This window comes from Crinia signifera, chromosome 1 (assembly GCF_055691185.1).
Source record: "Crinia signifera chromosome 1, ASM5569118v1, whole genome shotgun sequence".
NCBI lineage: Eukaryota > Metazoa > Chordata > Amphibia > Anura > Myobatrachidae > Crinia > Crinia signifera.
The window spans coordinates 160,607,078-160,728,973 of NC_139217.1; the positions used below are offsets into that span (position 1 = coordinate 160,607,078).

The following is a 121,896-nucleotide window of genomic DNA, read 5'->3' on the forward strand; positions in this document are numbered from 1 at the left end:
GCCCTCTGTTGACCCCGGCAGTTGCTCGCTCCAGCTTGCGACAAAACAAGCGCCCCATTGGGATGATACGGCAGGCAAAATTAAGTTGACCCAGCAGGGACTGTGCTTGGCGCAAGGTAATCTTCTTGGATTTACAGCAAATGTCAAGAACCTCTCTTAGTTTTGCTATCTTGTCCTGAGGCAAGCAGCAATGGCCCTCAATTGTGTCTATCTGGATCCCCAGAAATGACAGACATGTTATAGGGCCCTCCGTTTTGTCCTCCGCAATAGGCACGCCAAATTGCTGAAAAACAGAACGGGTGGCCGCAAGTAGCACAGCGCACTGATTGGAAAGGGCTGGTCCCACACATAGGAAATCATCCAGGTAATGCGCGATCCCGCTCAGACCGGATGATTTCTCCACACACCAATGCAAGAAGGTACTGAACTTCTCGAAATAGGCACAGGATACGGAACACCCCATCGGCAAACATTTGTCGATGAAGTATTCCTCACCTATGCGGAAGCCCATGAACCTAAATGCATCGGGGTGAAGGGGCAGTAACCTGAAGGCCGACTCCACATCTATCTTTGCCATCAGGGCACCCCTGCCGTGTGACCTTACCATTGCTAGAGCCTCGTCAAACGACTGATACGTCACCGAACAAAATTCGGCGGGTATGGCGTCGTTTACCGAGAAGCCTGCAGGATAAGACAGGTGCTGGATGAGACGGAACTTGCCAGGGACCTTCTTGGGAACGACCCCAACAGGTGAAATCACCATGTTTTCCAGGGGTGGCTCCGAAAAAGGCCCCGCCATACGCCCCATGCGCAATTCCTTGTCCACTTTTTCTCTGAGAACTGTGGGGAGGGAAATGGCCGACCGTAGGTTCCTAAATGATCCCCCCAAAACATTGCCTCTTATAGGAAGGCGGAAACCGAGACTAAACCCCTCCTGAAGGAAGACAGCCGTCTCCCTATCCGGGTACTGATGGAGCCAAGGAGTTATGGCTCCTATCCGTACCGGGGTGTGAGCCCTATCGAGCGTTCCCGGAGGTGGAGGCCCTGGGTGCTGCAGCGGCAGGAGCCCCTCTCGAGGGGCGGCCCCCTCGAAAGCAGCCAGAAGCCGGGTGGTTCCCTGAGCAGTTGATGCAGATATGCTTGTATCTGCACCGTTGCCCCTGGCTACAAAAGGAATGATTATATGCATAACATTTGCCTTTTGCAGATCCAGGCGTGAAAGGCCTACTACCCGGGGTAAAGCGTTTCTGAGACTGCTCCGCCACCTGGCGGTGTTGAGCAGGAGGCGGAGCAGAAACCGTGGTAGGGGGGTTCGCACTAGCAACCCCTTCTAGATGCGCTTTTGTCAGACTCATCCACACTTCCACATCTTTGCAGCCAAAATCTATGATGTGTAAACAGTCCTGCTTACGCCGGAACTGCTCATCATACGTTCTCCATGATACTCCACCGTATGACCGGTACATGTCATGGACCATGTGAATATAACGGATTATATTCATATGCTCGTCAGGCCTGTCTTCCAGGTAGCAAGCTGCGAAAACACAAAAGCCCGCCAACCAATTGTCATAGCAGCGGAAGGCCTCCGCCCCTATACCACCTTTTGCCTTGGCGGCTTTAAAAGCTTTTTTGGACTCGTCAGTTAGGCTGAACAGGTCCACAAACTCGCCCTTCTGAATCTTAACTCTACAGCTTTCGCGAAGGCCGCGCAACACTGCAGTATAGTCGCAGTGCACTACCCCAGGGAGGTTCCTGCGCTTGCGCTCCCTTTTAGAGAGTGCTCCTGTTCGCTTGCGCTTGAGACTGGTAGCCAGCCGGCCAGCCTCTTTTTTAGCGTACTTCGCGGCCCTCTTACGCTCCTTCTTATTCCTCCCTGCCTCCGAACCATCAGGGGATGACGAGGAGGATGAGGATGAATAATGGCTAGAACCAGAGCCCACCGTGGAGGAATAGGCTACCGACCCATTCCCTCCTTCAGTAGTGTCCTCACCTGTTGACTCCGGTTGGGCGGCCCACGTGTCGTCATCCGTATCAGTGTCATCATCATCTCCTGTGCCTTCGTCGTCGTCAGGTATCACCTCAACGTCGTCAGCACCTGCAGAAACGACAGACAAGGGCCTGGAGGGCCTTTCCGTCCCGGAGCGGGAAGACTGGTGCCTATTGGCAGCCGGTTTAAACTGCACTCTCTGCGAAGGTGTGTGTCGGGCCCCATGCAAGGGTGATCTAAGGCCCTTAAAAGCCCTGACAAATTCAGAACAGCCAGGGATGTCCTGCATACTAACTGATGCATGGCGGCTACCCACGCTTGAACCCCTGGAAGTTCCAGGCCTCGGCTCCACCAGTGGTGCCAAAGCCCCAGCCACAGATGACAGTGCTGCAGAAAGTAGGGCGGATCAAACTCGGTGGCAGGGCCATCCGGCCTGTCATCCGACTCAAAGGTTCCCTGGCGGCTGTTGCGGGGTGTCCTACCCCCCCGACGTGCCCCTCTGCCTGTGTTCATATTTGTGTCTGGCCTCTCCCCTTGCATGCTGCCCCTCTCCCATGAAGGCCTATACCCATAAAATGGAGTCTCAGGGTCTGGGGTGACAGTGAGATGTCCCCTTTTACTATAACCATGAGCTTCTGCCTCCCAGCCTTGTCTACTGGTGCTGTGAGATTCACCCCTTTGTGCAGGTGCCCTCCCCCTCCTCCTACCGCTGTGAGGGCGGGCGGACACTTCCTCACTATCATCCTCTGCTGCCTGCGCGCTGCGTGCCGGCTTATTCCCCTTATACCCATATGAGCGCCGGGCACGGCTCCTAGCAGCAGGCAATGAGGGAACTTCTCCCTCAGCTGCTGCACTTTCATCAGCCTCGCGGCGGGCGCCGTCATCCGACCTGCGCCCGCCGAGTGATGAGCCCCTGCCGCGCTTCGCCTGGCGGCCGCGCGTCGCGTCACCCCGTCCACTGGGAGTGACGCGGGTAGAAGCCCCAGACGCGCGGTGACTCCCCGCACGCCCGGAGCGATGACCAGCCAGCCCCCCCCCGGACGAAACGCCGCGCTCCGGCTGAGGAGGCCCAGACGCCCTGCCTCCGTTACCGCGGCGGGCACGACCTGAGGCCGCGCGCCCGCCGCGAGTTATCGTCCCCCCACGGGTGGCTCGCAGCCCAGCAGAGGAGCCAGCACCCACTGCAGCTGCCACCGAGGGCGCCACAGAGGTCCCGCACCCACCGCCTGAAGCTGCGGCCTGGTCGCCGTCAGGGACAGGTAGGCTGCCAGCGTCCCCCTCAGCCATGAGCTCAGCAAACCGGGCGGGTGGCCTAACTGACCGCTTGGGTCGCCTGGGGGTAGCCCGGGGCATATTCAGGGGAAATTAAGCTCTTTAATGTGGAGAGTGAGGTAAATGTAGTGACTGAGGCCTACAGGGACAGGAACACACAACCTACTCACAGAATTTCTCCAGAGAAAAGAGGGAGACTCCTCCTCCCTTGGGAATTACATACAAAGCTAACCCTGACCAAACCCTTGTCCCTATAGGCTCCCTAAGTCACATGCTACTTAAGGCCCCACCCAGCTCTCATGTTTAATCCCCTACATGTCTATCCAGCCATTACGTTGTTTTTTTTTTTACTGCACAACTGGGTGTACCCCACTGTGAATTAATGCAAGTTTAAAATAAATAAATAAAATATAAATAAATATAATTTTTACTGGTCTGTGATACATGCAAGTAGATAGATATATATTCTTCATACTATTTTTTTGAAAAAGCCTATCGTCTTGCCTTGTCAAAAGCCAAAAAAATAGATGTGGAATCATTTCTACTAAAATCCTGACCACTGTCAAGCCATATGTGCCTTTTGTAAAGCCATAGTAAGTAGAGGTAGGGACTTTAACCATTGAGGAACCTCTTTCCTGCTTTGTACAGCCTGTGATACATGCAAATATACAGATGGACCCACGTCCAACTAGGCTGCTCTCGTGTGCATAATGGATGCGCATGAGATGCTCCCACGTACCCATCTCGGCGAATGACGCGATGAGACAGGTCACTCAGGTGTGCCAGCTGCATAGATGGCCATGGCTCCATCTGTATATTAATCTTTGTACTGTTTGGTGCGCTTTTTTTCACAAGCATTTTTTTTACAAACAAACAGCAGTCATTTGTAATTTGGACCGTGTGACATTCCTTAAGTTTTAATGTTGTACCTGTGTCATTGTTCCAACAGTGTAAGTTGTATGAATTGTATTCACCCTTTTGTAAAAAGTAATGCAGCTGGTTGGAAATGTATATACACGTGCCTTCATAGAAGGCAATAATGACTTTGCTGAGGAAGCTAGGAATAGTTAATTTACTTAATTCCTGGATTGAGCTGCCTTATAGACCCGGCGGGGAGATTATTATTATAATTTTATTTATAAGGCGCCACAAGTGTTTCGCAGCGCCGTACAAAGGAACAATACAGGGAGACAAAGCTTGGCATAACATTGAATAAATAACAAGAATACAGTACAAATAAAGAGCGCACAGTTCAATACACATTACAGCTTGGATATAAGTAGTGAGGACTCAATCAACATACAACTAGAGGCTTGATGCCAATGATGGAGATGAGTATGCAGACGAAGATGGTCACTGAGTGTTGGAGTATAGAAGAGCTCTGAGTGACATGTGAAGAGAAGAGGGCTTTGACAACAGGAGGGAAGAGGGCCCTACTCGGAGGAGCTTACAATCTAGTAGGAAGGGGAGACTGACAGATTACAAGAGGTGCAAGCAAGTGGGTGGTGGTTAGATAGCAGGATGTAAACAGGCAAGGGGTCGGAGAACCATCTGGTTTATGCAGTGGAAGGGTATGCTTTGATGAATAGGTGAGTTTTCAGTGCCCGTTTGAAGCTTTGCAAGGTCGGGGAAAGTCTAATGGAGCGAGGGAGTGCGTTCCACTGAAGGGGTGCAGCACGGGCAAAGTCCTGTACTCTAGCATGGTAAGCAGTGATCAGGGTGGAGGAGAGACGACAGTCATCAGCCGACCGTAGAGGGCGGGAGGGTGTATGAATGGAGATGAGGTTAGAGATATATGGAGCAATGGAATTAGAGATGGCCCTGTATGTGAGTGTGAGGTGTTTGAAGAGGATTCTGTAGGGGAATGGAAGCCAGTGCAGATTTTGTTGAAGGGGAGTGGCAGAATTAGAGTGGCGGGAGAGGAAGATAAGCCTGGCTGCAGCATTGAGGACAGATTGGAAAGGAGCCAGTTGGGATTGAGCGAGGCCGGTGAGGAGAACATTGCAGTAGTCGAGCCGTAAGATGACCAATGAGTGGATGATCAGCTTAGTTGCGCTCTGTGAGAGAAAGGGCCTGATGCGAGCAATGTTGCGTAACTGGAACCGGCAAGATTGGGCCAGAGCTTGGATGTGGGGTGCAAAGGAGAGGGAGGAGTCAAGAGTGACACCCAGGCAGCGGAGTTGGGGAACGGGGGAGATGATGGTGTTGTTAACAGTGATAGAGATAATAGTAGGGGGCATAGCTCTGGGTGGGGGAAAGATAATGAGTTCGGTTTTGTCCATATTCAGCTTCAGAAATCGCTCAGACATCCAGGTGGAGATGGCAGAGAGGCAGTTGGAAACCTGAGAGAAAACAGTGGGGGATAGATCAGGAGAGGAGAGGTAGATTTGATTGATTATAACTTCCCTGGTGGCAGTGAGGAAGTTAATGGACATCCCAATAAAGTTTTCTGGCTCGAGGGAAGAGCCGCCAGGACACTGCAGGCAGCTCGTCGAAGGGACCTATAAAACTGACGACCGTTAACGCTTGTGGCGCAGTTCCCCGGGATGGCCTGATTCCAGCAGAGCTACGCAGCTTAGAGGAGAGCGGACAGCGGTGCTGGGGAAAAGAAGCGGTAATCACCTGAGAACCGGAGCGGTCTGGCAGATCTCTCCTCTTCAGCGGTGTCTGCAGTGGCGAGTCCCGGCGCAGATCAGCATCGGCAGCTCCGGTGAGTGACAGCGGCCGGACGTCACAGAGAAGGCGGCGCCATTGCTGGGCGGCAGCGAAGGCGGAGTCCAGAGTCCTCAAGGCGAAGCAAGTCTTGTGGGAGCTGCAATACCGAAAACGGGGAGTGGTGAGTGTTTAGCCCTGCCCTGCTATCCTCCCACCACCCTGCATTATTAAACGCGGTCTGAAAAGCCTGCATCACCGCGCAGCCCTGCAGTATTGAACACGGCCAGGAAAGTTTATATTACAGTATAGTGCTGTCAGTATTAATCACCCCAGAAACGCCTACTGTACTATATAGCCCTGCCATAATAACACGCTCAGCAGCGCCTATTTTATTCGCACAACCCTGCAACAGAAGTTATATTCCGGATCACCTACAGTCATAGACCAGACAGCCAGGAGGGGCTAAACCCGGCGTAGGTGGCCAGGGGACGCCCCAGCTCTCAGTGACAAGTCTCTTCAGTAGTAAGGGCTAAACCCGGCGTAGGTGGCCAGGGGAATCCCTAGTGCAAAAGTATACTACTGAAAGGTTGCGGAGGGACAGTCACGGGATAGTGAACCCATCTATCTTCTCCCGAAGGTGGTCATTAGGGAACGTTCGGCAGGGAACATTGTGTCAGCAGTCTGGAAGGAAAGTTACCGTTAGGCGGCAGGTAGGCGAGCTGCAGTCCTTTTGGCCCCCAAGGAATTGTACACTGTAGATGACCCCGGTGAATGATATTACCTAATATCGCACAGTAAGATACACCGGACGCTACAGAGAGAGATCCCACATCCTCAGCGCTATCTGCCACCGTGTATGTTAGGTAGAAAGTAACACAGGCAAGTCGTGGATTGCTAGCAAGTTGAAACGCCATAGTCTAGAAACATTTAGTGCACTGCATAGTGAGCGGAACAGCAGGTGTATGGACTAAACGGCATAAGACTAAACAGACTAAGTGGCCACGGGAGGGAGTGGTTTTTGTAATAGGACAGCGCTGTCTATTGGTTTAGGTTATGAATAGTATTATTGCGCAATAATATAGAAAGAAGTGTAAGTTAAGTATAACAGGAATACTAATGCATGCCTGAATTCAGCTTTTAAAAGGAATTTATATGGGTTGTCCGTCCCGCACCTTGTTTCTTACCCTGTTCACTACCCATGGAGTGGACTTTTACTGTGCTGCTGCCACTTATATGATGTGGATAAGAATAAGCTGCTGTCTACCCATGTGATGAGTACCATGATTTTTTCATATTAAATCTCCTTCTTGCATTATTGAATGTGCTGGATGTGCTGGTCCTTCCATGTGCAGTGAACACACATTTGCTGAACGTGTAAACAAGTCTGTATTCAATTACGACCTGGCACTCAGAATTATTATAGGAGCGGTGTGCGTTCCCTACACGCAACTTTTATATATATATATATATATATATATATATATATATATATATAGATTGAGGGGGATGGCGGCACTCGCAGCATAGGTCAATAAACTATAAGTACTTCTGATGAAAATTCGTTTAACACGAATTGAAACGTTAAGCAAACTGCTGTCTCCGTGAGTTTATTGACCTATGCTGCGAGTGCCGCCATCCCCCTGAATCTATCTACGCTTTTGCACACAGGAAGGCACCCAGGTTACACACTCACTAAAGGAGTGGAGTGCCGACGCCGATCTACTATATATATATATATATATATATATATATATATATATATATATATGGGAAGCGGTTATCTATTAGAATGAAAACACACAAAGAGAGAAATTCCCGCACCAGTTTATTGGTAGACAGTCCTCTACCCTCAGAAAATTTCCTAAATTGGGGGGAAAACCAATGTTTTACCCAAACTAGGTCTGAGGGGTGCTACCCACTACTTAGATATAGACATAAACACCCACAAGAAAAAAAGAGAAGTATTTCTGTGGGTGCACTGAGGACCAAATAATAACTTTCATAAAAATTAACCTTTAATGTTTATCTTCTAAAAAAGTCTCATATAGAAGAGAGACCTGATATCCTTGTTGTGGTGAAATATTAAAAGATAGATTGTGAATAAAGAGATGAAAATCTACGTGAATTTATTAAAAAAGAAGAAGAGAGAGAGAAATGCAAATGTGTGTGTGTACGAGTCTATGGTTTCAATATTGGACTTTATAGTGCTTTATCATAGACCTCAATACGTTGCCCTGTTTCCTTTAATAAAGAATCACTTTCTTTTTTACATGTAATATGTGTCTAGACTGATTATTCGGGTTCACTAGATACGGCTTTTCAATAAGATGAGGAGATTTATGGCTCCTAAGGGTCCAGTGAAAAAGGTAGCCCTTCTAGTTCACCTCAGCATATAGACTAGTGTAGTACCTCATGAGGTTAGTACCCTTTATTCATATATAAAGATATGTTCAATCTGAAAACACCACTATGCAGTATTCTGTTCAGGATACAAATGGCAGGTTTAACTATCCAGTAATATTGCTGTGTGCGTCCTATGTCCTTATATAAGGTATCAAATATAACTAGTAGAAAAACTCTGATGCTAGAAATGCAGTATCCGTGTTTAAGCGGTTTATCCGCCGGATCTTTTGGTGACAGAGTGGGGGTACTCAATGGTATTTAAGGGTCTGGTTTTATTTTAGCACATCCAAAAGGATTTATCACCCATGTAATGAGCGGGTTACCGCTGGGATAAGATTTACGTGCATATGTTAATGCCAGCCTCACACACTGATTTTAATGATCTAATATGATCTGTATACCGTGTCTTTTATTATAATGATAGTACCCCTAATTTCTAACCGTGATTATAGCGGTTTACCGCCAGGTCTCAAAATAGCTCGTATTGTAAGTACGCTTTCCACACCAATGCTGGATATTGTGTAAGTTATTTTTAATATATTAACACTGCCGTTTGACGGCTATCTTATGTCATATTTGTATCCTATAACAGACCTGCAAGTATTTAGTGATCTCTTTATTAGGTTATCTCCCTCACTTCCACGTTATCAAAGTCTCTAATCCTCCGTGGTGTGGGGTACACACTGTGCACGCTGTTCATGCAATCTCCAGATCTAAATGTCAGTACGTGTAGACTGACTAAATTGTCAGAGCTGCTCGTCTGTTTTTATTGAACATATAAATCTCAATCTTCCTCATTGGTAAAAGGGTACATTTCATGGGACAATAAATGTTTTAGAGCGGGGAGCAGGTTTGAGTTTTCCCTATGCGCCGTGCTGCGCCGGCTATCAGTTCAACCAGTCTGTCGTATGTGATAGTACTGTTACAGGGACCTCTCAGTGTTAGTAGCAATAAATCCGCGGATATTAGAGGCTTGTGCTTTATAGCACATTTTGTCCTTTATCACTGCGGAGTTGTGGTATTATGGTGTAACTGGCTCCTTATCCCGGAGTATATGCTGCTACCGTGACTGCACGATCTGTCCCCTATGTAGTCAGAAATTGCCCTTTTTCACACACACTACCCAATGTTTATACAATCCCCTGGGTTTGTGTATTTATTATGGTATAATTAAAGTATCAGGGCTTTCATTTATCCTTCATCACGTATATTTTATGCACATACATGCGGGCGGGATCAGTTATATATAAGGGTGCCGCTTTATATCAGCTACTCATTTAGCCCGTCCAGCGTGAGTGAAGAGTTACTGCAATAATTAAATTTTGTACAGTGTTTGTTGAAACTATACCAGATAAGGGGTTGTGTCGTTTTATACACTTTTCCCCTGTCCCTGCAAAGTAGCTGTATCTCTCGGGATTAACCGCTCAGTCCGAGATACACGCTACTGCCGCTGTCCAATGATAGCCGGGTTACACGATCAGTGTTCCCCCGGCTTGAGTAGCGTGCTCACTCCCTTCCCCTATGTGGGGTCAATTGTAGCTAATAAACCAGTACTTATGTATCAAAATGTTGCTACTGAGGTTGGCTCTTACACGGTGAACTTCTAGACATTAAACATGTAATACATATCAGGCTAACTACACACACATAGTATTCTCTCTATCTGCCGCCTACGATCGTTTCACACAAGCTTTTTCAAGGCATCAACCCGTTTTCAACCTGCCAGGGAGAACGGACGGGTTGATGCCTTGAAAAAGCTTGTGTGAAACGATCGTAGGGTGAAAGTTATTATTTGGTCCTCAGTGCATCTATTAGAATGAACTTAGGTCTACAGTCATTAGGTCGACCCCACTAGGTTGACTGGCAGGAAGGTCGACCTGACTTAAGGTTGACATGGGCCAAGGTGGACATGACTTAAGGTCGAATTTGCATAAAGGTCGACATGAGGAAGGTCGACTTGTCATAAGGTCGACATGGGGTTTTTCACTGTTTTTTGAGCCGACAGGCGGTATTTCATGCCCTACCATCCACTAGGGCGTGAAGGAGGTTATTAAAGCTGTGGCGAGCGAAGCGAGCCACCGTCCGCGAAGCATTGCGAGCGATGCGAGGGTCCGATTTTCATTGCCAACTGTGTCCATGTCAACATTCATATAAAAAAACAGTGAAAACCCATGTCGACCTTATGACCAGTCGACCTTCCTCATGTCGACCTTTATGCAAATTCGACCTTAAGTCATGTCGACCTTGGCCCATGTCGACCTTAAATCAGGTCGACCTTCCTGCCAGTCGACCTAGTGGGGTCGACCTAATGACTGTAGACCTAAGTTCATTCTGATAGATGTACCGATTCCATATATATATATTTACCAAGTGAACATTCAATGATCCTCAAATATACACTAGGGACAGAGTAGTAATTCCCTTTGATTCTGAGTCTTAGAGATGTGCAGTTAAGTAATATTGCAGGCAGACTATATATAGATGTGTAAATCTATATATACGGTAGATGTTGCTAGGTCTTATCATCGGCATGGTGTCATGACATACTTAAGCAGTCTGACAAGGAACATCTTTTTTCTGAAAATCACATATTCTAAATATTCAGTATACTGTAGAAAGTCTAAATTAACCATTTACTATAATTAAGGCATACTTGCCCACTATCCTAGTGGGCAAGTCTGCCAGATAGGCCCACCTACCCCACCCCCAGAGACCGCTGTTCTAAGTGGGTTGTCTGGAGGTCTGATAACGCAGTTCACACAGAATCACTTTATCGTGGCACCACCCCTGCCCCAAAATACCAGTAATACGCTACTGCGTACAGAGGGCGGGGCTTTGATTACACACCCACACTGGCACGCCCCATGTTCTGCCTCCATATAGTGTCATTTACACATGCCATTTCCCCTCATGCTGTATGAATCAAGGATCAATAGCATAATAAATAACATTTCTTTCTAATAGGACATTGGCCCACCCCTAGCCTCCAAACAGGTTTATTGTAGCAATGCAACACAATTTGTCTACACAAAATATATTTATTTGATGTTTTATTGATATAGGTGGAATAGATTTGCATAAGAGCAGCTCCAGAATTTGCTGCCATTGTTAAGTTGGTTTTAGCTTTGGCAAATGGCACAGGCGTGTTTTACAATTTACTCAAGTTTCTTAACCAATTCCCTAAGCTCACCTGTGTAGCAGGGTCATGGTAATACACAGCATGGTCAAAAGCCACACCAGTTTTATCAAGTAGAAAAGTAAAATAAAACAACAAAATAAATACCTTGCCAGATAGGGGTCTGTGATGGTGCGGCGGGCTGCGGCTGTGTAGTGAAGGAGGGGGGGTGTATGTGTGCTGCGGCTGTGCGGTCTGTGGGGACAGAGCAGCCTGGGCCCTACCCTGTGTCAGAGCGGCTGGGCCCGGGACAGCTGTCCCCATAGCACCCCTCTGATGGCGGCCCTGGTGCTATCTCCTCCATTTAAACACCCCTTGTCTCAGGCTGATTGTGGGCATCACAATCCATTCCCAGAGGACTACAGCATTAACATATTCTCCAACTTTAGCTATATATGGAATGGCACCTGTCATTGCATTAACGTACAAATTGGAATCAGGCCTTTAATCTACAGAAAATATGGATGAAAAATTCAATGAATAATCCAGTAGTTATACTAGTACTGGCAGCCAAATCCCGCAGCCAGAAAGGCATGAATAATGTACGTTAGTTTAAAGTATATTTTAATAATACAGAAAGAAAAAATCATACGGAAAATTAAACTGACAGTTTAAAATCAATTTAAGTACTGTAATCATGCTATGTGACTGTCCAGTGCTGCAATTCTGTATATTTTCTTACCACAATCAGGGGTAGATGTATGAAGCAGTGATAAGGGAGGAGAAGTGATAGTGGGCCTTATTCTAGTTCACGCTTTCTGACAAAATCCTTCTTAGATGAAAAAAAACCATGTGCACTGCAGGTGGGGCAGATGTAACTTGTGCAAAGAGAATTAGATTTGGGTGAGTTATTTTGTATCTGCGCATGGTATATACTGGCTGCTTTATTCTTACACTGCAATATAGATCTCACTTTGATGTAAAACCCCACCCAAATCTAATTCTCTCTGCATGAGTTACATCTGCCCCACCTGCAGTGCACATGGTTTGTCCATCTAAGAAGGGTTTTGTCAGAAAGAGTGAACTAGAATAAGGCCCAGTGTGCCTGGTACTTTATCACCAGCCATCAACTCCTGAATGTTAAGTTACAGGCTCGGTTTATAAAAGAACAGTTGATTGGCCTGTGATAAAGTACCAGGAACTTTATCACTTCTCCCTTATCACTGCTTCATACATCTGATTCACAACCATCTTGTGTCATTGTTGGGTGAAATGCTTCACAATGTCTACACCTATAACAAGCTGCCTTTCCCTGTAGAGTTTTCTTTACTCACAGGTAATTGGATCACTCAGGTCTTCAATTTCCAAATAAAAGGGGTTCTAATGGGTGTTAGCTGCTGCCGTCCTGTGATTCCTCCTACTGCCGAGAGGTCAGGAACAGGCTGCGGGCATCAGGCTCTGCGTCACACTTTGGGGAGGCCTCGGGGACGTTGCCGAGCAACGCCCCGAGCTTCCGCCCCGTGATTGACAGCGGACGGGCGTCAGGCAATGCTCGGCAACGTCCCCATACTTCCGCCCGGCGGCTCCCTGCACGGCATCAGCCGGGGGCAGCATTTATTAATAAATAGCCGGTGTCTGCTGGGAACACACGCCGGTTATAGTTCTGTTGGTAGTGTTCTCCTGTCAGAGTGTTCCCGGTCACCGCAGCCCTTCTGCAGTTTCCAGTTGCCTGTCCTCTTCAAGGTCCTGTGTCTGTGCCTGTTCCATCTTGCAGTGCTCCAGCTCGCCTGTCAGTCTGTTTGGAGGAACTCCTGTGCTGGTCTCCATCTTTCCATCTAGTGAGATAAGTCAGGAGTTGTTTTGGTCCTCATATATCTTTGATTGTTTTTGTGTCATGTCTTGTGCATTGTTGCATCTCAGCTATTGCTATTCTTGTTATTATACTTCCATCCTGTTACACCCAGTGTTAGTGGTTATACTGTGTCACCTTTGAGCATTGTTGCTCCCCTGGAGACTCTGGGGTACCCTGTCCAGTTTAGGTCATTAGTTCACCCCTTGTCCTCTCTCCGTCTCGGCAGACGTGTTGTCCCACATAAGACCTGGCGTCATCGGGGGCAGAGCCGGCATAACCAGCTCCGTCGAACGTGGCTGTTATAGGTGAAGCCTAGCACCGCACGCGTCCGCTGGCCTCGGAGTTAGAGTTTAGGTTCGGTGGTATTCCCCAGAGTCATAACATTGGGTCTAGGTCCATGATGCTAGCCTATGACACGCGTGACACGCCAAGGCACTTTGACTGACACGCAGACACAGGTTCATCTGTCCAACCGGTGCAGAGAGTGAACACTCGGAAGTGCGCAAGGGAAGCGGCTAAGCCAACACGCATGCTGCACCGCCAACGGGAAGGGGACAGAGGGTCGGCGTCGCCTGTCCACTGGAGGGAGCAGACGTGTACGGAGATAGCTATACTTTCCTATATTCCATCCCTGCTGATGTAGTTGCCCGTGGAAGTGTCAGCTGGGGACTAAAGACATGCCTGCCGCTGAGTCCTGGCACCTGACCCCGGAGGATTGACAGAGGCTACCAGAGGAGCTTTGGGTGAGGTGAGGACTTGGCTCCAGTGACCTGCTTCTGCGGCAGCCATTTTGAAAGGGGAGACCCGGCTCTTTCTGTCCAGGAGACCCACAGATTACCCTCCCTGGGACAACTTTCCCACACATGGTCTCTGTTAAAAATGCTGCAGGCTCCAAATGCCACACTATTCAGTGCTTCTATTGGCACAGGTAGCTGCCTTTTCGACAGACACTGTATTAGTGCAGCCTTCTTAAATTATATCTTGCTCTTTCACATTGACTTTCATATTTATAATGGGCACCACAGTGTGTGTCATATGTATAATGGCCATCACGGTGTGTGGAATATGTATAATGGGCATCACGGTGTGTGGCATATATATAATGGAGCATCACGGTGTGTGGCATATATATAATGGAGCATCACAGTGTGTGGCATATGTATAATGGGCATCACAGTGTGTGGCATATGTATAATGGAGCATCATGGTGTGTGGCATATGTATAACGGGCATCACGGTGTGTGACATATGTATAATGGAGCATCATGGTGTGTGGCATATGTATAATGGGCATCACGGTGTGTGGAATGTGTATAATGGCTGCAAATATCACCAAATTATTGATATTTCTTTAAGTGACAGGCGACTTGAGGAAGGCTACACTTTTTTACAATTTTCGACACACCAAGCTGAAACGGTTAGCTATCACTGGTCTAGGTTGACAGTCCAAGGTTGACAAGTATTGGTCGACAGTCCTAAGTTCGATGGTCAAAATGTCGACATGGTCAACAGTTCGACATGTGTCATTCATGATTTATTTGTAATAAAATGACTTGTTCATACTTTACCATCCACATGGGCATAGATTCAGATTATAACAGTGATGTGGAGGAGGGGGGGGGGGGCGTGGGAAATTCCTGAAAGCAGCCCACATGTAAGCAGCGTCTGTTGAGGGGGTGGGGCCTATTGAAGGGGCAGGATCTCTCCTCCTAGTGTCTGATTGTGAGTTGTACACCGTAGCAGTCATCCTTGTGTCTTTTCCTCCAGTTGTGTCTGCATCTTTATGAAAATTCCACTTCAAAGCCCTTCCCTGGTTGCATGGGAAGATTGGGAATTTAAAAATGGTCACAGCTCAAAGTGAAAGTACATTGCAGAAGCCATAATTCTAATGGCCTAGTAGACTATAAATGATCTGTGTTAAGGATAACATTTAGAGTGCAATATGTAAAATACATCTTTAGTGAGTTTAATTGCAAAGAGCAAGGTGGGGTAGGGGTACAGCACTCAAGTTGGGCTCAAAGTGTTTTAAGTCTCCTATTTTCTACAGTATTTCACAGTGGTGCAGTCTGAACCCCTGACTGTCCTGCATATCATGCTGTCTTTTGATCATCAAGTCCTGTTTGAGGAGTAGGAAACTCAAGAGTGATAGTGGCAGCATGGTAGGTGGGGGAGGGCCCAACCATATGCTTATGGGGACTATGGACACCAATTCTTATTAAATACATCTAGTCTTCAGTGGATACATGCTGGGTGGGTGGCAAAGGGTTCCCCTGGCTTGGGTCCTATTTGCAATGCAAACCTTGTACCCATTGTTAATACACCATTGGGTCTATGGGAATTGGAGAAAAAAAATATTTCATATAGTATCTAAAAACTATACATGATCCAACTAAGAATATAAACAAAAATGACGTTGACATTGCTTCATTCCAATTATTTTTTTTATTCCTGCTAGTGATATTCCAGTAACATTTAGGACACCCTCTGAAATATGTGACTGAGGCTTTATAATCTATTTTATTCCACTTATTGGATCTCCAATCCTTGCGCTCAATATTAATCCTTCCTAAACGCATTAGACAGCATTTTTCATAATTTAGAATGCAATTTACTTTTTTTTTTCTCTATTTACAGAGCACTAAGGCAGTGGGTTTAAATTACATATTTAGAACTAGCAGCATAGTGTTCCATGCCACAGATTTATCTTTCACTTTAGTTATACTGAATGCATGACATGCCTATCATTAGTACATAGTGGGGCTGATTCGGAGTTTGGAGCAAAGCAAAAAAAAATAAAAGTAACTTTGCAGCTGGGCATACTATGTTGCTATGTAAGGGGTGCACATACATTTACTGTACATCCCAGGCCTGCCCCACCCCTGAGTGTAATTACCTTGCTCCAAAAAGCACCTTCTAGGAGATAATAGATCTGATTGGCAGGCCTGCCTGTGGAGCCAAGAATGATCTGAGTGTGAGATACTCAATTCTGCTTTCCACCGTGCGTGTAATCTGGTGAGGCATTTGCCATTTATATTACCATAGACCAGCAAGCTGATTGTTCATTACCCCAACGTATGTGATCCTGTAGGCATTTGTAAAATAGCTTTTACTATTTATTGACTGGTATGTTTCTTCTTTTCTCTTCAATATATATATATGTCCCTAATGTATGTATCCTTGTCGCCTCCTTCTGTAAAAGGCGAAGTGAACAATTGCCTGGTCTTAAAGACATAGGTAAGCGGTCTATGTATTGCAGAAAAGCCAGATTATGACCAGCTTTGCCAAAATTCCGAGACAAAGGGCCCCAAGACGCCCTCATGTACTGAATTTTCCAACTACTTCCCGCCGACATTGAGAGAATTAGTTTAAAGCAATTTGTCATATTCTGTGTTTGTTGTGGGCACAAAACTGGGAAATGTTGGTAAGAACTGGTAAAAATGGGTGCAGTTGGTAAAACTGGGTGCATTGGAAAATGATTTTATTAGCAGTGAATCAGGACAGGATTAAACCTAGGTAGAGCCACGGGTGAACTGCTTGACTGCGGCTGAACACTGCCAAAACCTAGAAAACTTGAATGTATACGGTGCTTAAAGAAATGTGGTGCAGATATATTAAGTCTTTTGAAATTATAAAGTGGACGATGATAACAGGAGAGCACTGGCATAATATGGTGGGAAGTGGAACAAAAGCATTAATCCACTCAAAGATTACAATGCAGATGAAGGCAGCAGATTGATCTATAGCCCAAAAACTGGCCTATGAGATATTGAACATAGGGAACTTAAATAGGGTGCTCAGATAGCAAACAGGCTGGAGTGGTCATGTGGGAAATGAGTTCTGGAATAGGATGGAATGATCATATGATCCGAGGCAACATGGCAGGTAAGCTGGTTTGGAAAATCGCAATTTGTCACAACTCCACTCAAAACGGAGTGATGCTTGATGTCACACAGTACTCCTTTTGAACCGGAGCCATGAAGCCTGTTCTGGTTAAAACTAGTAGATGAAATGTTTCTTACCTGAACTACATCTTCACTAGTGGGTGATTTAAGCAGTTACTTTGCTGTAGAAGGGTTATTTATTTGGATCAACTCAGAAGGAAGGTGTAGTGAGTGGAGTGTAGTGGGAAAAAAAAACAGCCAAGGTTGTGAGGACCAATGGTTCCACAGTCCTGTGGCAGTATAGAAAAATGAGCAGGTAAGTATATAACTCATCAGGCTTAAGAGGAAGTTCACATGTAACCAGCCAAAGAACAACTATGGAATAAGTTGAGTTTATTTACAATGGGGCACAAAGCTGAGAATATACAAAACATGAGAGAGTAGATTTGACCAAATAATTTGGATGATGGTTGAAGAAGTTAATGTTAAAAGGAAAGGGTGGGCAGTAAGCAGGAAGAGCAACTGAAGCAAGAAGACTGAAGCAAAGAGACTCACAAGTGGGTGTCCAAGAACACAGCCATTTTCAGGAGAAACCAGATCTCTGGTGATTTGGAAAACAGAGTGGTTAACTGGGATCACCACAGCAGGTTAGAGCCAAAAAGGTACCAGTCAAAAGTTGAGCAATGTCCTTCTCATACTGGGCTGGTGTGGAATTGTTCCTCATTTCCAGACTCTGGCTGGTTGTGAGTAGAAGATGGCATCTTTTGCCTAATATCTCTGGAGCTGGAGAACTTTGTAGATGGACATCTTTTTGAGGTTAGAAATGGCAAGCTTTCACATGTAAAGAATACAGGTTTTCAATTGTGAAGTATGAGGGTAACAAACATTCACTGTAACAGCAAATAATTGCCTGCATATCAAAATAAAAAGTGATATTAGGCTTAGCTACAGTATATAAATTCACCAATACTTCCTCCTTGTGGAGCTGATGCAGAGTTCAGTCCAAGTCTGTTTACACAGCGTATCTTTGATTCTTTTGAACTGTGCATGCGGTAATCAAACATGGTTGGTACAGAGATTGACAGGTCTCAGTTGCAGCTGCACTTCGCATTCTCACGCAGGATACACAGATTATGTAGAGGTGGGCATACAAGTAATTATACCTGGATTTAGATGCATATGTTGAATCAAAGATAAGGATGGTGCAGGTGTGCACTGATAATGATGATGGCAATAAAACCAGAAATACGCATTAGAGGGGCATTCTGTCACAGAGATTCTGCATACAGCAAAATTCAGACTTAAGTTCCATGAACACAATGATGGCAGACAGCCTCAGCTCCTATGTATTGATAATAGATGCTCATGTCATGAAGCTACTGATGTATGTCCCTGGTGCCCATTCTGCCAGGTGTCAGTCTGGGACTGTGAGGTAAATGGGCAGGGATGGGGAGGTAGGCTGTTGACGGTGAGGCAGAGCCTCTTTTGTAAACATGCATACTTTGGGCGTGGTTTGGGAGTTGCAGGAATTTGTGACATAACATGCCAGTTCCTTAACACGGAACTTAGTGAATAATAGATCCCTTGGAGAACCGTGAGATCTGACTGTGACTGATCCGATACCCGCAGATAGTGGGTGAGGAGTCTTGAGGCTTTGCATCTTTTACCTATATGTATGTGAACACTGTTTCTTAGTAAAGTTGTCATTTTTTTAATACTTACTGTACCACTCTTGCTTCTTTTCAATGCATCCTTTTATTTAAAATATTTGCCAAAGACCATAATGCTATCCTTTAAAGTGAAATGGTTAGTTTTCAACTCCGTAACATTTTAATTTACATAATAGTATATTTGTTTTCCTTGGAAAGGCTTCAAGGATGTGAAATTTAGATTAAATTTCACCTCCTTGGGGGGGATTTTAGATGTATAATCATGAAAATCTCTCATATGGAAAGTGACAAAACATGTCCATTGAAACTTCTTTCAAATATAAATGCCCATCCCCTTTGTTATTTGTGTAGTAAAGAAGGACAACCGTTACCTGCACAGAGAACACCAAAAATGCAGCAGCTTATGTTGGACTATTTCTGTCCTATCCCGCTAGTTGCAGTAGTATTGCAAAAGTGAGCTTATTGCAAACATGGCTATAGTTTGAATAAACACAAGTGGGAAATTTATACCGAGTGGGTGGTTATATTATTCACAGGGAGGTAACACAAAAGAACAAACAACAAATACTCACTGTAGGCCTGAAATTGGAAATACTTCTCTACTGAAAAACATTGAGAAACTGATTATGGCCAAATGGGAATCCAAATTTATGCATCATTTATATCTATTTATGCCAACAATTTGTCTCCTTTCATTGTGTTGATAAAGCAAAAGAGACTGTTCTTAATTTTTCAACCTTGAGATGGAAATTGAGCTTGTTTAAATTCAAGACTGCAAGGGAGGTCCTGTCCAGCCTGTTTACCATAAAAAGGTTTGAGTTAAACCCAAACACTTGTAAACCTGTAGAAACCTGAACTATGACTCCAGAGTTTAAAAGCGCCTACATTGCTCAGTCTTGGCAGGTCTTTGGGGAACACAGAGTGGTAAAATTCTTATGGGCAATGGTCTTGAACTGACTAGAGCCAGACTTCCCGAAATCTGAGAAAACAGGGAAAGCAGCACCCTACACCCTGAGACTGGAATAGGCCCCTTATAACATCATGCTTGCTTCTCATTTTCACTGGAACCAGAATGTCAGGATTGGATGATTATTTATATCAGGTATTTAAACTGACTCCAGACACCCAACGGATTTGCCCTCAGAAAACTGCTCTGCGAAGTGCATGCCAGCTAATCTAGCTGTGTGCGGGCAGACCAGCACTCTGTACTGTTCAATGTTACCTTACATGTGTTAATTATACCTAGGCACTCTCCTCCACGGCCCCTTTTTGAAAGGTAGAGGGAGTCATACACTGTATCATCCACACAGCCTGCCTACTGCATGGATTGTGCTGTCATTGGAAGCACCTCTCCACGCGTGCCAGCTACTAAGGGAGGTATTCAATCCCGGGTCATGACTGTCGGTACATCCCGACAGCCATGACCCTGGCCTGTTTGCGTTTTGCTCGCATGTATATTGGTGAAAAGGGGTCATGTCCACATAAGCGGCTGTGGATTGTCGGCAAAATGGGCCAACCTCTATCAAAGTCGGGCATGTTCTGTCAATCTGCCTCTTCAATGCTGTCGGGAAAGACAACATTGAATGGGTTTCGCTATTTCCCCCCTTCGGAAATAGCAGCAGGGATCAAATATCCCCCTAAGCCGGGGTCAGCTATATTGTATGTGCTGGAATAGGAATAAATCCACTTTATTATGTGCTAGCCACACAGTCTGATATACTGTATGTATCACTCTCACTGTAATAGGACTGATCAATTATTTCTGCCATCCACCACATTCTCCACAGTGTGATCATCATACTTAATTTTGAGAGGAGAGTGTCACGACCACCATGTCTGCCACTCACGCCTCCCATGCCATGGCTGCCCCTGGGGTTCCTAACAGGGTAGTTCAGACTCTGGCACTCACCTCCGCTATCTGTCCCCTTGTTCCTGGGTTGCGTGATGCCGTGCTGTCATCTCATGGTGACAGTGGTAGCGTGCGCGCCAGTGACATGTGGGGCCTGAGTTGCCATAGTATTCTGTGTCCTGTCTGGACACGCTGGCTGGTGCATGCTGCACACTTCCTGCTTCGGGAACCTATCGCCCCCCACCCTGGCGGCGGCCATCTTGTTGGTTACTCCAATCAGGCTGCACTGCCAATTTCCATACAACCAATCACAGCCGGTGCTACCGGAAACGTGACAGGGAGCAATCAATCCCAGATGAATATTACATTGAAAGCACTTGCTGTGGCAAGTTATAGAACGTAGGGAACTCTATATCCACATCTAACCCCTTATCACCTGAAACATACTAATCAGTTTCACTCAGGAACACTGGTACTTTATTAATACATTAGGTGTAAACCGCAGTTACACCACTTTTAATTTAACATTGTTGCTATATTTTACTCTCGATTGTATAATTTATATAAATTCTCTGATAATAACTGCAACACATTTACTAAGGGAGCGCACTTTACTGTTTATTTATAGTTGTACATCCACACGCCTCTAGATACAGCACAATTTTGCCAAATTTAGGAATATGATGCCAGAGATACGACACCTTTATTTATAATAATGTGAACTTTCAAACGGTGCACTGCAGGCCCGACACAAGTGATTTTACATCACACACATCTTAATCTATTCCAATAAAAAGTATTTTTTTTCTATATTTCTAGGTGCACCACAGAAATTACATCTTGTCTCTCTTTATGCGTGTACACACATTCGTTCCAATGTCTAAAGAAATGTCCATCATATATCCAAGCTTTATATAGAAGGTGTTTATTTTGAAGACAAATCATGTGAACAATCTCAGGCACATTTTAACATAACTATTGTATTTCTAAAACACACAGAAAGAGAAGGGGCGCTCTATGGTGCATGTAAAAGATTTTTAATAATGAATATGCACTCAATGTCAGATAAAAGCAGTTGCTCGTACCGATAAAATATCAGCTGTGGGCTGGTTACCACAAGGTGAAATCATAAATACCCGGGGCACACCGCTCCTGATGTGAGGTCAACTTGTACCGCGATGAGGAGAGCCGAGAACGCTAGATTGCGCTGCTGGGAAACCAAACCAGAGGCCGGGGGAACACACGCCAGTCGGGACGCCGGGTGATGCGATGCCCTCTGATGAAGTCTCTGATGAAACGCGTTAGGGCGTGGCCTGTGATACCCGTGTCCTGCATCACCCGGCGTCCCGACTGGCGTGTGTTCCCCCGGCCTCTGGTTTGGTTTCCCGGCAGCGCAATCCAGTGTTCTCGGCTCTCCTCATCGCGGTACAAGTTGACCTCACATCAGGAGCGGTGTGCCCCGGGTATTTAGGATTTCACCTTGTGGTAACCAGCCCACAGCTGATATTTTATCGGTACGAGCAACTGCTTTTATCTGACATTGAGTGCATATTCATTATTAAAAATCTTTTACATGCACCATAGAGCGCCCCTTCTCTTTCTGTGTGTTTTAGATGTCCATTTCATCCTGACCCTGGATGCCGTTTTCTGTTGAAGGGAGCTGCAGTCTATATTTTTGGACTCTGGTGACTTATTAATACCCTGGAAAGGGGTTTATTATTGCTGGAATCAATTTGGACTTGCTGAACATTTGGAGCGCTGCTCACGCAAATATCTTTTTCTATAACTATTGTATTGTCTGGAAAAGGTTTCTGTTCTGTTTTTTTCCTTATCATGGGACAGGGATTATTTATATCAGGTATTTAAACTGACTCCAGACACCCAACGGATTTGCCCTCAGAAAACTGCTCTGCGAAGTGCATGCCAGCTAATCTAGCTGTGTGCGGGCAGACCAGCACTCTGTACTGTTCAATGTTACCTTACATGTGTTAATTATACCTAGGCACTCTCCTCCACGGCCCCTTTTTGAAAGGTAGAGGGAGTCATACACTGTATCATCCACACAGCCTGCCTACTGCATGGATTGTGCTGTCATTGGAAGCACCTCTCCACGCGTGCCAGCTACTAAGGGAGGTATTCAATCCCGGGTCATGACTGTCGGTACATCCCGACAGCCATGACCCTGGCCTGTTTGCGTTTTGCTCGCATGTATATTGGTGAAAAGGGGTCATGTCCACATAAGCGGCTGTGGATTGTCGGCAAAATGGGCCAACCTCTATCAAAGTCGGGCATGTTCTGTCAATCTGCCGCTTCAATGCTGTCGGGAAAGACAACATTGAATGGGTTTCGCTATTTCCCCCCTTCGGAAATAGAAACATAGAAACATAGAATTTGACGGCAGATAAGAACCATTTGGCCCATCTAGTCTGCCCCTTTTTTACCCTTCAGGTAAACTCAACCCTTTTTAATCCTTATTTCTTTGTAAGGATATTCATATGCCTATCCCAAGCATGTTTAAATTGTTCTACTGTCTTAGCCTCTACCACCTCTGATGGGAGGCTATTCCACTTATCCACTACCCTTTCTGTGAAGTAATTCTTTCTAACATTTCCCCTGAACCTACCTCCCTCCAGTTTCAGTGCATGTCCTCGTGTTTTATTACTTGTTTTCCTTTGAAGAAAATTTCCCACCTGTACTATGTTAAAACCCTTAATATATTTGAAGATTTCTATCATGTCCCCCCTTTCCCTTCTCTGCTCCAAACTATACATGTTAAGATCTTTTAGTCTATCCAGGTAAGTTTTGTGATGTAGGCCATGAACCATTTTAGTTGCCCTTCTTTGTACACTCTCCAATGTATTTATATCCTTCTGAAGATATGGCCTCCAGAACTGGACACAGTATTCCAGATGAGGTCGTACCAATGACCTATAAAGTGGCATTATTACGTCTTTTTTTCTGCTACTGATTCCTCTCCCTATGCAACCAAGCATCTGACTAGCCTTCCTCATTGCTTTGTTACATTGCCTCCCTGCCTTTAAGTCACTTGAAATAGTGACTCCTAGATCTCTTTCCTCCTCAGTAGTTTCCATTATAGTACCCTTGATACTATATTGAGCCTTTGGGTTTTTGAGTCCCAAGTGCATAATTTTGCATTTTTTAGCATTAAACTGTAGTTGCCATTCTCTTGACCAATTCTCAAGTTTACTTAGATCATCAGTCATTTGATTTACCCCTCCTGGTGTGTCTACTCTGTTGCATATCTTTGTATCATCTGCAAAAAGGCATACTTTCCCTTCAATACCAATTGAAATGTCACTAACAAAGATATTAAAGAGCACTGGTCCAAGTACAGATCCCTGGGGTACTCCACTGGTAACATGTCCCTCCATAGAATGCACTCCATTTACGACAACTGTCTGTTTCCTATCCTGCAACCAGGTTCTTATCCATTTAATTGTTTTATAATCCAATCCCACACTTTCAAGTTTATTTAGCAGCCTGCGATGTGGGACAGTGTCAAATGCCTTACTAAAGTCTAGATATGCCACATCTACAGCCCCCCCTTCATCTAGTATTTTGGTCACGGAGTCAAAAAAGTCAATGAGACTTGTTTGGCATGATCTCCCTGCAGTAAAACCATGCTGTTTTGGATCCTGTAAGTTGTTTAATTTAAGATATTCCACTATTCTTTCTTTTAATAGTGTTTCCATTATTTTCCCTACTACTGATGTAAGGCTCACTGGTCTGTAGTTACTTGCTTCTTCTTTGCTTCCGCTTTTGTGCAGTGGAACTACATTTGCTTTTCTCCAGTCCTCTGGAACTGCACCTGTATCTAGTGACTGATTGAATAAATCTGTTAATGGCGCTACCAACACATCTTTTAGTTCTTTTAGTATCCTTGGATGCACTCCGTCTGGCCCCATTGATTTATCCACTTTCAGTCTTGAAAGTTGTGAAATAGCAGCAGGGATCAAATATCCCCCTAAGCCGGGGTCAGCTATATTGTATGTGCTGGAATAGGAATAAATCCACTTTATTATGTGCTAGCCACACAGTCTGATATACTGTATGTATCACTCTCACTGTAATAGGACTGATCAATTATTTCTGCCATCCACCACATTCTCCACAGTGTGATCATCATACTTAATTTTGAGAGGAGAGTGTCACGACCACCATGTCTGCCACTCACGCCTCCCATGCCATGGCTGCCCCTGGGGTTCCTAACAGGGTAGTTCAGACTCTGGCACTCACCTCCGCTATCTGTCCCCTTGTTCCTGGGTTGCGTGATGCCGTGCTGTCATCTCATGGTGACAGTGGTAGCGTGCGCGCCAGTGACATGTGGGGCCTGAGTTGCCATAGTATTCTGTGTCCTGTCTGGACACGCTGGCTGGTGCATGCTGCACACTTCCTGCTTCGGGAACCTATCGCCCCCCACCCTGGCGGCGGCCATCTTGTTGGTTACTCCAATCAGGCTGCACTGCCAATTTCCATACAACCAATCACAGTGCAGCTCTCCCTTCAAATACTGACTTGCTGGGCCAAACCAGCAGTCAGTACAATTATGTCCTTATTATGCTAGGCATCTGACTCTCCTTGCTGCTGGTAGCGCTGCGACTTCTAGTTCCAGAGACTCTATCCGGTATCCTGCTACACCCGCTGACTTCAACCATCACATCGCAGACCCCTGCTGCCGCCTTAACGGACTGGACAAGGTTAGCCAGGGGTCATCCTTTCTCCAGCCTGACGGTTATTACTCTGCGATCCCTCCTGGTTACAGCTATTAGGGTTGTCGGCACACCCTTCCCAAAGTCTTCCAATCATCCATTCTTCCAATCATCCAATTCTCCAATCATCCAATCCTCCAACCATCCAATCTTTCATCCAATCAGGCAATCCAATTCTTCAAGTTTTCATTTATTTCTTCAAACCTTCAAAGTCAAGTCATCGCTTCATCCCAATCACCTGCAAGCACTACAATAAGTATTGCATATCATTGTCTTTGTATACTCATTATCTACAGTATTATCCTTGTGCCATTCCTCATCTTCTGTACCATTGTATCTTTATTAAAACTGGTTTTTCTTTTATCCAATTGCAATCCTCCCTTCTGTCGCCTATGCAAAAACCATATATCAAAGCACCTAGCCTCCGTTTCACTCCAGCCGGTGCTACCGGAAACGTGACAGGGAGCAATCAATCCCAGATGAATATTACATTGAAAGCACTTGCTGTGGCAAGTTATAGAACGTAGGGAACTCTATATCCACATCTAGCCCCTTATCACCTGAAACATACTAATCAGTTTCACTCAGGAACACTGGTACTTTATTAATACATTAGGTGTAAACCGCAGTTACACCACTTTTAATTTAACATTGTTGCTATATTTTACTCTCGATTGTATAATTTATATAAATTCTCTGATAATAACTGCAACACATTTAGGCCCTTATTCTGGTTGGTGCGGTCGAGCCGCATATGCGGCTCCGACCGCACCAGACGAATCCCCGCCTACAAGACGGATCGGCACGGCCGTCCGTACACGGACGGCTGCCGATCCGCATGAAAATGGCGGGGCGTACGCCTCCACCATGTTGGGAGCTGCCCCCTGCATTCGATGGTCGTCGACCATCGAAGGCAGGTCCGCACGCCCCGGCAGCTCCCGCAAGCTGAGACCACACGGACAATCGTCCGTGTGGTAGCTTGTATGGGGGCTGAAAGCTGACATCCGGCGATGTCAGCTTTCCGCCCCCATGAGTTGCGTCATGCCCTCATTAGCATGCGTACGCCCCGCGTTTGCATGGGAACGCCCATGAAACGCGGGGCGTATACATAGGGAAATGAGGGCATGAAGCCCCTCACTCCCCTATACGCCCCCTTTGCGGCGTAGTAACGTTATGTGCGGCGAATTCGCCTGCACATGCGCAGATTGACCTCTGCGCATGTGCAGACGGAAAACATCGGCGGTACGGCCGCACGCGGGCCGTACCGCACGAATCAGAATAAGGGCCTTACTAAGGGAGCGCACTTTACTGTTTATTTATAGTTGTACATCCACACGCCTCTAGATACAGCACAATTTTGCCAAATTTAGGAATATGATGCCAGAGATACGACACCTTTATTTATAATAATGTGAACTTTCAAACGGTGCACTGCAGGCCCGACACAAGTGATTTTACATCACACACATCTTAATCTATTCCAATAAAAAGTATTTTTTTTCTATATTTCTAGGTGCACCACAGAAATTACATCTTGTCTCTCTTTATGCGTGTACACACATTCGTTCCAATGTCTAAAGAAATGTCCATCATATATCCAAGCTTTATATAGAAGGTGTTTATTTTGAAGACAAATCATGTGAACAATCTCAGGCACATATTAACATAACTATTGTATTTCTAAAACACACAGAAAGAGAAGGGGCGCTCTATGGTGCATGTAAAAGATTTTTAATAATGAATATGCACTCAATGTCAGATAAAAGCAGTTGCTCGTACCGATAAAATATCAGCTGTGGGCTGGTTACCACAAGGTGAAATCATAAATACCCGGGGCACACCGCTCCTGATGTGAGGTCAACTTGTACCGCGATGAGGAGAGCCGAGAACGCTAGATTGCGCTGCTGGGAAACCAAACCAGAGGCCGGGGGAACACACGCCAGTCGGGACGCCGGGTGATGCGATGCCCTCTGATGAAGTCTCTGATGAAACGCGTTAGGGCGTGGCCTGTGATACCCGTGTCCTGCATCACCCGGCGTCCCGACTGGCGTGTGTTCCCCCGGCCTCTGGTTTGGTTTCCCGGCAGCGCAATCCAGTGTTCTCGGCTCTCCTCATCGCGGTACAAGTTGACCTCACATCAGGAGCGGTGTGCCCCGGGTATTTAGGATTTCACCTTGTGGTAACCAGCCCACAGCTGATATTTTATCGGTACGAGCAACTGCTTTTATCTGACATTGAGTGCATATTCATTATTAAAAATCTTTTACATGCACCATAGAGCGCCCCTTCTCTTTCTGTGTGTTTTAGATGTCCATTTCATCCTGACCCTGGATGCCGTTTTCTGTTGAAGGGAGCTGCAGTCTATATTTTTGGACTCTGGTGACTTATTAATACCCTGGAAAGGGGTTTATTATTGCTGGAATCAATTTGGACTTGCTGAACATTTGGAGCGCTGCTCACGCAAATATCTTTTTCTATAACTATTGTATTGTCTGGAAAAGGTTTCTGTTCTGTTTTTTTCCTTATCATGGGACAGGGATCAAAAATATAAAGTAATTTGCCATCTAAAGTAACCAACCAGATGCCAGAATTTAGTAGCCCGGCATTTGCAAACCAATGAAATCTCATATCCGTTTGATAAAACAAGTAACACCATATAAATTAAACCAAGTCATTAAACACTGATCCGTTTTATTTTTACAATATTGGTTAAATTCGGAGCTTTACTTAAAGATGTATCTATCAAATTTAACCTTTTTGGGGATTTTTAGTTCTATAAATAAATGAATGAAAATAAAAAGGATAGTTGAATTACTAAATTTTATATTCATTCAATAAAAAAAATTGACAGCAGAGGAAATTAAATAACTAGAGAGAGGCCTAAATTTTGCCTCGGTTAGCAAACCAAACATGTTTAAGTTATTCGCCGATCTCAATAAATATACTAGAACACTTAGTTGTAAGAGATTTTTTGCGCTCCAAAAATTAAAGGAGACAAATAATACCAATAGCATCCCACAGTGCAACACATATGCTGGAGGGCCCAGCTTCCTAACAAAAGGGCCCACCTATTCTCTGAGGGGCCAGGAGGGCCCAACAAACAAATGAGCCACGGGCCAAGAGAGCGCGACTAATGTGCCCACAGGCCGGAAGGGCCTGAATGTGCCCACGGGCCTAGTGCCCGACACCTGGTGGTCTAGGGTGGATGGGAGGTAGGTGGCCAAAGGCCCCTACCTGGTGTTGGGAGAGGCCTCTCCAGCCGTCATCTTCTTTCTTCTGCTGCTGGATCTTGTCTTGATCCCAGCGTCTTCTGACCTCTTCAGCGGCCGCCGGACATCTTCCCTCCGCGGTCTTCTGCGCTGTCCTCTGGTGGCTTCTCGCGTCTTCAGGAGCGCTCCTGCACTCCGCCAGCGTGGAGTCGTCTTCTTCACCCTCCTGGAGGCGTCTGACGTTAGACGCCGGGGGCGGGGCGGAGTACGGCACGGCGAGCGCTGATTGGCTCGGCCCAGCCATTTTCTATTGGCCGCTGATTCGGGAGCCCTGATTGGCTTGAATTGGAAAGCCGAATTGGCGCCAAATTCAAAACTCCGCTCCGTCCACCGCCACTTCGACGATCCCCGCTTCATTAGCGGCGCAGGGCTCAGACAGCTGATCTCTGCGCCAGGGGAAGCTGTGTCTCCCTGTCCCTGCTCTGGTGCTGGGAGCAGTCCCAGCACTGGGGCACAAATCTACACAGGAGCCGCACATTACAAGGGGGCGAGCCGCATGGTGCTCGCGAGCCGCGGGTTGGCCACCGCTGGACTATAGACTCGGACAATGAGGTGTTGGAGAAAAAGAAACGAATATATGACATTAAAAGATTTAACAGTAAGTCAGAATTCTACCCCCTTCAATACAAGGGCCCGTATGTTGAATGCTTTTACGATACTACACTTAACCAATTAAGAATATGTACGATGGAGCAGATAAAAAACAGTTCAAAGACAATCAGTCAGGGAGAACGTAGAGCCCTTAACAACCATTATGCAGAGGACAAAATCATAATAAATTCTACTGATAAGGGCGGTGGAATCGTAATCCTTGATACTACAGACTATGTAGCCGAAGCAATGAGGCAACTTAATGACACCAAATTTTACTGCAGACTCGGTTTCGATCCCACCGCCCTGTATCAGAAAAAATTACGTATCATGTTGGATGAGGCTTTGGCCCAGGGCGCCATATCCAGGGAGACTTCACAATTTTTGTTTTCACCACACCCTGTCACTCCCACTTTTTATTATTTACCAAAAATGCACAAAATCACTGAGCACACCACGGGACGTCCTATAATTTCAGGTGTTGGGTCACTCACGAATAATCTGTCCTCCTTTGTTGATTTCTTTTTACAAAAGCACGTAGAGAGACTTAAATCTTACATCAGGGACACAAAACATTTTTTAAATATAATAAACAAAGTTAAATGGAAGGAAGGCTATCATCTCGTCACATGCAACGTTGAGTCATTATATTCCAAAATACCTCATTCCTTAGGCATAAAGGCAATAGATCAATCCCTTTGTAAAGATGAAGAAGTGTCTGACTCCCTGCATGCTTTTGTATTAGATTCTATTAAATTTATTCTTGAGCAGAATTATTTTCTATTTGATGCACAATATTATTTACAGACACGGGGGACCGATATGGGGACCAGGTTCACCCCGAGTTTCGCCAACCTATACATGGACGTCATTGAAGACGAACATGTGTAGGCGGGGGGATTCGGGGCGAGCCTGGTCCTCTAAGGACGCTATATAGATGATTTGGTTATTATTTGGGATGGGTATTTAGATTCACTGCACCAAATCACTGAGTAGAATTCTAATAAATGCGGTTTAAAATTTACTAGCACTTCTAGCACTAGCTCTGTCAGCTTCCTGGATGTGTCGCGCAGGGTAGAGGGTAGCTCTTTAAGTACAGAGACCTTTGTAAAACCAGTTGACCAAAATCGATATCTGAACTATCAAAGTTCAAATGCAGCCGATTGGAAGAAAAATATACCCAAAGGCCAACTGATACGTATAAAAAGAAATTGTTCAGAAGAGGCATGTGAAAGACAGGCAAACGCTCTTCTAGAAGCTTTTAGGGAACAAGGTTATCCAGAAGCATTACTAGCAGATGCGGCAGGCACAGTTAGACAACTGAATAGATCCTCCATTTTGCAAACCAATAATAAAAACACACATAGAGGGTATTCAATGCTGTGGGTGAGCGGCGACAGCGAGCAAAGCTTCCTGCTCCCTGTCACCACTCACCCTGTCAGTATTCAACGCACCCCCCTCATACGCCAATTCCCCCTCGCTCCATTTTTTGAGCAAGGGGGAATTGGCGTATGCGGCTCCAGAAGCTGCGAGACTCGCGGCAAATTACAGCGAGTTTTCTGCATTAGCCGCGGGTCACGCAGTTTGGGGGAATCCTCGCCGTCACAGGACATTGAATAGAGCGAGCGGCCGGCGCAGGGGTTAAACAGCGAGGATCGCTGGTTTTCTGCAATCCTCGCTGTTTAACCCCTTCGCCGGCCGCATTGAATACCTACCATAAAGATTTTTTTTACCAATAAGTAAAGAAAGAACTGGTTTATTCATTACACAGTTTAATGGTTGTTACAATAGTAACAATAGATGCTAGATCCTGTAATAAAGATGGTGTCTGCTAAAAGAGAATAAGTATGGGCATTGTATATATGGAACGTAAAAAAAACGGCCACATAAATGACTATGAAACGCCAGACGCAGGCCGGGGCTGGGAACGCGCCACTTGATGAGAATAAACCAATGGACACATGCGACTGCCGGGAGACTGGAAATTGAATGACGCGATGACGGAAAACCAGAAGGACGCTACCGGCAGAACGCAGTGTACATCACCTAATTCCAGGTACTATAAATATCTGATATTTGGCAGCAGGCTCCCCTTATCGGATTCCTTTGATAAAGCCGCTGAGAGCGCAGAGCAGGCGGGGAAACGTGTCAGGACCAATACACCATACCTTTCAGATATAATCTGTCTGTTTACAACTTGCTGACAGGTACTTAAAGTGGACACAGCAAAACAAATCCCATAACTCCGGATAGAGCTGCACCACTCAGGTGATTCAGCACCAGCAGCTGGGAGAACAGTGATCCTTACTATGTGTCAACACTACAGGTACCTGCTATACAATGTCTGGCCAGACATAAAAAGGATTATTTTTAATTTTTCACAGTGGAACTATTAATCTACTAACCTCTGCTTACTGAGCAACATATAACAACTAATACTGCTTATTAGGACTGTATGAGAGCAATACTAACTTTGCCCAGCTGAAATTTACATCAGGTTTAATATTGTCATCATGCGGTCTTAGATCACTATATTCGATATATTATAGCAGATTAATAAGGCCTATGTTGACATTGTTTCTTAAATTACGCAATTTTTTTAAATATAATATTTATTCAAATTCTAGAGCAGAGTTCATTGGAAGTAATGTATTTAATGCTTTCCTCCCACTTTTCCACATCATTGTGTTAGTGCAGCACATAAGTGGTTTGCATAAAAAAAATGTACCTAGAACACGACTGAAATGTAGACAGGAGTTCCAAAATGTTTGTGTAGACAGGTGTTGGAAATCACGCCTTAATAGCATAGACTAAATTTTGCTTCTAATAGGACACTTCCTCAAAGCATTGTTCTTATAAGCAATCATACACACTGAGTGGCCAAATTATTATGACCACTTGACACTTATACGCAGATCAGCCATAACTTCACGTTGTTGCAGCTAGAGGGCGAGACTGCTATAAGAAGGAAATGCAGGACAAGTGAAGCATCAATAGCACTGTGTTGCTTGCGAAGAAATGGGCAAAAAATGTGATTTAATGGAGTTTGAACGCAGGATGATTGTAGGCACTCAAACCGCCGGAACCAGTATCAGCATAATGGCTGCACTTGTGAAGTGTTCAAGAGCAGCAGTTATTAATGTTTACAGAGAGTGGACTACCAAGCAGAAAACCGGGTCTCAACGTCAGGATTGTGGTCAACACAGGCTTCTGAATGCTCGATCTGAAACGAGACATGCCAGAGTTGTCCAGTCCAACAGTACATCAAATTGCAGGGAATCTTAATCAAGGAGCAACTGTGAAGGTCACTGAACGAACTGTTCGCCACACTGTATAGGCTAAGGAAGCCGACACCTGTTTGAAAGCCTCTACTGTCTGTCTTTAACAAGAGCAGACATCTCCAGTTTGCAAAGGAGCACAAGGATTGGACAGTAGATGACTGGGAAAGGGTCATGTGGTCCAATGAATTGCATTTTCAATTACACTATGCAGATGGCAGGGTGCGAATATGGAGAAAACAGCATGAAAGCATGGACCCCAACTGCATTGCCACAACACTTCAAGCTGGTGGAGGCAATATAATGGTTTGGGGGATGTTTTCTTGGCATTGTATGGGTCCTTTGATACCTATGGAACAACGTCTAAATGGTCAAGGGTATTTGAGTACAATAAGTACATCATGTTATGTTAATGGTGTACCCTGCCGGGTATGGATACTTCCAGCAGGACAATGCTCCCGGTCATAAAGAGGACATTGTCCGCAGATGGTTCGAAGAGCATGACAGAAACTTTACCTTGCTTAATTGGCCTGCACTATCACCAGATCTCAATCCAATTGAGAATCTGTGGGATGATATCAAATGGGCCATCAGGCAGCTGGATCTAGTACCATCAAATCTTAAGGAACTGGAAAGTGCAGTTCATCGGCTATAGTTTCAAATTCATCATACCACCCACCAACATCTTATAGAGCCCATGCCAAGAACAATCCATGCAGTATTAAGGGCAAAAGGTGGTTCAACATTGTATTGAGGGGGTGGTTATACACTTAGTGGCCAAATTATTATAAACACCTGCGAATGCAGCAAAGTCAAAAACACATGTGGAAAAGTAACATGTGATGTAGAAGCCTCATGTTCATGATTTTGTGGGTCCCAGGGAACCATCCTTCAAAAAAAAAAAAAAAACCCCCCCACACAACCTAGGGAACATGTTTTCTGTATCCTATTGTAATTCATCCATTGCCATACACTTTCAATGTCCCTTAGATCTCTCCACCATCCTTTTTTTTTTTTTATGAATGTCCCATACCGACCAACTTTTTTGTATTTTTCTGTTTTGCAAACCCTTCTACATACCCTTTATATGCACATTAAAAAGATCCCTACATCCATACTTTTTTCCCTCCATTTGGGATGTGTCTTGTCTGTTATTGTCATGTAGCAGTCACAAAATAAAATGTATGGTCCATACAGATTTACTTATTCTCTACAGTGAGTTACTTCCTCTTCATGCATCTACCTTAGTCTGTGAGTACCTAAAGTGAGAAACATATGTAATATGAATGCAATAGCATGCCAGTCATCCAGAATTCTCTTCCCGGGCAAAGTACACACCTGCCCCAGTTGTTTATCCCAACAGGTGCTGGCTTATTATGGTTATAATTTCCCAGACAGGTATAGTTTAAGAGGGTACACTTAGACGCATAAAGACCCATGTTGACAGACATCCACCAATAGTGGTCAACCTTTTGACTGTAGATCTAATATACCGTAACCGTTTGAGGATGGGGCCGGTGTACAGCTTACCTCCTCCTGCATTGCATTACCATGGCACTATGTAAGGGTCTTCTGCCATGCACAAGAGACCAGGAAGATAGACATGGTGTTATTATGCCAGTGAATTGTATAAAGCCCATGCAAGACTCCAGTGTGCACCTATTATAAATACACCACTAGTTTACCAAGAACTCTGATCTGAAACTACCACTTACCAAAACTTTCTTGGGCATAATATTCAATACAAAAAAAAAGAAAAGAAAAACCACAAGTCAGTGACAACAGGTGTCAATTAGTGCCCAAATCAGCACACCACTGGGTTCACCACATTGTGGTTAAAGGAATCGGTACTTATGTATTATCTGGGCTCCCATGTTAAATGCACCCCATTTTTTCATACCCCTACTATCCAACTACGCATGGAGTTGATTTTATATAGTGTGGCGAGCGCAGCGAGCCACCGTGCCTGAAGCGTGGCGAGCGCAGCGAGCCCCGCGAGGGGACGCTGTCTCATAAGAAAAACGGGAGCCCAGATATTACATAAGTACCAAGGAATCTTTGAAAACCAGGGGTCTTGAGTCTACTAAGCTAGATTGGTACAGCAGAGACCAAATGTGACACTGCTCTCCAATCAGCATTCATGGGGAAGACTATAGAAGAGATGTACCAAGCCTTGAAAGTGAATAAATGGAGTGATAAACCAACAACCAATCAGCTCCAAAATGTCATTTTTCAAACACCACATGTGATAGGTTAGGAGAGGATTGGCTGCTGGTTTATCACTTTTCAAGCTTAGTACATCTGGCCCAATGGCTCTAAACTCTTGACACTGACAGCAGTGTCAGTTAAGTAACAGAGCCAGCCACATCATGGGACCCACTCAGTTTAATAAAGAGAGTTCCTTACTTGTATGCATAAATGTGATCACTGTATAGGTATTACTTTAACCCTGGTATCTTCCTTCACAATAGTACCAGTGTTACGACACTCACTCACTCACAATGACTATGTTAAATAATAACTGGTCGGTATGTCTCAGTCAGTTAGAAAAAAAACAGTACACCAATTTTTAAATTTTATTTTTGGTTCTTATTTTTTTTTATTCATGGTATAAAATAAAATAAAATATGCCTTTTATACATAAAACTTCTAATATATAGTCACACAATCTCAGAATTGCTTTGTGTTAGATATCTGCTTTAGTTTACTACAATGTTCCTTTTATGTTCAGGATCTTTCACTTATACCCCAATCAGCAGTCTATCTTTTCTGTGCGTACAAACATATAGAAATCTTAACATTTCATTATAGCAGTAACTCCCTGATACACCATACTTTTTCTGGTTCTTGATCAGTGAAAGCTGCTTTATGGCACAATTTCGACACATAAAAAGGTCAATTATTTACAGGATGAATGCTAACCACATGACAATTAGAGAAATAAAAAAACACCTGAGGGTAGGGAAAGGATGAAGGGAACAAATCTGTGTGCTGATCAGTCAAAATTAAAGTCCAGTGCCTATACTAAAATAAAAGTTTCAAATGCAAAAACAGCACTGAAATGAGTGGGACTTTAGATATATTGGATCAGATGCTGTAAAACTGAATGCAGTTCAAATGCAAAAGAAAACAAAACAGGAAACATACTAAAAAAGATACACAATGTCCATATCATACTGTAGAATGAATTATCGAGAACTAAACCACAAAAAAAAAAAAAAAAAAAATGGACAGACAACTGCAGGTCATAACATACAAAGCCATCTGCTCAGACAATTACTAGCTTTTCCTATTTGGGCTATTTTTAAAGCAATGGAGGTAACAAGTAAGCTGAAATGGAAAACATCCAAGGTAAAGTAAAACAGGAATACAACATCTGCCAAGAGAAGCTTTTATCAAGACAAAAAAATAGCAGCATTTTAACATCAAATTCTAAAGATCAACCGAAAGATGGAAAGACCGCCCCAAAAATGACAAATGGCAGCATATGTATATATATTTTTATTTTTATTTTGTTTGCACATGTAAAAGTGCTGTCTTAAGTGCTATAAATATGATATTTGGGAACCCAAAATCTGGGATTATGTAAAAAAAAAAAAAAAAAAAAAAAATGTATTAAAGTGATATGCAATAGATAACTTGTTTTTATGGTAATTCCAACATGGATGTTTGATTTATTTTGTGCCTGTTTTCAGGATGGCGGCAAAACAATGCATGGTTTCACCTGCTGACAAATATGGTAACATTTATTGAATTAAGGAATTTCCTAAGGGTTGTTATCATTGGTTGCTGACTTAACCCTTTGAGTGCCAAGTGAATATGTCCAAAAAGGCGTGAAAACTGGCAAGCAAACATTTTTATTCATCATAAACTTTTCCTTATAGGAAATAACTTTTTATTTCTTTTACATAACATTTTTTATTTGAATTTATATAACAAATGTGAGTATATTTTGAATATCTGATGTTGGCTCAGAAAGGGTTAATGAACAGTAATGTCAATGCTGGACAATGGACATACTGCCTTACACTACTGGATGCGGAGATAGGGAAATCACAGATCGTAGGGTCTCATTTAGATCCCGTTAATCCTGTCAGTCTAGTGGCAGAATATTACAATGATAGTGTCATTCTAGTAGCATGAGTGATTTCTCATTTATTAACGTGTTACCAGTACAATAGTTGTATTGGTAAAAGCACATAATAAACATATGAAAAACTCATTAGTAAAAGGAGTCTAAAGTTCAAGCAGATTTTCAAAAATTACTACCAAATGACTGATTTTCAGACTCCTAGGTATCACATTTTCTACACATTGGAAAACAAAAATTGGAGGGGTCACTAAAGGGCGACAGATTTATGAAAATATATTTGCTCTGCAATACTAAAAAGCAGTGAAGTTAACATCTTCAGTGTTCAGAGTACAGTCAAATATTTGGAGGCAATTAAAACAGTACTGTGTCTAATTGCCCTTGACAGTTAATGAGGAGATCCTAAAAGACTGACTTTACTCCCAATTGGATTTTTGCACCTTTTATCATTTAAGGCTAAGTTACATAATAATATCTAATTTATAGAGACAGCATTTCTGGCATTATTGCTTTCGCTGGGCATACACGGGCTGAAAAAATGCCTGCCAGACCGACAGACATTTAATCTGACAGCCTGAAAACCAGCAGATATAATGGCCATACAATATGTTGTGGGACAAGTTGGACATTTCCGTGTTCCTTTGCTGTGAAAGAAAAGGGGATATTTCTGACTGTCGGTCTGATGTGACCAACGTGCAGCTCCAAAAGTGTAAAAATAGGACAGACATGCTGGACAATTGCATGTCTGATAGAACGATAGTTTGAGATATGTAGCACAGACACAGTACAGTTACCGTATATACTCGAGTATAAGTCGACCCGAATATAAGCCGAGGCACCTAATTTTACAACAAAAAACTGGGAAAACTTATTGACTCAAGTGGGACCCTGACTCGAGTATAAGCCAAAGGGGGGGCTTTTTCAGCATAAAAATTTTTTTCTGAAAAAGTAGGCTTATACTCGAGTATATATGGTATATGATCACCCAAACGCAGGCAAATTGCCCATATAAGGGTTCTGTGTAACTCACTGAGTGATTTTGCAGCTGCAAAATTTCTGAGTGGATTTTTATTATATCAATAAAGACAGTTGGAGACAAAGTCATTAACATTTCCCTGCGGAAGCAGTGATATTTTAATAAATTAGTGTTCGCAACGTTTTGTTTACCTAAAAGAATAATGCACTTATATAATATAGCTTATTGAAAGGCTTGACTACAAAACAAAAGCATTGTGGCCTGGCCTGCCAAATCAAAAACTTTATAAGCCTTTCAATACATCAGTACTATTCCACACTTATTCAGTTTCATTGCAGCACAATGGGGCTGTATTAGAGAGCTAAAACTAGTGGCAGATTACAGGAGCTGTGAATGACTTTACACATAGGAGGTGACTACACTCAACGGGAAGAATTCAATTCAGCATGATGGCTGTAAAGCGCAACCAAAATGGTCAGGCAAAGGCACTTTTTGACCAGTAACATTACCTTTTTTCCTTCACTCCATACAGACGAGCACAGGAGAATGACCAATTACTTTGGCTACCAAATTAAGCTCTAGTGTATGCAGTCCAGCATATCACGCTAAACTGAATTCCCTTCAAACAGAGGCAAGTAAGACCCTACTTTCTTTGGTACTCCCCTGTGCTATTCTTATCCAAAATAATTTGTGAAATGCTGCAATAAAAGCATGCGTATGTATTTACAATCACAAATTATATTATAATACATATAAATCTGCTCCGAGGATGTACATTTTTCATACATAATTAAGCACATGGTGTGTGTTTGTTCCAGTCATTCTTCGTAGCACACAACCCATCATAAAACTACATCTCTTTACAAAATGTATAATTATACCTTCCGTACCTCGCTTATCACTTACAGTATATATCAAGTAGACAGGGGCATCTTCTATTCATACTATTTTTTTTAATCTTAAAAAAAAAAAACCTCACAAAAATAATAAATTATGTACAGCTCTTGTCTAGATATAAAAGGCAAAGCAATTAATGCCATCTCAAATTATAATACTCTGGTAGTGTTACCTACTATGCGCATAATATATATATATATATATATATATATATATATATATATATATATATATATTATGCACCTATATGTGTATATTTTTACACACACGCACGCATATATATATACTTGTAATGAGCTACATCTCACCATATCACCAGTATGACATACATTATATATACAGCAGAATAGTTACATTAAGATGATGATGATGCATTGATAAGTACAAATGTTTGTTATTTGCCACGATGTTGGAGAAGCGGGCTCTCTGTAATATTGCTGTATGCGGTTTCCAGTACGCGTTAGAATTGATATAAGCTTTTTGCTTGAGTAGTCAGATGTTACGTGATCAGACAAAGGGTAGGATGCCGTACTGAAAGATGGCCATTACTCCTGCACTAAATAGCCCAGCCACAGGTACGGTCACAAACCAGGCCAGGAAGATGTTCCTAAACAAACGCCAGTCCACAGCTTTTCGTGAGCGTATCCAACCCACTGCCACCACAGATCCAACCTTATAAATTAAGAGGAAGGAAGGAGTAAGAAAAAAAAAAAAAAAAGAATTTAAGAACATTGAAATACAACGGATTATAAATATAGTATGATAAATGACATCATACATTAGGTTTTTATTCTTGCACTTCATTATTTAAAAAAAAATAATAATAATTAAAGCTGCACTCTCAGGGTGCCATTCTATTTTGCTCGGTTGTCTTTCCCGGCGTGACAGAGTTTGGGCTACCGTGCAGGTAGGGTGGGAGCGGGAAGGTCAACAGCCTGCCGCAAACACAGAAACTGTAGCTTATGAGGAGTTCTTGAGTACACCACCATCTCTGTAACCATATGAAAGAGGCAACCTTTTCTACCACTCATGTGAAAGTGCAGCTTTAACTAGATCAGCAATATGTACTACAGCTTTAATACCAATGGGTATGCAAATGAAAATCAATTCTGTAATACTGATGCACAGAATCTACTGAGCTAATGATTACAAGGTATGTAAAATGGAGCAGTGGTACTATATAGAACTAAACATTTATCCTAGAAGAAATATCTGAAATTTACAGACTACACTTGTTTATTAGAGATTAGTCATGGAAAAAAAAGCAGTTATTAAATGAAAAAAAAGATTAGAAATAATTTATAAGCATAGTGATTAGCGGCTGACTAATGTTTGTCTTCAATAATTTTACAATGCATGTTGATAAACCTACATGCCATGCCAGCACCAATGGAAAAACCCAGGATTTGGTGTGAGATATGGACTCAAGAACTGTACAGTAGGTGCAGCTCTGTCTTGCACAACGGTGACTGGAAGACAACCATTGTAAACTAGAAGTTATTGTTTATAAATGATTCATTGGATCTATCCCATGAATTACTTCTTCCCAAAAGAGAATTTGCTATATTTATACATACATTGTAAGGTACGTTTCACCTTAACCCTTGTAATTCATAGGCAGAAAACTGAATCCTATTGCTGTTTAACCAGTTACACCAGGCATGACCAAACTATGTCCCTCCAGCTATTGTGAACTTACAATCATGCCTTGCCACAGTTTTGCTCTTGGAGAATGCAAAAAACTATGGCAAAGCATGCTGGGATAAATAGTTTCACAACAGCTGGAGGGCCACAGTTTGGACCTGCCGGAGTTACACTCAGGGTTAGAAAAGATTTAAAACGAAAGGAAGACCTTTCCATTTTATTTCAGGGAGATTTATGAAATGGTGACTAAAGATATTTTGTGTTTGTAATACAAATATCCCCTTCATATTTTAAAGACATCAATGTAGTTTTATATGCAAATGATAGAAACACTTCAAACTGTAATTTGGGCAAACAAAAAAGGGGATGGTATTTTAATTATTCAACGAATGTCTTATTGAGCTAAGTTATAACTATCTGAAATGACTGAAGACAAACACAATAATCAGACGTTACACTTCTCAGCTTGAGATTCAAAAACAAAAATATTCTGATTTACCACTGCAAACCTCAATACCTTGCAATGAGTGGAGCTTATGGGTATACCCACATTAGAGGCTACTAGTACACTTATCGCACACATTACTTCAATGCAAAAGCCACTGTGGAAAAAGAAACAAAAACACACACAAACAAGATAGTTTAAAGGAGATAAGACTTAGAACACCACATGCCATGCATGAATTGAGCAGAGTGGGCGGCACACAACAAAAACATGCAGCTCTGAGTAACCCGCTTTAGATCAATTTTAAATGGCACAAGTAACGTGATCACAAAGTAAAAATTCACTGGAATTGGTCATCTTGCACAAGCCTAGAAGTACTGTGTGTATGTGTAAGTACCCTAATCTCCTACATACATAACGAATATTGGATCTACTGTTAGTATGTATTCATAGATCTGACACAAACTATAAACATAATAATTTTAATATTATACTTTGTCGGTTGTTCCTGTGCCAGAAAAAATTGATCTGAGTAGCAGAGAAGGTTGGATAATCCAGACTATCCCAGCTGCAGTCACATGGCAAAGGCATACCTTGCAGTGTGTGGTACTGATAGGGAGTCCAATATTGGAAGCTACTACAACTGTCAACGCCGAAGCCAACTCAATAGTGAACCCACTGCAGAGAGCATAAAAAAAAAAAAAACACTTGACAGTCACATTTTGTTTGCATTAATGTCACCCATCCTAGCAGGGCGACAAGAACTCTTACCGGAGTAGCCTTCTAGGTCTGCTTCAGAGAACGCTTTTCAGTGGAATGTGGACTTTTAACACCGGTCCTCAAGTAGATACAGTACGTTTTTAGAATTCTCCTACTCATGTCTATAGGAGTTTATCTATTTGATGGAATTTTGTATGCGGAAACAGATGTGATAACTGCTTATTGTCTATATTAGTGAAACTATTTGATTGGTAAAGCAATTATATCTTCTGTTCCAATGATAAAAAAATTAGATATAAACGGTTGGGGTGCTTGAAGACAGGAATCAAGAAACAAAGCAATCAATATTATTGGAATACATGTTTTCATGAAATATACTTTTAGAAGGAAAGGGCTGAAACATCTCGGGGGCAATTCAATTAGATGAGAGTTTGTGAAAGAAATTGTTTCATGAAAGTAGTATTAATTTATACATCTTTAATCATTAAATTGACCAGGGAGAAGTGCATAAAGAAAACAGAGAAACCATCCTTGAGCATATAGGAAGCGGGTAGTGGCCATAAGGTGTAAATTGGCTGAAATATTAAATGGCAGAGAAAGTGCATGTTTTTATTACATTAAAATGTTTCCAGCGTTGTAGGAAAAAAAAAATATATATATTATATATATATATATATATATATTTGTTTTAGTGTTTTTAAACAAATTTATAAAAAGACAACTTGCACATTGTAGACCGCCTAGATGCTAGAAAAAAATATATCAAAAGCATATAAAGTACATAAACAGTACATTACATTTTCCCTTGTAAGTAAAAAAAAAAAAAAACTCCATTATTTTCAGAACCAAAATTTCAATCACAAGCTGCAAATATTATAACTTGTAATTTGTAAGCCTGCTTTCGCATAGTCTCTATGGCTACTGTAATGAACACAATGCCAAAGTCTCGCTTTCTGGATGATCAGTACAGAGTCTAAAAACCACCTCATAGAGAAGCGAATTCAGCCCAGTTTTCGATGGTAGGGGAGTGCGCATGCACACAGTCACTCATGCGCATATCCCTGGAGCGAATGTCACCAGCGAGTTTTACATTTACCGGGGAAGTCGCTAAATGATGGGCAAGCAGGGGGTGTTTTATGGGCGTGCCCACAAAAATGGTGGGCATGCCCATGGAAATGCTGGGAGGACACATGCGAACAAAGGCATGGCCCTGCCTGTTTGGGGCCGGAGAATGAAGTCACACGAAGTTACCGCCCGCCCCCATTTCAGCCATCACTGTGCAGGATAAAAGTCCAGGCTTACTTTTATCTACGAAGTGAGCAACTATCAAATTATTTTTTTCCTCTGTGGGGCCGCATGCGATCCGCTTGCAGCGATACGGCTGTCGGGGGAGTTTCCCTGCTCGCTAGGTAGCAAATATGCACAGCCTAGCGAGCAGGTCTGAATTACCCCTTTAGTGCCTTACCATGTGTGGGGGTTTTTTCAGCTGGTTGAAAACACAGGGCTCAAGCTACAGCCTGAGCACTCAGTATAGGGAATGCTCAAAGTTATTCAGAATCCCATTTTAGTCTGCTCAGCACTTTCCCAATGGTGCGATGTGAATACACACACACAGAATACAGCATATATGTTATTTACATTTAAAACTAGAGCAGATGGTGCATTGCAGCAACCATTGAAAGGGTGAGCTCCAGCACTACAGCAATAAATCACTACCTAGCTCATCGACATGTGCTCATCTACTATGTATGCATAGAGCAAGGAATGAGACACACAGGGGAAGGGAGAAGCTGGATTATATACTGTCCAAGGAGGAGTGCTTTTTAACTACATTTCACTATTTCACTTAGAAGGGGAGCTACCCAAAGACATGGAGCAATGCAGACTTATTGTTCCGTATTTGAATCAAACCTATTTGATTATATTCAAATCAAGGACTAATTCAGACCTGATCGCAAGGCAAATCTGTTCTTAAAATGGACAAAACCATGCTGCACTGCAGGTGAGGCAGATGTAACGTGTGCAGAGGGCATTAGATTTATTACATTACATTGGCCCCACCTGCAGTGGCCAATTTTGAGAACAAATATGTCCTGGTATCAGGTCTGAATTAGGCACTTAATCTCTAACAAAGGTTTGATAACTTGGAACAATCATGAGGAGAGACGTTATCTTGATCAATCTAACTTGCTTTTAAGGTGCCCATTCACGTACCGATTACCCGGTACTTTTTGTGCTAAAATAGCATTGTTGTTCATGCGATGCGATGCTTTTTTAGCACAAAAAGTAACGGTAATCGATACGTGTATGGGCACCTTTAGTCTCATCATGAAATACAGACTGACATAGGCTGCCTCAGATCAGTTAGGGGAATACAGGGGACTGCAACAGGTCACATAGGGCATTAAAGCATTTATAGTTACAACAGTTATGTGTAAGCACATAGATCAGTGGGCCATGTTGGTTACGGTGCCAAAGCTTGCACAACTGGATGGGAAGCATTAGGAACACTAGGGGTGTCCCATGCAGAATGAAAAATATTCACAGGAGATATAAAGGGATACAGTCATTAGCTCTACACCAACTAAGTCGACAAGCATTGGGTCGACAGGCAGGAAGGTCGACATGGGCTAGGTCGACAGAACAAGGTCGACATGGGGTTTTTCACTGTTTTTTGAGCCAACATGTACTGACAGGCGGTATTTCATGCCCTACCATCCACTAGGGTGTGGTGGGAGAATAAAATAGTGTGCCCATAGCATACAGAGCGATGCCAGGGGATGCGGTGCACTTCAAACTGTGTCCATGTCGACATTTGGGAAAAAAAAAACTGAAAAACACCATGTCGACCTTTCGACTGTCAACCTAATGCTTGTGTCCAACTAGACCCAGGTCGACCTAGTGGTGTAGACCTAACAACCCACACCCGATATAAAGGAGTAGAGGTAGTGCATTTAGGGGGCGATTCCTGGTTTGCTAAATCATATGCAGCCATTTTCTTTCTGCAAAAGGCTTTGCTTCTCCAATTAACTCTGTGGTGAAGTTTGGCCTTCATACTATACAGTGAGAGGGACGCACTTTGCTCCTTTAAGATGTATAATAAAAGTGTTGTTTTTTCCAACGTACCCTCTCTTATGATCAATGCAAAATGTACATGAGGAGTATTTTTAGGAAACAAACTGAAAAGTTAAAAGGAAAGTGATGATCCTATATTCTCTTAGGTGAAACAAGAGGTATAGATCAATCATTAAGGGCAGTAGCTACAAGGCCCAGGAAGTGCGCATGAACCTGTACCCAAAGGAGAAAATCAAAACATATGTGCAAAAAGGAAAAAATGGTTCACAAATACAAACTTTACCTGGATGGGGTTATTGGCGTGAGATCTTTGCCCATCGTTTGAATGACTCTTCGACCCCAAACCCAAAGACCAGCGCAGATACCCACTCCTCCATATAAAAGTAACCACACAGGTGTAGTAGCTTCTTGCAATACACCTCCGTGTTGGTAAATCAGCCAAAGAGCAACTAGAGGTCCAATAGCATTGCTGAGAATAGAGGAAAATCACATATATATCATAAAAACACATATAGAATGGACACAACATGAATTTTAGAGTAGAGAATTACATTTTTATTAAAACCACTATCGTGCCAGATGTTAGAGTCTTAGTCATTATACAAAATGGACCAACCTACCAACAACATGACAATACACTCCCAAAAACAAAAGTACTTCTAAAATATAATGAGATTTCACATGCATGTAAAATAAAGTAATTAAATATGGGTAATAATCGTAGTCATACTATCATACAATAACACAAATGGGTGTGGTACAGGTGTCCGACACTCGGAATCCCGACAATCATTAGCCCGACGTCAGGATCTGGACTCAGACAGCATGGTGAGCGCAACTAAGCCCTTTGCGGACACGGTGGCTCGCCACCTATTCTATTCTCCCTCTATGGGGGTCGTGGACCCCCACAAGGGAAAATAGCAGGTGGCTGTCGGGAACCCGGCTGTCGGGTAAATGCCTGTCGGGATCCCGACTGTCAGGCCCCCATCCGGAACCCAACACAAATTACTCCAATTGATGCTTATAAGTACGGTATTTCTGCTTTTGTAACTGCAATGTGCATTTTTGTTTGCTCCTTGCAATTGTGCACTCGTAACGGTCAGATATGTCCTAAAAGAAAAAAAGTTATCAAGTAGCATCATTTTTCATGCAACGTGCAATATATTTATATATAATGAGAATTATCTGTCGCTTTGGAGGACAAGTGAGGCCTGTCCTCTGTGTGTTTGTGTATTCACAGGCAAACTGCACTTGTCCTAGGAAACAAAGGCGTTAATTTAAAATTAAATGAAAGGCAGGGAAAGGACGCTGTTCTTGGCATAAAACAACAACTAAATCAAAAATATATGCAGCCATGTGATATTGGCCCATTTCTCACCTGACATCATTTCCTCCGTGAGCAAACGACCCAAAGCAGGCTGTCAAAATCTGCAGAAAGTGGAAAAGTAGGTGAACTTGTGACGTGTCCTTCTCGTCCTTGTCCTCTTCCAGAGAATCATCTTGAGGTGGAATTGGATCAGCGAGCTCTGTAGCTAGCTTCATCTCTACTCCCCCTTCTTCTGCTTCAATCTCTGCTTCTGCCACAGCATTGCAGTAGCTGGAGTAGCTATCGTAACGGATGCGCTTTTTGGAGAAAGCCACTGTGTCCCCGACTAACTTCTCACTGTCCTCTGCAGTTGGCGTATCTATTGCTTTGAACGTTGAGTGCACAGGCATACCACAAATAGCAGCTGTGTAACACGTATAGCTGTTGTTACGTCTCAGTACCTTATAGTTGTTATCATGAGCAGGGCGATCATCAGTTACTCGGTCGAAATGTATTTTGTGCAATAAGTCCTTGTATAGCCCTGAGTCCTTGTGCACAGTATGATAGACGTGAACATCGCTTTTCATGTTGTGGCCTTCAAAACTAAAAGTACCATTGGAAACTGGAGATCTAATGGAGCCATTAGTCATAGAAGCAGCTCTTCCTGGTGACACAAAAAGCAAACGACAGTCTAAAATCAAGTACTGAATAAGAACTAATATCACACATGGAAATATATATTTTACAGTAAATAACTGATCTATAACAATGGACTAGATTCTAAGGAGAAATAAAAAATAATTTTGTATCAGAAAGAAAAGGCACAAAAAAACAAAAACAAAAACCATTGTACTATTAGCACTGAATCAATGACTCCCTAAGAACCATTTACACAGACCAGGCATTTGAATATACTACAAAAAAAGTACCATATATACTTGAGTATAAGCCTACTTTTTCAGAAAAAATTTTATGCTGAAAAAGCCCCCCTCGGCTTCTACTCGAGTGAGGGTCCCACTTGACTCCATACGTTTTCTCAGTTTTTTGTTGTAAAATTAGGTGCCTCGGCTTATATTCGGGTCGACTTATACTCGAGTATATACGGTACATTATGCAGGAAATAAACTAAAGCAAGGCTAGTTCTGAATGACCATAGTACAGTAGCAAATGCACAATAGAAAAAATGTTATTGCCACAGTTATGGTTTACTATCCTCACTGATCCCAAGCCTATGGGTTTGAGGTTAATGGTAATTACAGTGAATACATGTAATTTGAAAATCAGACAATATCTGAATATAATTCCATAAAAATATGTAATATCAATACAAAAAAAATAATCTAAAAATACTTTTGTCTGTGAAAAACAGTTTAAGTGGAAATGAATAGGTTCAATGATATTTTAAATCAAGGCTAAGATCAGTAGACTAAAAGAGCACGTAGAATATACGCATAACAAATATCATTAAGACAATGTAATGTAAAGGAAAGGAGGGTGGGTGTGTGTGTATGTTGTAGACCATAAATCTTTGCAAGTGACAATATATTATGCAATTATAGCTTAGGAAATGTAAACATACTAAATGAAAATGCTATGGTTAATGGCTAATTAGTGTCAGAAATGGAACCAAAGAAAATGCAGCTATTTTGCTATATTTTCTTTCTTCTGCTAAAATTGCTTTGAAATATAATGGGAAGCAGAAATAAAAGAGCAATAGGTCATACCATATGGTACTCTGGTGCTTCCATTCGCTACAAAGTCAGATCCAATAGCAGCTTCAGTGGTAGAGCTAGTAAGAGGAACAACACTTTCATCATTTCCCTTTGCACCAGGCAGCTCTTTGAAGACGGCAGAATCATCATCTTGGATTTTATCAAGGCTTTCTTCCGATATGCGCGATAGTGCCTCTTTCTTTAGTCGACCTACAAAAACATCAAGCCATGCAAATTCCTTTATACCAAAGGAACATGTACAAATGCAATGAAGTATTGTAACAACTGTGGCATGGCGAATTAGAAAGACAGAAAAAAAGTCCTATTTTCTGACTGGAGCATTATCAGGTCTGCCCGTAATACAGGCAATTGCAGAAACACTAGACGTAGGTCTCTGAACGTCCCAATTCTTTTTTCTGGCGAATGGCGTATCCTATTAGTCCAGTTTGCTTTTTAGGCAAAAAATAAATAAAAAGGGCTAATTGCATGATTTAGTCCAATGTGGAGTATAAGGCTATCCTAGCCACACGAAAAATATTTTCTTATTCCTGCAATAACATATGGGATCTGGAATAAGTTCTCAAATCTATGTGTTATCGCGGCTCTGAAGGGCTGCTTATTGGGGAATTATTCATTACAGCCATAGTTTTTATTCTACAATTGTCTAAAAGGAAACCATATTTAACATTCACACTTGGATATAATTAACAATATAAAAATAAAATACACTTAGGAAATTCATTGAGGGTTATTAAAGTTATGAATATATGAAGTTGGGGATTACTGACTGGGCACACAATAGTCCATTCTAAAGGACAATGCAGTTTCCAAGTCGGTGAGACTGTGTTCGTCATATCTGGTTTAATGAAGAGAAATAATGCCGTACTCTGGCAAAGACAAATGGGTTAAGACCCACCTTAAGATTAGAAACAAAGCTTAACAAATACAGAATTCCTGTGCTGGGCAGTCCTGTACAGAACAATATTATTGCTATATTTTATGACCTCAAGATTATGAAAAAAAAAAACACATACTTGCTATTTTCCTTCTCATCCAGGGGCATACAAAAAACCACACTAATAAAGCAAATAGAATAGCAATGCCTATTGACAACAGAGCTGTGGCCCACACTGGAAAGCTCTGCATTCCGAGTACTGGGAAGAGAAAAGAAAACAAACATGAAATCATCCGGTACACTTCTATTAAGACACTCTGTTATATGGAGATATTCCTGAACACACATTGGGATCTCTCAGTCATAAATAATTCAGGTCAAAAAGGGTCAAAAAGTGACCGTCGCATAAAGAAAACAGCTACAGCCCAATAACAATAAACGGAGATTGTAAAATATTACAAACACACACAGTATATGTAATAAAAAGGAATACAAAATGCATTTAAAACATTTTTAGTAGTTATAGTAGGTACTCAGTCATTAGTAACTTTACTGGAATTATAGGTCACAGACATAGGACTGAATGCAGTCCTTTTCCCATCCAAGGGAGGAATAAATAAAAAAATGTGGCTAATGTTAACTCAGAATGTGTAGCTCAGTAGTTCCCAAACTGGGTGCCACAGGAAATAGGGTTGACAGCCAGCACTAAATGAATTTATATGTGCTAAATGCAACAGGAAAAGCCAAACATAAAACTTGTTGTCAAACATAAAACATCTGGACAAACAGAAGTGCAACACTGTAGCTAAGGCTGGGTCTACACATTGCCTATTTAATAATGTCCCATTTAAATGGACCTGTCCAGAAGAAAGGATCCTGCACATGTAAATCTATGGCTGCTTGTACACATTGCATTTTAGCAGGATGCAGTCGAACAGAAGCAGCTTAGCAGGATGCTTACTAAAGAGGATATACACATAAGCCTGCTGCAAAAACGCAATGCGTAGCCACAAGAAACTGCATCCTGCTAAACAAGATCCTTTTCAACTGCATCCTGCTTAAATGTAACGTGTAGACGCAGCCTAAGGATGACAGGGTAAGCGCAATTTTTTATATAATTTTGAATTTCTCAGTAAGAAACATTTGGACTAGCGGTTACATTAATTAAATGCTTAAATTCTAGGGTGCTGTGATTCAATAAAGTTAGGGAACCACTGGCTTATCTGAGCAATAGTAAAAAGAAACTAACAAGCATTTTTGTTTTTAGTCTGAAGTCTTTTTTTATTATTATTTTCAACAAAATAAAATGGTAAAAAGTAAACTTATCATTTACAGCCAATACTACACTGAATTCATCAATGATATTTTAAAAATACACCATAGAACATCTACATATAATGTACAATTGTCACTCACATGGTGCCCCAGTGTATAATATGGAAAACGCGTTAATTCCTATTGTAGCAGCATAAAATATTGGAAGTGCCTGTAGTCCATTGGGCACGGGATCCTCCTGAAAAAGCAAAAACATAACTTTAATAACGTATGTCAAAATCAATAATTAAACCAATGGTAAACCAAGTCCATATTAAATCTTAAGGTGCCCATACACGGTGCGATTTGCGGGTGCGATAAGTGCTCCCATACACATCCCATCGCACAGATCAAAAAGTATGTGCTGCACATACTTTTTGAACTAGGTCCCGATTGCATCGCATGCAATGCAATTTAGACCAAAACGCATGAAATGTACCATGTATGGCCACCTTTAGGGTATGGAATTTGACAGATGTGCCATGTGGGGTCTAGCCTACAGTAGGTAAATAACCACACACAAGCACAGGTTGCAGTCAGTTGGCTTCATTAAAATGCTTGTTTGACTAATAGTCTTTATAGTTTACACTAAAATGGTTTGGATGTTTTTAAATGTTTTCAAACCACTGTTCTAGTATTGGGTTTCATCCCTATTGTATCTACTCCAAGATATGTGCCCCCTATTTACTAAGCCTTGGAGAAAGTGGATGGAGATAAAAAGTACCAGTTAAAAAGTACTAACATAATTTGGCATGCAGATACAGTTGCAATTACACACAGAATATAGGCATGCCACATATTGTATGCAACTGTATCTGCATACCAAATTATGGGGAGATATATTAAGCTCGGTGAAGTGATAATGGGGCTGGTACTTTATCACCAGCCAATCAGTTCCTAACTGTGAAGTTACAAGCTTGGTTTGAAAAAGGACAGGTACTGTAGGAGCTGATCGGCCGGTGATAAAGAACATACAATATCACTTCACATATATCGTTGGTGATCAAATAAATGAAGACCGGAGGCGGCACTCTCAATAAATCAAAAGCAAACTTGTATTCAAATCATGTGAAAAAACATCACAGTGAAAACGATGTCAGCAAACGTGTGTCGACCGTTTCGAGGCTTGCGCCCCTTCCTCAGGACAGCTGACTGTACAACAAAGCTTCAACAGCAAACGGTGCACTTGCTGACATCGTTTTCACTGTGATGTTTTTTCACATGATTTGAATACAAGTTTGCTTTTGATTTATTGAGAGTGCCGCCTCCGGTCTTCATTTATTTGATCACCAACGCTGTATTACTATTGTGGAAGGCACCTCCCAGATATCTGCTGATGTGCCAAGTGCCGGTCGTCATAAATATATATATATATATATCTATCTATCTTTTAAATCACCAGAAGCTGCATGTGTCTGAATTGCATCCGGTTCTAACTACGCTCCCATTACATCAGCCAAGTTGTAGGTTTAACATGAGCAAAACATCTGGATCCGACTTTTTACCACCCGCTCTTTTTTGGATTGGAAATAATCTGGATTTTAATTAACTCTGACGCTATTACATTAGTCAACTTGGAAAAATCGAACGAAAATCGTCCCCATTAAATCCCAGTTGATATCCAAAAATCATAAAAAGGGTCCATTTAACTTGTAAAATACAAGTAATGATGTGCAAAATCAGCTGATCATCAATTCGCTGTTGACGCAGAGGGTCAATTACAGACAGATGTGGCAAGCAGTCCTTCTTGGACACTACTGACAGGGGTGAGAGCATTAAGCATTTCCATTTTAAAAAGGGTAATTTAGTTACTTATCTCCGGATCCCATTTCTGCCTTGAGCTACAGCTTTTTAATTAAATGCAGCAAATACAGTAAAGGCATAGCACTGAATACAACACCACATTCTAAAGATAGCTTTGCTGAAATATACAGTAAATCCACTCTAGCAGGAGAGGAAAGGATGGAGATTGTAACACAGAAAGGACCATTAGTATGGCTGTGAACGCAATTGAATGCCTTTAATAGAGTTTTAGCATTTTAACTAAACTGTACTACACTGGATGTTTGCCACTTTGCTTGTGATAATTAATAAACAATATAATACCAATATATTATTTGCATTTTAAGTATACCTAAAATAAAAGGTAATATACTCTGCACAATGGCAGGTTCCAATGCGGTTTAAAGTTCACAGCACCAGCTAGTTTATAAGGCAGCCTAATGTTTACATCTTGCCAACTAGGTAAGTTGCCAAGAAGTAAACACTGCATGTATCATGTGCTGTGCCTACTTCTTTGTACTGACTTTCAGCAAACATGACTGTTCTTTTACCATCATAAAAATGTATTGTACAACTCTGAAAAGCTAAAAACCGCACCTTGCCACCAGAGTTCCTAAATCAGGGTTACTTCTTAAAGACAGATAGAATGATTGACTATAGGTGGAAGAGCAGCGATCTGAAAAACGACAGTAGCAATCTGATGAGGTTACAGGATCTCTAGCAGATTGCAACATGTGAATGTTGTTTCCAGTGCACGGACTATGGGTCTGATTCAGAGTGGATTGCTGATAAGCGAATTTGTATAACGAGTGATTATAGAATGACTACACATGTGCACTGATCGTAACGCACATGCACAAGCCCCAGTAAAGGCATTAATTGCATATGGATCACAAGGGCAAGGTATCCGGTGGTTGACTGACAGGAAGTCGGCATTTGTGTGTGCAAAAAGTTTTCTTTGAAGGTGTGCGACATCAGCATCGGCATTGATCAACCTGTCTCAGTTGCAGAGTTGTGGAAGGGTCAGACTTTGGCCCTTATTCACATCTGATTGCAGTACAAATTTGTTCTCAAAATGGGCAAAACCATGTGCACTGCAGGTGGGGCAGATGTCACATGTTTAGAGAGTTAGATTTGGGAGGAGTTATTTTGTTTCTGTGCAGGGTAAATACTGGCTGCATTATTCTTACACTGCAATATAGAATTTCAGTTTCAACACACCCATTGGCGGATTCAGGGGGGGGGACCCAGGCACGTGCACACCCCCCCCCCCCCCCCCCGTCATTTCATTTTGTAGCTGAGTACCAGGGCTTTCCAATGAGCCCAGCCCCGTGTCTCTAGCCCCCCGGGAGTCGGAGATATCACCTGGCAAGTACAATGCGGTCTAGTATTTTGATGCATAAGGTGTAGAAGTTGTATATGGTGTTGTACACCACACTCAAGGACACGCTCCCTGTTGAGTGGCCGCACCCCCTTTTCCGGAGCGTGCCTTCGGCGTGCGCACAACTACATCTTTCACTTTTGTCTCCATGGTGGGCCTGCATACTTTAAATGCCAGGGCCTATTTTTAATCCCATTTCCACTCTCTCGCTGCCGCTCTCTTAGCATGTACACTGGCACCACTAACACCACCCCTCCCCCACCAAAACCCTCTTTTATCATGGTGCCTCCCTGTCATTTTATCCTGGATCCGCCCCTGAACACACCCCACCCAAATCTAACTCTCTCTGCACATGTTACATCTGCCCCACCTGCAGTGCACATGGTTTTGTCCATTTTGAGAACAAATTTGTACAGTGATCAGATATGAATAAGGGCCTTTGTACAGACTGGTAAAAATCATTTGGTGGTTCATTAATTGCATATGGATTTGTGAGTGAATAGCGATCCATTTGCAATTCTCATGCAAATTTAAAATGGATGGGTTTTATTTCTGCCCAGGTGGCGGCTAACTACTCGCAGTCATCTGCAACATTGCAGATCAGCAATTGGGTCTGATTCAGGCCTTATTCCCGGCCTAATAATCATTCGCATGGACATTTATAATTGCACAGAACACAGCTAGCTTCATGCTGACATTTAAAAATTAAATGCAGAACCTCTATACTTGTAACACACAGTTAATCTACTATTTGTCAAGTTGTATGTAGTCTGTTCAATGTGAATCAAGTCAAATGTAAGCCTAATATATTGTAATTATATAAGTTTCTTATTAACATATTGTAACACATCAATATTTAATTCATACAATTGTAAAAAATAAATATGCTTTACCTTGTTCAGGATGAAATACTTAATCATCATAAAGAGACCACCAGACATCAGACCAGAGAGCAGTGGGGAAATAAACCAGGAGGCAACTGTAATGGAGAAGTGAGAGCAGTGTATTTACACTTCATGAATTATTGAAGTTCCAACTTGGTGAAAAATAGAACACAGACAAACTAATAGAATCTCTTCTTCAATTGGCAGCGCCATGCAATCACAATCAGCACACCGACTTGGAATACACATGCAGTGTTATAAGTCAGGTAGAATGGCTGATTTATAGAAAACCCTGCAACATGAGAATATACGACTTGTGCAATCATTTCCAGTGTTCCATTACAACAAAATGTAGGCCAAAAGAAAGTATAAGATTTTCTTGAGATGAAGACATAAATATATAAATCTACAACCAGACAGTTAAACTGTACCTAGAGTTGCCATCTTCTTATGCTTTTAAACACAAATTTTCAGTCAGATATCACAAAAACACGAGAAGGCTTTCTCCATGGCCCAGACTCCATTTCATCACTGAGCACGAAATACATTTTGTATTTAGCTATTTTTACACCAGTTGCTTTTATAGTCAATGCCATTTGTCACTGTAGACCTACTTTCTTCTACTAATTCCTACCTGCAGCAATGTTTTAGGTTTCAATACACATACATAGATCTAATATATAGATATATAGCTCCATACACATTACATACATATGACTGATTGCTTCGGACACCTAATACAATGGGGTGTATTCAATGCTTTTTGCGAGCTGTGACAGTGAGCACTGCTGCCTGCCTGCTGTCACAGCTCACAGGGTCAGTAATCAACTGACCCCGTGTACACGCCATATACCCCTTTTGCTAGGTTTTTGGAGTGAGGAGGATATGGCGTATGCGGCAGCTAAAAATGCGAGGCAGCCTGCATTAACCGGGAGCCTCGCTGTTTGGGGGAATCCTCATCGTCCTCTGACAGCAAGGATTTCCCCAGCACGTTGAGTTGGGTGAGCAGCCATCGCAGGGGTTAAACAGCAAGGATCGCTTGTTTTCGGCGATCGCCGCCATATAACCCCCTCGCATTGAATACGGCCCACTGTCCAAAGCAATCAGCTTCTAATTGTCATTTCAAATTACAGCAGCTGATTGGTTGCTTTGGCCAACTTCACAACTTTATTTCCCCCCTGGGCTTGATAAATATCTCCCTAAATGTCATAACTTTCAAGCTGTCATATGTATTATAGAATTTTTTCATAAACGGAGTACAAGAAAAGGATGGGGAGGTAAAAAAATAATAGAAACAGATCCCTTTCAACATCACGTGCCTGACCGTTGCCGCTCCCTTTCATAATATTATATTTGGAAAATTGTACAGTGCATTTAAAATAGATAGAAGAGTAATTTCGCAAACCTGTGAACGGAATGTATCCAAGATATGCATGCTCATTAGACATAAGCTGGCCATACACTAGAACGACCTGCATAAAACCTGATTATTCTAGTTTATGGCCAGCTTTAGTGTTCATTCGAACAGCCTACACTATTCATAACCCGCGCGGTTCCTCTTTCCTGCATAGGTGTTGCGCTCTGCTGTGGTGCTTTAGAACAGAATGGTCGGTATCTCAGTGCTGTGATACAGACCAGACACATAAGCAGAAAGTGACATCCCATGCAGAAAATGGAACGAAGCAGGGTGCCAGAATGAACACTAGGCTTTTAAATCATTTTAAATACGCATATGGAAAGATCCCACGGTACTTATATGTTAGTTGGGCGCCCACTATAGTTAGTACGCTCATACCACCACTATCCATGTTGGCATGGAGTTGAATTTATATAGTGTGGCGAGCGCAGTGAGCCACCGAGCCCGAAGCGTGGCGAGCCCCGTGAGGGGACACTGAAAACTAAGCAAATAGCTTAGTGGGCGCCCAACTAACATATAAGTACCGATCCCACCATTCATCCTAATGGCTCAGACAAGCACTTTCACCGGCTTGTCTCATGTTCCCATGCAAGGTCATAAGAAATTGGAAGAAATGATTGAAAACACCAGAAAATCACTTTATGTTCTGTTGAGTTCTACAGTATTAGAAAATCCTCTGAATTTGATTGTGTAAACTGTATTATTTGAGTAGCATATGCAGCGGTAATTGTAGTATGATGAGACACATATTAAACATAGGATGGTAATCTAATTAAACAGCAAATGTAGCCTCATTATGTAAAATTAATTCTCAGTTACTAGACAGACTTTTTATTTTAAATTATTTAAAACTTTTTCTGCAACTTAATAGTTCATCCTTCTAAAATGGTACATACTGTAAACATTGTGAGATACACCATGGGACATGCAAATGGAAAATGCAATCAAGCAACTGTGCTACACATCATAACAAAAGCTTTGTATGTGTATGACAGAAGTGAGTGTTAGTGAAATACTGGGGGCGCAAAAGGAAAAACAAAAAAACACAAGTAAAAACGGTAATAGCAACATATGTTCTACACCAATATATTACCCGACACTAAAAAACCTTACCTGCAATTGTGTGATGTTTGGGTGGCATATTATATATCTACAAGCATTTAGGGAAAGCAAAATTTGAGAATTGAAAATTGCCAATTTGTACACTACATATTCAGAATAAAAAAATATATTCTATTGAATGGAGACCAGATATTTCTAGAAACATTTTTCCACATACCCTCACTCATAAAAGGAAATGTCAATTACCAATCTTGACAAGCTGCATCCATTGAACACCATGTGTACCAATAGCTACAAGAGAGAAACCAATTGTTGCTCCGACAATGCAGTGTGTCCCGGAGATCGGAAGTTTCAAGAAAGATGCAATCAACTGCCAAACAGCCGAACCTGGGGAAGAAAAACCATCAGAATATCAATACACATTCTCAGGAGTTCGCACAGGTAGGTACTATTTACATAACATGTACACAGATTTTAGGTCCTCTGTATCAGTTAGCCTTTTTGTCTTTATGCTATTACCTTTTTAATACGGATTAAAAGGTAAGAGATAAATTTGCAACATCAAGAGAGTATATTTAGTTTTTTAAAGTTCCATCAAGGTGAAATGGAAAGCACCACAAGCTCCTTTTATGTAAATTATAATACTCAAAAGGGGATAGTCAATACTTCGCTATGTACTGAAAATCATGGCAATGATTCTCGGCTGTGCATGTCAGCCGTAAACAGTAGTCAGCATTTTAAGTTACTTCCCACCTCTATAAAGGCAAAACTTACGATGTGAATGGACAAGATGTGCTGTGCAGGACTGGCACATTGTAGCTATTGCGATTTATTGAATTCCTTAATAACTAAGCAAATTTATAAGAAACTAAAGCAGTTTCCCAAACTTCGCCATTAGAATCCAGATTTTAAGGATATCCATTTTTGAGTACAGACGGTTAATTAAAACTAAGCAAATAGGTTAGTGGGCGCCCAACTAACATAAGTACCGTCCGGCCACTACAAAGTGGGTCAGGGATGCAAGATATGGCAGAGTTGCTTAACATAAAGGGGGTAGAGGACATGGCGTTTAAGAAAAAATAAACTGTGCTCAGATCCGGGAGCCCACCACAGACAGGTCTATGCCGGTCACACCATGGGCATGGTGAGTAGTTCAGCGTAAAACAAAAGATAGATAAAGTTCAAGTATTGCTAATTGCATAACCAATTTCCCATTTAAATGTATGCCATTTCTCCCATTCTTACTACAATATTGTCACAATATTAAGTCTGATATACAGATTTAAATTGTGTGGTTCAGCAAGCTATAAAATAGATAGCAACTACATTTGGCTTTAAAGTCTCTCTAATGACTGACACATGTACAAGACCTCAGTACTCCAACCCCAAAATACAAGTTAGAGACATAAACCCCTGTGACACATTTACACAATTGCTCCTACCACAGTCCGATTTCCTGTATGTGCCAGTGTGAGATGTATTCATTAGACATCTGACATTAATTATTTTTAGCTTCACAGTTACATACATAAGGAAACGCAACTGTTAGTGTAACTTTGATCTCCACTGTAAAAGCTGCCTAGTGAAATGTTGCAAGCAAGCGATGCCTTGGAAATGCTATTGGGTGTGGGGCTACTGGAACCAATGCGTTCCATTCAGATTTTTCTGCTGTTACTAGAATACATAACATGCAAGTGCATTTTGATACGTCTGTATGTGGCCCAGGGACACATAAACAAGGGTGGTTTTCATGCTCCTGTGATACTTCCAATAGTAGATGCATCCATCCCTTGATGAACACAGCCTGACATTTGGTTTGAACTCTGAAAAACATTGTATGCAACAATTATGGCCCTTTCAGCAGTCTATACTGGTAGATTATGTGTAAACGTGCTTAGAATATTAAATTCCTATATACAGTGGTGCTTGATAGTTTGCAAATACTGTGGAATGTTCAGCCTTTCTGCAGAAAAACAACCTCAAACGGGATGCAGTGTAAATCCCGGCGGTCGGGATCCCGGCGTTCAGAATCCCGACGCCGAAACCCGATCGCCGAAATCCCAACACTTTCTCCCTCCGGGGGTGTCCACGACACCCCCGGAGGGAGAATAAATTAGTGTGCCGAGCGTAGCGAGGCACCGGGCCCGCTGCGTGGCGAGCGCAGCGAGCCCGCAAGGGGGGGCGATCCACGTCCCCCCTTGTCGGGATTTCGGCGATCGGGATTCCAGCGTCGGGATTCTGAACGCCGGGATCCCGACCGCCGGGATTTAATACTGAATCCCCTAAAACCAGATTTTCTCACAAGTTCCAAATGAAAACAATTGATAAACTATTAGACATGCTTATTTTTTTAACTGAGGAAAATGATCCAATACCACATATTTGCGAGTGTCAAAGGGGTAGATGTATAAGAAGTGATAAAGCCAATCAGCTCCTGACTTAAGTTACAGGCTGGGTTTAAAAAGGGACAGTCACTGCTTCATACATCTACCCCCAGATAGTGTGAAATTCCAGATTATTATTACCCTCCCCAGGAGTGGTCAACCAACAAAGATCATAAAGGAACCCAAGGTTAATACTAATTGGAGGCCTCTCGCACATTACAGAATGGTAAAATATTCTTTAGTCTACCATAAGGACGACACTGAACAACAATGGTGTACCTGGATTGCAAAAAGAAAGTCGCTGCTCTCCAAAATGTGTGGACAGATGAGACAAAGTAGAGCTTTGAAGTTTAAGGAGCGAGATGTACTAAGCCTTGAAAAGTGATAACATGGAGAGTGATAAACAACCAGCCAATCAGCTCCTACCTGTCATTTTTCAAACACAACAAGTTACATGGCAGGTAGGAGCTGATTGGCTGGTGGTTTATCACTTTTCTAGCTTAGTACATCTGGCCCTAAATGAGAAGAGCTAGCCTATGTTTGGAAAAGGGAGAACACCGTATAAATACTGGTACTTTTATGTTAGTACATATATGGGCGCCCACTGTAGTTAGTACTCTCATACCCCCACTATCCATGTCCGCGTGGAGTTTTTTTTATATAGTGTGGCAAGCGCAGCAAGCCACCGAGCCCGAAGCGTGGCGAGCCCCGCGACGGGACACGGAAAACTAACCAAATAGCTTAGTGGGCGCCCAACTAACATAGAAGTACCTAAATATCTCATACCATCCATAAAACACTGCGGTGGCATCATGGCTTTGGCCTATTTGCTGCATCCGGCCCAGGGCCACTTGCCATCATTGATGTTACTAGAATTTTCTGGCATAGTTCAGAATTAAGGAAAATTTCAGGGCATCTGTACATGAGCTGCATGAGAACATGGGTCATTCAGCAAGACAATGACCCAAAGCACACAAGTCATTGAACTAAAGAATGGTTAAGGAAGAATGGATTTAAAAGAGAGTTTTGGAATGATCAAGTAAAAGTTCTGACCTTAATCCAATTTTATACCCCTTTTACACCAAAACGCCGGGTCGCACCCGGCTTTTTTAGACCCAGGTTCAAGCCGAGTGCGACCCCGGCGTTTAGTGCAATTTAGGATGGAGATGACAGGATGATGTCATCTCCAAGCGCCAATCACCGCCGCCGCCGGACCGGAACGCTGCTGGGGGCAGCCCAGCACTAAGGTAAGCTGCTAGGCTGCCCCCAGTCCCCGAGCGCACCCCCCCGTCATTGGACAGGAGGTGAATGGATGCCGCACACAGGCATCCGTTCACCTCCCTCCCCCGCTGCTGTCTGCAGGGTATAGCAGACAGCAGCGCCGGCTGTCAGTGTCAGGCTGACAACCCGTCCAACCTGCGGACGCTGCGGTCCGCAGGTTGGACGTTCCCCATTCATGTAAATGGGAGCCGGGTCATCCGACCCGGCGTTCCCATTTACACCGCCCTCTACCCAGGTCCTAGCCGTGTTCTATCCAGGTCAGGACCTGGGTAGAAGTCCCGTGTAAAAGGACACGGCGTTAGGGATTTACACCGCCGAAGATCCGGGTCTGACCCGCCGCTGACCCGGATTTTTCGGCGGTGTAAAAAAGGGGTATAAAAGTTGTGAAAGAACCTGAAGCAGGCAGTTCATACAAAACAGCTCTAATGGTGTGTACACACGGTGAGATTCCCTTGCTATTCGGACTTAAGATTTGAGTGCTATACAATCTTTGCTATCTCTGTACTATTTACATACAATCTGCATTAGATTTTGCACTATATAGTCATTGCTGCCCAGTCTATCTGGGTTTAGTTTTTGTGCTGTCAAGGGAGCGTGCATCGGGATCGCAAGGTAAAAAAACTTGTGCGCGCGTACCCTGGCGGTAGCCGGCCGCTGGCTATGGAATTGAAGCTTCGTGCATCTGGCCCCATGACAGAAACTGTGATGTCTGACTAAACACAAACAAAGATGCAGTGTAAAATTTGTCAAAAATCTTGCTCATCAAACATCTATATGCAATATTAATTATTCTATATTAAATTGCTCTATATTTGGCACAGTGTACAGATGTTAGCATTGCTACACGAGCACTAAGTCAAGGTAATACGCTCACCAGGAACTATGGGCCCAATTCAGACCTGCCCGCTAGGCTGTGCCTAGTCACTGGCTAGCGAGCAGGTAAACACCACCCCACCAAATGTCCACTCCCCTCCCGAACTCCTTCACTTGCACGCAAGCAAGTGTGCTCGCATACAAATCCGCTCAGATGTGACCACAAGAAGAAAAATCATTTGAATTTTCTTCGCTTTCCAAATAAAACTCTTTTGGCAAGTTTCACAGTTACTGGGGCGTACGCTCCAGGATGGGCAGACAGGGGGTGAATGTAGAAGACCATGGAAACACCAGGTGTAGCCCTGTAATTGCCTGCTTTTTTTTCCTGTGTGGACAAATGTGAGGGGATGTTTATGCTGTCGGGACCCCAACAGGCATTTACCAGACGTCGGGATCTCGACTGTCAAAACACAGACAGCCGGGTTCCCGACATCCTCCTGCTATTTTCCCTCTACAAACCTGTATAGAAAAGGGGATACATAATAGAAGAGCACCTGGACAAACTGGCCCCTGTGTCCCCTTCCTTTTTGTTCCTAACACATTTACCTCTAGAACAGATTAAGAGAATTTGCATGGAGATAACCACCAGTGATAAACAGAATTATAATGGACTGCCAGGAGGGAATCACTAATCAATAACCGAACTAGGAGAATTAAGTAACAACGCCAACTGGATCATGAGGGAGAACTGGTATACCTTGTCTCTCTTGGTACTTGGACCATTTAAACCACCTCAGGTGAATTGAGCCGTTTCTTCTAAGAAATGTTTGTGTACCTTATCAAGAATGGGGTGGAGACACGGGATTGTGTCAGACTTCCATATTTGAGGCGATTAGAATATGGCCAAGAATATATCTATCTTCCCCATGTACTGTATACTTGTTGCATGATGGAATAACGCAACTAAAAGGGTCAGTAGGATCGTAACTCCCAACACCTCCCTAATTAGAGAATATCTCAGACCAAAACGGCTGCAAGCAGGGACATTCCCAGAATACATGGAAAATAAAGCCAATACCACCACACTTCCTCCAGCAACATTGGGAAACCGAAGGCCAAATGCTATGCAGCCGTCAGGGGGTGAAATACGCCCTCTAGCATAGTTTATAGAATATCTCTGCATGGGCTAGGCATTTAGACATTTTGAAGCCACAAAGGGATATAGAATCCTATATATCTCCAGAGAGTGTCACATACATATCATTTTCCCACCTAACATGGGCCAGTAATTTCCCCTTTTTAGATTTGAGAAAGTCATACTGGTACTATTTCGAAATCCCACCTCTATGATACGGCAAAGATAACCAGGAATATAAATATTCATTGAAAGGCAGGGAAGGCCGTAGTATTTTTTTAAATATCTGTGGAGCCAGTGATGTAGTTGAAGATATTAGTAAAAATCCTGCTTAGGAATACTATATTTAGACTGCAAATCTGGAAAGGATGCTAAACCACCTGAAAAAAAGATCCTTCAAGTGAGTCAGACCTCGGGAATGCCAGGAGTCCAATCGAAAGTCTGGTATAAGGGAGGCAATGGAAGATAGAGACAGATCCGGACCAGGGAGTAATATGTCGGCATCATCTAAAGTCAATTTATGCCATTTAGTGAATGTGGCCCTAATAGCAGCTCCTGGGCCCAACCGGGCTTTGCCTGACAAGGAAGCCAGAGCAAGTCAGTAAGGTGAAAATCAGCAATACAAAAAAAAAAAAAATTAAAGAAGAGCATTCCATGAGGACCCAGGGTTTAGGAGAATAAGGAGCAAACCAGTCTCTGGCGTGACTAATCAAACATGGAGAGTGGTACTTTTCAAGGTCAGGGTAAGCCACCCCTCCACATTGTTTAGGTAAGACACGAGTGTCAGGCAATGTGAGTAACTCCTTTCCAGATATAGTGAGAAAATAATAAATTAAATCTAGAACTAAGAATTTTAGGTGCAATTCTTGGTATAGCTCGGAAGAGATACATAAGTTTTGGTAAAAAATATTATTTTGGAAGCTGCGATGCAGCCTAATCAATAAATCTCGTGTAGTAGTCAGTCATCTTTTAGTTTCTCAAAAGAACACAATAATGGTTTAAAATTACAGTCAAATACATCGCAGTCCCTAGATACATGGACCCCCAAGTAATTAATAGATTTAGTCTGGCAAGCAGATCTATAATAGGCCTTAAGAAGCTTAACTGTTATGTTAATGGGAAGGTCTTCTATTTTAAGTGTATTTAGTTTGTAAAAGTAAATATTAGAAAATTTGTGTATGTAGTTTAGTATACTTAAAGGCTGTAATTCGCAAAGAGACTGATTATGTGGGATGAGTCACCTTTAATAGGGCCTCTCAAGTGCTCTGTAGATCTAATCTTCTCAGACAGAGGCTTAATAGCTAATGCGAAAACAAGGGGGGATAAAGGGCACCCCTGTCTAATACCATTGGTGATATCAAACCCTGAGGAGAGACAACCATCCACAAAGATCCTCGCCGAAGGTACCGAGTACAGGGCAAAATGGAGTCTAAAAACCAACCGGCAAAACACCATCTTTAAGTATCCCCAATGTAGTCTGTCAAACGACTTTTCAGCATCCAATGATAGAATTAATAGCGGTTCTTTCTAATATTCACAATATTCTAATATATTGAAAACTGTATGGGTGTGGTCTGGGGCCTGTCTACCTGGGACAAAGCCAACCTGGTCCACAGCTATAAGGGAAGGGAGAAGAGGAGAAAGGCGATTAGCAATTAGTTTGGCGAAAAGTTTAATATCAGTGTTTAATAGGGCAATTGGATGAAAATTTTGAACCGTGGTGGGTTTTTACCTGTTTGGGGAGTGCAAAGATTTGAGCTTTCAACATTTCCTTCAGGAAATGTCCGGACTCCGAAGCCTCATTGAAAACATTTAATAGGATAGGGGCAAGGTCTTTTTTATAGAATTTATAAAAATTAGTGGGGTAACCATCTGGGCCCGGGGCTTTATCATGCAGTAAAGCATCGATGGTGGCTTCTACTTCATTAAGACCCCATAGGGAGCATAGGCTCAGATGGGTCTCGGCGTCCAGCCTTGGTAAAGAAATGCTGTTCAAAAAGTCAATGAAGTCCGAATCAATGGCTTGGGTCGTATTAATATCAGAATTGAGATTATATAACTGCGAATAATACCCCACGCGGGTATTTGCTATGTCATAAGAATCGGACACCTTGGCTCCCTGAGAGTTATACAAGAAATGAAGCTGCTCAATGCCCCCTCAATTTTCTGGCCAGCAGGCCACCTGCCTTTTTCCCAAACACATAAAACATCTAGTTGAGGCGGGACAAGTTACGTTGCACTTCTTGTAAAGAGAAATAATTAACCTTCTCTCTTGCTTTTATAAAGGAGTTGGAAAAGGGATTTATTATTCTTATTCTAGTCTAGCCGCCTCCTGTTCATCCATGGCAGAGGCGTGCAGGCAAGCTTTTTTTTTTAAGTCTAGCCGCAGTTTGAATAGCTGAACCCTGCCGCCTTAACGGAACACCAGTGGTTAAAGATGGTCATCTCCCCAGGGCGATTGGATTCTACGATTAATGACAGGGAGGAGTAGATTGTTTCACAAGCCTCTGGCTGAGACAATGTGGCTTCCAAATCTCCACAGGATTGGAGCAACCCTGCGAGCACCTAAGTCCCAAACAACCCATATAGGGGAATGGTCAGACCAGGACATCTGTAGTATCTCAACCTTTGATAAAATGTCGGATTATACTCACCGTTAATTACTTTTCTTCTTAGAGACCATGGCAGCCTTCACATTGGGATTTCATCCCTCCTCCTTGTAATTAGACAGGTTACTTTTTTCCCAGGGACCTCACCTTCCTGTATAAATCCCTGCTCCTCCCAGACCCTGGTGTCTTTTCGAGTGTCTCCTTCCATATTCCTGGGGAAAAAAGAACACAAAGGGAGGGCAAATAATGGCTGCCATGGTCTCTAAGAAGAAAAGGAATTATCGGCGAGTATAATCCGACATTTTCTTCTACGATCCCATGGCAGCCTTCACATTGGGAAATACCAAAGCCATAATAGAAAGGGAGGGACACAAATGCATGCTCTGTAAGATTTAATTCTCAAACACACTCTGCAGAACTTGACCCCCAAACTGGGTTCTGGATACATCTAGCTCATAATGCCTTGAAAAGGTATGAATTGAGGACCAAGTGGCAGCATCACACAGCTCCTTGATTGATGCCTTCGCCTTCAAGGCCCAAGACGTTACAGTCACCCTAGAGGAGTGTGCCGTAACGATTGCCGGAACTTCTCTTCCTTCCAATTTATACGTAAACGATATAACTTCTCTTAACCACCTTGCAATGGTCTGCTTGGTAGGTGTAAGTCCTTTTCTAGCCCCTTCTGGAATGTTGAATAGGCTCCTCGATATTCTGACCTCTTCCATCCTCTGTAGATAAATGTTAATACCTCTTACCACATCCAACTTGTGTAACGATTCTTCCTCTTCATCTTTTGGATCAGAATAAAATGAGGGTAACAAAATCTCTTGATTGAGGCGAAATTCAGAAATGACTTTGGGAACGAAATGTGGATTTGTTCTCAAATCTATTCTCCCTGGAAGTATTTTCAAGTAGGGTTCTTCAGCCCAAAGGGCTTGTAATTCACTGACTCTTCTTGCCGATGTTATGGCAACTAAAAACACTGTCTTCCAGGTTAAATACTTTAGCGAAGTCTCTGACAAAGGCTCAAAGGGGGATTTCATCAAGGCTGTCAAGACTAAATTCAAATCCCATGAAGCTACTAATGATCTAATTGGAGGTCTCAATCTCTTGATTGCATTACAGAATCTTATTATCAGTTGTTCTTCTGCGAGTTTCCTTTCTAACAGAACGCTTAAGGCTGAAATCTGCACCTTCAATGTAGAATTGGCCAGACCATCGGAGAACCCCTTACAAAGAAACTGTAACACCTCTGCTGTTGATATCTCACGTATGGATTGTGATATTCCCCTCCAATTGATAAAGGTGCGCCAAACTCTGTAGTAAATTACTGAAGAGACTTTCTTTCTTGCTTGTAGTAAAATAGCAACTACTTGATCGGAAAGACCCTTTTGTTTCAAGGAGTTCCTCTCAATCTCCAGGCCGTCAAAGCTAGTGTAGCTGGGTCTTGATGTAATACTTGATCCTGCTTCAATAGATTCGGTATTATTGGTAGGGTCCAAGGACCTTGAACGGCTAATCTCTGAACGGTTGTAAACCAAGCTCTTCGAGGCCAAAAGGGAAGAATTATTATTACTTCTACTTGATCTTCTATTATCTTCTTCAAGACTTTGTAAATTAGTGGGACTGGAGGGAACACATACCCTAGATGAAATGTCTATTGGACTGAGAAGGCATCTGCGGCTGAAGACTGGGGAAGATAATATCGGGAGAAGAATTTCTCTACCTTTTTGTTAAAGTGTGTTGCCGTAAGGTCTACTTCTGGAACCCCAAAACGACTGGTCAGTTCCCTGAAGACTTCTCCATTCAATTCCCACTCGCCTGGAAGGATTTGATTGCGACTGAGGAAATCTGCCAGAATATTCTGTTTCCCTGGCATGAATATGGCTGTTAGGGAATTCAGACTCTTCTGCCCATGATAGTATCCTCGAGACTACCGTCATGAGGGACTTGCTCTTCGTGCCCCCCTGATGATTTAGGTATTCCACGACTGAAGTATTGTCCGAAAAGATTCACCCAATCTCTCAGAAATCACCACCTTTCTTCTTGACAATGAGATGGCTAGGTCTTTTATCTTCATACATCTCTCCTCTGACAGTGAAATGTTGAACTTCATAGAGTCTATCATCACTCCAAGAAACCTTATTCTGTGTGTTGGCTTTAACTGGCTCTTTTCTAGATTCACCAACCAACTGTGAGACTGCAGATATTCCATTACTATCTGGAGATGTTCTTTCAGAGTCTGCTTGGATGAGGCCGCTATGAGAATATCGTCCAGATAAGGCCATAAAAGAATCCCCTTTTTCCTGAGATTCGCTATAACTGTTATCAATACCTTTGTGAATACTCTCGGGGATGAGGCTAACCCGAAAGGCAGGCACGTGAATTGGTAGTGTTTTCCCTTTACTGAAAACCTGATAAGTATTCTCTGCTTGTGGTGAATTGGAACATGATAATAGGCGTCTTTCAAGTCCAGAGACACCATAAAGTCTCCCCTTCTTATTCCTGCTGTAATTGTTTTCATAGTTTCCATGCAAAACTTTCTTACTTCCAGAAACTGATTCAGACGCCTCAGGTCTATTATAGGTCCTGAAGCCACCCGTACTCTCTCACCAGAAAAAGATTGGAATAAAACCCCTCCATCCTTTGATTTAATGGAACAGGTTCTATTGCCTTGATTAGTAGTAGATTGACTATGATCTTCTTCAGCTCTCTGCTTTCTACTATCGACTTTGGATTTCTTGACTCCCTGAAATAGTCTGATAGGTATTTGAACAAACTCCAGCAGATAACCCTGGGCTATTATGTTCTGTACCCATGCATCCTGAACTGAATTCCCCATATTGTGGAAAACTGCAATAGACGGGCTCCTACTGGGGGAAATGGCTGAGCGTCATTGTCTACAACTTCTTCTGAAGTTCTGTCGAAAGGACTGACGCGAGGAGGCAAATGTCCCTCTTTGATTATATGGCCTGCCGGGCTTATATGACTTCGCTTCTCTGAATGCTTGTCTGGAACTTGTAGGATATTGAAAGCGATTCTTTTTATCCTGGGGTAACTTCAGGAATTTGCCTCCAGTAAGTCTATGTATAACAGCATCTAATTTGGTTCCAAATAAAAAGGCTCCTTCAAATGGTAACAACACCAATTGGTTCTTTGAATTAGAGTCAGTGGACCAAGGCCTTAGCCACAGCGCTCTTCTTGTGGCTACTCCTGCTGACATTGCTCTGGCTGCAAACGTTGAAGTCCAATGAGGCCTCACATAAAAACTCAACCGATTTTTGAATAATCTCTAAGTTTTTCAACATATATTGTCTGGAGATCTTTTCCTCGATATCATTATGAAGTGTAGTGCACCACATTCTTAGAGCGCTAGATACTGACGCCATTGATACTCCAGCTTTCAAAGATACTGCTGTGGAGAAATGTAATTTCCTTAGGGAATTCTCCATTCTCCGATCCATTGGATCCTTAAAGGAGGCCCCGTCCTCCAAAGGCAAGGTGGTACATGATGTTACTTCCACCACAGCTGCATCTATTCTTGGTAAGCAACACCATTTAACAAACTCATCATCTTTAATGGGATACATCCGATCCACTCGGAACAGTTTACCCTGTTTCTTCTCCACATTTGTCCATTCCTTATTAATAACGTCTTTAATAACACGGTGCACAGGAAAAGACCTACTTTTCTTAGATCTATCTTTAAACAATACATCCGCACCCTCCACTGGATCTTTATAATTAATGGTCTTATATATATTCTTCAAGATGACCTCAACTGTATCAAAATTAAATGTTCTAGTGTCTTCCTTAATTTGCCAGGCTCATCAGAGGAAACCTATCTCCTGAGTCATCAGAGGAATTAGCATCATGATATAAAGTCCTGCCTGGTCTCTAGACCTCTTAGACCCCTGCTGTTCCATATATTCCTCTTTTGAAACAAAGGACTGTTTCATCCAGTCAGCATTTTAGCATGACTATCACTGCTTGCTCTAGTATCCTCCTTAGGCTGTACTTCACACTGTTCACATAGTGTTTTGCCTTGTACAAATTCAAACTTCTTGTCACAATTCATGCAGCATATCTGTCTATGCTTTTTAAACGGTCTTCTTTCTAGCTCCAGTTTGTACATCAGCCTCCGGCACACTATGGAGTAAAGAAAGCCTGTCACTATGCTATAAATAATCCTATTCTCTTATAACAGAAATAACCAGGGCTCACCTCACAGGGGCACTCTCCTCTCTAGTGGGGGAAGGCAGATCCATAATGCAAAGAACCTGTATGAACATAAAACCTCATAAGGTATGTTCACACAAGAATACTTCATACATGCTTGTAAGGAATCCATCCTACCTTAGCCAGACTGTCAAAGGACCAACTGCCACAGAACTGCAACTCCTCCGTTTTGCCCATCTCCCTAGTGGCTTTTAAACTCTGCAGAGCGCGCCTGGAGCGTGCCGACGCCGGAAATGCATTGCGCGCAATGCATTCTGGAGGCTGTAGTCCCGATGCAGCGTAAGTGCGTCACCGTCCTAGCTCTGATGCCTCGCGCCGGACGGAAGTAACTTCCGGCGCTATGTACCCTGGTCCGTGTAGTCCATACACACGCTACAGCTAACAGAACGCCGCGTCCTGCAGCCGCCAGGTACATTTTAATTTTCTTTAAGGAGACTTGCAGAAACCCTGCTCCCGTATAGATTATATGAACAGTACTCTAAAAAGAGACATGCTTCCATGCTGCTCTTCCCCAAAGTGATCCCTGAATCTATGAAGTGAGCCCAGAAAATAAAAGTAACCTCTCCTGCCTCTAACTACACAAGGAGACAGGAAAAAAAGACACCAGGGTCTGGGAGGAGCAGGGATTTATACAGGAAGGGGAGGTCCCTGGGAAAAAAGTAACCTGTCTAATTACAAGGAGGAGGGATGAAATCCCAATGTGAAGGCTGCCATGGGATCGTAGAAGAAATGGACGTTAGCATCCTTGTCTGTTAGTACTAAATCTATCCTAGGGTAAGATTTGTGGGCATGGGAGTAGAATGAATAGTTTCGAACTGTTGGGTGTCTAGTCCGCCAGGAGTCATATACGTCATGTTCGCCTAACATCTAGAAATCTAAGGGAATGGTCCAGGGGGGGGATTCGATCTGGAGACTGTAGAGCGAGACCGGTCCATAGTGGGGTCTAGTACCAAATTAAAGTCACAGAGGAGCATAATTGCACCCTTAGCATGTTTTATGGATAACAGTACATCATTTCCTACAAGAGAGAATCTGTTTGGAATTGTGGGCATAACAGGAAACCATTGTAAACTCAGTATCTTCCAACTAATATGAGGTACCTCCCCTCTGGGTTAGCGTATTGGGAGGCTACAGTAAGAGGACTGTAGGTACTCTTCTGGATACTACAGTGCTCTATCACAGTAAATAGAAATGGATACACTAAAACCCCCATCCAATTTTGCCTTTTTTCACCATATTCCAACGCATCCGGCTCAGAATCGGGAGGAAAGTGGCCAAATCTCAGCTGTTTGATGCCTGATCGGATCCGATGCGCATCGGGACCGAGTTGGTGGTCAACTGCATCACATAGGAATCAGACCCATTAGCGGCACATCATGGGTGCTTTTTATTCCCTTGAACTCTCCTGGCAGCTCCCTGCAAATAAAATGGCACATCAAGTGCCCAGTCAGATGTAAGCACTCCCGGGAGCTTTTGGAGGAGTTCAAGGGAAACCAGGTCTGACTTGTCCTTCGACAAATTCACTTAGCAGTCAAAGGGTTAAAAGTTGCCCTGATCAATGGCAAGATATACTCTATTAATCTACATATATTTAAACTTTGAATTGTATTTTTAAATACAGTATAAAAAATAAAATAAAAAAACACATTCTGTTAAGCAAGAGACATAATAAAATTTCATCTGTTTTCTTTTCATTGATCTAGACCACATCAGCAGCGGTGGCAACCTTTCTTTTTTGTGTGTGAACCATAACAAATTCCATAGATTTTAAAACTAGACTATTCAGACGCTCCTAAAAACATTTATACCTTCAGGCATGCTTCTTGAAAGTGGCCATCCCACACAGTATTTTTTTTCCTCGCAGACTTTTCCACATTGACTGTTGCTCTGTTATTCTAGTACGCCTAACATTAAGAAAAAAAATGGAGGTCCCTGTTTTTTTTTTTTAAGCAACCATTTACTTTCAAGAAACTTTTGAGAATTAATTAAGAACTAGTTTAAGTACGTAGGGTTAGTTTAAATATATGCTAAGTACACACCGGCATAAAAAAAATCTGCATTTATGATGTTTCTGAAGCAAGTAAATTAAATGCAATAAAATTACTGTACACATGAAACAGTCCGGTTTTAAATGTATTTTAAATTTCTTTTTATTAGGTACTAGGTAATTTAAACTGCATGTCCCTAAAACATAAACCTAAAGAGGTTTTTTATTAGCATTTTTTATTACAATGCATAATAAGCTTTAATGTGTACAAACTGCACAATAGGATAGGTCCTGTAGCCCCTTAGTATTCACAGTATGGCCACCCTGTTCTATTTGAAGGTCTTCCACCCCTCCCTATACTTGTCAGAATCCCACAAGGATCTGTCCCTGGCACCCTCAATGCCACCCCTAGAAAACTCATTAACTCCTTTGGGATCCAAAATGACCTCTACACAGACAAAACTCAAATTGACCTTGCTTAATAGCCCTCTCTGCCCTCCTGTACTGGTAATAGCATGGTTGCCTACCTGTCCCTTTCCTTCATTGAGAAAATGCTCTGTTCCTGGACTTCCCTGGTAATGTATGATTGCCATCACCTGTGGTGAAACACCTTTCTTAATCAATCACCTAGCTCCCCACAGGTCAGGGTTCGACAAATACCGGGGGGCCAGATTCTGCTTCCTGGCGACCAGATATTTTGCAGGGAGGGAGGAAGCAGAATCTTGTCGTTGGCATCCCGACGACCCATCTCCCGCTTCTGTCAGGAAAGCTGCAGCGCGGCTCCTGCCAGGCACAGGCTGGTATAAGAAGATGCACTCTCCCAGCTGCCCGTGTCTAAATGTTTAAGTGCAGCGGCCGTGGTTCCCATCAGGGAGAGACTGCTTACCACCAGCAGCTCCGTCCCTGTCCGGCCGCCGGAGTTACGTTCCCTTACACCCAGCTGCTGGAGCTCCGTGATCGGCCCCAATTCCCTCCCCCGTGGACCGGAGCTCCTTCTCCGTCCCCCTTCCGCGTTGTTGCAGGAGCTCTGTGACAGCCCCCCTCCGCCAGGCCATGTGAGCTCCACCTGCCTGCTATCCCTGGCAAAGGGCATTTTGACCCCTGGCAACAAGCATGTAGGTAAGCTGCACTTATGTGACATAATATGTACTAAGCATTACAGCATGTGGTATTATATGTAATGGGCTTTACAGTGTGGCTGGTACTTGTTTCCTAGCACGGTGCCCATCGGGTCCCATCGCATACCTTAACTTAAGGTATGCGATGGGACCCGACCGACCCGATTTCGGGCGTTTTTTGAGGTTTCCCGACAAATGTAAAATAGTGTTCATCGCATGCATGCGATGCGACCGACCCGATTTCACATTGTAAGCATTGTATGTAATGTTAAATTCCTATGTAAAATCGGGTCCATTGTATGCCATTATAATGGCATACAATGGACTAATGCGATGGACCCGATTTTACATAGGAACCAATGTTAAATGGCCCCCCATACCCAATTTTTGATTGCATACCCACCCTGATGGGTAATTTGTATGTCAAATGCCCCCCTATTGTTAACGCTACCCCATGAGGAACGCCAACCCGAAGCGAGGGGCGGCGGTATTCGTCAGTTTCATACCCCCACTATCCACGTCGGCTTGGAGTTGATTTTATATAGTGTGGCGAGCCCCGCGAGGGGACGCGCATTAGTTCACAGGTATTACGCGTCCCCTTGCGGGGCTCGCCACACTATATAAAATCAACTCCACGCCGACTGGGATAGTGGGGGTATGAAAAGGTCGGAGGACGCGTACCGCCGCCCCTCGCGCTTCATCGTGGCGTGGAGTTAACATTGGGGGGGCATTTAACATTGGGGCCAATTTAAAATCGGGTCTCAGGGACCATTTAACATTGGTTCCAAAAAAACAAAAAAAATCGGGTCGGTCGGGTCAATCGCATTGCATGCAATTTGGTTGCATGCGATGCGATTGACCCGACTTTTGCAACCCAATTGCATACAATAAAAATCGGTGGCGCCGTGCTAGGAAACAAGTACCGTGTGCCTTAATGTGTAATGGGCATGCCGTTTTGTGGAATGTTAATGGGCATTACAGTGTGTGGCATAACATGTAATGAGCATTATGGCATGTTGAATAACATAATGGGTGTGTGACATGTGTAATAGGCATTGCGTTGTATGCACTGCCCCTATTTTTAGTTTGTCTGGCTCCTACACTTTCATCCTGGCTCCTAGATTTTTTTTTAAATTTGTCAAGCCCTGCCAGAGGTGATGGCAATCCTACATTACCAGGGAAGTCCAGGAACAGAGAATTTTCTCCCTGAAGGAGAGGGTCAGGTAGGCAACCATGGGTAATAGTCACATGCATGTATACAGTCATATACATAAAACCAAGCTCATGCAGACTGTCAAATATTGTATATTACGCACACACACACATATAAAGGCAATTTGGGGAGCCTCATGGCGCTTGCAGTTGTTTCAAAGGTTGATGTTCTAGTACCAATAAAAATAATGTTAGGTCTATGCCAGCGGTTCCCAAACCTTTTTCACTCCCATACCCCTTGATTAGGCTTTTCATTTCCGAGTAACCCCTCCTCTCAATTTGAAGTATCTACAGTACTTATGAATGGAGTGGAGGTGAGCGGTAACCCTTTGAGTGCCAACATCTGTGAGATCCACAAAATATCTGCTGAAAATTGGCAATTTTCCCACCAATTTTGACAAATTCACTTGGCACTGAAAGGGTTAAGGAGTAGCGAAGGTGCGGTCAGGAATTGGTACCCTCTGTGTCTGGCCGCTGGCTGTGTACTGTCTCATGGGTTCAAGCTACCACCTGTAGAATTAATGCCACTGCTTCCTACCACCCATGTCAGCTCGGCAAAGATGATTGCTAAAGTCTGAGGGAAGGGCAGCTAGCTCCGCCAGTAGATGGCTGGTCGGGCAAAAGCACAAAAGCAGTTCTAGTGGCTGCCATTCATAAAATTTGTGAGCAAATAATACCCCTTTTACACCAGAGCCGCGACCCGGATTATTGCCGCTCCAGTCCGGGCCAGACCTTGGTGTCCGACCCAGCAAATGTTCAGGGTCAGACACGGGGCTCACCCGGAGTCAGGGGCCGTGTAAATGGGTAACCCGGGTCATCCGACCCAGGGACCCATTTCCTCCAATCAGGGAGCCCCAACCTCCGGACCGCAGCGCCTCGAGATCAGTCCGGAGGTTGGGCAGGGGCTGCGTACAGCCTCCGCAGCTGTCTGCGGTACTATGCAGACAGCAGCAGAGGTGAATGGATGCCTGTGTGCGGCATCCAGTCACCTCATGGACGGAGGCTGGGGGCAGCCCAGCAGCTTACCTGGGTGCTAGGCATGCCCCCAGCGTGTCGGTCATCTTTGCGAGGGTGTCGACGGGTTTCCCGGTGCTTGGAGATGGTGTCATCTCAGAGTGCTGGCTCAGGGCCCGAATTCACCGGCATCATGCTGGGTGACACTGGTGTAAAAGGGAACAACTGCCGTGTCGCATCCGGATCCAAAAACCCGGGTGCGACCCGGCAGTTTTGGTGTAAAAGTGGTGTAAGGGAAATGCCACCACATAGCTAAATTTAAGGATGGAAGGATGAGTTTCTCAATAGAAATCTTTGGCCTAGGAGTGCATTGGTAACCATTTCCATATAGGGTGGCTGCCGGATAGTCAGGTTTCCCACATTCCTCCCTACCATGTTGCTGGCACTGGCTGCACAGTGCCTGCCACGGCTTGCACAACACCCCTACTTCTTCAGCTGAAGTGCTGTTAGCCAGTGCTTTTTCTTTAATATGAATCTGATCAAATCCTTCATCTCACATTTCCACTACAGTGGCCACTTACTCTCTAGCCTCCCCCTAACCTTGCCAATCTTCCACTATGATTAATGCTCTGCTCCTCTCATTTTTCTTTCATAAACCCTATGCATCATACTTCAATGGCTCACCATCTCCTGTAGAATCCAGTTAAAACAACCCCTGCATAAAAAGCACTCGATGACGCTTCCTACAATTTCTCATTTCTGTTCGTACTTACTCCTATCACATCTGCTCTTCCACTCCACCTGGTTACCTGCTCAAACACTCATCAACTGAGATTTTCAAAACCTGGCTACACATTACATGATGTATGCAAATACCTACAGACTTGCAGATGAGGCATTGTCCATGTTAGCGATATTTGCATGCAGAATCTACTGCTGATTCCTCTCCCTATGCAACCAAGCATCTGACTTGCCTTCTTTATTGCTTTGTTACATTGCGTATCTGCCTGCCTTTAAGTCGCCTAGATAACTCTCCTCCTCAGTAGTTTCCATTATAGTGCCATTTATACTACATTAAGTCTTTTGATTTTTGAGACCCAAGTGCATGATTTTGCATCTTTTGGCATTAAACTGTAGTTGCCATGCTCTTGACCATTCCTCTAACCTAACTAGATCATCAATCATTTGTTTTACCCCTGCTGGTGTGTCTACCCTGTTGCATACCTTCGTGTAATCTGCAAAAAGGCACATTTTACCCTCAATTCCATTTGCAATATCAGCAATAAAGATATTAAAAAGCACCGGTCCAAGTACAGATCCCTGGGGTACTCCACTTGTAACCATTCCCTCCTGTGACTGTACTCTGTTTACTACAACTCTGTTTTCTGTCCTGCAACCAAGATCTTATCCATTCAACCATCTTTGTATCCAATCCCAAGCTTTCAAGTTTAACAGTCTGCGATGTGGGACAGTGTTAAAAGCCTTACTAAAGTCTATATAAAAGCTACATCTACAGGCCCACCTTGATCTATTACTTTAGTCACCCAAGATTTGTTTGACATGATCTTCCCCAGTAAACCCATGTTTAGGGTCCTGTAAATTGCTGGTTTTGAAATATTCTACAACTCTTTGTTTTAAGAGTGTTTCCATCCCCCCCACACCCCCGATTCACAATAGCCACAGTGAGGGGTGCCCAAATCTATGTTACTTACCAAACAAAAAATAGGCTCAGGCTGGCCCTCGGCTCAGGGTATATGCCATGTGGGGGAGAGGAGTCTATTTACCATACTGGGGGGAAGGGGAGAGGCTTTATTGCTTTGGGACTCAGAAAATGTCCAGTAGGACCCCTATTTTTGTAAGTGACGCACTACTTGGGGGGGTTTCGCAATCACTGAGCATGTGCACCTGTATTTTCTTTTTATTCTGTGAAACATTATATAATACAATAGCCTGTGAAAAAGGGAATATTATTTTGTTGAAGTGAAAGGCTGGATAGTAGGTAAACAAAATAAATAGACCTGAAGGGACCCTGATCATGGGAGCATTTACTGCCTAAGCATAACCATAGTTTGTCCAGATACAGATTTCTGTTCTGCTACAAAAAAAATATTTAAAAAAAAATTGGAAAATAATTAGGGCAATTCAATTGTGGCGTATGCCACCTGCTGGCTGTAAAAAAGAATTTGCGTCTATTGGAGCTATTCAATCGTTTCTCCAATAGACACCCATGGCACACACATTTTTCCATAGTTTGGACGGCAACATTATAGTGTTCCCGCTAGGCTGTTTTAGCGGGGCGCTGCGCCCTGGCCGATTTTTACAGGGCAAAATGCACCCTGCTAGCAGCGCCCCGCTAAAACAGCGTGGTGCCAGCCCTGGTTGTGTGCACGGGGAAGCGCAGTGCCGCCTTAGACGGCGATTCCCAGCGCTTCCCCGGCAGCACGGTAACTTCGGCGGTGCCGGGCCCGCCTCCATTAGTGACGGCGCCGGCCGGGCCCACCCCTTTTCGTCACGTTGCGGCCCGGGCACGCCCACAATTGTGACGTCGGCGGGCCCGGTCCGCCCCCTTGCACTGCCCCCGTGCAGCGGCGCCCTGCCTGCCCTCATTTCTAGAGGGAACACTACATTAGACGGGTTTAACAGCTTTGTGCGCAAATCATGGAAAAAAATCAGGACTATGCGCGGTTTCCATTTCGACGTACGATTACATAGACGAAAAAAAAAAAATAATGGAAAACTTGTTTATATTGACCTAAGGTATGTATAGTGTTCCCCCTAGGAATTATGGGGGGCAGGGCGCTGGTTTGGCGGACCGGGCACGCCGACGTCACGGCGGGGGGCGTGCCCGGGCTGCCGCGTCACCGCAGGGGGCGTGCCCGGGCCGCCGCGTCACGCTAGGGGGTGTGCCCGGGCTGCCGCGTCACGCTAGGGGGCGTGCCCGGCCGCCGCGTCAATACAGGAGGCGTGCCCGGGCCGCCGCATCGATGAAGGGGCTTGCCCGGCCATGAGTACGTCACTGAGCTGCCGGGACGTAGCCATGGCCGGGCAAGCCCCCTTCAGCGAAGCGACGGCCCGGGCACTCCGGCGGGCAGAATGCAGGCTGATTTAGCAGGGCGCTGCTAATGGGGCAGGGCGCATTCCCGCTAAAACAGCCTAGCGGGAACACTAATGTAGACCCTTTTTAGGTGTCGACCTAGATATTATCTATCCACTAACTGCATACTTTTTACCATATACCTAATCCACCCCTTGAGCAGCTTAACCCTAACCTCCCCTTTCACTCAGCAGCCTTACTTCCGGGATGTGTCAGGTATTTTTCACTACATCCCCTTCAGCTAGAGACAATCTATATTCTATGGTGCACCATCTCCAGAATGGCAGTAGTAAGTAAAAAAGTAGAAAACCCAAATGAATGGCACCAATAAGCGTCCAAATATGTACAAACATTCTACAAACAGGTATGGGTCATAGGGTTGACAGCACTAAGGTCGACATACATTGGGTCAACCACTGAAAGTCAATATGGACCGAGATCAACCTTGGTAAGGTTGTCAAAAAGGTAGACACAGGGTTTTTCACCTTTTTTAACCTGAATGTTGAGCACCAACATGGATACCGTATCGGTGCACCGCCCGCCAAGCTTCAAGCACGGTGCCTTGCTACACACGCCACACTATTTTATTCTCACACTACACCCTAGTGGATGGTAGGGAATGAAATACCTCCCTGTCCACACGTTGGCTCAAAAAAAAAAAAAAAAAACAATGTCGACCTAACGTCCATATACCCTATAACATGCATGTCCAAACTATGGCCCTCCAGCTGTTATGCTAAAACTATGTCAAGGCATGCTGCGATGTGTAGTTTCACAACACCTGGAGGGCCATAGTTTGGACATGCCTACCATATAAATTTACCACCCCCCTTTACATGCGCTCTTCTGTTTGAAAAACAGTAAAGCAGAGGTGGCCTTGGCAGGAATGTAGCTGTAACACTGTAGATCCAGAATGATGATTCTAGCAACACAGTAAAATGATAGCAACACAGTAAAATGATCACTGAAAGTGTGGTCTGTATATCAGCACTGATATGCAAACCAGACCTGTGCTAGAAACACCACAGCAGACAGCGACACCACAGGCAGGGAAGAGGAACTACATGGATTTTCAAAGATAGTGGGTGCTAGGATGAACACTACATATATATGGTCAAGGCTGGGATGTAAAATATCCAAAGCCATAAAAGGAATTGTACCCACTTTATCGCTCTTAAAAAGGAAACATGGCTGGTATACACAACTTTATTTGAAATATGAATACAAACCACGCATCGTTAATTTTGTTTTAAATACAAAAACTTAACCATGCAATACAGTAAAGTTTAAAAACAACAACTATTAAACCTAAGTTGAACGTCTGACCTCTTGCAGTTTATCACAACTTAAAATATTTGAACTAAAACTTGCTAGAATATTTTTTACGCAGTAAAGCATAACAGTTTTAAATGATTGAAGTTGTATTGAAAGATAGAAGAAAAAAAAAAAAAACACATGCATACACACACACCATCAAAATGATAATGATTTTAGTATTGGTTCAACTGTTAATCAAAGGTTTACAAGTCATGTTTTAATAAATGTTTATTAGATATCTGGATGATACCAAAAAGTTTGACATGCACGTGGTTGACATTGGCAAACGGTCAACGTGAGTTTTTCAGAAGGTTTTCCTTTTATTGGATTTTTTCATGGGAACGGCAAAGTGTGTTGAGCGAGGCACCAGGCCCGAAGCTGCGATGGTACGCTCTTTTCTAATAGGGGCTCCCATGTTGACATTGTGTCAAACTTTTTCCTATCTTTTGTTTGTCAGTGTTGACCCTTTGATCCGCACCCATGTACATAGGCCAGATGTTTCCAAACTGCATGCCGTGGCACCCTGGGGGCCTTAGGACCTTTACAGGGGTGCCCTGGATTAGTGGTACAGGCCCAATGCAAAATTATGTATGGTCAGTGAAATAGTTAAAACCAGTGCTTGTGGCTTCCAGTCATAAAATGTGTGGACAGACCAAAATAAATCTGGTACCTCGCCACATAACTGAGACTAGTGATGACATATAAACACAATTCACTTAATATATTTTTTCTATACATTTCCTAATAAGAAACTTATGGCCTAGGCGTGCCATGAAAAAAATTCTGATACTCTAGGGTAGTGGCTCTCAATCTCAGTCCTCAAGGACCCCCAACAGTGCATGTTTACCAGGTCTCCACACACAATCGAAGGTGAAATAATTAGCTCCACCTGTGATCTTTTAAAATGTGTCAGTAACTAATGAGTGCACTTGTTCACCTGCCAGGTGGCCTGGAAAATGTGCACTGTTAGGGGTCCTTGAGGACCGAGGTTGAGAACCACTGCTCTAGGGCGCCGTGATTCAAAAACGTTTGGCAACCATTGATATAGGCTGACATACCACTGACTGGGGCACAATTAAATACTCCAGCAGTGCCTCAAGAGGACAAATCAGAGTAGGGTTTCCACTTAGAAAATGACAAACTTATTTTATTTAGAAATACTGATTCTATAAGAAAAGCATTGTTTTAGGAATTCATGGTTTAATGCAAAAACCGCTTTAAAACTACATTACATTAAAAAAATATTACATATTCAATTTAGAAATCAAATATAAAATTTTACTTACCAACCATTGCGCTAACTTCTCCAGCCATCAGCAAATCCACAGAGTTGTTGTACAGGTTAACATCAATGATCCCCTTACGTATAGTTTCCCCGACTTTTGCTCCCAGTAGTACCGAACCAGCAGTTTCAAAAATGGATGCCAATATACAGGCCTGCCGCAGAGTTACAACTCCAGAACCCACAGCTGTGCCAAACGAATTTGCCACATCATTCGCACCAACAGAAAATGCCAAGACAAAAGCTATGATGAAACCGACAATAACCATCCACATATACTCCTCCAGAACCATTTTGGCGGCTTTTTTGTTACTTCCGGTCAGAAAAATAAATAAAAAGATTGTAGGGAAAAAAAAAAAAAGTGAAAAGAACCAAGCTCCAGAGTATAAAAACCTGCAGAGCAAAGCTATGTAAACAATGATCCGCTCTATCTAGAAATTGCTAGTGTTCAAGAGAATGAACCAACTGCTAACTGAGGATTTTAAAAGTACTGTCAATATAGTTCCTGTGGGTGTGCTCTGGGAACGGTAACACGCATTCCATATTTTTCTCCCAAATGAGTTAGCTTGATTTCCTTCTGCCCTGGAAAACACTGGAAAATAGAAGAATAATTAAGTATATGCAGTTAACTGTCCTTTTAGCAAAAGAGAAAAAAATCCACTAGAGGTTAGCTTTAGCATGTGACAATAAACCATAAAAAGCAAAGAAAAACGATGATTATAAAACCCAGGCTTTGTTACATAAGCATTGTTGTAATTCAACACTTACTGGTCAAATACACGGTACTCTTTACCTAGAACGGCGCCCATCGCGGTGATCGCGACATCGCGGGCAGCACATAAACGGCCGCGACGCGATGCCCGCGATCACCGCGATTTTCCCATAGGGAACAATGTTAAAAAGCCTAATTGACCGCGATTTTGCATTCAATGCCTCAATGCCCGCGATTTTCCCATAGGAATCAATGTTAAATGGGCTACAGAGCCCAAATAGCCCCAATTAACCCTTAAATGTCCCCCAAATTTTTGTACGCCACCCCACGATCCACGCCAACCCGAAGCGTGGCGAGCGCAGCGAGCCCGCGAGGGGCGGCGGTACGCGTCCTCCGACCTTTTCATGCCCTACTATCCACGTCGGCGTGGAGTTGAGAATAGAATAGTGTGGCGAGCGCAGCGAGCCACCGAGCCCGAAGCGTGGCGAGCGCAGCGAGCCCCGCGAGGGGACGCGGATACCTTCACAGTTATACGCGTCCCCTCGCGGACTTCACAGGTGTCCGTGGCGACGCGGACACCTGTGAAGCCCGCGAAGGGACGCGTTTACCTGTGAAGGTATCCGCGTCCCCTCGCGGGGCTCGCTGCGCTCGCCACGCTTCGGGCTCGGTGGCTCGCTGCGCTCGCCACACTATTCTATTCTCAACTCCACGCCGACGTGGATAGTAGGGCATGAAAAGGTCGGCGGACGCGTACCGCCGCCCCTCGCGGGCTCGCTGCGCTCGCCACGCTTCGGGTTGGCGTGGATCGTGGGGTGGCGTACAAAAATTGGGGGGACATTTAAGGGTTAATTGGGGCTATTTGGGCTCTGTAGCCCATTTAACATTGATTCCTATGGGAAAATCGCGGGCATTGAGGCATTTTACAGTAAAATCGCGGTCAATCAGGCTTTTTAACATTGTTCCCTATGGGAAAATCGCGGTAATCGCGGGTACCCGATTTTGATGTACCCGCGATTTACCCGCGATTACCGCGATTTTTTACCCCCGACGCCCGCGATTCTGATCGCGGGCGCCGTTCTAGGTAAAGAGTACCAAATACACAATAAGAACATTGCAAAGGGATTATTTAAAGAATAAACCAATGACTAAATATCAAGTGGAAATATAATACAACTCAGCTATTAATTATTCTCAGATACAAAATACAGTATACATTGTGGGTAACAGTGATTAAGGGCTATCCACTAGTGTGAATCGGTTTCATAATATACAGTGTCCAATGCAAAGTAGAAATGCTTGATAGTTGCTAGGGCTGTCAGAACAATGAAAGGTTACATACTTTTGGTAATTAATTTGTGCCAACTAATACTAAAAATTAACCTCATGTTTTACAAATGCTATTCTTTAAAGGGTGGATCAGTGATGGGAGCACAATGAGTAAATACATCATCATTCTGCACATGTCTGACTCAGTGAGACCATTATGTATCTGCTTGCTATCGTCTGCTACAATTAAATAAATAAATAAAAAAGTAATTTAACAAAAGGGGAAGGGTGTGTGCATGCAGAATATACAGCAAGCTAGGTTTCCAGTGTATTCAATGTAATCAACAGATGAGCCCTGGAGTTTGCCATGTTGGAATTGTAAGCAGGGCTGCAGTGACAGAGCCAGGGCGGGGGGGAGCTAGTGACAGGAACAGCCGCCCACCAGCTGCATTCTCCTGACAGGGTCATCGGAATCTTATCAATGACATTTTACTAAGGATAGGAGAGAGGAAAGTTTTTCTGCACGCAGGTCTGTCACTGAGGAGTGTAATTAATAAATAAGGAGAAGGCAGCACAGCCACCTTCCACGCCGCAGCACAGCGGATTAGGGCAGAGGCTGGCTATATGTACTACTGTATGTCTCTGTACTGGCCTCTGCCAGCTCTACCCGAACCTAGGCTGCCAATGCCCGGGGAAGGGGCCACATGCTGCTGCCCACCACTGGGGGCATACTCAGGTACAGCGCAAGGGTTGCGGGCTTTGTACGTGGTGTGCGCTCCCGGCATACGGGCACTGCTGTCACCTACAGTCGCTCACTGCCCGGGCTCCTCTCCATCAATCCCGCTCCATTTCCTGCCATAGCGGCCGGCGCCATGCCTGCCCCTCTGCCACGCTCTCTCGTTACCCGGCGGGGTGATCACAGCCGGGCACACGCTGCTCTCACTTGCGAACCCCGTGCAGCGGTCGTGCAGACGAGCAAGCGAGGAGCCCCGGGGGGACGGCTTCTCTACTGACAGCACAGCGGGACGCCTCGCTGAAGACACTGGGACAGGGGCCAGCCTGCCGGCCGGGCACTCACCTGGCTGCACAGTGACACGGACGCTGACTCCCGCGGCCGCTGCTGATCGCCGACTGTTGTACTGCTCTCTCACACCACCACACACACCAGCCAGCGCCGGGACTCGGGAGAGGGGGCTGAGCCTGAGCTCTACCATTGGCCCGCCCGGCGAGGTGACGTCAGCGACTGCCGTGGGTTGCGTCATGCGCAGGGATGTACGCACGGATCTCACCGATCATGTCTGCACTGCAGTGTGTGTGTGTGTATGAGTGAGTGGCACTGGCGCTAGCGGGCGCATAAGCGGCGAAGGGTGGGGGGAACGGGACCGGGGTGCTGCTGCTATTCCGAGGGTGCGGTGCGTGCGAGTGATTGACATACACCTATGTCTGTATGTGTCCTTGCTGCTGACACCCCGCCTTCCATTGTTACGCACACGCCCACTATAATGCACACTCGCCATATACACACTGTATACACTTTACACTGCCATGCTGGCCGCACAGGAGGACCGTGTGGTGCTGCCTGTTCCCTCTCCATACAGTCATGATTTCAAGACCACCTCACCTCCTCCCAGTTGTCTCTTCGCCACCTCCAGCTTCTTCCCCTGCCCTCTCCCCGCTCTTCCTATCCTCTCCGTGCCCTTGACTTTGCCACCCACTTCACACCTAGGATTAAATATTATTATCAGGACATCATGTTGTGCCTTATTGTCCCATCCTCTATCCCACTCTGCCTCTCTCATTTTACCATCCCAGACGTCCTTTTCTTCAGTATCTTGAGGTCATGTCCCTAATCTGGTTTTCGCCTACACCCTATCCCAGTAGTTCCCAAACTTTTTCGAATAAGGAATTCTGTCATTACACTCCTAGGTCAGAAATTTCTTAATGAGTTATTCAAAAAAAAAAAAAAAGGTACTTCCTTATCTTTGCAGCCACCGCTTATGCCAGTTATGTTAGATGCTACATGAATCGCGATTGCCCCCTTGCGGGCTCACTTCGCTCACCGTTCTAAGGGCTCGGAGGCTCACTCCGCTTCGCTCGCTTACTAAAGGTAATAGATGGTGGCGTGGATCCCGTAAATAACCCCTGTGGCTCGCTGTACGCTACATAAATTCCATAGTGTAAGCAGTGGCCGCAAAGATGAGGAAATACCGGAAAAAAATATTAAATTAAGTAAATTATGTTTATGGGGCCCATTTATCATTGCATCACATTATGCAATACATTTGCCACCCAGGATCGCTTTGCAATATACGATCCTTTCAGTCGAATGCATCAACCTGCAGGGTACCGAAAGGAGCCCGTTCCCGCACTCGTTCCCGCACTTCGCCAGGTGCCGTTGGTCTGTGCATGCATGGTTAACGCTGACCCACCGGCCGACCCCGCTGACCACAATGCCCCGCCGGCAGTGCGTTCTGTAGCCCATAAGCTACAATTGGCTACCTTCATCTCATAATGGTGGTAGCCCACTGACCTGATGTGATGCTGCCTGATGTTGCTACATCGGGCATCTTCGCATCCCCATAGTGGGAGGGATGTGAGTGGGGCAGGAGAAATCAGAGATTCATGCTGCAGTCCTTCCTACATACATTCTACATCAATATTTGCGAATATCCCCTGAAAATTGCTGTTTTCAGGGAATTAGCCACAAATATTGTATGATAAATGGGTCCTTCTATGTCATCCTTAGAGCCAGTTATGTGGTGAGGGACTGTATTCACTTCTGTCTGCTCACATTTTTTATTGGTGGCCTGTTACATTAATCATAAATAATTTTTTCGATTGGTCCTGGGTCACCAACCCAGGGCACCCGGGCAAGTGCTCTAATTCACCCCAAGGTGCCACGGGATTCGGTCATTTGGTCTACAGCATGATGGTCAACAGTCATTAGGTGGACACCATTAGGTCGACATGGGAAAAGGTTGACATTGGTCTAGGTCGACATAGGAAAAGGTCGACATGGTTCTAGGTAGAAAGGTTATTAGTTCGACAGGTCATTAGATCGACAATGTTTAGTTCAACAGTCAAAAGGTCGACATGGGGTTTTTCACAGTTTTTTGAGCCGATGTGCCGACAGGCGGTATTTCATGCCCTACCATCCACTAGGGCGTGGTGGGAGAATAAAATAGTGTGCCCGACGCATAGTGAGCGATGCAAGGTAATGCGGTGCACTTGAAACTGTGTCCATGTTGACTGTGTTGACATTCAGGTAAAAAAAACTGTGAAAAACCCCATGTCGACCTTTTGACTGTAGACATAGACATTGTCGAACTAATGACCTGTCAAACTAACAACCTGTCAAACTAATGACCTTTTGACCTACAACCATGTTGACCTTTTCCCATGTCGACCTAATGACTGTCGACCATCATGCTGTAGACCAAATGATCCCAACTTAGTGCCACGATACACAGGGCCTTATTCTAGTTCACTCTTTCTGACAAATGCCTTCTTAGATGGACAAAACCATGTGCACTGCAGGGGGGCAGATGTAAAATGTGCAGAGAGAATTAGATTTGGGTGAGTTATTTTGTTTCTGTGCAGGGTAAATACTGGCTGCTTTATTTTTACACTGCAATATATATCTTACTTTGAAGTAAAACCCCACCCAAATATAATTCTCTCTGCACAAGTGACATCTGCCCCACCTGCAGTGCACATGGGGCCTTATTCTGGTCGTACGGGCAGGTTCCCGTCCGTTCTGACACGGTAAGACCGTGCAGACGCTGTAAGACCGTGCAGAATATGCGTGTGTCCACCGCACACGCAAGGTTTGGATGTCGTCCGTAAACACGCCCTCTTCTTAAAGTGTGAGTCCATCCGAATGCGGAGGACCGGTGGGCGTTTCTTCGTACGATGTCCGCACAGCGTGGCATGCGGACCGCTCCGAAATAATTCGGAAATTTACGCACCAACCAGTACAGCAGCAGGCCGACATTACACGTGGTACAGCTGTCAGGAGCCGGTCAATCTCCCTCCAACACACAAGGCCTGGCATTTAGTGAATCACAGCTGACTCTGTGGGTGCAGTGGCCTGTTTGAGTACTAGCTGTCACCACAGGCCATACAAGCAGTACAGCAATGGGTGTACTGTGAGGCTGGGGTGATGTTAGCTGCCCTTTGACAACAGACACAGGCGGTGGCTCAATAGCAAGCAAGTGTCGTCTCAGGGTCAGTGTTTTGGGTCGGTCAGCTTCCCCAAGCAACCACTACTTGACACCCAGCAGATCTCAGTGGGCAGATGAGGGGAATGGATTTATGCTACATACCCAATCCGAACACTGAGCACTTTTTCCTCCTTTTCAGCTGAGCCGGGACTGCTGAGCTACAATTTACCTACAGCGGTCACGGAACCAGGAGCCCAACTGAGAGGTAATAGTCAAAGCTGACTGAGGACCTTTATACTATCCACTATACCCGCAACATTCCCCTCATCTGCCCTCTGAGATCCACTGGGTGTCCACCAGTGGATGCTGGAGGAAGCTGACTGGCCCAGAACACTTATCCCAACACGGCACTTGCTTGGTGTGGATCCGCCGCCTGTGTCTGTGGATGAACAGCCGTTAACATCACCCCAGCCACACAGTATACCCGCAGCTGTACTGCGTGTCCAACCTGCGGTGACAGCTTGTGCTCAAACTGGCCACTGCACCCACAGAGTCAGCTGTGATTCACTGAGTGCTGGGCCATGTGTGTTTGAGGGAGATGGACCGTCTCCTGACATCCGTACCAACTGTAACGTTGGTCTGCCGCTGTACTGCCACTGATCTGCAGTTGCCTATCATGCAGCGATGGACGCAGCCTTACTACCTACCTGCAGATCTACGGCCACCCATGACCCTTTTTGTGAGCCTCAGCAAGCCACAAACCACTCCACTCACCTGCTGGAGGTATTGGGATTGTTCAACTATCTTTTCATTGAATTTACCTCTATATGGAGTCATTTGGATTATCTACTGTCAGTTAAATATTCACAGGGACAGTGAATTTTCATGTACAATCTAATACTTTTTCATGTCAACCTTTTGTCCCTTTCATCCTATTGTCTGTCTGTTTAAGAATCCACGCTTCTTTTTCAGTCTCCTCGCGATTCCATTTCCAGAAAGTGTCCTTCTGTCCTTGGACCACTTCTATTCTCTTTATGTGAGCTCATCAGCTCTTTTGTCGGCCTATTTATCAATAATCACATTTTCCCACCCCTTCCCATCAGTCTCCTAACTTCTCTATCGGGACTTCAAGGTAACAAGTGAATGGATAACCATTGACGGTTATTTGGTGCGCATGTAAAGTTGGAGGCCAGAATTCAAGGTACTGTGGTGCGAACACCACTTCTGTACATTGGATGAGCATTTTAAAGATGCATGTGATGGTTAGCAACATCAAAATCCTTTTCATTGAGTTGGTTACATTAATGGAAACCAAAGCACTGTGTTTTTAGTGTCCGTCATTAATTGATATTGTTCACAAGACCTCTAACCATTAAAAGGAACACACATTTTTCTCAGTCTGAGAAATAAAGTTAAACCTCAGAAAACAAAATCTGGAGGCTGCAGGTTAAGGCTTAAAAGTTGTCTTATGCCCAGGAACATATACTGTAGTTGTCTATTTTCATAAGCATCATATAACTGACAGACGATACATTGCTAGTGTATCAGCTTGTGCGTACAGCTAATATGTCTGAACAATGTTTTTCACAGACATCCGTCTACTGTACAGCATGGCATATGCCGATATATCTTGTAGATATCAGAATGCATATAAATATATAGTATACGCTTGTGTGTATGGCCATCCAACCAAACAGCAAATTAGTAAATGAGAAGAACACTTCCCAAATCATTAGATCAGTCAGTTCCTCGGACAGACAGGCAATCCATCTCATGTGTGTACACAGCCTTATTTATTGTATTTATTCTCTACTGTGGAGAGTATCTGGTTGCATATTTAAGACTTTATATACAAATTGTTTTTACCCTCTCATAGTTTCGCTTTACAGCACATGAATGTATTCTTTCTAAAGCCAATATTTCTTTATTTTTATGATTTCCATTTTGTATGTTTTATAAAGCCATAGAATTTCCATCCAATAAAATTATTTGGGTTTAAACATAATGTTTGTAGAAAATGATGCAGTTGGTTTCACAAGTTCCTTAGTAAATAAACAGTTCCTAATTCAGTAAATTTATATTTATTATTTATTTATTTACAGTTTCTTGTATAGCGCAGCAGATTCCGTTGCGCTTTACAATAGTAGACAGTGATAAGACAAACTGGGTAACAACAGACAGACTTGGAGGTAGGAGGGCCCTGCTGCAAGCTTACAATCTATAGAGTTAAGGCCCCCATACACTGAGCCGATTTGGCCTATTCAGACGAATTGGCCCGTCAAATCTCTGAAATCGGGTCAGTTCGATGTCCCCTCAGGTCCAATGAGTAGTCCCATGCGCATTGGACCTGAGTCGGTGGTCGGACCTACTGGCCGTCTGACTTGGGACCTCCCTCCTGGCTCACTGGGTAGCGGTTGATCGTACACTGTTGCGAGACATCTCAGCAGTGTATGGCCACCTTTAGAAGAGACCATACACACTGTGTAGTCAACTTTAGCAGGACTTTCTGGTCTCTCTCACATTTCTGTGCAAAATGTGTGACGCTGCTGCTTATAGAAGCAAAATCAAAGTGAAATCTAACAGTTTTTAAGATGCTTTCCACATTCGATTCGATGTGTGCTCCCGTTTTCTCTATATTGAAAAGAAAAATAGACTGTGCAGGCAAGGAAATATCGAAATCGATCCAGTAAATCAAATGTGTACACTGTGCCTTGAATGCAAATCGAAACTGATATCGAATGCAAAAGTGCAGATCGAATGTGAAATTAAATGGAAAGCAAAGACCAAATTGAGAGAGGGTGGAATTGGGGAATTCGAAAGCAAATCGAATCAAAATCAATTTGAAAGTAAATTGATGCGTGTGTACACACCTTTAGGGGGATATTAAATTTCTGCTGATATTTCTGTCAGTGGAAATATCTGCAGGATAGTATTCACCTGCTACTTACCCGCCTCCCTATGCAGGCGAGTCTGTATTGTCGGTACTGCTGTGGATTGTCGAATCTGCAGCCATGTTGTCAAAAAAGGCAAAGTTTTTCACAGATCCCTGAACATTGAATTCCGGCTGTGGAGTTACAGTTAGAAGAAACAAAAATGGTCCAGGATTCCAACTGTCGATCATTCCGACAGTGGGAATCCTGGAATGAATACACCCCTAAGTCCGGAAATAAAATTGTTCCCAGACATATCAGGTCATCCCTGATATCTCTTGCACATATATTGGCCTGTCTTGCTGTGACTGGCCCTATATGCCAGTCAATGAAATGCCAAAATAACATCCCAACATTTACTGGCAAATATAAATGCCCGCACAATTTTCATGTCTGGACAATTTTATTGAACGGCCGATTGGTGTTTGTGCTTAAGAAGCAGATTCGGCAGTATAGTGTATACCCAGCTTTAGTTCTGACAGGGCTATTACCACAGGTTATTTTGTGGGTAAAATGTGGACTGTATATCACTATATATAAAAAGCTATTGAAAATATCTTACATTTCATAAAAAGTATAACATTACATGAATACTTTCCCCCTTTCCATTTTTAGTTTAACCATTCTTTATCTCGCACAACACCTGCTGTCTCCCAGGCAGAAATTGTATGCTTATTATTCCTACACTTTGCCTCATAACAAAAGCTGCATACATGTGACAATAGCAAGCTTACTAACAAACCCAAGGGGCTCACACTTTGCTGAAGCAAAACAAAACATTAAACGAAGATGTGTACTCAACACAATTCTACTTTCCATTTAAGTCAGTGACAGACTAGAAAACTTTTCATGGCAACTGTTTTGCAGAAGTCACCTATTTTAGCTTCACTACCATTCTCAACCTAAGCCTCTATTTCTGAGCCCTAGCCGTACAACTTATCAATAGATGAATGAAATTAAAATTCAACTGATTACAATAAATGGAGCTTGCCAAGGGTGTTTGGCAGTCATTTTCTGTTTGATGCCTGCTATATCAGTAGATAACTTAAATACATCAGGTAACTATAGTTTGACAATATTTATAGTGCAAATTAAGCAAGGAAATGTATTCAGGTGTGTTATCGGAAAGGAAAATATTTGTTCTCATTTGCATTTAACTGGAGAATAGTTCCAACCAATCACAAACCAGAGTGAGGAGACTTCCTACTCATCTGATTGGTTGGTGCTGGGCACAGTGTATAGCTTTGTCTGGCACAAAAAGAAGCAAGTACAATACCTGCTTAATTTTATATTAAGCTTGGACTGCTGAAGTAAGATAAGTTAGTTAATTTGATTCCATACAGAATTATTCCACTTAAATATTTTATTTTCTGCAACTAGGAAATATAGTAAAACAGTAACACATTTTGTGAATGATTAATATTCCCTACCGTAATTCTAGGAACTGGAACAGAGCCAAGTCTTTATATGTTCAGTAGAGGGCTCCCTTTCTTGCCAAACAATTATGGCACACAAGTAAAGCACTTCTTTGTACTGGGCAGTACGTTTAAGATGTTGAACTTCAGATAACCCTGGGGAGTCTTGAAGTACAAGCAGGTTGTAGTATTCTGCTGTCCTATTTATACTGTCTGTTCTAAAGAGTCTTGATTACTGTCACCACTCCTCTTAATTTAGGCAAAAGGTCATGGTTCAGCTCAACATTTGAAGCTCTGCCAATGTCTTCCTTTTTAATAGCTTGAACAGTTCTATTTAAACTGCAGAATGTAACAGGCAAGAGCCAAAAAGTACATGAAAGTCCAACAGCATAAAAGACAGTTATAGGAATGTTGCATTGTCTGTTCTATCAACATGAACCAACACTTATTTAATATTTATATTTGCTACAGTTGTAAAATTATGTTAGACAGTGCACTTCAATGGGAGTTTCACAAAACATTTAGCTGTTTTTATATAAAATTGGAGAGAAAACAAACCTAACATATTCCAAATATGATATTTATGGAATTAAAAACCCAATAAATCCATTATATGACACATTGTTATTTGAAATAACTAAATGGTCTATATATTAATGGGGGAATTATATGCTAATACAATAGGTTCATAGCCTGCTATCCTATTAACCTCAATGCTGGTATCCTTAGCCCTGTTAGCCGCTGTTATTGGGTATGGCACTTCGCGTGTCTCACCCCGTATAAGCAGCCGCAAATAAAAATGGCTGCTACAGGGCCCTGACCTCCTCCAAAGCAGGCAATCCCCATGCAATTAGTAGCACTGCCAGCAGGTGAGTGCACACCTCCTAAACCTGGTGGGTAGTTATATCTGCTGTCCTGGCTCGCTCCTCCTTTGTCTCTCCTCACAAATGTTGGGAGTGGTGACTGTGCTGAGCCATCTTCATGAAATGGCCACTCCAGAATCAGGGATAGATGTACTAAGCTACAAAAAGTGATAAAGTTAAGAGTGATAAACAACCAGCCTATCAGCTCCTAACTTTTTTTAAACCATATTTTATTTATAAAGAAATTGTTATAAAAAAAAACAATATTTTATTTATTTATTTATTAACAGTTTCTTATATAGCGCAGCATATTCCGTTGCGCTTTACAATAGCAGACAGTGATACAACAAAACAGGGTATTTACAGACAGTCAAAATGTAGGAGGGCCCTGCTCGCAAGCTTACAATCTATAGGGAAATAGGCATTGATACATAAGGATAGATACTGTATTCTTTATTGCATCGATTCCACCAGAACGCAAGGTTCTATGACTGGTTCTGGAATTTGATAAGCTTGCCTGAAGAGATGAGTTTTTAGGGAACGCTTATAGGTTTGGAGACTGGAGGAGAGTCTTATTGTGCTTGGGAGGGCATTCCACAGAGTGGGTGCAGCCCGAAGAAAGTCCTGCAGTCGGGAATGGGAGCGAGTAATGAGTGTGGATGAGAGACGCAGATCTTGGGAGGAGTGTAGAGGTCGTGTTGGATGATATTTTGAGATAAGAGAAGATATGTATGTTGGTGTAGTTTGGTTTATGGCTTTGTGTGTAAGTAAAAGAATTTTGTATTGAATACGGTAGAATACAGGTAACCAATGAAGTGACTGACAGAGTAGCTTTGCAGACGATGAACGTCTGGCTAGGAAGATTAGCCTTGCAGCTGCATTCATAATGGACTGTAGTGGTGAGAGTCTGTATTGGGGAAGGCCAATAAGGAGACTATTGCAATAATCAATGCGTGAGATGATGAGAGCATGGATTAGAGTTTTTGCAGTGTCTTGTGTAAGGTAAGGGCAAATTTTAAATATGTTTTTTAGATGCACGTGGCATGATTTTGAGACAGATTGAATGTGGGGTACAAAGGAAAGTTCTGAGTCAAGGATAACACCTAGGCAGCGAGCTTGAGAGGTAGGAGTGATTGTCATCTTCTCAACAGCGATAGAGATATCAGGTTGGTAACTACTATTTATTGGCGGAAATATAATTAATTCTGTTTTTGAGATATTAAGTTTGAGGTGGCGAGATGACATCCAGGATGAAACAGCAGAAAGGCATTCAGAGACACGGCTCAATACAGATGGGGACAGGTCCGGGGAGGATAGGTAGAGCTGAGTATCATCCGCATACAGATGTAGAATAACAGTTAGGAGGTGATTGGCTTGTTGTTTATCACCACTTTAGGAAGCATAGTCCATCTGGCCCTCAGAGAGGAGAGATGAAGCTTGCCGGGATGGCAGATATGTGTACAGCAACTCACTGCTTTGAATGTAAAAGCTGTTTGTGGTATTCAAGATATGTATTGTGCAACTAGTGGGGGGTGAGGGCATAGCTACTACTGTGGCTACAACTACTTACAGTATATATCAGTTTAGTTATTGCCTGATATTAACTTTTTATTTTTTATTTTTTTTAAAGCTGTGAACTATTGTTTTTTTTTAGTCATACCATTCTGGAAACCAATGGCAAATAAGCTGAATTGAGCATACCACAGTGAATGGGTTGAAATTATTACCAATATTAAGCCAGGGCAGATACAAACAACAATTCCTGGTGTAAACAAACAAAAGATAATGGGTGGCACTCAACGATCAACATCAAAAATAAAGAGAATGGTCTGCAAGGTCAACGTTTCAGAGATCTTTCCTGTTTTTTTTTGTCAGAAAAACAGTACAAAACAAACAAGAAACACCTTATATACATCTCTCGTCCTGTGCCATCAAGGCTAATATACCTTCCGTCAGGGCCATGATGACATCATCACATGTACCAAGGCACAGGTACATTGCCAGACTCTGGTTTCGGCATGCCAAGAGTAAAGCCTCCTCCACAGTAGATATGTCGTTATTTTCAATTGAAAGCCTCATTTTCTTTATCTGTGGTTGTGATTGTAAAAATACTCCAATTTTGACTTATAACAGTGATTTCCAACCTTTTTACCTTGCGGCACACTAAATAAGATTTTAAAATTGCCAAGGCACACCATTAGATCCCCACAAAGCAAAACACATTGGCCCCCATAAGAAAAAAAAACAAACCTATTGGCCCTCATACAAAAAACAATCACACTGGTCCCCACAGGTAACAAAAATAAAACACATTGGCCCTTTACATGAAAAGAAGAGAGCAGTAAGTAACAGTTGAACTGGTGGTGGCTGTTAACTGGTTTGGGCATCTCTAGGTCTAGGGGCACACTTGAGAACAGCTCAAGGCACACTAGTGTGCCACGGCAGTGGTTGAAAATCACTGACATACTGTAAGTCTAAAAAAGACGCTCTCCCTGAAGCATTCTGACTTGTCAATATGCATTTTAGCAAATTATACTTTCTTATATTTTTTTTAGTCCTCCATTGGGGCAGATGTACTACCCCCCCCCCCCTTAGTGCTTCTCAAATAACGGGTCCCGCTTCTCCTGCATAACGAGGAGAAGCCGGCACCCGTTATTTGCTAATGTATTAACCCCCTGCAAGCCAATAAGGAGAGCCGTTATGCCCAGCGTTAACGGCTCTCCTTATCGGCTCCCCCGGCGTCCCGTTCATGCTCAGTGCGCTTCTTTCCCCCCCTGTCCGGCTCTAATGGGCATGCGCGAGATCTCCTGCGCAGCCCGAGCCAGAAGCAGGGCTAGCGTTGTCCCCACAGTGGGGTATAGGACAACGCTAGCCCTGAGCTGGCAAAGTGGCCGGGGCGAATTAAAGCCTGGGCGGCTGTTAATACATCGCCCCGGCCGCGAAACCCTGGAGGGGATTACAGGGGACAGCCACGCCGAGCGTAACTCTGTGGGCTGTCACTAGCGCACGTTAGGTGCGCTAGTAATACATTAGGAGAATCGTAATCCCCCCCAGTTAACCAGCGTTAAGTGCATTTCTGCACTTAACGCTGGTTCATACATCTGCCCCATTGTATGGTGCAATCAGCCACTGGCCTACCTTGATCTTGGAGTTTAGCTTGTACTGTACATCTTTGGAAGTTTTGCTTGGCTTTTTAACATTCTTACTATCCTTCTGTTTAATCTATGGTTGATTTTCCTCTCAGCCACGTTCAGATGTTGGCTACATTCCCATGGACTTTAAACTTTGTAATATTTGCAACAGCAGTCACAGGAACATCATGCTTCTTTATATGGTCTTAAGCCCCATACACTCTAGATGCAAAATGTTAACAATAACTATATCATTAGCGACATATCAGATATATCGTCTAGTATTTAAGGTCAATATCGTTAAATATGCGCACCCCCACAGTGTTTATGGGTCTTAAGCCCCTTACACACTAGACGGTAGATTATTAACAATAACTATATAATTAACAGCATATTGTGTGTAGCGTGTACAGTCAATATTGTTAAATATTTGCGCGCCTATGGGTTGTTAATAATATCATCTAGTGTGTAAGGCTTGTTGCCTTTACTTTTTTTCTCTATAATTTTCTTTCTGATCTCAGACTCAAGTGGCAGATTTTACCTATGAGCTGCAGTATTGCAGCTCCCCCAGGAAAATCCACCACCCTGCTCAGCATTAGTGAAGTCAGGTGCAGCCAGTGGCAGTGCCATTGGGATGTGTTTCCTCTCTCTGGGACTGCCAGTATGGGCTGTGATAAGCAGAGAGCACTGTGCTTGGCACCTTTCAATTGCACAGTACAGGTGCAGGAACCCTGGCTGATGTCAGGGACCCAGCTGAGGGGAACCAGCAGCGTGGGCTTTGAAAACCCCCCTCCTATGTTCAGGTAGGAGCCACAGCTGGACAACTCTCATTTTTGTTTTTTCTTGTCATGGTTCAATGTGGTGCATACTAAGAAACCAAACCAGAGAATGACTATTTGAAATAGGCTTAATGACTGATTTAAGACAGTTGTGGTGCTAATTAAAGAAACAAGTTTGTATCACTATAATCCAATTAGAGACCTGTCCTTTTACACCAATCCTCAGTATGCCATTTATTTCATAAAAAAAAAACCCTTGTGTAGCACAAGCACTGAATGACCTCCCTCTGGTACTGGCAGACCAGGCTAATGATAAGCAGAGAGTTGGACTCCTCACGGATGCAGCAACCAGAAAGTCGGCAACTATAAGTTGGCCTGTGTGCTTTAAATAACAGGGCCAACAATTTGGCCTGGTCCAGCCCTAGTCATTTCTTATACTTGTAATACTTTTTTTGAATTTAATCATTTTTATTGTTCATTTTTTTAATATAACATTCATTATAAATAACAAAACATTCCATCTTCTACATAATACATTTCTTATATAACATCATCCATTTCACTGGATGGAACCTTCGGTGGAGACTGGTCTTATATACAAGGAACCCATAAATTCTTGTTGATTAAACTCTGTTGTGAACATGTATTTATTGTATATATTAAGGGCATTAATCACGTTTTCCTCTATTGCTGGTGAACTTTGTGCCAAAACTAACAAAATAAATAAATAAATAAAATAAAAAAGTTATTAAGTGTATTTTCTTAGTGTATTAAATGTGCTTAATATCTTCTGTAGAAATTAAATTATGTGAAGTTTAATTACTTCCATATCTGGTGACTATCTTTGTGTGTAGTTTATTATATATTCCTTATTGTTATTGTGTTCATGCATGTTATATCTAGGTGTAAGTATGTGAGTGTTTTGTGTATGAGTTTACTATTATTCCTATTGATTAATGTCTATCCTTAGATATAGCCGGTCTCCACCCTTTTATTTTTATTTTTTTTCTCCTTAATCTCTCATGTGATGACAACAAAGCAAAGATGGAAGGAAAAAATAAAAGAAGAAAGAAAACAATAAAACAAAACAACACAAAAAAAACCTCAAAGAAAGAAAAAAAAAAGAATCAATATCTCCTCTTTAACTATACTTTCCAATTATTACTGTATATATTATTCTTATTCCTTTTAATCACTTATGTCTTACCGTATTTTCTCCCTTCGCTTCTCTCTTTGTACTCATTTATATGCCCATACCTTATATAACACCAGTGCATCTCTTAATCAAATTCTTACATTTTTTCATCCCTGCCTCTTCTAGTTCCCTGATTTACAATCAGGGAAGAGAAGTATCTATTCCCAACATTGATGTATTCCATGTATCCCATTTTTTTTAGATAATTTTTATTTGAACCTCTACTTTTATACATAACTCTTTTGTGTCCCGATACCTCATTGACCAATGCCCTTGTCACACTCAGCCGCGGCGGTGCGCGGCGGGCATATTACTCACCCGTCCGCGCCCGCCGTCGGCTAGCGTGTAGTGGTCTCCGGGTCAGCGGCAGCGGGCAGCGGCAGTCTGGTGGGCAGCAGGCAGCGTGGGACGTCGACAGGTGTAGCAGTGTGTGCTGTAATGGTGCCGGGAGGCCGGCGCCGCCATCTTGGTTAAGGGCAAAATAGCAGATTGGCCCAGGTCTGAGGTTTCCTCCCATACTGACCTGACAGCCAATGGCAGCCGCCCTCTTGGGATATAGGGGATCTGCCTAGGGCTGTTCAGTGTCAGTGCAAAGAGTCTCCAGAGGCGTTCACAGCTCCCAGCTGACTCCGGCTCTCTGACTCACCTCTCCTGACCTTGGTGCCTTGCTCGTGCTCTGTGTTGGTCTAGGTTGCTGCTTAACCCCATCGCTGCCAGTTCTCTCCACAGTCTGGTCTCTGCCTGTATCCCTGAGCTTCCTGGCCTAGCCCTTCAAGTCTCCTGCTTCCAAGCAATTCTTCAATCTTCATTCATCATTCATCTTCTTCCAGTCTTCAAGGATCCTTCATTTACCATCAAGTACATTCTCTTTCCGGATCCTCTTATTCTTCAAGACCCCAGCCTGCCGTCCTATGCTATTTGAACTGTCATTATTCAAATGAACTTTCTTCTTCTAAAGTGCCTTACTGGCTCAAGTATTGTTTATCACTAACTGCCACTTTAAGAAAGTATTCAAGTGTGTATTGTTTCCATTTATGAATTCTATTATTAAACCTGCACGATTTAATCCTTCATCCTCTGGTCCGTCTCCAGTCGCTACACACCACACGACTTCATCCAGCCCTTCAGTCGTGACAGTTTGCACTGACCCGATGGAGTCGGGTGAAGTACAGGCTTCCATGGCGGACGTCTTTCAAGGTATCGTGACTCGTCTTGAACAAGTGGAAACTACCCAACGCCAAGTGGCTCAATTTCTTCAGGCCTTGTCCCCGCCCCAGGCGGCTCCCTCAGTGTCGGTTGCTCCAGCACCAGAGATTCCAGTTCCTGTTTCCACACCAGGATCCGTAGTTCCTCATCACATGCAACTCCCTACTCCCAGCAAGTATGATGGTTCGCCAAGGGCATGCCGTGGGTTCCTGAACCAATGTGATGTCCACTTCACCTTGCAGTCATCTCACTTCCCAACCTCCAAGGCAAAGGTGGCCTATATTGTGTCTCTCCTGGCAGGGTCAGCTCTGGACTGGGTGTCCCCTCTCTGGGAACGCTCTGACCCCCTGCTCAATGACTATGAAGCTTTTATTACCTCTTTTCGTCGCATCTTCGATGACCCTGGCAGAGTGTCCTCTGCCGCCACTGAAATCCTGAGGATTCGCCAGGGTAGCCGATCGGTGGGACAGTATGTTGTGCAGTTCCAGACCCTGGCCTCAGAATTAAAATGGAACGAAGAGGCTCTCCTCTCCGCCTTCTGGAATGGGCTGGCAGGTCGTATCAAGGATGAATTAGCTACTCGTGACTTCCCGGCTACCTTGATCGAGCTCATCTCTCTGTGCAACAAAGTAGATCTACGGATGCAGGAACGCCAACTAGAGAGAAATCGCTCTGATCGTCTTCGCCCTCGCTTCACCCCAAATGCTGTTCCCGTTCCTAGACCAAGTCCTTCCACAACTACACCACCTGATGAACCTATGCAGATCAATCGTTCTCGGCTCTCACAGGAAGAAAAGTCCCGTAGACAACGGGAGAATCTCTGCATGTACTGCGGGTGTGCTGCCCATTTGCTGTCCTCCTGTCCATTGCGTCCGGGAAACGGCCGCTCCTAACCTCCCCGAGGGAGGCCCGGTTAGGAGTCTTGTTTTCATCTCCCTCCTCAACTGTTTCCACCATTCCAATTACCATTGTGTGCCCTCAAGGGGAAAATAAAGTCCAGGCCCTATTGGATTCCGGAGCGGCAGGAAACTTTCTTTCTTCATCTTTCGTCTTTCAACACTCCCTGGCAGTACAACCCTTGACCCATCCCCTGGTTCTCACTGCAGTGGATGGGAGTCGTATCTGTAGTGGGCAAATCACCCTTCAAACCAATCCAGTGACAGTGCTAGTGGGTGCTCTACATCAAGAGACTCTAGAGTTCTTAGTTCTTCCTCAGTCATCACACCAGGTGGTCCTGGGTCTACCATGGCTCGCTAAACACAATCCTCATATTGATTGGACCAGCATGGAGATCAAGGCCTGGGGTACGAACTGTTTAACCACTTGCATGACTCGTATCATTCCACTCAATCAAATGAATCCTCAAGAAGAGGGAGGTTCCAGTCTTCCGTCTTCACCAGCTTCACCCTTGTCTATACCCACACCATACCATTCTTTTTCTGATGTCTTCAGCAAGGGAGGTGCCGATTCTCTGCCCCCTCATCGTCCTTGGGACTGTCCGATAGAGTTGGTACCCGGGAAATTTCCACCGCGGGGTCGTATCTACCCCTTATCTCTACCCGAGACCAAGACTATGTCTGACTACATTCGTGAAAACTTGAATAAAGGCTTCATTCGTCCATCCACCTCGCCAGCCGGAGCGGGGTTTTTCTTCGTTAAAAAAAAAGATGGGACTCTCCGGCCATGTATCGACTATAGGGGTCTCAACGATATCACAATCAAGAACCGCTACCCATTACCCCTCATCACCGAACTCTTCGATAAGATCAGAGGGGCGTCTATTTTTACCAAACTGGATCTGAGAGGGGCGTACAACTTGATCCGAATCCGTTCCGGTGACGAGTGGAAGACGGCTTTCAACACCCGGGATGGCCACTACGAATACCTGGTGATGCCATTTGGCCTTTGCAATGCCCCGGCCGTCTTCCAACAGTTTGTAAACGACATATTTCGGGACTTACTGTATCATTCTGTCGTGGTGTATCTCGATGATATCCTCATATTCTCTCCTAACCTTCATCTCCATCGTCAAACTGTATCTGAAGTCCTGCGCCGTCTACGCCAAAATCAATTGTTCTGCAAGCTAGACAAATGCGTCTTCGAGGTCACTTCCATTCCATTTCTTGGCCACATCCTCACCAGCACTGGGATAGAGATGGACCCAGAGAAAGTAAGAGCCATCCAAGACTGGACAGCGCCTACCACGCTCAAAGGTATCCAGAGGTTCCTGGGTTTTTCAAATTATTATCGTCGCTTCATCCGGGACTTCTCCACCCTTGCTGCACCCCTTACAGCTCTAACCCGCAAGGGAGTAGATCCTAGTCAGTGGCCACCCGAAGCCTCGCTAGCTTTCCAACAACTAAAGAATGCATTCGTCTCTGCTCCAATTCTTCTTCAGCCGAACCTCGACAAACCCTTCATTATCGAGGTGGACGCATCCTCAGAGGGAGTCGGGGCAATCTTGTCACAGAAAGGAGAGGACCAGGAACTTCACCCCTGTGCTTTCTACTCTAAGAAGTTTCTTCCAGCAGAGAAAAATTACCCCATTGGGGAGCAAGAGTTACTAGCAGTCAAGTTAGCGTTGGAGGAGTGGCGGTACCTCCTGGAGGGGGCACGACATAAGATCACGGTATACTCTGACCATAAGAATCTCTCATTTCTCAAGCATGCCCAATGTCTTACTGCTCGTCAAGCCCGCTGGGCCATGTTCTTCGAACGATTTGATTTCCAGATCAGATTCAGACCCGGGTCGATGAATGCCAAGGCCGATGCCCTTTCACGCTCCTTCGAGACTCCGGCCGACCTAGAGACTTCTCCTCGACCAATCCTCGACCCTCTGGTTTTTGCTCAAGTTACGGTCCAACCTTCACCTCCTCCGGGCAAAACCTTTGTTCCCCTCAATCTTCGCAAAAGAGTGCTGTCCTGGGCACACGCTTCCCGTTTTGCAGGACATACTGGTGCACAGAAGACCCTAATGTTCCTGTTACGTTCATATTGGTGGCCCACCATTCGTCAAGATGTAACCAGCTTTGTCGCTTCCTGTGTAAAGTGCGCCCAGCATAAGTCCCCCAGAACATCTCCTGCCGGTCCTCTTCTACCTCTAGCCATTCCTACAGAACCATGGTCCCACTTGTCTATGGACTTTATCTGTGAACTTCCTCCCTCCAAAGGGCATACGGTAATCTGGGTGGTGGTTGACCGTTTCTCAAAAATGGCGCACTTCTTCCCATTGAAAGGTCTTCCATCCGCTCCAGTTCTGGCTCAGCTCTTCATCTCCACAATCTTCAAACTTCATGGGTTGCCCAAAGAGATTATATCTGACCGTGGAGTGCAATTCGTTGCAAAGTTTTGGAGGGCTCTCTGTTCCGCTGTACAAGTCAAACTCAAGTTCTCCACTGCATTCCACCCACAAACCAACGGGCAGACGGAACGGGTCAACCAAGACTTGGAAGCCTTCATTCGTTTATTCATCTCTTCTTCTCAAGACGACTGGGTCGATCTTCTGCCTTGGGCGGAATATGCGCACAATAATTCTTATCATTCATCCTCCGGCACCACTCCCTTTTTTACTGTTTTTGGCAAACATCCCAGATCTCCAGATTTCTCAGACTTATCTTCATCCGATGTTCCTGCAGCTGCTGCTTCTTTACAACGGTTTGCGAAAATCTGGTCAGATGTTCATACCGCTCTCCTCAAAGCATCCGCTCGATACAAAAGGATGGCGGACAGGAAAAGAAGAGCGGCTCCCAAATTGAAGGTTGGAGATCGAGTGTGGCTGTCTACCCGCCACATACGCCTTCGGTTACCATCCATGAAGCTGGCTCCCCGATTCATCGGACCGTTCCCAATCACGCAAGTTATTAATCCTGTTGCATACAGACTACAGCTTCCTTCTTCCCTGAAGATCTCAAATTCTTTTCATGTGTCTCTTCTAAAGCCCTTGAGATTGAACTTATATCAAAAGAAGGTGCCCAAACCGCCCAAGATTGGTTCTGAAAGAGAGATTGAGTTCGAAGTGAGACGCATCATCGACTCACGTTGTCGCAATGCCCATCTGCAGTATCTGGTGGAGTGGCTTGGATTCGGTCCTGAGGAGAACTCCTGGGTTGATGCTGCAGATCTCCATGCTCCCCGTCTGGTGAGGCAATTCTTTCAAAGGAACCCACATAAGGTGCGTAGGTGCCCTGGGGTCACCCAGAAAAGGGGGGGTACTGTCACACTCAGCCGCGGCGGTGCGCGGCGGGCATATTACTCACCCGTCCGCGCCCGCCGTCGGCTAGCGTGTAGTGGTCTCCGGGTCAGCGGCAGCGGGCAGCGGCAGTCTGGTGGGCAGCAGGCAGCGTGGGACGTCGACAGGTGTAGCAGTGTGTGCTGTAATGGTGCCGGGAGGCCGGCGCCGCCATCTTGGTTAAGGGCAAAATAGCAGATTGGCCCAGGTCTGAGGTTTCCTCCCATACTGACCTGACAGCCAATGGCAGCCGCCCTCTTGGGATATAGGGGATCTGCCTAGGGCTGTTCAGTGTCAGTGCAAAGAGTCTCCAGAGGCGTTCACAGCTCCCAGCTGACTCCGGCTCTCTGACTCACCTCTCCTGACCTTGGTGCCTTGCTCGTGCTCTGTGTTGGTCTAGGTTGCTGCTTAACCCCATCGCTGCCAGTTCTCTCCACAGTCTGGTCTCTGCCTGTATCCCTGAGCTTCCTGGCCTAGCCCTTCAAGTCTCCTGCTTCCAAGCAATTCTTCAATCTTCATTCATCATTCATCTTCTTCCAGTCTTCAAGGATCCTTCATTTACCATCAAGTACATTCTCTTTCCGGATCCTCTTATTCTTCAAGACCCCAGCCTGCCGTCCTATGCTATTTGAACTGTCATTATTCAAATGAACTTTCTTCTTCTAAAGTGCCTTACTGGCTCAAGTATTGTTTATCACTAACTGCCACTTTAAGAAAGTATTCAAGTGTGTATTGTTTCCATTTATGAATTCTATTATTAAACCTGCACGATTTAATCCTTCATCCTCTGGTCCGTCTCCAGTCGCTACACACCACACGACTTCATCCAGCCCTTCAGTCGTGACAGCCCTCCAATGATAAATATTCGGCGACTCCGAGGCCAGCCATTTCCTAGCTATCAAGACTTTAGCCAATGTTGTAAGGCATAGAACATACCGATATATTGTTGGAGAATACATCTCTTCTAAGTCTAATCCAAATATACACAACCGTGCTGTAAATACAGGGAGGGATGGTTCAGTAGCTATGATATCTCTCCATACCTTTGACCAATAGACATATATTGGAGGGTAAGACCATAACATATGCCAGAAATCTGCTCCCTCCATTCCACAAATTTGGGGCAGCTGGAGCAGAGTCTCAGCTTGGCTCTACATAGAGACATAGGAGTACGATAAACCCTATGTGTAATATAAAAATGTATCTGCTGATATCGGACACAGGGGGAGGTATATTTAGTTGAGCTCAATATTCGGATCCATTGTTCCTCCGATATATACCCCATATCTAATTCCCATTTTTTCTTTCAGCCGATCAAATATATGTACATTATTTCGGCTATTAAGTTCCCCATAAATTCTGTTCCCTGGTTCCTAACCATAATAGAAGGGTTTTTATTGGAGATATCGAGACATCCATAGGCGCTCTCCCAAATTGAGTCTGAGTGGCACTGTGCAGCTGTGAATACCTAAAGAAAACTGTATTTGGAATATCATAATCAATTTTTAATTGATCAAATGTTTTAAATGTTCCCTGTATACACAGCTGCCCCACCGCACAGACTCCAGCTTTCATCCCAAATTCATCTTGGGATAAAATCAAGAATACCTTAAATAGAGAGTTGTACCAGAGTGGTAAATCCTCCTCTATTCCCTGCCATTCAATGATCTTATGGGTCAGTCGCCATATAAGCACAGCTTGTTTAAGGAGGGGAGGAAGCGCGAGGACAGACACCCAGGATAGTAACAATTGTATGGGTGTATGGTGGTATTTTTCCCATTTTGAGAAGAATCCCCAAAAAGTTGGGATATCCTCTCCCTTCAACCAATTAGATATATGAAAGTCCCATACCTCCATCCTCCCTAGATTTAACCAAGGCTCGTATGGCCACTCTTGGCGTTCCGCCTCCCCAAATGAATGAGGATATAAAACACTATCTATAGTTGTAAACACTCTTTTAGGAATGTACACAGGTGAATTCTGTAATAAATATAAATATTTAGGCTGAATAGCCATTTTAACTAAGTTAATGCGGCCCATCACTGATAAAGGTAACCTTTTCCAAAGGAGTATATTGGATTTAAACTCCTGTGTTAAAGGATCGATATTTTGAGAAACAAAGTCATTAGAATTAGGAGTAATCCAAATCCATCCAAATCCAGTAATCTAAATCGTAACGTCCACTGAAGAGGACAGAGGCGTGTACCTCTCTGCAACCGAAAAAGGCTTAGTAGTAGATACTTGTAAGACTGACATTAATACAAATTGTAAGCTTAAGCAAGGCAATAAAAGTAAACAGCAGTTTGCTTTCACCATAAAATAAAACATTGTTTGCCCTTCATAAGAACTGTTCAAATAATAAAAACAGCACAGATTACGCATCATGTTAAAAGGTGTTGTCCACATTTGGACTTAAACTCATGTAAAGTAAATACAGGGGTTAGAGTTCATTACAGGCTGTCCAGTGCTCTACAAGAGAGCTAAATGGAAGAATTTGGGGAGAACAAAAAGTCTTTCCACTCTATATCAAAAGAATGTTTAGATATTGAAATAAATTTAATCCGAACTCTATAGTATATAGTTTAGTTGTTCTGATCTCAAATTGTACAATATGGGGAAATTTACTAAGAATACGACTAAGTTGCATTCGTATTCCTAATAGGAATGAATACAACTGGCAATGGCCGTATTTTTGTCGAAATACGGTTCGTAAATAGGGCAGATTTACTAATTTGCCCTACAGATGGAGCCAGGGGCGCGCACGCACAAGATGCTCCCGCGCCCCGTTGCTACGGAGCTGTCTATGGGTCCTTGCCGCCTCCCTCGCCACCTCCCCCGGTGCCCCTCACCACCCCGCGGTCCCCCCTATCCCTGCCCATCTCCCTGAAGTGGGCATGAACCCGCAGCGGCGCCGTCCTGAAACTGGGATGCACGTGCGCCCCAGTCTGATCACCAGCGGGGACATTCTCCCCATATTTTTTAAAACCAAGGGCTGGTCCTGGTTCCCAAAATACGGGGGACAAAAGGAGTAGGAGTTCCCAGTATTTCAAGAAACAGCACCAGGTTCAAGCAGCCAGCAGCGTAATGCCACAGCCACGGGACACTTATTATATAAGGTCCCGCAGCCAAATCATTTACCCCCTGACCGGTCAGTCTGGGCAGATATCCTGTGGGTACCTGTGGAAGGAATCCATACTTACCAGGGTCCTCTAGTGTAGATCGTGTCATCTTCCTTCCAATCAGGCATCCACGGTCTTGGCAAAACAAAAAATTAGAGACCCGACACAAGTACGAACTCCAGAATAGTGCTATTGGCCGTCTAGCAACTCCTAATTGGCTGCTAGGTGCCACTAGGCGGGCAATAGCGGTATTTGGGAGGAGCTGCCAGATGTAAACAAAAACTCTGGTTTCTCGTCAGTCCGTTCTGGGTGTCGGGACACTCGTTTTTTTTATTTTGGCGAGACTGTGGATGCCTACATGGAAAGAAGAGGACGCGATCTATGCCGGAGGACCCTGGTAAGTATGAATTCCTTCCACAGGTACCTATATTGGATTTCTTCAGGACCAGCGAACGGAGGAGACCTATCTACATGTCAAGATAGGAAAGTATCTGTATGTATGGGCTCAAAATGTAATAGTTTTATTTTTCTGGTGTCAGTGTGTATTTATTTAACTATTGGTTCTGCTGTGGAACTAAGAGTCCCAGCAAGCCCCTTACTGGGACGAATGCTGGGACTTGTGGTTCTCCAAGTCCCAGTATGCGGTGCAGGCTTGCTGGGACTCATAGTTCCACAGCAGAACCCAATAGGTTTTTAAAATAATTTTACATGTTTAAACAGCCTGGTGGCCACCGCTCCAGGGTCAACGGGGACAGCCCCAAGCTTCAGCCTGGGCAGGCAGTTTCTGGGCCAAAATGTACTTTCCAAAAAAAGTTTTATTTTAAAGTCCCCTCTTTCTCTCTTTTTATTTTTATTTAATCGATCCACCCCCCAGACCTGGAGTTCCTGGACCTATTTTTCCAGAAAAATAGTACTGCCCATAATACAGCTAACACTCTCCAATTTAAAAATTGTAATATTAAATTAAGTGATAAAATAGACTATTTTTACTATTCAGTTTAAGGCCTGGCATGTTTCAATGTGGTCTGATATGTTTGAGCGTCATCTAAAGAGAAAATAATGGTTTTCTAATATTAATGTCAACCGGAACAGTGATAAAGGGGACCCTACCTAGTGCCATTAGCTACAGAGATAGGAAGAACCAATAGGAATGCAAGGATTTAACAAAGGAGTCAGACAGAGATTGTCAAAGCAGTGTGATTCAAGGTAATGTTTTCCAGCACTTTTCTGGGCAGAGACTATAATAGCCTATAGAATTTTCATTACAACATTTCATCTGTTATATCAAGAAAAACATCTGTAGTGTTTTTAAGGATTCAGTATTGAATCCCGGCGGTCGGGATCCCGGCGTTCAGAATCCCGATGCCGGAATCCCAACAGCCGAAATGCCGACAAGGGGGGGACGTGGATCGCCCCCCCTTGCGGGCTCGCTGCGCTCGCCACGCAGCGGGCCCGGTGCCTCGCTACGCTCGGCACACCAATTTATTCTCCCTCCAGGGGTGTCGTGGACACCCCAGGAGGGAGAAAGTGTCGGCATTTCGGCGGTCGGGATTCCGGCGTCGGGATTCTGAACGCCGGGATCCCGACCGCCGGGATTGTAACTGCATCCCGTTATTAAATGTAAACAATGATCAAGGGATTATACATTGATTTGATAAAAATAACTGCTCTCATCTCTTTTCCTACATCTCTTGTTCACTGCACTCTATTAGTACAATACGATCTTGACCTCAATTGCAACATAAAGCTCACATCAACACAATTGCATTGCCCAGATACTTAATTGAGAAACCTCTCCATCAGTCAGAAGCAAAACTGTACACGGAGTTTGGACTTTACTTTATTAGTGGGTAAAAGGCTAAAATGACTCCAACTCTGCTGAAGGAAGAGTAGTTAATGAGTACTGAATTATTGATCACCTAAATAATGTTCAGGTCACTGTGATCTTTTTTTACCTGCCTACAGTGAAAAAAATGTAATTTCTTTAAATAAAAGCACATTTTGTTTTGCCCAAAATCAAAACTAATGAACAAAGTATTGTAAGGTGATCACGATCACAGAGCTACCAAATGACCCCTGTGATTGAATAGGTTCACTAAGATTCAAGACCCGGCATATTCTATCAATTTGCTAATTATTTAATCACCTGTTTTGGGGGCATTAATCCAATATTCTTGATATTTAAAAGGTGACTACACAAGACATAGAAAAGGAATGTTTATATGCTTTTTAAAAAAATATTCCTGGTGTACTCTTCTCTGCAACTACCTACTTTGTTTTCCATCCTATGCTTTAACTAAGGTAAACTGACCCATGGAAGTGGTACGCAATGCACTTTCAATACATATGAACCATGTGAAACTTACCATATGGCAGCCATGTGTACAGATGTAAGGAAATGAACAAGGCCTACTTGAAAAGCTAGGCCTACTTGAAAATATCTAGACCACAAGACATACAATGTAGGACATACAGTATATTAAGACATCACTTATTTATTTATTTACAGTTTCTTATATAGTGCAGCAGATTAATTTGCACTTTACAATTGTAGACAGTGATAAAGCAAACTAGAAATGTGCAGGTCCGGATTTACCCGGATCTCAAAACGGGATCTTATTGGCTATCCAGCTGTCACATGTTTTGGAGCAAAAACATGTGACAGCATATAGCCAATACGATTCTGTTTTGAGATTCGGGTAAATCTGGACCTGCACATCTCTAAAACAAACTGAGTAACAACAGACAGACTTGGAGGTAGGATGGCCCTGCTGCAAGCACACAATCTATAGGGACATAGGAGGGAAACGCAAGAACAGGCACCAGTAATAGCATAGCAGTCCCACCAAGTTGCAGGTCCAGAAGGAAAGCTATATAATACATAAGTGCCTCAGAGGGTTATGCGTGTGGTACTTAAATATGATAGACTTGCCTGAAGAGGTGAGATTTAAGGGAACACTTGAAAGTTTGGAGGCTAGTAGAGAGTCTTATTGTGCGTGGAAGGGCATTCTATACGGTGGGAGCAGCCCTATGAAATTCCTGTAATAGTGAATGGGAGCTAGTGATCCATGCAGAAGACAGGCACAGGTCTTGTGCAGAGCAGAGTTGTCGAGATGGGAGATATTTTGTGATAAGTAAAGAGATATATGCTGGTGCAGTATGGATAATAGCTCTATATGTGAATAGACGTATGTTATATTGAATGTGGTAAAATACAGGCAACCAATGGAGGGACTGGCAGAGTGGATCAGCAGATGATGAGCGTCTTGCTAGGAAGATCAGCCTAGCAACAGCATTTAAAAGGGATTGCAGTGGCGAGAGTTTGTTCTTGGGAAGACCAGTTAGGAGACTATTGCAATAATCAATGCGGGATATAATGAGTGCATGGATAAGAGATTTAGTAGTGTCTTGCACATAAAGTGCATGCACTGACACTCGGCATACAGAAAACAGAGTGGGCATTGGACAAATCATGCACAGTGGTTAGCATTGCTATGTGGGTCATGGGTTTGATTTCTGTATGTCTTTGTGGAGTTTAGATGTTCTCCCTGTTTTCCTTTGTTTCCTCCTGGTGCTCTGTACAATGCTGCACAATACCATCTACACTACTATATATGGTACTTATGTATTATCTGGGCTCCCATGTTAAATGCACCCCATTTTTTCATACCCCTACTATCCAACTACGCATGGAGTTGATTTTATATAGTATGGCGAGCGCAGCGAGCCACCGTGCCCGAAGCGTGGTGAGCGCAGCGAGCCCCGCGAGGGGACGCGGTCTCATAAGAAAAACGGGAGCCCAGATATTACATAAGTACCCTATATATAAATAAGGAATTTGAATGCATAAACTGTCTCTCCACCTCTGTAGTACTAAAGTTTAAAGCCATGTACACATGGTTCAATTTTTCTATTTGTTTTTGCTTATATAGTCAAAATCTAATAGAAATTGAATGGTTTTCAGCCGCATTCGATCCCAATGCGGGGCCCCGCAGCATTGAAATCAAATAGAAAAATAGACTGTTCAGGCAAGACTATATATTACAGATTTGTACTACAGTATATAGTCTAAAACAAATGTGTACACTGTGCCATGCAAATCAATACCAATCGAATCGGGATTAAATAGAAAATGAATCGCACCATGTGTACGGGGTTTGAGAATTACATCCATACTGATAAATTTAAACATTTGTTCTGGGGTTTAATACACATCACACATTTATTCTGCAGTAAAGTGTTTGCTCCCTAAAAGCTTTCCACATAAACTATTTTTTTCTATATTTGCATTACTTCAGAAGCACACAGTCTAAATAACTGATAATGAAGAAAAAAGGTTTTGATCTATAAAAAAGTAATACAAGGCGCCTGATATATGAGCTGGTTCTCAAAAGCAGCTGCTGGGGTATAGGGGTAGTCAATCCCTATGTGGATGATAATAGAAAAAAAATGCAAATAAAGCAGCGCTAGTACCACAATGAATACACACTGAACCAAATAAACAATAAAAATTATTTATATAAAAAATAGAAACACATAATTAGTAAATATACATACATCACATTAATGTGGAAATTAAAAACTGAATTGCTAAACCTCACTCACAGGACAAAGGATAAGGTAGTGAATGTCACTTGCTCAACAGTAAACAAGCAAATTTAAGGTACAAATTTAAGGACGCCGTACCACTAGAGAGGACTCTGGGCAAGATTCGGGGGCCAGAACACCTTGATCCCTTCACAGATTCCTTCAGCGGCATCAGACTGGAACACCGTACAAATAGAGAGGACCTGTGTCACTTATTTCTCCCAAATCCTTTATCATCTATGAGCAGTGATTTACACCCGCTTCTTTGGTAAAGTGCACTTACCTTAAATTTGCTTGTTTACTGTTGAGCAAGTGACATTCAATTAATGTGATGTATGTATATTTAATAATTATGTTTCTATTTTTAATATAAATAATTTTTATTGTTTATTTGGTTCAGTGTGTATTCATTGTGGTACTAGCGCTGCTTTATTTGCATTTTTTTTTCTAAATAACTGATAATACCTACATGAATAAAAGGTTCCTTATGTTAGAAAACCACATCTGTTAGATATCTTTCCTACATTGAAGTATTGTGTTGCATCATCTGCAAGACTAGGAACTAAATATAGACCAACAAACTACGATGAAAGCAAAACAAAATACTATGACAAGGATCTCATAAGTAAATATTATCAGCTTTAGGTGACCGGATAGTTAAACTGAAGGTAAACCTTAAACCATGCATCAGTTCACCTATTAATTTGGACATGGTGGCCAATTAGAGGGAAGCCATGCTCCCGTATATAAATCAGGATATACAGCTACAGCCAACATTTTTGAGAATGACAAAAACATTCTGCTGACTTAATTGCCATGACAACGAACTTAATCCCCAAAAACAACACAACACTGCATTTCAGCCCAGCCACAAAAGGACCAGCTGACATCATGTCAGTGATTCTCTTATTATCAAAGGTGATTGTGTTGATGAGGATAATGTCAGATTTGATTTAGAGTAACAAACTGGGGGGGGTCAGTGCGGCGCGGGGGTACCTGAAGTCATGGAGTGGTCCCTGCAGCACTGAGTATTACATTGGTGGCGGGGTCCCTTCAGTGACCTGAAAATAACACGTGATCCGCCGGGTAGGTAAAACAATGGCTGCACGCTGATTGGATGAGATTCAGCCAATCAGCGTGCGGCCAGTGTTTTCAATGTCAGAAGCACTTCCCGCACTGCCCGGCGGATAGCGCGTTATTTCCAGGACAGGTCACTGCAGGTACCCTGACAACGTAGTACCCCCGCACCGCACGGACCCCCCTGCCCGCTGCCCACAAGGAGGGGGGAGCTGGTGGAAGGATAGCGCCCGCAGACCCCCGGCGCCTCCCCGCCGTCACCAGGGCTGCGGCACTATAGTTATGCCACTGCCATATCATCAGAACGGCTCAGGAAGGCAGAAAAATGCAGGGACAGAATTAATGACTAATGAAATAATCACTCAGCTGCCTTGGCAAGGTTTGAATGATAACTGGCAAAGGGGCAGATGTATTAAGCCTTAACAAGAGATAAATGCAAGTGTGATAAGGAGAGATAGACGTCCAGCCAATCAGCTCCTTACTGACTTTTTTCAAACACAGGCTGTAACATGGCAGTTAGCAGGTGATTGGCTGGACGTTTATCTCTCCTTATCACCCTTGGATTTATCTCTTGTTAAAGCTTAATACATCTGCCCCAAAGGGCCTTATTCAGTAAGGATCACATATGATAAGCTGCTTGCAGCAGCTTAGCATATGCAATCCTTTAGCAATGCAAATGCAGGAGGAGGTGCATACCACCCCCTGCTTGCATTTGCGATTCCAACTGCGGTGCAGTGTCCCAGTGTGCCCTAACTAAGTTTAACCTTACTGAGGTTGCCTGTTGAAGCCTGGCTACTTGGAGAATAATAGACATTTTTAGACAGCCCAAGTAATTTAGTTTTGATTGACCCATTAATGCCCACCTGTCATCCATGGTCCTGTCATGAAATACATTTATAGACATTTATACATTTATGATATACGAGTGCCAGGTCAGAGAGGCCTGGTACTGCAGTGAGCAGGTGCTAATTGAGATAGTAAGCTTTGGAATGTACCAATCCGCTTTATGGAATGAGTATAATGCTCTTTTTGTTTCTGTGGTATGGCAACTCCTTTTCACATGACCATAATTATTGTAATGATTAATCTCCCGTGTGGGACTGCAAAGATACTGTGAGCAACTGTAAGTGTGAAAACAGCAAGTTGTTATTTGTTCTGTTTCACAAAGTTTAAACCTGCTATAGAAATGCAAATGATATTTAACTCATATGCTATGTTGGCCAAACTATAATGAAGGTTAAATATAGGACCTTATTCTGGTTCACTCGCAAAGGCAAATTCCTTCTCAAATGGACAAAACTATGTGTACTTCAGGGGGTGCAGATGTAACTTGTGCAGAGAGAATTAGATTTGGGTGGGGTTTGCTTCAAAGTGAGATCTATATTGCAGTGTAAAAATAAAGCAGTCAGTATTTACTCTGCTCAGAAACAAAATAACTCACCCAAATCTAATTCTCTCTGCACACGTTACATCTGCCCCACCTGCAGTTCACATGGTTTTGTCCATTTGAGAAGGAGTTTACCTTTGTGAGTGAACCACGTTGTATAGAAAAAGTAGGGCATATTCCATTTTTCATTTTGCAAAAAGTCTGTGCCCATGTTCTGTTTATCTATGAACAATCATTACTGATTCCTAGGGGTCAACTGAAATCCATGCATTGCTGTGGCACTTCAACATCTGCAACGGCGCTCCAATTGGCAGCCTTCGTGGCCTGATTTCAGTCCCATACAAAAAAATGATTGCAGCCCTATGGCGGTCCGGAGAAACTCACTTTGTTTTAATTGGATTTAACCCCTAGAAAGTGTATAGTTTTCTTCTGCTCTTTGCACTAACCCTAACGGTATTATAAATTCTGCTTGCAGAAATCGCTGGAAATTGCTGATTTGGAAAAAAATGTGTGCCTGATACATAGGGGCCATTCAGAGCTGTTCGTACAGGTCCAAATTTGACCTGGTTTTCGATGGTGGGATGGGCGCATGGAGTGAGCTACTTTGGTGAGTTTTTCACTCGCCAGGTCGTTTGCAAATTGAATGACGGGGGGGTGGGGGGGGGGGGTTGGGGGGGTATTCGCTTGGGTCCACCCAGCGTTTTTCAAGGGCGTGCCCATAAAAACGGTGATTGCCCCTATTGAAATGATAGGTGGACACCTGTGAACACAGGCTTGCCCCCGCCTGTTTGTGGCTGGGGAAGGATGTCACCTGAGGTAGCGCTCGCCCTGACTTCATCTGGAAGCTTACATCAGAAAAGTAAGAGAACAGTGTTTTTATGAACAGAGGAGAAATCATTCGATGGTAGGTAACCATCGAATGGTTTCTCCTCTATGCGGGCGCATGTGAGCGGATGTGTAAGTGTACACATCCGCTCGTAGCATGGGAATTCGGACAGCGGGGTGGGCGTGCGCTCGGCAGGACGCCGTTTACCTGCTCGCTAGACAGCGAATATGCGCAGCCTAGCAAGCAGGTCTGAATTAAACCCCATAATGCCATATACTGCAAATCCAGTATGAATTTTAACAGAAAGCACCCTTGGACCCCAGGCACCTCTTGCACCGAACCCTCATCTCACAAAGACCCTATCATTGCTCAAAGAACATTTCCCAATGCACAAATACTGTACTGTACCTCCCCCATGCACAGAGATGCCTGTATTTGCAGCAGATACAGGCACAGAGTACAACCACTTTGCAACAGAGAGCTCTTTTTTCTCTCCTGCAAATATTGCAAAGTGGTTGCACTCTGCTCTGTAATGCGGGCACTTCACTACAAATAAAGGCATCTCTGTAAATGGAAACACAGTTCATGCTCTGGTCTCCTAGTGCCACGGCCCTCAGTTGTCACAACTGAGACCACTGCAACACCTGTACTTACGAGTTAAATGTTGTTAGGGTTTATTTCTATGTTGAGGGTAGAAAACAAAAACATTTTTAAGAATTCTTTAAAATGTAATTGTAACCATCACTGCAGATATTTCAGTTTATCTTCCATTTAATGCAATATTTGAAAGAATTTGACTTGCATAATAGGAGTCCGATAATACCAACGTTATGCCTGCTAGCTCGGCTTCCATTGGTCTGCTCCAGGTTATTGTCCATGGAAATGGCCTTGTGTTTCCATATTGGGCAAATGAAAACTGTAATTCCTTGTTTTTCCTTATGTTACATTCAATGCTTCCCCTCTATTCTTACTCGTCTAAATTGTAAAGCTTAATAATTAATAAAAAGCAGTAATTAAAAAGCAGAAGTATAGTTTATCTCAGTATAATCTATTTAAGTGCACATGACATACTGGCAACCTCCGTAGATGCATGTTATCAGCAGTATTGTGTTCCCCAACCATGGGTCACCTTGGCGTGAAGATGCATTAATTCATGTGAATTCTCATTTCCCCATAAAGAACAGGCAGTTAGCTTAACATTATGTTCTATCTATGTAATTACAAAAATAGCTTTAAGGACAGGAATGGAGATCGTGTGCTGGCCTTGTCACCAGCATGAAAGAGCACATTGGAATGGATCCATATCAAATATTTAATATGCATTTTTGTTCTGCTACACTAGTCCTGTCCATATACCTTATAAACGGAAGGAAGAGACATTCGTGTCATCTTAAAAGCTTATATGGATGATGTTTTAAGAGTTAAAACATTATTTTCTTAAGATAAGAGTACAAGTAGACAAGCTCCAGCGGTAGAAGCCAATTTGTATTAGGAGCAACTTCCTGGTTTTGTTTCAGTTGCTCACAGTCCGGGTCCTGAGATGTTGTTTGGGTTATTATTATTTCATGCATATTTGTTCTAGTCGTTAAATGTTTTAAATATTCAACCGACTTTACAATGTAGCCAACCAGGTGATCTAATCATTTTTACCAAGTGCTGTGTTCAAAGGCATTGCATTTTTTTTAAATCTCCAGCGAAAATATTTATTAAATGTCCTACCCGCTAGTAAATGCAACCTAACCACAATTTTTTTTTTTAATCTATGCCTTTGCAAATGCTTCTTTACTGCAATAAAGATAAAGTGCATGTGAAATACAAATGTACAGGCTCAACAGAAAATAATCTAGGCAAATAATGAAGCTATGACTAGCTCTCTCTTTCCAATACATCCTTCCCTTATTTGTACAGAGATGCAGCAATACAATACGATTGCTTGCTTATGATTAGAAGGCTAAGCATAAACATTACATAACACGTAGCAACAGCCAACTATACCAGAAAAGGTGCATGCTGCAAATTTAAACCTGAGAGAGAATGAATCAGCATTGTGCTGAGACACTTGTAATCTTTTTTCATGTTTAAAGCGTTCTTGGATGTTTGCGTTTAGTATTAGCAGACACAATTCAAAGTTAAAGAACATATTTTTTTGATGTTAGCTGGATAGAAGAATAGAAAGGATTACCTTTATGATGAAGGATTGCTTTTGGGATATCACACACTAGTTCTTGCTGGTTGTACTTTTACAGCAGCTGCTATAATTCCATGCTAAGGCATCCCAGCAGAGCACCATAAATAACATAATCGCATGGGGGTGGGACCTGAAGGCAGATCATTTTGACAGTTACCCTTCCTGAGTTTCTCACTCAGAAAAAAAAAAAAACTTTTCTCCACACCCTTCACTGTCAGTCAAAGCATAACAATTTCTAGAAGCTTGATTACAAAGCTGCAACCAAATGCTTAGCGTCCGTAGCAGGATCCATTAGACTGCAGATCTGCAAGTGAAACAGTGCAATTGTTTATTATTAGACCCATTTCCACAGGAGCAACACTGGATACTAAAAATAACCAGCTAATGCTGTACAGCTAGACTCATGCTGGACAGACTTTTATCATAGTGGGCCATAATCAAGCAGAATAAAACTGGTCAGTTTAATTGGGTCGTCATTTGCTCATTTGTTCTCTATTTTATGAAATGGATTTAGAATAATAGATTTTTTTTTCCAGCAAGCATAACAATAATATTTTTGATAGTAGATATGTCTACTAAATATAATATTGCATGACAGTCACTTAAAGCATTTTTTAGATGGGGGGGGGGGGGGCTGATTTAGAGACACATAAATCCAATATTGAGTAATTATCCAATGTGAAATGATCTGTCCATATCCTGCCGGTGTTTGGGGGTAGTGATGGAGAGAGTTCCAGAATATAGGGTCGTCATCCCCATATTTTAGGCATGCTGAAGTCTGTTGCTATTTGAGAGTGCCCAGTGGCGTGGGTGGAGATGGCTGTAAAGAAGTGTTCCAGCCAGGGCCGGTGCCACCACTAGGCAAGTTTAGGCATTTGCCTAGGGCGCCGGCCACTGGGGGGCGGTAGTGAGCTGCAGTCGGCCAGCAGCAGCCAGCAGGAAGCACGCTACCGCAGAGGAGTGAGGAGAGCCTGGAGGAAGAACTAGAAGCTGCCTGCTGCGTCAGCGATCAAGACTGCAGGAGACCGTGGACGACAGCAAGCCGCTATTAGGTGAGTTATTTGCGCCCCCCCTCCCCGTCCCCCCTGCTGGAGCCCGTACCTTGATGTCAGCCGCAGCCGGTGACAGACCCCAGTGTCACCTGGTCATCAGGCCTGCGCCTGCCTTCACAGCAGCCAGCATGAAACTGCGGCGGCGGCCGCCCCTGCCCCCACCGGCCAGTCAGACGGCCGGGCCAGTTAGTCAGCGTCAATCCCCTCCACTGCCGGGCTGCCCCCCACCCGGTGCGCTGGACATCCTTGTGAATCTCCGGCGGGTGGAGGAGCCACCGCCGCCTGCCCGTCCATCAAGGTAGTCAGTGAGTGTGACACACACACTCCACACAGTCCGAGCTGCCAGTGCCAGTGTGTGTGCATGGCAGGCTGGCAGCAGTAATATTCAGGATTTTTCTATTTTAATTTTAGGATAATCTGCCTTGAGAGGGGGGGGGAGGGGGGGGGGGGGGGCGGGCGGTATCGCCTAGGGCGCCTAGATGCCTTGCACCGGCCCTGGTTCCAGCAGTGCAGGAAGATGCCGGGAGCAACTTGAGAAGAAGACCCCGCTGAATTACTTTGAGGATGGAAGTAGGCAGAGCAGAAGTTGGGGACCAGAGGGGGCTGTAGTTGAGGATCCAAAAGAGCTCTATGAAGCACCCCAATGCAGCCTCTCCTATGGATACTGGTAGGCAGCCTTCAGCCACCATTACCTAACTATAAGTCCCCCAAGGCTACCAGGTGATTTTGCATTAGGCCCATGAGCATAAACATGTCTTATGCCTGTACAGCAGATAGGCATGCAGTAAGGTTGCAGATAGCCAGGCAGTAGGCCCAGGTCACTAAAGTTGCAATTAGCAGGCTAAAATCTTGAGGCCCTGTCTTAGTGATCTGGGAAATATGCAAATGTCACTGAAGCTGTAATTAAGCAGGCCTGAGCCTATTTGTAAATGACTCTGAGAATTAGGCCTAGGTCACTCTCTGTAATGCCGTGTACACACTTAAACAATATTGGCATGATTTTCTGCATCGGAATGAAAAATCGCACTGATTGTGTAATGTGTACCCGCAATCGCACACTCCTGTTGGACACATGCAACATCTTCTGGTTGACCGTGCTGCCAGCCAACTTTGTGCCACCTGGTGCAACGTAATGAAGGATGGAACTAGATATTGTTCTGTTTTTCATTACATCGTGCAATGTTTACACGCAATCTGGCATATTCCTGGCCAATTGGAAATCGGCTTGATTGCATGTGTGTAACTGACCTAAGAAATAGCCAGATACCAAGCCAGAGCCCCTTTGTAAGAGACATCAGACCCAGATCACTATCTGTAAGATATAGTCGATAAGTGACTCGGGGCATTAGAATAGGTAATTTGGAGGTCAGTATCGAACTATCCACTTACAGCTCATTTTTTTGTGCTGAAAAAAATGACCAGATAATAACACAAGGGATCTGGAATAGGTTTCCGGTGCCTTGTTTTATCATGGAAAAAGGGGTCTCAAAGGGCTGGTTATTGTCAATTTTGTTAAACGTGCTAATTGGATAATCCCCTGTATGATCCATTAGCAATGGATTGGTTGATATCCCCCATTATATTAATTAATAAGGGCAGAAGGCCCGAACCACTTTCAGAATTTGGGCTTTAGGCCCATGTGATTTGATTACTTCTCTGTAGCTTTGATTGATTAGGTTTTTTCTCGCTATTGGAAGCCCTATTACCTATGTTGTATGCCCGTGCCTAAATTCAAAGTGCTACTGATTACTGAGTGTGAAGTTGTCTAGCTCCCACATTTTCAGTATATAGTGGCATACTGTGGCACCCTGCAGCGGATGCCACCAAGAAATTCCTTAAGGAATAAAACCCCAGCAGGGAAGGGGTTAACCCCTCTCGCAGCGCCGAAGCTGAGGGACGGGGGCGTGTCTTACCCGGCGAGAGGAGAGGCGTGGAGTGGTTAAGACAGCCTGGCGTGTCGCGGAGCGGGCCGCCGGGGGAAGTGAAGAGAGTTCGGAGCACGAGGACAGAGGGCCTTATTCTGGTTGGAGCGGCCGGGCCGTACGCGTACGTCCCGGGGTTTTTCATGATCTGCGCATGTGCATATACGCTAATGCGCCGGCGCGAACACTCCACAACGCTTACGGCCGGTGTCTCAACGTGCGAAATAACCTGTACGCGAGCGTACGGGTAATGGGGCGGCATAGGGGCGTGTTGATGGGAGCGGCCGAAATAATGAGGTAAAATGGGCGTAAATATGGGCGTACACGGGGGTGCACCAAAAATGAGCGGTGCTACTACCGCACGATCGACTAAGGCACCGTTCATTTCGGACACCAAACAGGCGGCCGCCAACCGCCAGCTCAAACCACCCCTACAGATACCGCATGCCAGCGTGCGCCTGAGTTGGCTAATTTACGCTGATTACTACTCAAACACATACACCTGAATGTAATAAGCAATGCTGCAGTCTATTAAGTCCAAACCATGATTTTACTACCTGCAAGCCACACACAGCACGCAAACACATTGGAAGCTTATGTTTTTATACTTCTCCACATTTAAAGGTTTGTTTAATTTAAGGTAAGAATCTTTTTATACGCTAAGGTAGGTATTTGCTAAACAGTTAGACACATTCACTACGTGCTTTCATAGACTTTACGCAGTAGCACACTCAATCTACACAAGTCGACATGTGTCAACGTGTTCACTCTAATACTAACATAGGTTTTGTATTTAGGATACAATAACATAAACCACATCTAACACCTACAAAGGATGTTTCAGCAATGTTTGAAGCCCATGACCACTATTTTCCACACAATCTTTGTATAGTACCCAAAATAATGACCTGTACCACTATCTCATCTGCTATGATTTGGATTTGACTACACTCTGGATGTAAGATGCCACCAATCACATTATTGCACTCTCATCTCTCTAACAAAGGATTCCTACATCTGCTTATGACACTGTCAAATCATATATATTTAAAAAGTTATGCATGTTTGTTCACAAGCTAATTTATCATGTTTGGCCCATTCACACATCTTTTTTTAGGGAGGACACATATGCATTCCTACACAAATGTACCTTTTCACCCTTGTTTGTCTGCCTCACCCACTCCATGAGGAAAGCATTGTTCTGGACCTGCTTTTACCTACTACTGTAGGAGCTACCTCACCTGCACACAAACTGCTTTCTCACCTATTAAGTTGCTCTGCACATGTGCTGACACAAACTAATTAGCAGGGAAAAGTTGGATAGGAACATGGGAATGGCCATGGAGAGGGTTACACATGGGAAACTTCGACCACACTTCAACAAATGTTCAAAAATACCCTGGTCAGTAAGTACACATAAATCTAGTATTTGTTTCACACAAGAAATGACACATACCACAATTTAGATTTAATTTGTAAAATAAATTTATTTGCTGTTCAGCATCACAGCTTGACACTTTAATGTGAGAAATCAAATAAACAAATAAAATAGACACACAAATAATAAAACAGCCTGAACAAGAGGTTGCATATCTCCAAACATGTGTTACCCTGCAAATGCAATGGTGAAAGAAATGGGGACACCAGAATACGTACTGCAACAACCAGGGTGAATACTAAGCAAGATACACACCACCAAAAAAAAATATCCTGCATTTGTAGAGGTCAAAATACGAACTTTCATGCCCATGGCACGCAAATGGATCGATGGCCAACTCAGGAAGCGGATGTCCAGTGCAATTTAAACCTTTGGCCTCCAACCACAGAGGAAGTGAACCAGGTCTCATTTGGGCCCTTTTTTGCCCCTTTTAGATGGGGCCTTGGGGACAGGGGCCTTTGGCTCAGCTGGCTTTCGGCGTCTTCCCCTAGTCGACACAGGAGGGTCAGCCGAGGTGGAAGGTTGGGGAGCAGCTTGGGGTGGGGCAGCAGATGGGGGATTGTCCCTTAGGGACCTGGCGGTGGACAGCTGCTCCGCAAGAAGTTCATTCTGGCGGCTCAGGTGTTGGCCAATGCTTAGCATGCCAGCCGCCAGAGTTTCATTAATGCGGTTCAAGGCCTCAACCTGCAGCTGGTTTGTGGCCTTCCACTCCGCCAGAAAATCCGCCACCTGCTGCTGACGGATCGCAGCATCCACCCCTTGCTGCTCGATCCTGTCCAGCGTCACCAACAGGCTCTCAGTCCATGTTTCCTGTGGCTGGGGCTGGGGGCGACGTGTTGGTGGAGGCTGGACCACTTGCTCCACCTGTGGCTCTGCAGAGGAAGATGCTGCCGGTACATACTGTGTTTCTGCTTCTTCTAGGATAAGAATTGAAAACAATGTCACCATCACATACGCAATAAAAAATATCTTTCTAAATACAATGCATTACTGTGACTTACCATCAAAAGCAGCAGCAAAGACCTCCGCCGGGAGCTCACTGTCCATATTGGAGATCCCCCTGATCTCCCCCACATCGATCACGTCACAGGAGTCCAGCTCCAGGGGGGTATACTCCAAATGGTCAGGCATAGGACCTCTCCCGGTGGACATGCTGTGGTTGTACCGGTCAGTCATCTTCTTCTTCAGTGCACTTTTGAAGTCAGTCCACCTACAAGTTTAAAAATACAAATATCACCATGAGATATGTGCACCACTGTGCTACGTGTAGGGTTACCACCTAGTCCCTTTAATTCCGGACACATGTTACTTACACAGGTTCTGTGGCAGTTTAAAATTAGGTGAAGTGGAGTCTTGAAGTCAGCCAGCCACAGAACCTGTGTAATTAATATGTGTCCGGAATTAAAGGGACTATGTGGTACCCCTAGCTACGTGACATTTGCTAGTGTGGGTGATCTTATGTTTTTTTGCCATATGTGTCCCACACACACATTCATGTCTCAATTAGGAGGCATTTCAGTGTCTCATCTCATTCATTAGGCCACTAAATGCACATACATACATCACTATGCAGAAATGACATCATCCATGGCCAAATTAGGCACCTCCACCTGGTGTGAAACTACACATTTCACCATAGCTTGACAATGTGGTTATTATGGAGTAATTTAACTATGGAATGGCATACTGGGATGTGTAGTTTTTCACCAGCTACATGTGCACAGTTTGCTCATTCTTGTTTCAGTAGCATCATATGGAACATGTTACAACAACTCTTTCAAAAACACACTTTCTCTTGTCCCATCACATACTTCACATGAGCAGAACTGTGCCCATAACCTCACATCACACCAATGGTGCATGTTTCATATATCAATGTGGGTTATTAGACATGGTTGTGTTCACATGTGACATTGAAGTGTAGCACTATCTACAAACACACCTTTCTATTAGTCTCAAAACATACATGTAACATATGTACACACATATGACATTATCAGGGGGACAAAGACCAGGGCAATTTTTCAGCAGTCTCCAGCAGGAACTGAGGCCCTTATTCTAGTTCACTCTTTCTGCCCAAATATTTCTTAGATGGACAAAACCATGTGCACTGCAGGTGAGGCAGGTGTAAAACCCCACCCAAATCTGATTATCTCTGCACAAGTAACACCTGCCTCACCTGCAGTGCACATGGTTTGGTCCATCTAAGAAATATTTGGCCAGAAAGAGTGAACTAGAATAAGGGCCTCAGTTCCTGCTGGAGACTGCTGAAAAATTGCCCTGACAAACACACTAACCTTTTCTTCACCGCGTCCCAAGTTCTGACCACTGGTGCCACCTGGTTCACTTCCTCTGTGATCTTCTCCCAAAGGTTTCTCCTTGCACTGGCACCCGGCTTCCTGGTTGCCAATTCAATCCATTCGCGTGCCCTGGGCACTAGAATTCGCATTTCGGCCTCTACAAATGCAGGGTTTCTCTTTCTGGTGGTGGTATCCTGCTCAGTCCTCACCCTCGATGTTGCAGCACATTTTCTGGTGGCCCCAGTTCTCTCACCATGCACCTGCTGGGTCACACCTGTTTGGAGAGATGCAACCTCTTGTTCTGGCTGGTTGCTTGGCCTTGTGGAGCTGGTGGAGGTTCACCAGGGCCTGTTACTGAGGGGCCCGCTTGATCTTGCAGGCTACTCCTCTCTTGGGCCCTCCTTCTCCGCTCCTGTTCCCTCTTCTGTAATGCTTCAAGCAGGGATTCTGCTTGTGCTCTCTGAAGAGCGTCCTCTGCTGCTGAATCGTCAGAGTCAGACATGTTTGCAGCAATTGTGGCCTGCATCTGACTGAA

At 43.6% G+C, this 121,896-nt stretch overlaps 1 protein-coding gene across 4 annotated transcripts; it reads right to left on the bottom strand.

Annotated features, from left to right (window-relative positions):
- Nucleotides 1-35,114: 35,114 nt before the first annotated feature.
- SLC20A2 (solute carrier family 20 member 2) lies at nt 35,115-114,763 on the bottom strand. Of its 4 annotated transcripts, none has more exons than XM_083175527.1 (11): nt 114,644-114,763; nt 79,582-80,169; nt 56,399-56,539; nt 53,683-53,768; nt 49,729-49,825; nt 48,452-48,571; nt 47,430-47,627; nt 45,778-46,369; nt 44,683-44,868; nt 41,198-41,282; nt 35,115-39,187 (listed from the first exon to the last, which is right to left on the bottom strand). In XM_083175527.1, exons 2-11 carry the CDS (start codon nt 79,868-79,870, stop codon nt 39,023-39,025), a joined length of 1,959 nt encoding a protein of 652 aa, XP_083031653.1. In that variant the 5' UTR covers nt 79,871-80,169; nt 114,644-114,763; the 3' UTR covers nt 35,115-39,022. The 4 variants fall into 4 exon arrangements, with proteins under 4 accessions (XP_083031653.1, XP_083031668.1, XP_083031642.1 ...); XM_083175542.1 differs by lacking the exons at nt 41,198-41,282; nt 114,644-114,763 and adding exons at nt 40,677-40,761; nt 82,634-82,786; XM_083175516.1 differs by lacking the exon at nt 114,644-114,763 and adding an exon at nt 82,634-82,786.
- Between the last annotated feature and the right edge of the window lie 7,133 nt (nt 114,764-121,896).

Coding starts and splice junctions, on each gene's coding strand:
- SLC20A2 (XM_083175527.1), bottom strand. CDS start 79,870: ATGGTTCTGGAGGAGTATATGTGGATGGTTATTGTCGGTTTCATCATA. Junction 56,540..79,581: donor AGAAGTTAGCGCAATGGTTG/GTAAGTAAAATT, acceptor TTTCTTCCCCAG/GTTCGGCTGTTTGGCAGTTG. Junction 47,628..48,451: donor GATGAGAAGGAAAATAGCAA/GTATGTGTTTTT, acceptor ATGTTTTTGTAG/GTCGACTAAAGAAAGAGGCA.